At 48.6% G+C, this 135,563-nt stretch overlaps 42 protein-coding genes and 2 non-coding genes across 44 annotated transcripts in view; 16 read left to right on the forward strand and 28 right to left on the reverse strand.

The window, feature by feature from the left end:
• Nucleotides 1-491: 491 nt before the first annotated feature.
• Nucleotides 492-1,703, forward strand: ARB_02358 (uncharacterized protein; the record flags this gene model as incomplete). The annotated part of the gene is made up of 1 exon (XM_003011255.1): nt 492-1,703. The coding sequence occupies one exon, from the start codon at nt 492-494 to the stop codon at nt 1,701-1,703; it is 1,212 nt and encodes a 403-aa protein (XP_003011301.1).
• Nucleotides 1,704-1,928: 225 nt separating this feature from the next.
• Nucleotides 1,929-3,455, reverse strand: ARB_02359 (PHP domain protein; the record flags this gene model as incomplete). The annotated part of the gene is made up of 1 exon (XM_003011256.1): nt 1,929-3,455. The coding sequence occupies one exon, from the start codon at nt 3,453-3,455 to the stop codon at nt 1,929-1,931; it is 1,527 nt and encodes a 508-aa protein (XP_003011302.1).
• Nucleotides 3,456-5,367: 1,912 nt separating this feature from the next.
• On the reverse strand, nt 5,368-5,919 carry ARB_02360 (uncharacterized protein; the record flags this gene model as incomplete). Its single annotated transcript, XM_003011257.1, has 1 exon — nt 5,368-5,919. One exon carries the CDS (start codon nt 5,917-5,919, stop codon nt 5,368-5,370), a length of 552 nt encoding a protein of 183 aa, XP_003011303.1.
• Nucleotides 5,920-9,762: 3,843 nt separating this feature from the next.
• On the reverse strand, nt 9,763-13,785 carry ARB_02361 (uncharacterized protein; the record flags this gene model as incomplete). Its single annotated transcript, XM_003011258.1, has 1 exon — nt 9,763-13,785. The coding sequence occupies one exon, from the start codon at nt 13,783-13,785 to the stop codon at nt 9,763-9,765; it is 4,023 nt and encodes a 1,340-aa protein (XP_003011304.1).
• A 1,036-nt stretch (nt 13,786-14,821) lies between these two features.
• Nucleotides 14,822-15,930, forward strand: ARB_02362 (uncharacterized protein; the record flags this gene model as incomplete). The annotated part of the gene is made up of 3 exons (XM_003011259.1): nt 14,822-15,303; nt 15,395-15,786; nt 15,857-15,930. 3 exons carry the CDS (start codon nt 14,822-14,824, stop codon nt 15,928-15,930), a joined length of 948 nt encoding a protein of 315 aa, XP_003011305.1.
• Nucleotides 15,931-17,156: 1,226 nt separating this feature from the next.
• On the reverse strand, nt 17,157-19,223 carry ARB_02363 (HLH transcription factor (Hpa3), putative; the record flags this gene model as incomplete). The annotated part of the gene is made up of 3 exons (XM_003011260.1): nt 17,157-17,899; nt 17,971-18,906; nt 18,986-19,223. 3 exons carry the CDS (start codon nt 19,221-19,223, stop codon nt 17,157-17,159), a joined length of 1,917 nt encoding a protein of 638 aa, XP_003011306.1.
• A 2,317-nt stretch (nt 19,224-21,540) lies between these two features.
• ARB_02364 (uncharacterized protein) lies at nt 21,541-21,951 on the reverse strand (the record flags this gene model as incomplete). The annotated part of the gene is made up of 2 exons (XM_003011261.1): nt 21,541-21,643; nt 21,743-21,951. The coding sequence occupies 2 exons, from the start codon at nt 21,949-21,951 to the stop codon at nt 21,541-21,543; spliced, it is 312 nt and encodes a 103-aa protein (XP_003011307.1).
• A 4,453-nt stretch (nt 21,952-26,404) lies between these two features.
• ARB_02365 lies at nt 26,405-26,491 on the reverse strand. The gene has a single exon. It is a non-coding gene; the product is annotated as a tRNA-Thr (tRNA).
• A 174-nt stretch (nt 26,492-26,665) lies between these two features.
• Nucleotides 26,666-28,776, reverse strand: ARB_02366 (uncharacterized protein; the record flags this gene model as incomplete). The annotated part of the gene is made up of 2 exons (XM_003011262.1): nt 26,666-28,520; nt 28,610-28,776. The coding sequence occupies 2 exons, from the start codon at nt 28,774-28,776 to the stop codon at nt 26,666-26,668; spliced, it is 2,022 nt and encodes a 673-aa protein (XP_003011308.1).
• A 242-nt stretch (nt 28,777-29,018) lies between these two features.
• Nucleotides 29,019-30,926, reverse strand: ARB_02367 (uncharacterized protein; the record flags this gene model as incomplete). Its single annotated transcript, XM_003011263.1, has 4 exons — nt 29,019-29,908; nt 29,992-30,352; nt 30,448-30,743; nt 30,806-30,926. 4 exons carry the CDS (start codon nt 30,924-30,926, stop codon nt 29,019-29,021), a joined length of 1,668 nt encoding a protein of 555 aa, XP_003011309.1.
• A 716-nt stretch (nt 30,927-31,642) lies between these two features.
• On the reverse strand, nt 31,643-32,512 carry ARB_02368 (uncharacterized protein; the record flags this gene model as incomplete). The annotated part of the gene is made up of 1 exon (XM_003011264.1): nt 31,643-32,512. The coding sequence occupies one exon, from the start codon at nt 32,510-32,512 to the stop codon at nt 31,643-31,645; it is 870 nt and encodes a 289-aa protein (XP_003011310.1).
• A 621-nt stretch (nt 32,513-33,133) lies between these two features.
• On the reverse strand, nt 33,134-34,828 carry ARB_02369 (carboxylesterase, putative; the record flags this gene model as incomplete). The annotated part of the gene is made up of 1 exon (XM_003011265.1): nt 33,134-34,828. The coding sequence occupies one exon, from the start codon at nt 34,826-34,828 to the stop codon at nt 33,134-33,136; it is 1,695 nt and encodes a 564-aa protein (XP_003011311.1).
• A 3,866-nt stretch (nt 34,829-38,694) lies between these two features.
• Nucleotides 38,695-40,433, reverse strand: ARB_02370 (cytochrome P450 benzoate 4-monooxygenase, putative; the record flags this gene model as incomplete). Its single annotated transcript, XM_003011266.1, has 3 exons — nt 38,695-39,588; nt 39,646-40,179; nt 40,356-40,433. The coding sequence occupies 3 exons, from the start codon at nt 40,431-40,433 to the stop codon at nt 38,695-38,697; spliced, it is 1,506 nt and encodes a 501-aa protein (XP_003011312.1).
• A 1,402-nt stretch (nt 40,434-41,835) lies between these two features.
• ARB_02371 (FAD binding oxidoreductase, putative) lies at nt 41,836-43,431 on the reverse strand (the record flags this gene model as incomplete). Its single annotated transcript, XM_003011267.1, has 3 exons — nt 41,836-41,957; nt 42,032-43,190; nt 43,288-43,431. The coding sequence occupies 3 exons, from the start codon at nt 43,429-43,431 to the stop codon at nt 41,836-41,838; spliced, it is 1,425 nt and encodes a 474-aa protein (XP_003011313.1).
• Nucleotides 43,432-45,965: 2,534 nt separating this feature from the next.
• On the forward strand, nt 45,966-47,693 carry ARB_02372 (FAD dependent oxidoreductase, putative; the record flags this gene model as incomplete). The annotated part of the gene is made up of 5 exons (XM_003011268.1): nt 45,966-46,470; nt 46,528-46,641; nt 46,696-46,781; nt 46,837-47,310; nt 47,370-47,693. The coding sequence occupies 5 exons, from the start codon at nt 45,966-45,968 to the stop codon at nt 47,691-47,693; spliced, it is 1,503 nt and encodes a 500-aa protein (XP_003011314.1).
• A 239-nt stretch (nt 47,694-47,932) lies between these two features.
• On the reverse strand, nt 47,933-50,537 carry ARB_02373 (DNA repair protein Pso2/Snm1, putative; the record flags this gene model as incomplete). The annotated part of the gene is made up of 2 exons (XM_003011269.1): nt 47,933-49,546; nt 49,605-50,537. The coding sequence occupies 2 exons, from the start codon at nt 50,535-50,537 to the stop codon at nt 47,933-47,935; spliced, it is 2,547 nt and encodes an 848-aa protein (XP_003011315.1).
• A 1,769-nt stretch (nt 50,538-52,306) lies between these two features.
• On the reverse strand, nt 52,307-55,069 carry ARB_02374 (uncharacterized protein; the record flags this gene model as incomplete). The annotated part of the gene is made up of 1 exon (XM_003011270.1): nt 52,307-55,069. The coding sequence occupies one exon, from the start codon at nt 55,067-55,069 to the stop codon at nt 52,307-52,309; it is 2,763 nt and encodes a 920-aa protein (XP_003011316.1).
• Nucleotides 55,070-56,621: 1,552 nt separating this feature from the next.
• On the reverse strand, nt 56,622-58,776 carry ARB_02375 (uncharacterized protein; the record flags this gene model as incomplete). Its single annotated transcript, XM_003011271.1, has 2 exons — nt 56,622-58,406; nt 58,495-58,776. 2 exons carry the CDS (start codon nt 58,774-58,776, stop codon nt 56,622-56,624), a joined length of 2,067 nt encoding a protein of 688 aa, XP_003011317.1.
• Nucleotides 58,777-60,149: 1,373 nt separating this feature from the next.
• ARB_02376 (uncharacterized protein) lies at nt 60,150-61,260 on the reverse strand (the record flags this gene model as incomplete). The annotated part of the gene is made up of 2 exons (XM_003011272.1): nt 60,150-60,935; nt 61,018-61,260. 2 exons carry the CDS (start codon nt 61,258-61,260, stop codon nt 60,150-60,152), a joined length of 1,029 nt encoding a protein of 342 aa, XP_003011318.1.
• Nucleotides 61,261-62,219: 959 nt separating this feature from the next.
• On the forward strand, nt 62,220-64,763 carry ARB_02377 (uncharacterized protein; the record flags this gene model as incomplete). Its single annotated transcript, XM_003011273.1, has 8 exons — nt 62,220-62,368; nt 62,432-62,706; nt 62,795-63,012; nt 63,078-63,421; nt 63,611-63,691; nt 63,852-64,104; nt 64,174-64,425; nt 64,500-64,763. 8 exons carry the CDS (start codon nt 62,220-62,222, stop codon nt 64,761-64,763), a joined length of 1,836 nt encoding a protein of 611 aa, XP_003011319.1.
• A 1,733-nt stretch (nt 64,764-66,496) lies between these two features.
• On the reverse strand, nt 66,497-68,212 carry ARB_02378 (C2H2 finger domain protein, putative; the record flags this gene model as incomplete). Its single annotated transcript, XM_003011274.1, has 1 exon — nt 66,497-68,212. The coding sequence occupies one exon, from the start codon at nt 68,210-68,212 to the stop codon at nt 66,497-66,499; it is 1,716 nt and encodes a 571-aa protein (XP_003011320.1).
• A 6,754-nt stretch (nt 68,213-74,966) lies between these two features.
• Nucleotides 74,967-80,000, reverse strand: ARB_02379 (ABC multidrug transporter, putative; the record flags this gene model as incomplete). Its single annotated transcript, XM_003011275.1, has 6 exons — nt 74,967-75,887; nt 75,948-76,177; nt 76,272-78,420; nt 78,477-79,011; nt 79,064-79,769; nt 79,946-80,000. The coding sequence occupies 6 exons, from the start codon at nt 79,998-80,000 to the stop codon at nt 74,967-74,969; spliced, it is 4,596 nt and encodes a 1,531-aa protein (XP_003011321.1).
• A 1,701-nt stretch (nt 80,001-81,701) lies between these two features.
• ARB_02380 (uncharacterized protein) lies at nt 81,702-84,746 on the reverse strand (the record flags this gene model as incomplete). Its single annotated transcript, XM_003011276.1, has 1 exon — nt 81,702-84,746. The coding sequence occupies one exon, from the start codon at nt 84,744-84,746 to the stop codon at nt 81,702-81,704; it is 3,045 nt and encodes a 1,014-aa protein (XP_003011322.1).
• A 3,585-nt stretch (nt 84,747-88,331) lies between these two features.
• Nucleotides 88,332-89,884, forward strand: ARB_02381 (uncharacterized protein; the record flags this gene model as incomplete). Its single annotated transcript, XM_003011277.1, has 5 exons — nt 88,332-88,517; nt 88,576-88,663; nt 88,715-88,786; nt 88,853-89,356; nt 89,415-89,884. 5 exons carry the CDS (start codon nt 88,332-88,334, stop codon nt 89,882-89,884), a joined length of 1,320 nt encoding a protein of 439 aa, XP_003011323.1.
• A 1,955-nt stretch (nt 89,885-91,839) lies between these two features.
• On the forward strand, nt 91,840-93,426 carry ARB_02382 (Gamma-butyrobetaine hydroxylase subfamily protein, putative; the record flags this gene model as incomplete). The annotated part of the gene is made up of 1 exon (XM_003011278.1): nt 91,840-93,426. One exon carries the CDS (start codon nt 91,840-91,842, stop codon nt 93,424-93,426), a length of 1,587 nt encoding a protein of 528 aa, XP_003011324.1.
• Nucleotides 93,427-93,689: 263 nt separating this feature from the next.
• Nucleotides 93,690-94,615, reverse strand: ARB_02383 (uncharacterized protein; the record flags this gene model as incomplete). Its single annotated transcript, XM_003011279.1, has 2 exons — nt 93,690-93,770; nt 93,842-94,615. The coding sequence occupies 2 exons, from the start codon at nt 94,613-94,615 to the stop codon at nt 93,690-93,692; spliced, it is 855 nt and encodes a 284-aa protein (XP_003011325.1).
• Nucleotides 94,616-95,105: 490 nt separating this feature from the next.
• ARB_02384 (OPT peptide transporter Mtd1, putative) lies at nt 95,106-97,905 on the reverse strand (the record flags this gene model as incomplete). Its single annotated transcript, XM_003011280.1, has 7 exons — nt 95,106-95,378; nt 95,447-96,328; nt 96,377-96,561; nt 96,662-96,961; nt 97,020-97,109; nt 97,174-97,543; nt 97,603-97,905. The coding sequence occupies 7 exons, from the start codon at nt 97,903-97,905 to the stop codon at nt 95,106-95,108; spliced, it is 2,403 nt and encodes an 800-aa protein (XP_003011326.1).
• Nucleotides 97,906-100,576: 2,671 nt separating this feature from the next.
• ARB_02385 (uncharacterized protein) lies at nt 100,577-102,781 on the forward strand (the record flags this gene model as incomplete). The annotated part of the gene is made up of 1 exon (XM_003011281.1): nt 100,577-102,781. One exon carries the CDS (start codon nt 100,577-100,579, stop codon nt 102,779-102,781), a length of 2,205 nt encoding a protein of 734 aa, XP_003011327.1.
• A 354-nt stretch (nt 102,782-103,135) lies between these two features.
• On the forward strand, nt 103,136-104,395 carry ARB_02386 (uncharacterized protein; the record flags this gene model as incomplete). Its single annotated transcript, XM_003011282.1, has 1 exon — nt 103,136-104,395. One exon carries the CDS (start codon nt 103,136-103,138, stop codon nt 104,393-104,395), a length of 1,260 nt encoding a protein of 419 aa, XP_003011328.1.
• A 482-nt stretch (nt 104,396-104,877) lies between these two features.
• Nucleotides 104,878-105,979, forward strand: ARB_02387 (uncharacterized protein; the record flags this gene model as incomplete). The annotated part of the gene is made up of 2 exons (XM_003011283.1): nt 104,878-105,802; nt 105,864-105,979. The coding sequence occupies 2 exons, from the start codon at nt 104,878-104,880 to the stop codon at nt 105,977-105,979; spliced, it is 1,041 nt and encodes a 346-aa protein (XP_003011329.1).
• A 292-nt stretch (nt 105,980-106,271) lies between these two features.
• ARB_02388 (nitrilase, putative) lies at nt 106,272-107,343 on the reverse strand (the record flags this gene model as incomplete). Its single annotated transcript, XM_003011284.1, has 2 exons — nt 106,272-107,109; nt 107,174-107,343. The coding sequence occupies 2 exons, from the start codon at nt 107,341-107,343 to the stop codon at nt 106,272-106,274; spliced, it is 1,008 nt and encodes a 335-aa protein (XP_003011330.1).
• Nucleotides 107,344-109,221: 1,878 nt separating this feature from the next.
• On the forward strand, nt 109,222-112,561 carry ARB_02389 (protein kinase, putative; the record flags this gene model as incomplete). Its single annotated transcript, XM_003011285.1, has 3 exons — nt 109,222-110,118; nt 110,283-110,584; nt 110,644-112,561. 3 exons carry the CDS (start codon nt 109,222-109,224, stop codon nt 112,559-112,561), a joined length of 3,117 nt encoding a protein of 1,038 aa, XP_003011331.1.
• A 1,645-nt stretch (nt 112,562-114,206) lies between these two features.
• On the forward strand, nt 114,207-116,727 carry ARB_02390 (uncharacterized protein; the record flags this gene model as incomplete). Its single annotated transcript, XM_003011286.1, has 6 exons — nt 114,207-114,796; nt 114,868-115,494; nt 115,557-115,623; nt 115,693-115,947; nt 116,018-116,502; nt 116,568-116,727. The coding sequence occupies 6 exons, from the start codon at nt 114,207-114,209 to the stop codon at nt 116,725-116,727; spliced, it is 2,184 nt and encodes a 727-aa protein (XP_003011332.1).
• Nucleotides 116,728-116,902: 175 nt separating this feature from the next.
• Nucleotides 116,903-116,976, forward strand: ARB_02391. The gene has a single exon. It is a non-coding gene; the product is annotated as a tRNA-Val (tRNA).
• An 897-nt stretch (nt 116,977-117,873) lies between these two features.
• ARB_02392 (uncharacterized protein) lies at nt 117,874-119,046 on the reverse strand (the record flags this gene model as incomplete). Its single annotated transcript, XM_003011287.1, has 3 exons — nt 117,874-118,198; nt 118,292-118,667; nt 118,740-119,046. The coding sequence occupies 3 exons, from the start codon at nt 119,044-119,046 to the stop codon at nt 117,874-117,876; spliced, it is 1,008 nt and encodes a 335-aa protein (XP_003011333.1).
• A 184-nt stretch (nt 119,047-119,230) lies between these two features.
• Nucleotides 119,231-120,619, forward strand: ARB_02393 (uncharacterized protein; the record flags this gene model as incomplete). Its single annotated transcript, XM_003011288.1, has 3 exons — nt 119,231-119,531; nt 119,634-119,886; nt 119,956-120,619. The coding sequence occupies 3 exons, from the start codon at nt 119,231-119,233 to the stop codon at nt 120,617-120,619; spliced, it is 1,218 nt and encodes a 405-aa protein (XP_003011334.1).
• A 1,046-nt stretch (nt 120,620-121,665) lies between these two features.
• Nucleotides 121,666-122,061, forward strand: ARB_02394 (uncharacterized protein; the record flags this gene model as incomplete). Its single annotated transcript, XM_003011289.1, has 2 exons — nt 121,666-121,891; nt 121,979-122,061. The coding sequence occupies 2 exons, from the start codon at nt 121,666-121,668 to the stop codon at nt 122,059-122,061; spliced, it is 309 nt and encodes a 102-aa protein (XP_003011335.1).
• A 347-nt stretch (nt 122,062-122,408) lies between these two features.
• Nucleotides 122,409-124,094, reverse strand: ARB_02395 (uncharacterized protein; the record flags this gene model as incomplete). The annotated part of the gene is made up of 2 exons (XM_003011290.1): nt 122,409-122,624; nt 122,685-124,094. 2 exons carry the CDS (start codon nt 124,092-124,094, stop codon nt 122,409-122,411), a joined length of 1,626 nt encoding a protein of 541 aa, XP_003011336.1.
• Nucleotides 124,095-124,679: 585 nt separating this feature from the next.
• Nucleotides 124,680-126,257, reverse strand: ARB_02396 (transcription initiation factor TFIID subunit 7, putative; the record flags this gene model as incomplete). Its single annotated transcript, XM_003011291.1, has 1 exon — nt 124,680-126,257. The coding sequence occupies one exon, from the start codon at nt 126,255-126,257 to the stop codon at nt 124,680-124,682; it is 1,578 nt and encodes a 525-aa protein (XP_003011337.1).
• A 449-nt stretch (nt 126,258-126,706) lies between these two features.
• On the forward strand, nt 126,707-127,421 carry ARB_02397 (uncharacterized protein; the record flags this gene model as incomplete). Its single annotated transcript, XM_003011292.1, has 2 exons — nt 126,707-127,127; nt 127,201-127,421. The coding sequence occupies 2 exons, from the start codon at nt 126,707-126,709 to the stop codon at nt 127,419-127,421; spliced, it is 642 nt and encodes a 213-aa protein (XP_003011338.1).
• Nucleotides 127,422-128,234: 813 nt separating this feature from the next.
• On the reverse strand, nt 128,235-129,746 carry ARB_02398 (uncharacterized protein; the record flags this gene model as incomplete). The annotated part of the gene is made up of 3 exons (XM_003011293.1): nt 128,235-128,697; nt 128,877-129,152; nt 129,211-129,746. The coding sequence occupies 3 exons, from the start codon at nt 129,744-129,746 to the stop codon at nt 128,235-128,237; spliced, it is 1,275 nt and encodes a 424-aa protein (XP_003011339.1).
• A 1,430-nt stretch (nt 129,747-131,176) lies between these two features.
• Nucleotides 131,177-132,046, reverse strand: ARB_02399 (uncharacterized protein; the record flags this gene model as incomplete). The annotated part of the gene is made up of 1 exon (XM_003011294.1): nt 131,177-132,046. The coding sequence occupies one exon, from the start codon at nt 132,044-132,046 to the stop codon at nt 131,177-131,179; it is 870 nt and encodes a 289-aa protein (XP_003011340.1).
• A 929-nt stretch (nt 132,047-132,975) lies between these two features.
• ARB_02400 (uncharacterized protein) lies at nt 132,976-134,289 on the forward strand (the record flags this gene model as incomplete). Its single annotated transcript, XM_003011295.1, has 1 exon — nt 132,976-134,289. The coding sequence occupies one exon, from the start codon at nt 132,976-132,978 to the stop codon at nt 134,287-134,289; it is 1,314 nt and encodes a 437-aa protein (XP_003011341.1).
• Nucleotides 134,290-134,448: 159 nt separating this feature from the next.
• Nucleotides 134,449-135,563, reverse strand: part of ARB_02401 (uncharacterized protein) — a gene marked incomplete at both ends in the record, with an annotated part of 1,864 nt that continues 749 nt past the window's right edge. The window contains one exon of the mRNA XM_003011296.1: nt 134,449-135,563. This exon is cut by the window's right edge and continues 558 nt beyond it. Coding sequence (XP_003011342.1) covers nt 134,449-135,563 — 1,115 coding nt within the window.

Genomic DNA, 135,563 nt, shown 5'->3' on the forward strand with positions numbered 1-135,563 from the left:
GTATGGCTGGTATTGAATATTTCGGAGAAGTTACGAGTTATATTACAGCCAGTGACAATTTTGGTGAATATATTACCGAGTTATTAAGGTTTTGTGTCACCGGCTGTATGAAACTAACGTACTTTAATAAGCGGGTCACTTTGCGGCTAAGTCACGTTCTCGTATCGTATTCACAGCTTGGGAGTGAGTGATGCAATCGAACTCTTCAGCACATATAAAACCGACCATCGCCCATGTACCCAGCCAACTTCTTCCTCCTCTTCTTCCTCTTCGTAGTATCTGAACATTATCTGACAACCATGCCTGGGAAACCTATTGATCTAAGAGGTATGTTTCAGCTAGTCACTATACCCCTTAAATTTATCTCCGTCATATTTTATTAAACAAAACGGCGGAGATAGATATGGGAGAGATATTGGTTATATTTGACAGTAAGGCATTTAATACCCATTTTTCTTACTCATAGATTAAAGCTGACTTCTCAGTCCATAATGAACCCTTCAGAGGGTGTTGATTTGCAGCATCAACACATAAAAACAGCGCGCAAAGAACGCAAGCGTGCAAAGCAGCAGTTAAGCAAAGCAACATACGATACGCCAGAGTACTGGAAAATATCCCAGGTAATCCTTGGCTTAGAGGATACTATCAAAGACCTAATATGGCAGCGTCGGAGTGAAACCCTTTCTTCCGAACCCCACATTTTTGAACAGGAAAAGAGAGAGTACCTGCGACAAAAGGAGGAGAGAGAAGAGCGACGGCAATCAGCCATTAGGAGAGAAGAAAGGTACAAGGAACGATCGAAGGTGCTGAGTCTTTCCAATAACAGAGCTACTCTGCGAGCAGCTTATGTCGACCTTTTCCTTAGCGTCCGGGGGAAAACCTCTAGAGATAACCAGAACGACTTCATTGAATCCATCAAGGCAGCTTACGGATCGAAACAGCTAGGAAACCAGACCACTTACTGCAATGTCTTGACGGGAAGCTGGCATGTGAGACAATATTTCGTTGCGGCCCACATATTCCCACTGTCTTACGGCCAACAAGCAATGGACAACATCTTTGGGAAGGACACCCACGAGGAAATCAATACTGCTAGGAACGGCCTTTTTCTTCCTTCTGAATTTGAACCAGCTTTTGACGCGTATCAAGTTGTCATTGTGCCCCATGGCCCTGTCACGAGCCAGCCGCGGGAATGGCAGGTTATTCTTCTTGACCACTCTGGTTTGAAAGAAGTTCCTGTTTGCGGTATGACATTTGGGCAGCTCCATAAGATGAAACTGATATTCCCCACCGAGTCTCGACCTCGAGCCAAGTACCTCTATTTTCACTTTATACTGGGGATATTGTCTTACTACTGCCCCCAGAAATTTATGGGCGGTGTCGATACAGAATTACTAGACCAGCTAACCATTGCATGGGGTAGTAAAGGCAACTATATAGTGGATGATGTTATCCACGGACTCCTTGAGAGAGTTGGCCATCATATCCCCATGAACCTTCAACAAAATATGCTGAACCATGGATTTCGAGCATTCTCTGAAACGGAAGCTGATGATATTCGTAACGCCGCCCAGGGAATGGACTTGAGAAGCGATACAGGGGAAACCGACAGCGATGGTAGTGATAGTGATGACGACTTTTTTGACATTGATGGTTGGGCGATTGACAATTCTTTCATGAGCGATGATTCAGGTGAGGAATAAGGATTAAAACTGGAGCTAGGCAGGATGAAGTTACAGTATTTTGTCCTAGAGGAGTCGACTTAAAGGTAAGGAAATGATTAGTTTATACCTTTAAGGCTTGCATGACAAGTTTAATAGAATTCCTATCCTTATTTACTGCTTTCACTTCAAGCTACCAACCTCCAATAAGGTCATCTCCCTTTATTTTGAATACTCGGCCCAAGAAGCAAATTATTTGATACCACTTTATATCCAAATTGGATTTGTCATGGCTAGCATAGAGCCAGTCGGATCTTGGACTTCCACGCGGATGAATGAGTGCTTTGAATCAACTCTGGCATGAAGAACAGGATCGGCCTGGGAGATAGCCTGGCGTTTAAGAAGGCCTTTATCAGATATAAAAAGCGCCACGGCATTCGCAGGGAGTCCCTTCACCTCCAGAGCCGCAGATATCGGACCACGGATCTTATTTTCCTTCCCACTTTTTACTTTATCACCGATATGGATTGTCTCGCCCTGGTGGCTAAGGGTAAATTGGATATCAATACTTGGGTCACGAACGATATATGCTCGGTTATGCCGAAGACTATCCACGATCTGTGCCGTTGACAGACTTTCTGAACGAACTACGGTAGTGGGCATACCGACTGCAGACGGAGAGTTATGATAGTCGCTGCCGCCGATAGCGAATGCCCTTGAACCCTGAACAAGCATACTGTGCCATTTATCCACAGCCTTTCTATCGAAATTGTTCCAAACTCCGTTCCAGACCTCCAGTCCATCCATGATATTGAAACTGAATGACCAATCGCACGCAAGACAGTCGTTAGCAAATGGATGATTAGCTACCGCAAGGCCTCCATGGCGCTGGACCTGTCGAACCGCTTGAGAGATAGCGGTGCTGTCATCCCCCTTATAACGAAATTCAACCCATTCGTTCCAGTTGAGGCCCAGTGCATTCCAGTGCCCGCCACGGGTGGTCACCTCGATACCTCTTCCGACAAGCAAAGAAGGTGGAGCAACGGCACCCCAGATCAAGCCTGAGGATTGCGTGTTATGGTCAGTACTGAAGAAGAATGAGAGGTTGGCTTGTTGAGCCAGCTCCACAACTCTTTGGGGAGTCTGTTTGCCATCTGAGTATATGGTGTGAATGTGGAAGTCTCCTCGGTACCATTGTAAGCCAGGTTGTCCAGGTCTGTTTTTCAGCTGGTCGATATTGCTTCCAGATTCGTTCATATAAAGACTGCTATCTATACGGCTTGGTGCAAAGGCAGGCTGAAAGTAGGACTTTACGGGCTCAAATCCCAGGTTGATATTCAATTCGTAGTCAATGCCCTGAGGAACTGAGTTGTATGGGCCAAGGGCTACAGACCAGACACCAGGTTGGATCGCACCCGCAATATATCCAGGGGAAGCGTATTCAGGGGTAATAGTAAAGTTATCCCTTGCACCGCCGGACCATCCTCGGAATCCAGTAGTGAAGTTCCCCTCGAGAGCAAGATGGTGGCCCCGTTGGTCCCAGCATCCAAGATCCAGGGCGTTTCCCTTGCCTTTCAATGAGTACTTTTGCAGCACAGATATTGAAGTTGTTCCTTCGGGAACATCAAAGTCCACAAAGACAAAGTCTAGAACTTTTTCTGCGGGTATATGGCCGGTCAAATTCAAATGGATGGGTTGTTGGCCGCGAATCGATAGGAGACTGGTATCTACAGAGGCAGTTGACACAGCTGCCCATATGAGCACTGCAAAGGATATAAAGGCCCAGGTCACCATTTTCACTCCCAGGATCCGTGTACGATTGTATCAGGAGATGGCACATAAAGATATTGTAGATGGATCTAGTCGCTTGGAAGACATTTATATAGATCGGGCTCGTATACAAAGGAGCTCCACATTCCAACACCTCGTATAGTTATGCTTATCTACCAACCCGGTTGCTCTAAAGTAGCACGCCTGTACCAGGTATTGCAGTCTGTCCCAGCAAGGAGAGAAATTGAGTACTACTACGAAGTCGTTATACGATAGCATATCCAAACGTGCAATAGCTAATAATAAGAAAACGAGCAATGTAATTATTTCACACAGGAGGAAAGAAATATATGTACTAAATGTCAATGTTATATTAATATTTATATATCTATGTAAAAGCTTCATAGTCACCATGTGCATCTGGCACAAATTAAGAGGCTGCAAAGCTCGCCGTGAACTATCATTAAGGGATGCTCAATGCAAAAGTCCCAACCAAAGATTCAAGCTCGAGATCGTGTCCTAGTTCTGAGTTTTTTAGTTACTTCCGGCTCCTTGGAAGATGCAACTCCGTAATAGCTCTCATCATCTTCAGAGCTGTAGTCTACCCTGGAGCGCCCGCGCCTTGTCTTAGTAGTTGTATTATCCTCTAAGCAAGCAACACCAAATCGGGGCATCGCGCGAGCATACTCTGCCCGCATCACACCGCCAACCTATACGTGCTGCCTCGGAGCGGCTAGCCACGTAGTTATGGCGCCATCATTTCCTCCCAAATGGCTTTAAACTTGGCCTTTAGTTCCTCAGGGACAGCTGGTTGATCGGTATCCCGGTTCAAATATCTTATTGTTATTTTATCTACCTATGGTATCCGCGCACCCGTTTACAATTGCCTGCCCTCCCACCCCGGTATCCCGTAAAGACTCACTTCTTCGCAGCCTTCGCACCGCGAGCATTGGGGCCGGCGGGAGCCGGCGTGGTGCCAGTAGAGCCAGTCAAGTTTGATGGGCCCTCTGCAGGAACGTTCGCAGAGTATCACGCGACAGTCTGGATCTTTGATCGAGATTTGGAGGCGAAATTGATTGATATTTATTATTTTTGAGGCGCTGAGGACGGCATGAAAGATTATCCAAGGGCTGGTTTGAAAGCCCCACTCGCCTTTGTAGGTTCCATCTTCGCCTTCTAAGCCCCTGATGAGTTTGGTTCTTTAGGTTCCTTTGAAGTGTGATTGCACCGAGTTCCAGGGTCCGCCGATTCTGAAAGAGCCGCCGACAATACCGAGTCCACTCTTAATTTTGAGCAGAAGAACGTCTTCGTCTTCGCATTATTGGTTCTATTAATGAAATTTTATACGCCATATACTGCTATATTTGTTACCCCTGATGCTTCACCACGGTAGTACCGCTGGTTCTCAGCGTCGCCGTTAACATAAGTATAAGGCCTCCCAATGGCTGTGTGCACGCAAACGTCGAGCTTCCATTGGACGATTTCGTCTGGAGCTGCCAGTGCCTCCGCCAGGACATTGCCGTCCAATGGCGGTCTGTGGTGGGCGGTTTACCAACAGAGTCACTTCTGGGGCTGGAGTGGCTCGCCCAGGTGCTCTTCTCTTTGTTTCTCTGAGGCAGGGCGTGAGAAGGAGTAACATGGATCGGCCATCTAGCAGCAATTTATCCATTTCCTTGGACCTAGTGCCTCTCTCTTTGACAAAAGTGAGATATATCTGTCGCTTTGTGCGCGGCCTTATATTCGGCATGGCTGGGCCAGAGAAGAAGGGGTTGGACGCATTATAGGAACGCAACAGTGGTGGCATGTGGACCCGTAGTTTGTCTGCTCAGGGGCACGATGCTTATCCCGGGACGAACAATTAATAGTTCAGTCCTTCTGAGTGGAGTGCTGGTAACGGTGACATATTTCCGGGCATTAAATATCTAGTTAGCCGCCGTCAAAGGCTCGATATCTCCTTTGGTTGAACGGCGCATTCAGAGGGCGTCCCATTTCGTAGGCTCAGGCCGATGACTTGAAAACGGCTGCGTCCAGGCATGCACAACGTCAAGACGTCAAGAACACACAGATTGTCCGACACACAGACAGTCAAAAGCTCGTTAGGTGGCTGGAAGTTATAGAGGTCATCCCGGGCTTCAATATATTGCCAGATCAGCTCTGCGAGATGAATGGCTGGTTCTCGAGGGTAATCACGGTCTACGGGATTTGACGTCCTTAAGCTGAGTAACCAAGGCTCGGACTTAGCGTTTAGGTTTCCGAGGAGCATCTCATATAGCTGGAAGGCCCCGTCTGCCAACCCGACCTTCGTTTCATGAAGAGCGGCTTGTATTAGTCCATGGTCAAGTATTCTCTGCTCCGGTGGAATAAGAAGTTCGTTTTGGACCATTAGCCGGATAAAGGCAATAAGAGAGTCTCCAGCGCTGCTCATTGTGTTGGCAACCATTGGAACTTGCAGAGGAGCCGTCGTGGACGGATGAGAATGTAATTCCATTGTGTAAATTGATAATGCCCTTATCTTCCTCCTACAGAATCAATCCCAATGCTATCACCCTCATCAATGTTATGGGGGATATCAAGATTGTAAATATTCGTAGGGCCCGCTGGAGATCCAGGAGATCCCAGCCGGGCAATTTGGTGTATTTGCACGAGGAGCTAGAGAATCCTCCATCAGTTGATTGGTATCATAGAAATTGAAAATCCAGAGGCCTTCCCATTGACAGGGACACCGTGGGATCAAGATCAAGCCCAGTTTCCTTATCCTCCTTCTGAAAGTTGGCGAGATGGACATCGCCGTGGATCGCCAGACAGTCACAGACGTCCGCGGTGGTCTCTTCGACCTGATTTCTTCTTCGATCTCGTCTGCACCCTTATAGTTATTCGGCTGGAATAGCTTGTTTGGAAGCTTGGAGTGTCGATTCGGAATTGTTGTATGATTTTATCAAACCGCTGGGCCAAAAAGGGGAGGCCCCTAGTCGTTATATCATTGATATATTTTTTGGCAGTGCCATGCTAGCACAGCAATCATGTATTGTCTTTGCTTGCGAGATCATGACGGGATCATTGCGCTTCTCAACTTTCCCGTCCAACTTAACAAATTGCATGGTCTTCGGCTTAATAACCCACTTACCAAGGTCAACCTCTCTGTCGTCGTTACCTTCGATTGCAAAAGTTACTCGGTTTAGCTCGGCAATCATTCCTGGGATGGTGTGCTTTATCAAAACGACTGAGCCAAGAGTGAGCTCGCACTACTGATCAGCAAGCCGAAGCTATACTCCGAATGAGACAGCGACGCCAGGGGGGTTTAATCATTTACCAAATAGAACTCCTTCCAATCTGACTGGTGTATTGGTTGTAAAACCAATTAGTGCTTTTGAGTGCCATCGGGGTCACCAGTAACTTCGGTGGCACCAAGGACGAACACTCGTAAAGCCATCGGGGAACATCGTTCCAATACCAAAAAGCAGCCAAACTAGCAAATACAGGCGTTTTAAAGGATTTGCTTATAGATGGGCCCCAGAAGTAATCCAAGTCGTGATATGGATTTCATAAGTCTCTGTTGAGTTAAGCAGCAACATGGGAGTAACCGCTGCTTTGCTTGGATAACCCAACTGGCAACTCTGGGGAAACGAGATGCCGACTGGGGTATTGATGTTTGTATCCTTAATCCAGTTGTTCCAGTAACTAGTTAGTTACTTTGTCCACCAGCATTTTGAATTGTCGTCGCAGGGAACCATTTGCATATTGTGTCAAAATAGAATTGGGAGCTTCCTGGTCAATCTTTGCAGTATTGACCGGTCTTGCTTCCAGCCATCCTTTGGCGTCAAGAGAAGCCTCCAAAATGAGAACTCAACTGACGTAAATGAAGCATCCGGTTGTTTGACGACAAACTCCAGCAGGGTATATGGACGGAGTGGCGATGGAGCAGCAGGTCATAGTCTTCCAACAGTGTGCAAATTGATTGATACTCATGACGATTAAAAGATTTTGTCGGCGGTCGAGCACCCCTCATCCGCCAGTTAGGGTGCAGTCGTGTAGTAGCGGTCCTCTTCGTGACGAAATTTGTAGGGTAGCGGAAATCTTGTTTGACCAGCTTTGTAGATGTCCGGCTTGAATCTGTTTAACTACCGAGCCACAGGACTTTTTAATTGATCCTGTCGAAGTGAAACACATGGCGTAATAACAATAGTCACTCGCTGGGAAACGAACAACGAAACCCCTTTTGATGGACGAACGACGAAGTTTTGACAAAAGCAGTGATCACCTGCACGGATGATGGCCTCGCTATCAGGAAGCACTGCATCGAGGCGGAGAAGGTCATTAGGTACACTTGGGCACTCTGCATACAGTGCTCGTAGTGTCTCTGTTAGCTCTGGTTGCTCTTCCGAAAACGCACCATAAAGACTTAGCTCAACAGTCTTCCGATAGCTCTCTTACTGCAGCAGGAACTTTATCCAAAGTCATACTTCTCTTTAATGCTCTCTCTAGCAGTCGATCCTCGCTGGTCTGGCGTGAAGGTGGCGTAAGATCGAGATGTCCATGAGCATGGAACCGCCATGAGTAACTGCATTTCATTAGTCTAGAATACTTTATATCCCCTTTAATCACAATGCTTGCTATCGAAATCGTTGATCCAGCCTGGCTTTGCAGAATCAAATTGAAACATCTTGAGACAAGTATAGCTGGGGAGTTTCCATACGCTACTGGCAAGTGTTCCCTCTGGAAGTCCGATCAATAGCTTTGAAGAAGCATATCAAACCGCTAGGCCAAAAAGGGGAGGGAGACCCCCTAGTTAATTGGCTGCAGTAAGAGTCGTTATATCATTGACAAAGCACGCTGGACTAGTAGGCACTTGACCATGGCATATTTGGAGATGTTTGCCGTTTACTAAGGACAGTGTCCTCTTTCCAGGCATCACGGCATTGCTTTGAATAGATGTTAGCCCCCGTAAGGATTGGCAAGTTAGTTATTAAGTGCATTAACACTCACTAGATGATTGAATAAGGGGCCTCCGAATCTGGTCAATGAATCTGATAGTTGAGTCTGATAGCTCAGTCGCCGCCGCTATGGGTTCAATCAGCACCCCCGTCGAGGCCCAAGTGGGCCGGGAGGAACAAGAAGAGGTGTATGCACGAATCGGCGTCCCAGGCCTCAACCTAGGCTGGAGGGAAGTGGAATCAGCTTGTCGCAGGTGGTTAAAATACCCGGTTTGTCGTCCATGGTTTGCGCGGGCTGCGCTGAAATCCTTGATACCACGACGGCTATGATAGAAAGTAGCCAAGGCAGAGTGCCAAAAAACACTCCCGTTGTGGTAACCCACATCCGTGGGCTTAACTAGTTATCCCTTTCTGGGTCCGGGGCTGGAATTGGGCCAGTGACTATTGACATGACGGCCTCTCCATCGTAAGGCATGCTCCTTTAGTGCCCTGTGGTGCCCTGTGGTAGCCTAATTGGTTGTATCTATCCTAGGCCTGGAATATTGAACGCTAGGATATAGCAGTCGTCCGGATGAACAGTTGTAGAGAAGTAAGTGTGTCGATGAGTCAGTCATGCTAGCATCATAGCATTCTTGCCACCAACTCCTTTGGAATTTTAATACCCTGCTCCTTCTCTATTAATGGCAACTTCTTCTCGTTCGACGATATCAACTTGTTTGATGTCAGGTCGTGGAGTTCGAGGAGCGGAAAGTTGGGCGAATTTATAGCTGGCGCATCCCCCCTGACGTCACTGGGATCCATTCACTAGACAGGCATTGAAGCCCCTGTTTCACTTATCCGGGGTGAACATCTTGATTAACTACTCCAAACAGTCACCCAAGAAGGCCTGGGAGAGTCAAGCTAAACGGTGAAGTAATTATTCACAGCTGTCATTAACTTACGCTTCTCTGGCCAAGTTATCGAGTTACCCCTGAAGACTACGATAGCTAATTACAGAATCCAACGGACCACGCCGAGGGCACATCTTCAAACATCAAAGTCATTTTCATTATTATCCTCTACTCCGTACATTATCAGTCAACAAGCTAAAACACATAAAACATAGTAAACCCAAACTCCCGTGTATGCCACCTATGTGTACAGACAGGATAAAAATCCAGGCTCCGGCTCCGTGAGGTTCATGTCCATGAAACATGCAATGTCCAAAATGCCAATGCAATGGGGAGGGGAAGAATAGGATAAAAGAAAGACATAGGAAAGCGTCAGGGTCTGCGTATGTACAGTCAGTGCAAAAGATGAACAGAAAGACAATATCAGAAACGATTAACGCAGAATAGTAATAGAAACTTAGGGTATTCAAACAAACAATGTTAAAACGTCAAAACATAATCATTTACGGTCTAGGCTTTCAGCCAGTTTCTCCATTCGCAGTGGCACCCACCCGATCCGCCGTCTATTCCAGGGACATCCGCTCGTTTGCTGTTCTTCGATGAAGATGAGATGTTGAATATTCCCGGTGCAGGATTAACAAGCACGCCACCAACATCACGATGTTCAAGCTGGAGTTTCTTCTTTGTCATGATCGGCTTCCCACCCACATCTAGGCCATAGCAGTACACGAATTTCTTCTTCGGGTCACCCCCATGTCTGTCCAGCGTGATTGTGATCGGGTATGGCAAGGAACCGGGCCGTCTAAAATCTTCTGCATAGGATGGTGGTTTTGGACCAGGATCACCGGATGGTGACATGAGTTCCAATCCGGCTTTAGATGGTTGAGTCCATATCTGGACGAGAAATCTTGTTTGTGCCCATGTGCATTGTACGCTGGCAGCGGATTTCGTTGAGCCGCCGTCGAGATCGCTGGGGATGTTCCCGGTTTCCTTGCCATCGCCTATGGGGCGTGAGGACTTGAGGAAAATAGATCGATCGTAGTACGTGTAAAACCCATAATGTTCTGTTGGTAGGCCACGATCGTATAGACGGAGAGGCTGGGATGAAGGGAATGGGTATAGAGTTGCTGGTGCAGCTGTGCCATCGGTATCAAGAGCTGGCGGAGGGATGATTTTGGACAGGTCAGGGAAACCCTCTGGTTCACTACGGCGGAATCGAGCGCTATTTCCTGTTCCAGGAACACCTTTTGGCGGAGCAGTGTCTAAAACGGTTACGAAAAAGGGCGTTTCCTCTCCCTCGAATGGAGCGGCGGTTTTGTCAGTGGTATTTCCGAGGAATGATTGCTCTTCAACACTAGGTTGTGCTGGAGATGGAGTGAATTCATCTCTGCGTTCAAGGGGGTATTGTCTCCTCGCCCAGTTTCCAAGAACGAAAAGGTTGGAAAGGGTAGGTACCTCTCTCTTCCCTTTATCTGCTATGGTGGTGCTATGCTGATAGGTCCCGTTCTTGAATTTGATTTCAATCTTGAACCGAGGCTGGTCCGCATCAAACGGCTTATTTGCGTCCTGCATCTCCTTTGGCAAAGAGCAGCTCCACATACTTGTTGGTGCAATACAACCCGAGTTGATATTGGCAGCACTCGGGCCAGCAACGGTAGATATTCCAGTTGGAATAGGTGGGTAACCAGTAAGATTCAACCATCGATCGTCTTCCATCTTCTGTCCCGGTTCTTGTCCAGGCGTTGGCTGCGGTCCAGAGCCAGGGGGTCTTGGAGGCTGGCTCTGGCCCGGACCTTTCCTCGTCAGCAACACGCCTAACAAGATACCCAAACCGATAAGAAATAGCAATATCAAGATGATGATAATCCAGCAACATTTCCGTCTTTTTCTTCTACCTTCACAGTCTCGATTCCCAGCACAGCCCTGCTTGCATCGACACTTTTGGCCACGCCAGAAACTGCTGTCCTGACCAACAACCTCCTTACGAGATACCTTTTTCTGTTTTATTTCTGTTTTGGACTTGACATCCTTTTTGGTGATGCCTATCTTGGGGGTCTGGCGGATGATTGGTGTCTGCATTATGACTGGGGATACCTTTGGGTGGCGAGGGAAATCGTTGGTTGCAGGTAGGAGATAGGTCCTATCCGGCCGACGTGGTAAGGGGACATCATTCATTTGGATACCGCCAGAGTTCAACGTGGCTTGAGCTTCAGGAGAGAGAGGGCCCGGTGATTCCAGTGGTGATTGTCTGTCTGGTGGTAGAATGGCATGGTACTTTGGAACCGTCTTACGTTTGATAGTTCCTATACCAGCAATCTTATTTTTTGGCCTCTCCGGTGTTGGCTCGGGAGAACATGAAGAATCAGATCCAGAGCTCGATACGCTAGTTCGTCGAGCTGCTGCTGGCGGTGCTATGGGAGCGGGCGGGCCACGAGTTCCTACCATCGTAGGCATGGTGTGGTGAAAAATCGGGGTGGCAGTTGCATGGCGGACGTTGGGGGAAATATCAGGCTCATCCTCTTCGATCATGGTAGATGCAGAATCAGAGCGTCTTCTACCGTCTTCACCTCGAATAGAGTCGACAAACTGTTGAAAGAACGGGTTATTCGTGTTTTGATCTTTGTGGGAATCAGTCCTGCAAATATTTGGGTTGGAGTCCTTGTTCGTAGCACCCCGGCTGTAGCTGGCAAAGGACTGATTATTGGAGATATTTCTTGAACTATGGTTAGCACCTGTGCTGACACTCGCATGGTGACTAGATGGATCCGACATCATGAACGGAATTGACTGCGACGTGACGGCGGAGCAAAGCGATGTCCTATGCTCCTCATTTTCACGGTGTTTAGGTGAAGTAGTGACATTCCCCTTGTTTTTCACAGTGGTGTTAAGGGTAAGATTTCCAGTATCAACCTTCATCTGGCTTTTCTCTTGTTGGAAGTACCAGTGGTCCATACCCGGCCATTCAGTGACGTTGCTTAGTATACGTTTCTCCTTGGAAGTACCTGCACTGTCGGGTGTGATTGGAGAAAAGACAGAAACCAACCGTTCTCGCCAGCCCGAAGCAGGGGATTTAACGGAGGGAGACCCTTTTTCCGTGGCTGTTTCTGGAGTGATGGGTGAAAAGACGGAAACTTGCTTGTCCCGCCATTCCTTGTTTGTGAGGGTTGGCTCATCATGCCTGTTTGGTATAGCAAGCTGCAGGCGTGTATTGTTTGGTAACTCTGGCACAGGAGGAGGTCCTTCATCATCACCCTGAGATCCGTTACGGTGAAGGGTGTTGATAGTAGTCATTGTACTAGAGCGAGATAGCAAGGGAGATAGAAGGTAGTTCCACCAACCTTCAGATCGTCGACGTGGAGAGATGGTCTCCAAACTGAACCGGCTAGTAGATGCAACAAGTCCACCTTCGTTACGGCTGATTTCTTTATTGGAAAACGATCGTGGCCGATTTATTTGTCTTGACGGGGAATCCTCCTCCTCGAACAAAGTCCCAGATGAAAGCACCCGTCTTCGCCGTTCTGAAATCACCTCCATAGTTCCAAACGGATCATCTATCCCCTGTCCACCATAGGCTCCTGGCGGTGGAAGAGCGGGCACTGGAGGGATATCTTCCGACTTGTTAACACCTCTTACCAGGGGAGTGGCTGTTGAGTAAATACTTGACGCTGGCCGAGGTCTTGGTGGCACGGCCTCCTCCATCTTGTCTGATGTCCAGTGTCGTTCTTCACAGGCAGGCGTGACAACTATAGTTGGAGTAACTGGGGTGTTTCCGTGACTGCGCAGGCTATGTATACTATTCGCTCTTCCCGGAGTGGACCTTGCATCCGAGCTAAACGCTAAAGCAGCCGGTGAGCCTAGAGGGACAGACACGCCTATAACAATAGGTCTATCGGACGGTGAGACAGCTATCTCTGGTGAAAGGGGTTTCTGGAACAATCGTATAGGGCCTTTTCGAGCAGACTGACGCTTTTCCACGCGTGCAGGTCTTGATCTTGGTTTGAGCTGAGAAGTATCTATCCGTAGACTCTTCGAGTTTGTCCTGGAAAGAGACCTAGACGTCGATATAGACTGGCCATCCATCTCGGCAACCTCACTGAAATGTTTTGTCCCATCCTGGTCCTGCCGCTGTTGTTGCTGCTGTTCAGCCCACTGATACGTCCTGCTCTGCGCACCAGGCGAAGAAAAGTTCGTGACCAAATTTAAGCCGGGCTTGGGTGACCGTCTTGTCACATTAACGCGAGTAGGTTGTTTAACTGATCCCCAGCGGCCCTTTAGTTTCGATATGCCGCCTAGTCCTTCCTTTGGGTTCAAAAACGGGTTGTTGGAGCTAAATGTTTCCGCCTTCGCGTCCTCTGGCGACGTGAATGGGTTTGAAGGGTCCGGAGAGGAGTCGAGATCATCAAACGGCGTGAGTAGCTCTTCATGTATGGGGGATGAGAGTGGGAAATTCGGTATTTGGGGGATTTGTAGCTCTGCCGGCTTGGGCCCATCACGCCTTTGGCCATAGGAAGGCGTAAAAGGGTTGTTGGACATGGTGGCGAGTGTCCTGGGTGGTTTCGACAGCGGTTCAAGAAGTGTAGGTTGTTATTGATGATGTTGTTGTTGTTTGTCCAGACAGTCTCATTGTTATCATGCAACAGAAGAATGAATGTGTATGTTTATTCAGACAATCGCCATGGCGACAATAGCCAGCAGAAACAAAAAAACAACCTGAATAGTGATTAATAGATATATGGTAAAAGAAGAATAGTAAAGCTCAGCAGACTTGAAGCTGAGTGAGTGTGAATGTATATCCAGACTGTAGATCAACGCACAGCGCTGCAGCCTGAGTGTCTAGAAGAGAGTGAATAGAATAGAGCAGAGTACAGAAGGTGTACAAGAGAGAAAAGAACAGAAGGGAGAAAAGAAACAAGTACCCATCGCTGTAGAAGAAGATCACTCCCTCTTCTACGGAACCTGGACCTGTACCTATGTATATCATCTCTTTGCTTCCCGGGGGTATCATCCACCGCCAATCAAGCCCCTGCCCTGAACTTCTGCAGAAACGCAGTGGAGAGCCCAGGAGGGCCTGCCGTCGAGTCAAGGACCTGTCCAATGCCAGAAGAGAGCTCCCTAACCGCCCGTGCAGGGCAAGGGGCTGCTGCTTCTCCCGCATGCAGCGGGCCAGTTGGAAGGTCGAGGAGGAGAAAAGCATCGCTGCCCCTGGACGTTGAGTGACTCGAGTTGGGTTTCCCGCGATGTGATTGGCTACAGCTTGTTTCTCTTAGCGCCGGGTAAAAGTTAACTCAAAAGTTTGCTATTTTTAGTGTCGAAGCTATTTATTCGACATCGAAGAGTCAGAAAGTCAGGATAGATTTTCTGGTTCTAGCTAGCATGGTTATGGGTATACAGAGAAGCTTACTTGGGGTAAAAGGTGGACTTATCTTGTCTTCCTCTCGTCCTGCGTTGGGTTGCGGTAGTAGAGGGATAGATAAGGTAAGATAATATTTGTGGAGGGTCAAGGGAAAGGAGTGTAATAAGATTAAGGAAGAGAGTAAGTACCTCCGCTTCTCCTAGTAAGGTACTGTGCATGACCTTACCCGCATTAACCATATCTAGGACATTACCTACTTTGAATCACATTCTGTCAGAGCTCATCTCAGCCACCAAGCCATCAAACATACATACATCAGCGAAGATGCCACCTAACATTCGCTTTCTGACCGTGTCCCAAGTGAAGCGCCTTCATGCAACAATCATTTCTCCCAACACAGTCCCAACCCAACCAGACCTGCTCGAGTCCGCAGTCCACTCGCCCATGAACCTGAATCACTACGCTGGCCAAGAAGACATCTTCCAACTCGCCGCGAACCTCTCTGAGAAAATCATGAGAAACCACGCCTACCAGGACGGGAACAAGCGCACCGCTCTCGTGGCCGCTGACATGTTCCTGAAAATCAACGGACATCATCTGCAAGGCGGTTTACGTGGAGAAAGCAGCGGCCTCGCAGAAGCCCAGGTTGCCCTCGTTACTAATCAGATGAGCACAGAAGACCTAGGCAAATACTACAAGTCTGTATCGAGAAGTTCACCCACGAGCTCAACCTAACGCCATAAGCATGCTGCGGTACCTTCCGCGAACGTTACGCGGAGGCTCCTCCAGGGCTGTCAGACGCCACTTCCACCAGGTCACAGGAGACTTCACCGACTACGACGCGAAAGGTGTTCCGACCACCGCCAAAGTGCCCATTATCGTCGGCGAGCCAGGCCAAACATATGTGCTGGTCCCCACGGATATCGGAAGAGCGTTCCATACGGCATCTCTTGCGTTGAACGAACCGACGACGGGAACTACTTCCTCTGGGGCCACGGATGAGACGTGCAAGGCTACTTTTTTCCATGACTCACAGCATTTCGGAGTTGGAGGGTCATCGAAGTATCCCCAGCTCCGCATACCCATGAATCTTCCGCGGCAGACAGACTCGAATACAAGTTCTGCAACTATATATCTGAATGGAAAGATGCATAATATGGTTTTGGATGGGACTGCTGATGGTAAGCCATGCAATGCAAGTCCCTGGACATTTAAATGAGGCCACCACTTCTAACCTGACGATTTATGCAGCGGGATTTGCGCGGATGGCTAATGACACTGCGCGAACTTTACATGATGACCTTGAGAAGTTGAAGGACATGTAACTTATTCACTATGTATCGACAATGGGCATTTTGGGAGGTCAAGGTACGGAGAGAAGAAGCCTCGAGGTACCCGACACCTGACATGGGAGCAATATACTTAATTAATATGCACTCAGTCACGTCTGTCACAATGTATAAATGAAAACCCTGCATGCATATTACCAACAAGGCTGCCACTTAATGTATAATGCATCTAGTATAATAACAGACTCTCTATAAACATGGGGAAGGCTCTTCTATTCTTAGTCACTCTACATAAACGACACTTAGTCAAGCCAGTCAGTCAGTCATTGTACTCTTTCTCATTCTCTTATTCTCTCTCTCTCTCTCTCTCCGACTATCTAACAAAGAGAAGACAAGACCGAACCGTAGAAACCACATGCAAAGCATGTTTCCCATTCCCATTCCAAAAGAGACGATAACACTGATAGGAAAAAAAAAAAAAAAGGAAAAGGAAAAAGATAAGGAAGCGAGTATATGAAATCCAAAATAAGCCGATAGGTAGATAGAGAGATGAATAGATAGATGGGTCGGTCGGTAGATTTGTTGGTCGACAGGTGTAATACACGCAGAGCCAGAGCCAAGGAATCAAGCGAGTATAAAGGGGGAAAAACAAATATTCATAGCAAGTCAAGTCAAATAGACCACTCCAAGCACGCCGTTTTGGTCACTCGCAGGGTAAAGCATACACACGAACGGATATCGAGATTTAGGTTGGGAGGTGGACCGATTGTAGGTCGGGTCCGGGGGATAGATGGGTTGGGTGGGAGTAGTAAAAGAGTACGTTTTAGAAAGGACAATCACGAAGTGAAATGAAGTGGTGTGGTGTGGGTTGGTGGTATAAGTAAGTATAAGGAAACGACGTTAAGAGCAAATTTCTAGGCCCAGAAAAGAGGAACTGTAGGCGGTAGATAAGATGGTAGATGGATATCTTTGCGCAAAACATTGAACAAATGAGATGCTTGACGCGGACGTCGACGGGGTCAAGGCGGGAAGGAAACCCGAGCTCGAAGAATGTATATTTGAAGAAAGGCGGAGGAGGTAGGTAGAAGGGGGAAAAAAAAAGAAATAGTCATCCTGAGACGTCGTGAGGACCAGATCGGTAGGTATGTCGATAGTTGGAAAACAAGTAGTGGAAAAAGCAAGTAGGAAAGAAATCAAGAATGAGGGAATAAATGCGTTGGGAGCATGGTATGGTATAGTTATGTTGGTGTGGAGGGGATGGGTTATCTCCGCTCGTCGGTATATTGGACACCCTGCATGGGGGCCAGGGATCCGTTCATTAGCGGCGGCAGTGTCCGCGATGGGTCTGGCGAGGCATGTGTTGTCGGCGTCACGTTGGACGAGGGAGAGTAGTGGCTATGTGTTGGTGGTGGTGCGGTCGGGAGCTGCTGATGATGTGCATGGTGGCTATGGTGAGGCTGAACGTGACCGTGGGTCTGGAACAGTGTGCCTGGGTTCTGTGGTGGAGTTAGACCACCGTTACCGTTGACCTGCATTTGTTGTTGTTGTTGCTGCTGCTGTTGCTGTTGTTGCAACGAGGATGGTTCAAAGCTAGCCCGTCGAGTAAGGGATGGCTGCTGCTGTTGCTGTTGCTGTTGCGGCGGTTGTTGAGGCTGAGATTGGACCTGGCTTAGCTGTGCGCGCATCTCTTCTAGCTCCATGCGTAGCTGGTTTGTCTCGGCGCGGGACTGAGAAGCGGTTTTCTCGAGCTGGTTGATGTAGTCGATTGCCCGGGTGAGGGTTTCCCATTTACTTGACTTGTTGTTTTGGGAGGAAGGCAGACGGGCGCGGAGTACTTCAAAGCAGTCCTTCATTTCACTGCGTCGTTTGCGTTCGGCAAGTTTGTGCGTCACTCGGAGTTCGGGGGTGCGGCTGTAAGGTGTTGCACCGTTCGGGTCGCCTTCTCCTATTATATTGCGGACCTGGCGGTGTTGAAGAGAGTGGTGGTGGACACTTTGGGGCAGTTCTATAGATGGGATAATTAGTACAAATCCAAATTTATGATATATTAGGGGTTATTGGGTCGGTTATATGTACCCTGCTGCCCGGCTGGGAGTCTCGACTCTGTGGTATAGATGCTGCTATTCATCGATTCGGCGGTGGAATGGCGTCTGGTGAACTGGTTGGAGGGTCTGTCTGTCTGCGCGGAGATGGTCGACGCTCGACTGAAGCTCGGATCTGGGAACGCATAGGCCTGTCCGGGCACCGGGTTCTCGGCATGGAAGGTCTCTGGTCGGGGATTGTTTGAAATCGGCGGCGCGGGGCCTTGCGCATTGAGGGAAGAATGGTGGTGGTGCGATATGCTAGGATCGGGGAAGGCATAAGCCTGACCAGGCACGGGGGAATCAGCGTGGAATTCTTCCGGACGAGGATTCGACGAGATGGGAGGGGCGGTGCGTCCGGCGGGGAATTGACTACGGTGATCCTGTGAGCGAGGGCCTAGGGGTGAGAGAGGTGGTTGATGGTTAGCCGATTGGCCTGGAGGGAAACGAGACGAAGTTGTTGAATGATGCGAGTAGCTCATGCGGTCTCGAGGCATGCCGGAGACGACTGAAGATTGAGACGCATTGGTGCTATGGTATGGCGAAGTTGGGTTGATCTGAAGTGCTGAGATACCCTGATTCATGCGGCTGTCGATACTGCTACGGCGTGACTCGGTGTAGTCCGGTCTTTGGGCTTGTTGTTGCTGCTGCTGTTGCTGCTGCTGTTGTTGAAGTTGCTGTTGCTGGTGAGGGTCCATAGCCTGGTTGATGGATGGCAGGACCGGGTTCTGGGCTGGCGAGGCATGGCTGGAGACCGGCGAGGAGATCGCAGTGGCAGCGGCAGGAGGCTCAGAGACACCCGACAGCCGATTGGGTGACTGCTGCGAGGACATGAGGTAGGAGTGCTGGTGGTAGCCATTGGTATTGTTTGTGGTGCTAGAATACGTCGACGAGCCTGTGACAATTGTTAGCTTATACCAGCCTTTCGACTCTACAACCCATGAACCGTGCTGAGTGTGTCCCCAAAGGAGAAGTAAGGGGAGAAAGAGAAGGGAAGAGATTGGACATACGGGTACTCTGAGGCATTGACCAGGTGCCCGAGTCTCGTTCGAGGGTGTTCATGGAGGCCTGGGCAGGTGATTTCTCACCAGAAGCGACCGGTATAGGCGCCTTGTCGACCTGCATGGCTGCCGTCAGGGTCGAGATGGACGGCAGGGTGGTGAGGGTTGTCTGGCTGCCGTTGTGGCCGTTGGTGTTGGGCGCAGGCCGGCTGTCTTCCCATGGCCGGTGGGCTACTGAAGCCTCCATCGTGACGCTATTTCGGTCAGGGCAACGGGTCTCTCGGTGTTCGGGGACGCTGCTGAAGCGCTGTAGGGGGGGAGATGCTGCAGGAGTAGGGAGGGTATGCTGTCTATCTGAAGCAGAGGGCGAGGCGAGTCTGGGTGGTTTGGGGTTGTCGTCCGTTCTTCAAGGCTGGCGAGGGAGCAGCATCAGCGGCTGGCTGGGCGGAAGCGACATGCGACGGAGGAGGCCAACCTCGACCGTTTTATCGTCCGGCTCGCTGGGTCTACTGGCGAGGAGCGATCGGAGGGCAGCGGTTCATCGGGCAGGGCGATCAAGGGAGGTGTCGAGATGTCGAGCAACGTCGAGTCGAGTCGAGCAGAGCAGCAGGAGAGCAGCAGGAGAGAGATCGGAGGTTGGAGTTTTGGACGAAAAAAAGAGTCGAAGAGAAACGAAAAAGACGGAGGTTGGACGTTCGTTTTTCTCGTAATTTCGGTAATGCAAAAACAAACACCCCCGAGGGCCCTCTATTGAAAGCTGTATTACCGTATCTGTATTACGTTACGGCTCTACCGCCAACCAGCAACCAGCAACCAGCAACCAGCGACCAGCGACCACTATCAAGCGTCGACTCTTTAACTTAGCTAGTTATATTATCTTGCTCGTCGAGTACAGTACTATTATTATCTATTGCTGATAGTTCCGGAGTCGTAGCTGGAGCTGGGCTCAGCCTCGACAGGCCAAGGCAGGGACAGACAGACAGCCAGACAGACAGACCAGGCTCCTCAGGCTCTCTCCGGTGTCTCTCATCCCCCAAGTCGACATCGTTATAAGTACATATCTCTCCGTCGGTCCCCCCGTCCCCATCAAGCATCGGCTGGACTCCTTGCTTAGGGCTGACCAGGGCCTCCCATGCCCATCAGCGCTGAGTTTAGCTTAGTTCAAACTAAGAGTAAGGGCATGGTCCCAGGTCTCCAGTTTCCACCCACCGCCAGGCTGCGGCATGCTTGCTTCTTTCCATGCGTCCCTCTCCCCAGTAGTTTTGTTGTTGTCCCTCCCTCCCCTTCCCCCCCCCCCCATTACGCTGCCGTAATCGACGAGCGCCACGTTCCTTAAATACACTAAACCCACGGCCACAGGGCAGGTTGAAGCGTGTCTCTTTTTTCTTCTCTCTCTCTCTCGGTGAAGACGACGTCTTGTCCTTTTTTTTATTTTTTTTTTTTTATTTTTCTTTTGGGATTGGCATTCTGACTGGCACTGGCGAAGGAAAAAGCAAGGTCAGCGGAGGGTCAAGAGCCTGAAGAGAGCAGGAGGACGAGAGAAAAAGCCTCCGTGGCCGCGTGTCTGAGCTCAAGCCTTGAATCTTGAGTCTTGAGCCTTGAGCCTGCGCCTGAGCCGGAAACCTGTAGATATGAATGGCCTGCCTGGAGACTGGAGCGAGGTTAGTAGTAGTACTTCGTCTAGTGTGCTTCCGCTCTCCCACCTGGAGTCCTCCACGTCGAGACCAAGAGAGCGAGGTGCTGGATGCCACGAGTCGTGCTGGTTTGTGTGACGGTGGTGAGAGGCCAGAGCTGGTGCCAGTCGCACAAAGTGTCATCATCCTCCATCCTCATGCTCAACCGTAGGCTCTGCCCTCTCAAGCCATCTCATCAGCTCATCATCTCATCGTCTCGTCGTCTCGTCGTCTTCGTCACTTTGTCTTGTCTTGCTGTCCTTCTTGTTGTCCTTCGTCGTCGTCTCTTCCTACTACTTAACTTTGCCTAACTTTAAGCTCTTACGGTAACAAAACATGACTAAGCAGGCGCCACGAGTCTTCTTGGCAAAAAGGAAGGGGATCCCGCTCACGTGGCCGAGCCTTAAAGTGAAGAAAAGAAGAAAAAACACGAAGAGCAGAAGATGGCAAAGAGTGAAGCAGAGAGAGTAGAAAGTAGGAGAGTAAAAGATAAAAGATCAAAGAGAATTAGACGCTAGAGTCATGTGCAAACAGCCAACTCTTTGCTCTCCCTTTTCCTTACTTCTTTTACTTCTTTTATGTCTTTCGCTCTCTCTCTATCCCTGCTCGCCTTTCGGGACCAAAAAAGCCACGCTCTACCGGCCATGTTGATGACTAAGCGAGGCTTACCGTACATGACAGAGACTCGACTCCCAAGACATGCAGCGAAGAGAGATTGATATCAAGATGCAGGCCAGCCAGCAGTCACTCACTCGAGAGCCAAGAGTCGAACGAAGAGAGGATCAAGATCAGGATGTGCCACTGTCAGACAGAAGAAAGAGGGAGCCTCGACGGGCGGGCAGATGATTCGACGCAGACAGGCTCGACTCTTTGTTCCATCGCTCGGCCGTGCTACCTGACAGGTCGCATTTCTCGCTGCTTCTCCTGCCTCTCTCTGCCTCTCTCTGGTCTTTCTCGGTCTCTCTCTGTGCTTCCTTTTCCCTTCTTCACCAGCCTAAAAAAAAAAAAAAAAAAAAAAAAAAAAAAAAAAAAAAAAAAAGGACAGGTTGAAACTATGCGGAAGCCATGGAGTAACAAGCCACGCCTGGCTCACATTGCTTCTTCGGCCTCTTTTAACCATCTTCCCCCGTCAGCCACCTCTTTATTATCCTCTTTCGTCCTTGTTTTCCAGTCACCCGATGCGTCGTTTTGTCTCTCGGTCTCTTCCGTCTTGTCGTCGTCTCGTCTTTCTCTCTCTCTCTCTCTTTTGTTGCTTAGTCGAGCGTCATTATGTAATAATGGATCTTGCCGCTGGGGCGACATCCTCCCAGACGAACCCTTGAGAGACAGGCCTCCCTCGTGTTGAAGGACCCCCCCCAAAATCCAAAATCCAAGTACCCTCCCCATAACCCCGGCAGATGCATGGCCCATCTTCCTGCTTGCTCTAAGCAAGTTAGCAGGACACTAAGAAGCCAGGCAGGAAACCCACTCGCTCGCTCACTCTCAAGCACACGCTCCACGGCAGGCCTGCCACGCATCCCCGATCATTCGTCTTCCAGCCACGAACGGCTTAAAAGCAGAGCCAAGGCGTGGATTTTTGGTTTTTCTCTTCCCTCCCATGGTCGAGCAGGGATCTGGAGGGCTCCACTCCATCTCCATCGCACGTTTGTCCTCGAAGATCCTCGTCTGCTCCCTGGCTGCCGCTTACTCAGTCGTCTTCAAATGTAAAAAAGTCTCTTTCCCTCTGGGCCGCCTTTCGTACGGTAAGGACTTTCGAGGCAAATATTATGCGTAGAAACTGTTGGAGCTTGTTCGTCGTCGTTTGTTGGCTCAACACCGAGTAAAGGGTTAATTATTATGGGGCCTTTGCTCTGCTGTATACGATGTAGCTGTCTGATGTAGCACCCGTCCTCGACTTGATGGAGACGTCTTCTCCGGCCTGAACTTCAGGTACCCGTCTGGTCAGTACCCCATAAAATAACTCCTCCGTAACAGCAAGCCGAGTCTGCATAACTTACTGTACGGAGTACTGCTGTATAATTCAAAAAAGCCTGCAGAACCACAGGACATCATCACAGCTCGGCCAGTGCTCTGTACCGCCCTCCAAGCGTACCGTGGTTGTGCGTGTGACTGTGACTGTGATCGGCCACCGCATGACAATAATTATTCCTCGTTAGCCAGAGCCATATACACACCCAGCATAACCATAACCATTAATAGGTACCTATGTACTCACAAGCGGCCTCCTCGGACCGGGAACACCCAACACCCAACCACCATCCACTCTTCGTCTTCAGAGCCTAGTTCCTGGATTATTCTAGCCCAAAGAGCCAAAGCCAAACGACCAGCGGCGTAGCTTTCTCCAGCCTGAAACCCTTCAAATTTGCCATCACCGTTTGTTTCTTCCTCCAACCTGCCCCTTCGAGAACCTCTGCTCCGTCAAGCCGACCCATCGGCCTGGCTCGCACGGCTAGCGAAGTGCTAAGACTCGGTAGTTAAATAATAAATACTAAGCAATTAACAATCTCGCTCCCACGTCCTCTTTCGTTCGGTCTATCTTCCGAATGGGGTGCGTTGGTAGCGACGGCCATGGAGTCCACGACGGACGTTCGTTTGGTCGGAGCAATAATGTATGTGTGTATGTATGTAATTTATTTCGCGGGAGCTAGTCACATAACAATACAGGAATGATAACAGGGCGTACGGAGTATCAGATGCAGAATACCTCCGTCCAAACGCCACGGCAAAGCAAATAATGATAGTTAATATGGCAAACGGGAGAAGCAGACGAAGACGAATAAGCTGATGTATTCGATTCTGCGAGCCCTGCGTTCGTTTGCTGCTGGTGGGTACCGTGTGTTTGTCGCTGCCCGGCTTCGTTTGATGCTGGCATACCACTGTGCTGGTTTCAGGGCACGCATGCATCTACTTCCTCTGAGAGTTATTATTATATTTTACTTACTCCGTACAATGCAAGATTAATACGATATAACTATCAAAGCCAGTCCTTACAGACGATCAATGGCTTGCGGTTGAGTTGCAGTGATTCCATGGTATGACATGCACCACTGGAAAATAACAATAACCGCCCATCTCAGGGGCCCAGCGGCGCACAAGATATCAAATATCCGACCTGACTCGTCTCCTTCTGGCTTGACTTTGCTCGCCTCCCCCTAGTTTTTGCTCATGATATCCTCCTCCTGCCTTTCGCCGAGCTATATGTGCAGTGATATATATCCTCCTGAGTACTTCTATCCGTGGCCCCGGCCCCCTCGGCGGAGACCCTGTCTGAGGCGTTCTCTGCATCCCCTGCCCGGCCTGCCTGACTGGCATGTTCACCCATACCATGCATGCTGGGCTCTGCACACACACAAACACACACACCCATGTCCAGGACATGGTGCGGAGGGCACAGGTGTTGGCGCCGAGTCGTGTTCTGCGGGTACCTTTTTCTTCTTCGCCCAGACAAGACAGCAAAACGATTGACGGTCGAACTGCCTTTACATGGTCCATACCAACATCCCGGATGCATGCCATCATAAACTGTCCTTGGTAGCGTACAGCGCACTTGATATGCCTGGTCACTGGCAGAGAGAGAGAGGCATAAAAAGTGCCTGAGCGTCCTTGTCTTTTTCTTGTCCTTGCAACTTCGCCTGGCCAGGAACGAAATATGGCCCTTCTGGATGATCGACTTTGCATCCTGTCTTGTCTTGGTCCGTCTATACCCCCCCTAAGTGTGCAGTGCTGGTCCTGCTTATGTTTCTCATGTGCATGAGGCGCTGGAACCCTGCCTGGCCTGGCCTTGCTCAGTGCATGGGGATCGCCTCGGGTGCACTGCATAACTCACTAAACTAGCCGGCCTAGCACATCTGCTTCTGCCCTTGAGAGAGTGGGAAAGAAAAAAAAAAAACAACATAACAGCCCTTAGTAACGCGGGGAAGCAATATAATACGTATTGGACGGGAATGGGTGAATCCATCCCAAATCTCCTACCCGGCCGGGGGGACACATGTATGTAACTTAACCGTCGTTACTTATTACATGACTTGCATCTGGCCCGGCAGGATGAAGGGACACGGCGTGTAACTATTCGGGCTGGAGTGCGCCTCGGGCCATACACAATCCCTCATTCTATTAATTGCGTGCACACTAGACTAGCTCCTCCGTGCGTCTTGGAGGATTGGAATAAATGCGAATATATTTGTGTCTTGCGTCGCCTGCAATCCCTCCATATATACGTCCGTCATATAGCTATTATTATATACTCCGTGCATATAAACTAATCTTGCCAACGAACCCGACGGTAAGGACAGTAACGATGTTATACGCCATTACCAAGCGGGTAAATTACTACCTGCCCTTTTCAACGGAATATCCGATCAGAAGCCAGATCGGCCTCGTGCAGCAGCACTCTTTGCACGGATTACTCTGGTACTCTGATTGTCCATGCATATGTATAAGCAGCTTATCTTACAGCATCCTTAGTCTACCAGTAACCAGCCAAATGGGCGGAGGGACCGTAAAGTATTCTATACTGTAAGCATGCACATACACTCTGTTGATGAAAGGAAAGCAGGAAATCGTCTAGTATGTGACCTAGCTCACCCGTTCGCCCTTCTCATCCCGTCCCGAATGCGCATTAAGAGGGCGGGGGTTGCACAGGGACCATAGGAGGGATGAAGCGGAGTAAAAGAGACGACGCCAACGACGTCACTCGCATCTCATGGCTTCAAGCCCTGGGTTTCTCTCTTCATATCTGCTTCGACTCACCGCCCGGTCGAAGAGAAGCTGTTTCAAAGAATGAGGCTTTCGGCTCGATGGAAGGGAGATTAGATCGCTTGAAACGAGCTGGCTCATCTCGTCTCGCCTCGTCTCGTCTCGAACTGGCCCTTTCAACGTCACCGCCATCATAAAAAGTGCATTAATTCCTCCCTAAGACCAGTCCGCTAAAATGATCGACTTCGAGATCGCTGGCTAAAACGTTCCTGTTGGCTCAGCTTAACCTTAACGCTCCGTCCAGTCAGGCCGGATTCCATACCACAAGCCAGACTTGACGTGAGCTCACCAGATAAAATAAACCGTAACAAAAAGTACTTCCTCCGTCCCCTCCACCCCCTTTGATCAATGATTTGCCGGGTTCTGTTGCCGTAAGTTCCGGGTCTGCTTTTCTTTCTTCACCATGCAGTAGTCGAGTCAGTTGGCTTTTTAGCCTTTCTTTGGTAGAGCCTGAGGAGCCCATATTACGCCGTAGCATGGCATCCATTATGAACACTGCCTGATTTTATTAGTTGGTTAGCTCATATCACATCTGATATGCATGCTAAAAGAGGATCTGCTAGTGCTGGCCCCCAACTGCTGCGCTCCCGTTCCTTTGACAGCACAGGCAGGGTCCTGGCGTGCGTCCGATGAGGCTGAGCAAGCAAAGGGCATCTTGAAGCGAAACTAGAGGGTGAAAAGTACCCAGTTAGTACTGATAATTGACGAAACTAAGGCCTTGGTATTGGCTTACCCCGGGCCCTCTCCCAGCTCATCTCGGTCCCGCTGCCTGGTTCGGGTTGAAGCCTGGGAGAAAATGAAGAAGCGAGTCGGCCTGGATGGCAATCCAAGAACTCTGCGCCTGTTCTCTGACGAGTCTCATGAAGATGTGACCAAAACCGAGCCATGATGTCTGTCTTGCCGTTGACATGTGGATGTTGTTCTAGTAGGAGAATCCCCCTAATATAATAAAATAATATAAAAAAAAAAAAAAAAGACAAAAAAAAAATAAAGAGAGATGTGCCCCCGACCAGATTCGAACTGGTGACCTTCATATGACATAATATGAATTACAAGTATGACGCGATAACCCCTACGCTACAAGGGCAGAAAGTGTTAGCGTGGTTAGCCCGAGAAGCCTTTTCAGTCTATCTCCGGAGGCAGAAAGTGGCTTTGAACTGCCTTACTTACAGCAAACACTTTTCTTTACCTACTCTGCATATGTGAAGAGGCTTCTTGATAGCCAGACATTGTATTGGTTCTACCAGCTCTAGAAGTACATCTACTTGTCACCCTCTTCATCCTCCTCCTCCTCCTCGTCATCATATTCAACGTCTATTTCGCCGGTAATATCCCACCGATCGCCCTTGGCTGCACGACTCACATACTTCACAAACTTCAGCGGCCCTTGGTCCCGTAGCACAATGCTCATGCGGTTCCAGCCGGCCGCCATGCTGAACAGGATTCCGTCATCCTCGTCATTGGTCGACGACTTGTAGATGGCCGGGTCGGCCTTTGACTTGTTCACCTTTGATTTGCTTCCCGTCGAGCCCAGCGTTTGTTCCGTTGCTGCGCCGGCTTCTTCCTCTTCTTCGTCATCGTCATCACCTGCCATGTAGATTTCGTAGCCTCCAACAGCTAGCTCTTCCTCTTGTTCTGCTGCTGCTGTGCCGTTCTCTGGCTTGGCTTTGCTGTTGGTCTCAGATTTGGTCTTGTCTGCTTTCCCAGCCTCTTCTTCCTCCTCATCCTCTTCTTCCTTCTCCCAGCCAGGGGTCGGGGTGATGCCAATGGTAAACTCAAGGCGGGGCGATTCCCCTTCGTATCCGCTGGCAAGGGTGTAGTCCTCCCCGCGTCTAAATCTGCGGGCAAGAAGGTTGTAGCCCAGCAAGCCATCCAGTCCAGTCACTGCAGAGAGCCATTTCTTGAATGCGCGTGATGGAAGAAGATCCTCCAGCAGCTCCTGGATGGGCGTCTTTTCCTTTTGCCCGTCGCTGGTCTTGTCCAAACACGGTTGCTGGTACAGGTATCGGTGCTTATGTGGTGGCCGGCTCACTTTCCAATCTGTCTTCTGCTCAATCTCTTCCGCAGAGGTAGGGAATGTCTCATCCTTTTCCTGGCTCTCGATATACGAGCGCAGACGTGGGGTGAACTTGTCTGAAAGGAACTTCTCGAGTCGGACAATCCGGTCGTTGTCGAAAATCTCATTCAGCTGGCTTGCTACGTCGGGTGTCAAGTACGACGGGGCAATGTACTTGAGCAGGAAATCAAGGTCTTTGTCATTGAACCCTTCATCATCATTATCGTCTTCTCCTGCAGACTTAGCGGGTTCCTTGCCCTTGGAAGATGTATCTTGCTCCTCAACTGTCTTATACGGGACAAATTGCGGCTGTGGTCGATCAAACTCGTCGCCTTCACCCTGAAGCTGCTGGAGACTGCTTCGTTCAGCCAGTTTCTCTGCAAGACCTTCCTCGTACCCATCCTCGCCCTCCTGCGGGATATGGAACCAGCCACTGATCGCCATGCGCACTCTAGACTTGATCTCCTTCTCACTGCCCTTCATTTCCATGTGATACACCTCCTCGACATCGTGGAAGCTCTCACCAGGTTGCACCGCAAAGAAACTCAGCTGATTGAAAGCCGGTGGGATAGAAACAGTATGATCCGGCTTGGGGATCTTGACTTCCTCCCCGTCCGCATTAGTTTCCGTCGTGGTCGGAAACAATCGCAGTGCTCCACCCCATTCTGGCTTCCATGGCACATCCGGGTCAGTCAGATATAGGATATAGCTCACTCGTCGGCTTCCAATCACATCGTCATGGCATAGCAGATGGCATCCACCAGTATAGACATTGACAGCCATATCGGTCTTGCTACCGCTCAGCTTTCCAGCACCGGTAACTTCAGACAGGTACTCTCGAAACGGCTCCGAGTATAAGGCATTTCGTAGCTTCAACAAAGAAGGCAGCCGCGAGAGCGATTCATCGTCCAATCCATCGAGATTGGCCAAATCTCCAGACTGGTAGATCTTGTAGATGTCGGTCTCTTTCTCTGTGAAGGAGATGTGCTCTTGAATCTCGCTGCGGACAGCACGGAGGAGCTTCTGGTTGAATAACGGAGAGATAACGCCATGTTTATACCTATTTCGCAAAAATCAAGCAATTAGCAAGCTTCCACATCATCAATTGAACCATATAGACGGAAGAGATAATAATGAAACGTTACTTACGGGCCTGACTTCGCATAAGCTGCCTTGTACTTCTCCAGCGTATCCTTATCTAGAAGGCCATCTGCAAAGGATGGAACCACCGATTGAGCTGAGATGGCTCGTTTCTTTGCCAGTTGGTCGCCATTCTCGGCTGGGCTTTGCGCCTCCGAGTCCGCCTTGCGCTTCATCTTTCGCTGCTCGTGGTGGGATTGAGTAGCTTGCTGTGATGGAAGTGCTAGCTAATCGAACTCCTTCGGGTGGTCTGATAACGAAAACTTTTTTAATCTCGACCATTCCAAATTGGGACTAGTTCAGGTCTGAGCTTCATCGCAACATCCTCAACCTACACCATAGCAATAGAACCATCCAATATCCTTTAGTCTGCCTGGGGATAAATACCCGGCCTGCCTGTTGCTGTGTCTCGACAGCACTAGCAGTCAAATGGCCAAAACATGTCAAAGGCCTTCCTGTCTTCTGGAGAATGAACCACACGCTCAATGAGCTCCGTTTTGATATCATGTAACATTGCCATGACCACGTCATAGTTCTCATGATCAATTACCCCCTTCTCCGGCCATAAATCACCCATCTTCTCAATCATCATGTTCATAAACCCTATCCCCATATCGGCAGCCTTCACATCTGCCTCGATCTCGGAGATTTCCGCGGTGGAAAACTCGAGTGGGAATTCCTTCCCCAGTTTTACCCACTCATCCCTTAGATCCAACACCAGAGCTCGGAAATGCGCTTCACCAAAAACAAACAAGTTCTGCGAGAGGCCCAGCATATGTCCGGCTTTCGACTTTCGGAATCGGATAGCCGCATGTTGGTCGGGATTCTTTTGTTTCACAAGCATTCTCCACGCGACCATGACAGACGTATCGTAGAACTGCTTGATAGCTGCTCTTCTTTCGTCCGCTTCAAGAGAATCAATGTCTTCGCGGAGGGCTGGTGGTTGGGGGTCTTCACCAACATCAGGGCCTTCGTACCCTAGGAAGCTAGGGTCTAAGCAGTGATCGATCAAAGGAGCTATTTGTATAGATTGCCAGTCAATTATACCCGTGATTTCCGTGGGTTTGGCGGGGTTGACAAATATATTTTCCGAGTGGAGATCGTTATGCCATAGATGACCAGAAGTGAGTCCCGCTTCTCTAGGTAATATATGCCCAAGCATCTGGGAATAAAGCTTAACTGCAGCAAGCTTCTTCCCGGTCGTTGGTTGGTAAGCTCCGGGACCATGAAGCATAGCACATTGGTTTGGAATATATTTCAAGGACCTAATTGCCATCTCCTCTCGATGGCCAATTGCCAAACGATAGTCTAAAAGCGATGCCCCTGTTGATCATTCCATTAGTACAGTTTTTGCTAAACCATGCCACGTGCAGGCTAGTATGGAGGCTCACATGGTCCTCTATGGCACTGGAGATCCTCCCTGCCATCCTGTAACCACTCCCGACTGATAGATGGCCCAATTGCAAACCGGCTGTCTTTAATGGACTGCCCATTTCTATTGATGTAAAGGTTGTTCTCCGTCAAGGCATTAGTGGGAAGATCCTTGGAGTAGTAGAGGCTACCAAACTGGGAAAACTTTTCCGCCGTCCACCTTTTCTGGTATTCGAATATCTGTAAGAAAACCTTGAGCTTATCGGGAGGTTCAAGTGAGTCCCAGACTAGTCCTAGAGGTACCCCAGGGACCTTTTCCATAATGATATATTCGGCTCCAACGCGGTTATCTCCATTTACCTTGGAATTCCACGCATAGACCTGTGGAACTGGCGTATGCAGAACATTTCGTGCCTTATAATTAAACCTGTCAGAAAACTCAGGCATACGTAGATAATTATACAGTTGTTACTTACAAATTCCATGGTAGCAACTTCACTGGCTATCGTTAGATGCGCCGGCCCAGCGTTGGGATTGGGTATTTTGCCGATAACTTCTTTTCCGTTGTCCATGGTAAGTAGGAAAGCTTTATTATATAGGCCATCAGGGCATTTCTCGACGTCAATGCATTTAGTTGCACCCGTAGCCTTTACTGCTATGGCTGCAAGCTCGTTCATATTGAATTTGATATATCTCCGTCGTAATTGTTCTGCCTCATCCGAGACAAAGCGCCCACGAGTAAAGCGGAAGAAACCCTCATCTTGATATCCACCTACAGTAAAATAATTAATAGTCGCACTGTTGACTCGTGCACATGTATGTTCTTGATCTTACTGCTTTTGCCTGCCGGGGCGACCGTGGATATAGTAGCTAACTGGCATCTGATATTTGAAGCAACAAGCTGAAATAAGCGCTTCCTGGTAAACGAGCTTGATAGAGAGAGAAGAATAGCCATTATGGGCTTCCGATAGCTGTAGCCAAGGCAGCTCTCTCAATTCTTTCATTGTATTTTTAACTTGTCGTTTAGCAAATGATATCTAGCTAGACTCCTCCAGGGGCTAAGCGCCTCATCTTGGCAGAAATTGGAAAATGGAGATATTGAGAATGTAGATAATAAAATTGAACTGTTTCATTGATTTTTCGAGAAATAAAAGTATTCATGACGGACTGAACCGCAACGTCTATATCTATCTATTTAAAGCAGCAAGCAGTCCGAATGGACGTAACTTCGGCTGCTATTTATCATCAAGGAAAGATGGGTTCTGACCTCTATTTCAGTCACTGTAATAGATTGTTGTTTAGTAGTCTCCGAGAGGAGAATTGCTTCACACTGTAGTATAGTGTGAGAAAGTGTAGGGCATTTTATGCGCCTAAGGTACTTGTGAATCTGTCCTCCCATGAATTTCATGCCTGAGTTCACCGAAATAGCCAATGATGGAGATCGCCTGGAGGCCTCCGATAAGACCACTATGTAGTTCAATTTCTTGATCCTTTGCTCTCCTACCTAGAAGAGATGGAAAATCAGGCCGTGTGACGAGGAATTATGCTTCCGAGAGGCCGGGGATTCTGGCTATGATGGATACCAGAATATCGCCATGATATATCGGCCGGTGTATATACCGGTCAAGATACTTAATGAGATGGAATATCCGAGTTCCCTCAGTTCTGGTATCATCTGCCAACGTTCCTAGACTTGACATGAGGTTCAATTTTGTCCACAAAAGGCCGATATGGAGCTGCCAGAGTGTGTTCTGGGCTTCTTGAGGTAGACGCCGCTGACGGAGTATCATGGCGTGGTTCGCCAAGCGTAGGTCTCAATCTTTGCTCTTCATGCATTTTGTCCAGAGGTTCACCAACTATGTGGTACTTCGCCCAGTTGATAGCAGGCATCCGTACGATATTCTGCGGCTTTGGTATTTTGTTGAGCTTCCTTGACTGATTTCCGCCAGGACTACTATTATCATTTGTCGGTTTCACCTGGTCAACGTCCATTGCCTCTGGGCCGCTTTCCGTTCCAGTATCTTCTTGATTGTTTTCCTTGCGCGGGGAAGGGTGGAATAAGTCGCCCTCGTCCGACTGGAGAGATCCGGCTAGAAACTCGCTGGCGAAGGCATGAGGATCCTCAGCAGCGGCCTGTTTTAACTTGTCCAGCGTCTGAATGTCTCTCAGGGCCTGCTGTTTCTGTATCTGGAGAATGGTGATGGCGGACCGAAGAGCGATGGCGTCTGGGTTCTCGCTTTCAGAGATAGGCACTGGAGCTGGCTCCCTGATGAATTGCGGTGGTGGCAGAGCAGGGGCGGCTCCGTTCTTGTTCGGAGCCGATCTGGCACGATCGACGACGGCGGGAATGGACTCAAAGACGCTGCTGAGGGCCGGGTAGGCAGCCGGTGGTAGCGGGGACGCAGCTATCGTGGACTCAGGGGCGGCGGGAGTTGTGCTGGAGGACTGAGGCCTGCCTGGCGTAACGGGCGAGTACGGAGGCGGCGGCGGCGTTCCCTGCCTCTCCTTATCCTGCGGCGGCTTCGCGTCGCTTGCGGTCATCGTCGCCTGTGGGAGGAGGTTTGAAGCTGAAACATGCGAAGGCGAGATAAGGCTATCTCAAGTAGTTAACTTGGACAATCAGTTAGGCTTTCGGGCCAGCCAGTTACATCAAAGCGCTAACTTAACTCGATAGTTAAGCGCAACTCGGTAGTTGAGTTAGTTTAAGCCCCAGCGGACAAACGCCGAGCTCGAGAGGCAAACCCACAGAAAGCAAGCTAATATTAACTACTTGGTCTCGACCTTATCAGGAATTTGGACGATGATAACCAGGTTGTAGATGGCAAAGTAGGTGGGGGAGGCTCGGTTCTATGGATGGCTTAACCAGTGTCCCTAACTAGTGCAGACATCAAAGGGCTTGTTAGTTAACCACAAACTGGTTCCATCAGACTGAGAGATAAGGAAAGAGGAGAATAATTGAATTGAATAAGGTGCTGCGGCGGGGGACATGTACCTGGTATATTTATTACTGGCACGGCAGATATCCAAAACAGAGAACTCCTATTAAATTATATAAGGGATATAGCCCTTATGTTTGTTTTCGCTATGTACAAATATTAATCCAAAATGTAAGCACCTAATACTCCTCCTGGCCTTCATTTACACTTCCAATATATAGACCAATTAAATATGTAGAATATCTGTGTGCTCTTCCAAGTACTTAGCACTTTCCCCCCTAAAATCATCTTTGAGCAAACTGTTCTTCACGGCCTCGAAGTTCAGTAGCATCTTCCCCTCGCTCCATCTTGGCCACTTGGGGAAGCCCAAAGGCGTTCCCTTATTGGGGTCCAGGTTGTTGACGAAGCTAAGATAGTAGTTCTGGATGCTTGTGCTGGGAATTCCAGGAGTGTATCCAAACGAAGTAAGAACATCGGAGCCATGGGAAGTGCCGAGAATTGGAATGATGTGGCCATAGGTCCCGAGGTAGGAGTACGTTGGAATTTCAGGGAATTTACTGTTGGCGATATCCAGGAAGACACGACGGGAGAGAGTGAACACCAGATCTCCCAACATGGCAGCAAGCCGTTTATACTGCGGATATAGCTGGTTGAGGTTTCCAGTTCTAAAGGGGGAGCCGGCGGATGGGTCATTGGGATAAGTATCTACCAGAGCTCTGAGTTGTTCCTTGGTTGCGCCGTGGAAGAAGTATGTGCTGAAGTAGTCGACGAGATGTTCGGTGGTTGTAATGTTATTCTGTACAAGAGAAAAGAGGGTGCCTTCGTCTTCTTGATCACCGATGATTAAGGGAACTTTGGCAAGAAGTCCACTTCTACCTAGCTTATCGGGAGAGGCGGTGAGAGCTTTGCCATCAGGTCGTGGAAGATAAGACAGAGCAACTGAATTGTAGCTGAGGATCCCAGGGACTGAATTGGCGGCGTTAAGGAAGGTCGTGTAATCGACAGATCGTAGACAGTCGAGCTTATCGGTAGCCTTGGAACATCCGGCTTCTTCGACCACCTTTTCGTATACAACTTCGCCTTTGGGGCAGTCAACCGGGTCGGCAGGGATAACACTTCCACTGTTCATGATTGCTCCGCGGAAAAGAGGTTTTCCTTTATAAGTATTGTCGCCATCGTACAATGCCATCTGGTCGAACACGGAGATAGCACCAGCAGACTCTCCCCAGATGGTGACCTTTTCAGGATCACCGCCAAATTTCTCAATATTTTCAGCAACCCACTGAAGTCCAAGGCGTTGATCAAGGAGACCTAGGTTAGCGGAGCCATCCTTTTTGATATCTGCGCCAGGCAAGAAACCAAACCCTCCGACTCGGTAGTTTACGGCAACGAAGATGATGTCTCGATTCTGGGCCATAGATCTCAAGATCAGTGAAGTGCCGTCATAGAGTTGTGTAGAGCCAAACTCAAAGCCACCGCCAAAAATCCAGAAAAGCACAGGTAACTTAGACTCCGGGGTGGCAGATGAAGGTTTCTGAACGTTGATTGTAAGACAGTCCTCGCCAGCGTGGGTAATCTTCTGGAATACCGGTGTGTTGATGAACCTTCCGAGAATGTCGTCGGGAATATCGTCGGACTTCAGGTACATCTGCGGGCAAGCACGAGGAAGCCCAGTAGCCTGCACGGTTCCAAGATCCCCGGTAATGGGCTGCGGAGGCTTCAATCGCAATTTGCCGACTGGAGGCTGGGCGTAAGGGATGCCCTTGAACGAGTCAATCCCAAGTGCACTGGAACCAACCACAGTGGCATAGTCCAATTGAACAGTAGGAGCTGCTCGCTTTTCAATTGCTGGAGCAGCAGTTGTTGGAACAGCAATTGAAAGGCGGGCGAAAAGCACCGCTGCGGTAAGTAGAGACCACATCATGAAAAGTGTTATGGAAGGGCAAAAAAGAAACCCAACTCAAAGGGTTCCTGTGATAAATAGAAAAGCTGCTCTATGATCTGGAAGAGGGATCAACATACTCTTGCAGACATGGAAATCTCCAGGCTTTTATGTTTGGCCCATACTTGAATCCTTAATCACATCTGTCTAGGGCTATCGTATCATTATTTTTTGTTCCCTGCCCCCGAGGCAATCAGAAAGTGAAAATCTTGGGAAGGCCATCATTGACCCTGTCTGTCCCAAGCTGATGGGGCTCATACGCACCAGGCTACTAGCAAGAAGGTTTGCTGACCCCTGTACATCGTAGGTGGGTATATCTGGAAGAGAACTGACTCTCAGCATGGACAGTGCGGGATCGGCTCCAGGTTCGTGGCATGTGCAACAAGAAAGAGCGATCTGTATATATATAATATATAGACCTGAATGACCGTGACCGAGGCATGTGTACCTTCACATATAACAGGTTGAGTATATATGCATGGGTAGTTCACTTTAGGTCCCAGCCATCATGCAGGATTACTTGTCCAGGTGAGTCCGCTCACATCCGGGGAACCTCGTTTAGTTCTTGTCGATAGCCATGCCTGGTATACGCAAAAGTATAAAAATAAAACAAAAAAATATATAAATAAAAAACGGGGCCAATTGTGGGCATTCACGCTGGCAGGATCCGCCAGTCCGGCGTGTTCTCGGTACACGACGCAGAAATCGGTCCAAAAGGGAGGAAGAAAATATAGGGGGTGGAGTGCAGACTTTCCATGGTACAGCACAATGGAGTCATGAGGCAACGATACCCGCCACCCGATCTGTGGGGATTTAGATACCATTCGCATCTCAACGGCTCTCAGGAGATGCTACCAAGGCCCATATTCAGAGTTCTTTTTAGATCTGGATAATCGCTTTTGGTGGAGGTAAGCTGTTTTCACCACCCAGGCCCTGCACCAAGGTAGAGTTTTTCTCAGCACTCGATTAGGAAAAACTAATACAACCGTGACATCTCCGTGTATACGGGTAGCAATGACTTCTCCACCATATACTGGTCTTCCAAGCCATTCATTGGACACGACTCTGGAACATGGCAATTCAATTTCTTCTCGTATGGATGTATCACACTTGCGTGACGGACACGGGTGTTCCTGAACCCGATGATTTTCCTCCAGAGACGAAACTGATCAGCTTCGCCATCTAGGTGATTGTACTCCGTACTTACAATGGCTCAGTCGCCACAGCAGCTGGAGTTCTCCCAAGGCCACGGCTTTGGTAGGGCGGTCATTTGATCTCGCGTTGGGAGCCAATTTGTGGGCAGAAGGACGCTTGGCTTGCTTTTCGCTTTTGTTCTCTCTGGTTAGTATTGCCAAGCTAGGGCAAGTCCAGGACAACTGCTCCCTGCTAACCGGCCTGCAGTTGTACCAGCTGGACCTCCATGGCAACGGAGACATGGGTCGGCAAGAGACAATACGAGCTGCGGTCCACCAGCAACGAGCGGGGAAGTGGAGACGCGGGGAAAGCGCAAGTTCACAGCAGAGGGTATATACCGTCGGGTATGTTAAGGGGGAAACAAGGCAGCCAAACAGCTTGTGATCGTACATTGAATGGCTGCCTCGTGGACGGATTTGCACCGACGCAAGGGAGAAAAACTTTTGAGGTTGTGAACTTGACGGAATCAAGCTTCGCTGACTAATACTGGTCTCGTGATGGAGTCCAAGCGCTCCACTTTTATGCGATAGAAAAGCTTGGCATAAAAACCCAATTTCATCTGTTTTCTTGGCTGCTGAGAAGCGACAAAAAACTAACTGTTGATATTGCACGGAAAACACAAGTACATAGATGTCTGCTTGAGGGGGGTCTGTTCATTCAGGCACTACTAGTAGGGTTGGAGAGTGTTCCCTGTATTTTGTGTTTCAGTATGTGGCCAGCAGATGGATGTGCCGCGCCGGCATTCTATTTTTATTGCTGACGAATTATTAAATAAATTGGCGGTGATCTCAGTCGATCATGATATCCCAGACCAAGAAATCTGAGCTGCAGAAGAATCGGCGGTTCGCCCAGAGTTATGCAGTCGGAGGGAAAATATAATTGAGCATATTCCCATTATTTAGATCTGTCCTACATGTACGGAGTACCCGCTGTGGGAATTGAGCTTCAAATAGTCAAATGGGCCTCATAAAAATATCTCGGATACGTTATATATAAAGTTGTTAGCGAGGTGTGGCAAACATTCAACGTCTCTATTTTTGAATATATATTACCTTTTTTTGGCCCATCAATAGTTTGTCTTCTCTCAAAGCACGCTGACACGTAGTTTCTTGACTTGAAGACGTTTGCTGCGTACCAATTACGTCATGCCCGTCGCTGTTTCTCGCGCTGGAGGCTATTCTCGGCAACTCTTCTTTCTACCTTGGAAGCCTGACAAGAATCTAGTCTGCTAGATTAAGGGTAGAAAGCCTTCTCTGAGCAGTTTAAAATCAACTAGAGAAGAATCCGATGCCGCGTGCTTGGGAATTGGCGAGTTCCTGTACGACTTGGTGCCGAAAGAAGAGGTCCGTGTATACCTTAGGTCCTATTTCTTCCGTTCTTCAAGTTAACCATCACAAGGAAGACAGCTAACTACCGATCTGTATTTCGCAGTATATCCTCGGGTTCGTTCTTGTCACTTCTTGGATTCAACCTTGCGGTCAGGCCTAACATGCGGTTATCCCATGATTCATGTTCGGGTCTTATCGGTATATCCTCCTCCTTCCTTGAACCTTGAGGGTCGTTAATTCAACAACCTTGGTCTTAATAATTATCATAATCTTGTTCCTGCAGCGCAGAGGCCAACGGTTTCATCCTCTCACCCTGGCGCTCGTGCCTGGCAGAGGCTCCCCTCCTCTGGTTCTAGCCAGGGCCCGAAATAGGCGATGTAACTCAAGTTCTATGTCTTGAACGTTGTATCTCCACATGCAAATAGTGGTATGTTTCTGTTCTTAGCGATATGGCTTCGAGATGGAGTCAATGCTCAGATTAGGCGCAAAGCTGGCTGAGGAATCAACGGTCGAGACCGGTTCGTTAGGCGGTGTGACTCTGGGCTGCCGCTATTGCGGACTAACTAACTATATGAAATGCCGACATATCGGCTGGAAGGATGTTAACTAGTTAACTAACTAGTTAGGTAGTTAGTTCTTCGAGCAATCTGTGAACTAATAATGGTCGGTTGCACAGCGCACCAGCACCACGCGTCAGGAATACAAAATTCCCAAGGCTGGATAGTCGATTTCCGTGGCACAGGCAACCTTAATGGGTAGGTTGATGTTTGTCTGACTTTGGAAAATTTAGCCCTAGACGAGATAGCCGCCAAGGAGCCGCCGACGGGAAGAATAGCCGCCACGATGTCGCACACATAAGTAGGTACGAGATAAGTGTTACACCTGCGAAGCAAAGCAAAGCTTGGAACACATATCATATTGCTCATATAGTCTAGTAACACGGAGAGATATTATGGTGCTGTGATCCATCCCATCTCCTGGAGAACAAGGAAAGCATCATAATACATGATATATGGAACCTGACCCCCCAAGAACCATATATAAGCAACGGCAAAACAAATAAAGCAAATTGAGCAAAATAAGATCTGCTTTTTCGTTCATCTCGTTGCACACGATACCAATATGGTTTGACCAGGATTGCAGCCCTGGCATGTGTGCTGGAGCCTAGTGAAGCGCATGAAATAGGTCATCAGCATCGTTAAAAAGGAAAAGAAAATTACCCATCAGCCGCGCCCCTATCGAACCATGGTCATCCAGTCCTTTTTCCAGCCATTTCTAGTTATTTAACTTGTGCATTTTACACAATACGGGGGGTTCTGCGCTTTACAGCTGGCGCTTTCGAATGGTGATGTTTGGTCCATTCTTTTGGCTAGTGAAGTGGTCGACCATAGCGAGGTGACCGTTTTCATCTTCACCGGTCCTGTCGGCGATCTCGATGTCGAAAAGGAACATCATACGGGCAATGGTGAGACGCATCTCCATGAGAGCCATACTCTTTCCAATACAGCCACGAGGTCCGATGGAGAAGGGGCAGAAGGCCCGTCGGGCGATGTCAACAGAGTCCTTGGTCGAAACCCACATTCCACTGTCGGCTTGACACATCGCACCCTCGATCCAACGCTCAGGGATGTATTTTGTGGGTTCACGGTAGTAGTCTGGGTGTCTGTGGATGGCATAGGTTGGGGTTCCGCAGTCAGTTCCGGCCGGGAGATAGACGCCGTCGACTTCAATGCCGCCTGGTAGGACTTCACGGGGGATGGCTCCGGGTACAGCGGGGGCGAGACGCATGGCCTCGTCAATACAGGCCTTGAGGTAAACCATATCATTGAGCTTGGAGCCGGTGACGATGTCCTCGACGTCAGTGAAATTGGAGCGGATCTCCTTCTTGAGCTTCTCGAGGGCGTTAGTGTTGCGGACGAGGTAGAAGATAGTGGCAGTGAGACCGGTAGACGTGGTGTCAGTTCCGGCAATCATAAGGACATTACTCTCACTCCAGAGTTCTGGGGTAGCGAGTCCCTTGCCAGTTTCCGGGTCCTTTGCATTGAGGAGGTAATAGAAGAAATCCTTCTTGGCCTCATGGCCGGCCATGGTTCGTTCTTTGGCACGCTGAGTAGCTTCTACTCGAGAGTTCTTGATGAAGTTCCATCGGTCGTTAGTAAGCTTGTGGATGAAGATCTGGTCCAGGTGCCAGCTATCGAGGGGCATCCATAAACCACACTAGACCCAAGGTTAGCTATATATTGAAACATTTTTCGTTTGGTAGAAGGTACTTACGACATAGTGTCTGAAAGCAGCTCTGTCGACAAGGGCAATGACATCTCTCTTTCCACGCTCAATCAACATGCCGAAACTCTTACCGAAGCAGAGCTCTCCCATGACATCGTAAGTCAAGTAGGCAAACCAGTCAGCCATGTTCCTGGTAGCAACGCCCTTTTCATTGAGGAATCTATCGGAGTCAAGGCCAGGGGCATCACCACCCATGATATCACAGAACTGGCGGACGTTGGTGAGCATGACATCCTCCATTCCCTTGAGGGCATTTTCCGAGAAAGCCTGGCTGAGAACACGTCTCTTTCTGCCGTGGATGGTCTTGTCAATGACATTGTGCGTATTGTACACTCCCTTGATGGCAGGGAAAGCATTGTAGAAGTTGGACTTCTTGACCTTCTTTCCGTGACCGTAGATGTCATGGAGACCCTGGACGGTGTTGACGGAGATGAAGTTTGGAGCTACACGAACATGGGTACCGTATTTCTCATGCAATTCAGCAAGCCAGAGATGACGGTCGCCATTGAGTCCGTGGTATAGCTGAACGAGTGGAGTGATACTGGCCAAAAAGGGGCCTGGAAACGAGCGTAGCGGATGCAGGAACTTATTATATACACAGTACCCGACCGTCTAATTTCGAACATTTAAATTAGCAAACTACCCTCAATTGCAGCTTACAGAGCTATATAAAAGCCGTAGTATCAGAAAAGACTTACCAATACACCCACTGCCAGCAGAAAAAGCTGTCCTGCCAGGAGGAGCGAGACGTTCTCGACGACTGGTGTGAGCAGCATCTTATCTTATCTCCACGTGAAATGCAGATTCTGTGACGTCAGCAGTGGCCGTCGATAGCCGCAGAAAGTTCTTGTCTGTTTCCACACAGATGGGAGGTGTTGAGCAGCACCAGGACAAGCAAGAGACGCTGTTGACGGAGAGAAGAGATGAGAGAAGACGAAGAGGAAGCCGGCGGGAGGAGAGTAATTTATGTATCCCGTCTGTGTGTGGACTGGCAGACGGTGGGGGACGCTCCCTTCCTCGAATTATATATGGGGGCCAGCAGGAGTCTTCCCTCGCCCTTGATGCGACTTCCCCGGCTATCCTCGGCGTTCGAGCGCCCAGGCAAGCGACAGGCTGCTTATGTCAGCATATCGGATATTTAACATGCCCTTCTTGCCCCCGGAATGTCAATAGAAGCCCTCTCATTGGCTGGGATAGCTCTTCGGAACAGCCGGCTGGTTTGATAAACTCCGGGCTTATACTCTGAGCACACAGCACAGAGCTGCATGCACGTCAGCCATGCTTTTCTGACAGCCAGCACTGGTCACAGGGCGTTGAGCAGGCAGAACGGCCCCAAAGTAAATAAAAGCCACCGTCTGCATAGCAGCAACATTATCTATTCCATGAGGGTTTCACCTAGTGATGTTTTCGTCGTGATACCAGAGAGAGCATGGACGTTGACGTAAGCATCGGCAATCCCAGGGTGTTTCGGCACGTGAACTAGCTTAGCTGGGGGTATCCAATCAGCGTGGACCGAAAATGATGCAAAACAAACTGCAGCTTCCAGCAAGTTACTTCACGCCTTCTACGGAGTAGTAGTTGAACAGTTGGGCTTTGAACCGTTTGGCCGCTTTGCCACTAAAGGATATGGCGATAACAGTGTCAAGGAATACCCTAAGGATGTCCACAGTATACGTTGACTCTATATGTTTGGTCATATCTTCCATGGACTCTCTCTTAAAGGTCCAGCTTATGGTTAACTTACCTCCAACAACGCAGATTATTGTCAATACTCATTATGATATCGGATGCTGATTTAGGAAAACGGCAAATAGAAAACAGAATCTCATTCATGCTGTTTTGTATCAACCGTCAAGAATAGTGAGCATGAAGAAAAATACGTGTCAAGTGACCATAATGGTATTATTCCCTCCTTGCCGCTATTTTGTAACCAATAATAGCTTTCAAAACCAAGGCTAATTCGTTTGTCCAATCAACTATGTTGTAATTGAATCTTGTAGTAACGTGACAGAGTTATCTTGTGCTGACTCAGCAATCCATCATTCCAGCCTCAATTCTCACGAAGCTACGAAATATAAACAAAACTATGGAAGTTGATGTCCACAATCTCGATAAGACGCCCTTTCTTTGCTATTAACCAAATTGATACCTGGTACTTTTCTCAGTACTCGATTCTCATCAATTGGTAGGCATGATGGGACACATTTTGCCAAACATCCCTGTGGGATCATATTCCCCCTTCAGCTTTTGCAGTCTACCAGCGTGGATGCCATGCATCTTTTGAAAGGACATGTTGCTAGCTGTAATTTCAGATATCCTGTTAGCCAGCTTCTTCATACCAAACCCCCTGGAATGCCGTAGGTGCAAAACTTACATTCGGAATAGTTAATGTACTGAGGTACCTCGTTCGTGGATCCAGCTGAGGTGCTTTGCTCCATCTCTTTCACAAACATTTGTTGCATATCCCTTCCCCATTGACGGTTCGCCGAGTCGTTGTTTTTATCATTCCACCTACTGGTCAGCAGCCCGTTGAGGGTCGCTCCCCGGTTAGCACAAGAAGTCGACTCTATAGGTACTTCTGTGCATTTTCTCATGTCAAAATATTCGAAAATAACAGCCGTTCCCATCATGTCTGGGTCTGCTGCCATTTTCTCTGCATACTTGTCCATAACACTGCGTGCAAAGGCCGGCCTCAAGGGCGGAGAGAAGTAGAGACCCTGGATGTTTCGTCTTGCCCCGTGTTTGGCCATTTCGTTAACCTGAGCATTAACGGTAGAATAGGGGATCATATTAGCACCATCCATGACTGGACCAATGGCATATAGGTCTTTGAACGCTTCTCTGCCCTCCTCTTCGGTGCCACGATGGAAAATACACGTTGCCACCATGGGTTCAGCAGTACCAGGATGCGTCCCGAATATGCACATGGTGGATGAATCTGGTTGGGGATGTTGCATTCCCCGATTAAGTGTGTCGACAATGGCTTCGAGCTTTTCCTGTGGAAAGATCAAAAATCCAGAAAACACCGGGTCCGCCTGCTCATAAGCCTGGTAGACAAATTCAACGGCAACACCAAAGTTGTGACCAGCACCACGTACTGCCCAGAACAAGTCTGGCTCCTCTGTAGCTGATGTTTTGACAATTCGCCCATCTGCTAAGACCATTGTGACCGAAAGAACATTATCAATGACCAGCCCGTACTTTGACGACAGCCATCCGTACCCTCCGCCGAGGGTAAGGCCACCAATTCCAGTATGGTTGACAGTGCCCCCAACAGTAGCTAGACCATGTTGACCACCGGCTTCATCAACATCAACCCAGAGGCAACCTCCCTGTGCGGTGATCGTTCTGCACTCCGCATCAACCTCAACATGCCGCATACGAGACAAGTCAATTACGAGCCCACCATCAGACGAGCTTGTTCCTGATACAGAATGCCCTCCGCCTTTTACCGCCAGATCCAGTTTGTACTGCTGCGCGAACTTGACAGCAGCACTAACATCCTCTGCATTGGTAGCAAGCAGAACAGCACCCTGCCGACAATATCTCGTTAGTTTTCACCCTTTTCATCAGCCATATATATTCCTCCATGGAAGAAGGGACAAGCAAAGTCATATCCTGCTTACTTACCGCGGGTTTGACTGCCGCATTAGACCAACGGGCTATTGCTTTTGAATACCCCGCAGACGAGGGTGTCAGAACCTCAGATGACTTGACTTGAGACTTCAGGATCTCGATGAGTTCTGCAGAAATAGGATTCTTGGAAAGAGACATTATATACGCTGCTATGAGGAATGCAGGGGGTCCTTTAGACAACAATACTGGTGGTATCTAGACGATTCCTGTCAATTGACGGGAGTTACCTGGAGGCGGCATTTGCAAGGCCTGTCAACCAAGTCGTTACATTGTTTAGAGTTAATTAGCGTAGCGGTACGACGTGTCGCAGGACATGGTTTATCTTCCGACCGACCAATAATTTGATAGCCAACAGTACTCCGTACGGCTTATGGATTACTTCTTTGATTTCTATCATATTTGCTACTCAATGGCCGATGTAGTTGGCGGTCGCTAGGTAGTTTAACGATGCCTCGGCAACTAGTTAGTTGGTTGCTTTAGTTAACCAAGCTAGGAAACTAGTCAATCTCCACTCCTAGAATATTTCCACACCGACCAAACATCAAACGTCAACAACGTCAATCACAGCTACAACTACCTTCGTACGGTAGAGAGCAAAGGCCCGGGATATACAACCGTTATGAAAACAACTTGTGGGATGGCCGTATCCAGCGAGGGTACATCATGGCCGCAGGCGGCTTCTGGCACTTACCAACCTCTCGGTCGTCCTCTCGGTCCTTTCAGAATACTACGTCGCCTTCTCGACACCTCTTCGACAGCCTATCGAATGACTGAGCGCCAGTGACATTTGCGAAGCGGGAGTGCAGCTATCACGGATTGGCGAGAGCCTTAGATCAGAAGATGGCGCTGGTTGACGCATTCTGCTCCTGGGCCTGGGCGGGCTAACTAGTTAACTAGTCGAGCGAGGCGCTTCCAGTCGCCGACGTTGACGATTTACGCGAGTTGCTTCGCTTGGTGAGATGATTGTATGGCTGCCTATGCTCATTGTGCATGCCAATGATGGGTTAGAAGGAGAATCAAGGTACTCGAGCTATCCTTTCGCATCTTAGGGACGAAAGTTCTGCAATTGGTTCATTTTTTCTGGACCACACCACAATTACGCACCTTGGTATATCCTAAGGACGCTCGAGCTACACGCAAACCATTTTCGAGAGAGTTTCGAGAGAGTCTAGCATACTCCGTACACTGACTTGAATCGACTCGCCCATAAAGCAAGAGGAAAGAGAGCGACGGACCGTTTGGGCTGCCAGCCATTGAGGAACCAGGGCTGGTCATTGCTAAAGTGCTCTTTAAAATCTGTGCTCTTCTAAACTTGAGCAAGACGGGAAGTTCTCCTCTGCCATCGTATCATTATAGAATGGCTGCATGAACAGCACGCTAAGCTGCGGAGGAAGAAAGTTCTTCTTCGTGTGCAACGGTGACCGATGTCATGACTCGTCCATCCTTTGTGTGCCCTACTATGGAGTACCACACTCGAAACGTGTTCTGCACATGCACTGCAGACACTGCAGGGTCGCTAAGTTCTGCTGCCACGAGGACGGCATTCGAGATACATCCTCAATTTGACCATTGGCAAGGCTTGTCATCCTGCTCGCTATGGGTACAGTTGAAGGATCAGGCCAATCACATGGATCTCGGCCCAAAAACACGGTGAATTTTGTCGCCAGAATTGTGTAGCATCCGATAAATACGCCGTCTAAAGTACCAAGATTGATCCTTTGACTCCGGATCGTAGCCCTGCTATTGTATTGCTACGTGTGTATATGCGCTATAGGGCTTCTTGCGGATAGGGCCGCCAAAGCTCGAACCGACACAAACTCAATCCTCGACTGGAGAAACAAGAAAAGAACATGGTAACGATGAACGGAGTACGGAGTAAAGAGAACATCTGCTTGAAAATCCCCACGATTCGATTCCTCCAGACCGCCAGGGCTCGTAACCCCCGAGTCCCTGTAGGAAACTTGCCCAAGGATTAGAATACGAAAGCTGCACCTCTTCTGTGATGCATCTCAATTCTTTGGCGTGGACCCTGAGTAACTAGTCCAGGTTCTCGAAACTCCGAACGCTAGCTAGTTGACATGGAGTAAGCGGCCATTATACTGGTATAGGGTGTCGACTTGACATGTCTTACTCCTGCATACTGCAGCGAAATGAGCTGGGGGAAGCGAAGATGGCATGACATATTAACGAGACGAGTATGGCCCTTGTAAAATTCAAGGGACGGTTCCTGTTCTACACCCGGGAACATGGTCAAGGGAATGCCATAAATCGCAAGATGGGATTATGCGTTTGCATATTCTAGACTAGGCGGATCTGAGATTCGCTTTCGTATGGAGCCTTTCTGGAAACAGCATCAGATCACACCTTTTTATATCCCGCAAGGTGTGGCTGGCCTCCGTGACTTGTAGCGGGCCCGTCCTTTCATGGCCCATTTTCCGTTGTACCCCTGCACCTTGCACCTCTTTTCCCGGATGAAGCTAGTTTGCTATAACCCGATGTGTCGTGCAATGCTTGAGAGTAAGGATCGGGAGCGTCGTCAAGCGGTATTGGCAGCAGCAGATGGCAGATAAAATGACGGCCGAAATCCCTAGTTATCTCTCCAAGGCGAAGTTGGTACTCGGTCTCTTGTTTTGCAACACACGGGAACCCAGAGGCCAAATACCAAATTCATTATGCATTCAATCATATTTAAAGCAGCCGTGGCTCTACTTGGAGTCTCGACTGCAGCGGGCTTTTCATATCAGAATAGTCGGCTCTGCCTAAAGCTACTAGCACAAGGTGTGGAGGTTGATTTACCCAACTCAACTGACTATGAAACCGAACAACAAAACTACTGGTCGACAGCATGCACCGCCCTCCGCCCTGACTGCATTATAGCTCCAAAGAATGCTCGGGATATGTCAAGAGCTGTTGCTGCTATCCAAGAATCGAAAACAACTCGTTTTGCTATAAAGTCTGGCGGACACTCGCCCAATCAGCTTTTCTCCAGTATACACGACGGAGTGTTGATTTCAACCCGAAATCTCAAACAAATAACATACAATGAACACACCCAGACTGCCGTCCTTGGGCCGGGCTTGAAGTGGGAAGAGGCTGTTGGTGGACTAAAAGACAAGGGCCAAACCGTTGTAGGTGGCCGTCTCGGTGGCATCGGCGTTGGTGGTCTCATTCTAGGAGGTAACTCTATCTTCCCCTTGTGTATATTACCTATTGCTCGTAACTAATATTTTGCAGGCGGCCTTAGTTTCCTCAGCGGTCAGTATGGCTGGGCTACAAACAACGTCGTCAACTTTGAAGTTGTGCTTGCAAATGGCACAATCGTGAATGCAAATGCTACTTCAAACCCAGGTAAGACACAATGGCCGAACGGAGACTAATGCCCTCTATTCTAATCATCCCCAGATCTGTATGCTGTGATGAAAGGCGGCTCTGGAAACTTTGGAATTGTCACCGCCTTTACTGTTAAGACTCATACTCAAGATCCTGAGGTACCTAACGCCCCCAATCCAAATTTATATCAGATTTTCTAACAGCATATCATAGATTTGGGGAGGCAGTATGTTCTTTGACGGAAATCACACCGAAAGCCTTACCCGAGCAATCCGAGATTTTGCAGAGTACAATACCGATGACAAGGCATCGATTATTGGAACCGTCAATCGCAACCCATCATTAATTTGGGTCGTGTTCCTAACCTATGACGGGCCTTCTCCCCCTGAGGACGTGTTCCGAAACTTCACCCAGATTCCGAATATTCGAAATACTGTCAAGAGACAGAGTTACCATAGTCTAATGCTTGCCAATGATGAATATATTCGCCATGGTAACCGGTTCTCCATTGGCGCTGAAACAAGTGTCAACCCATCAGGCACACACGGCTACGATATTTTCAAGTCTTTCATTGACCACTGGAACGATGTCACGGACGATTTCATCGATATTCCCGGTAGTGCAAGCTCACTCGCTCTTCAGCCATTGCCACGATCTATCTCCACCAAAGCCAAGGAGTCAGGAGGCGTAAGTTACGATATCATTCCAGCTGAAGGAGAAATATACTTACTTGGCTGCCCATATAGGATGTTGCCGGGTTTGACCCGAGATATGACTACTTGCTATTACAGATTGCTGTCTCTTGGAACAGCTCTACATCAGATTCGGTAATCGAGGCAGCCACTCGCAAATACTATACTGTTCAGGGTGACATGATTAAGCAATTTACCAATGAAGGCAAGCTACCAAAGGCATATTGCCCCCTCTATCTGAACGACCTCAACGCCAACCAAGACTTCTGGGGACGCGTGGCCCCTTCAACGAGGGAAAAGGCTTTAGCGGTCAGGCGTGCAGTTGACCCAACGCTATTTTTCCAGAACAGAGTTACTGGTGGGTTCCGACTCGGCTAAGGAAGAAAAGGAACGCATGGGGACATCGAGTCGTCCTCATTTGCACAAAATCATGATGAAAATGATCTGCATATTTTTCCCAGTGTTTCTGGGATCCGTGTACATACATACGTCGTAACGTATTGAACCGAAAAATATATAAATAGCATGGAAATAACAAATAACTTCCGGGTATCCCTTCAAAGCAAATTTATACATGGTTATAAATATACCTCAAAAATACGACGAGGCGGTATAGACTACCACTTGCTATCACTCTCGGCCTCGATTTCAAAAAGCCCATTTTTCCTCTTCTCTGCTTCCCACTTGTCTATCCAATATTTCATCTTCTCACGGCTCTTGGGGCTGCCAACATTCACTGTAGGAATGATACGCGATATTCGTAATGCACAGCAGAACATCGTCAGCTCCCGGAACGAACTATGTTCGCTATACGGAACACTGAAGCATGCAGCCTCATTTGTGCTACCACGTTGTGGGACGAGGTCGTTAACAGAGAAGCGAGGTTTCCACGCTTCTGAATATAGAACCGCAGAGACGGGAGGGCAGTCAGTCCGTGTTCCGCCACGTGGACGGTAGCTCCAACCGGTGGGTCGGATGCCGATGATCCTTGTAAAACGTGAGCCAAGGGATTTTAGGTACTCAGACAGAGTCTCTGAACGCATGTCCATTAGGCTGTGCATGTGGACTTGGGCATCTAGGGGGTCGGATGTTAGAATGCTGGATAGTTCGGCATCCTCCAAGCACTCGCATATCCGCTTCTTGTTCGGAGAAACGTATATCTTGGAGTTTAGGGCACGAGCAACGCCTAGACACATTCGTTCTTTGCCGATGCTGTATGTTCCAATGACAACAAGCAGTTTGCCGCGATTGTGTTGGTCTACCGCGGAGTTTCGGTCCGAGCCATGGTTACTCTGCAGAAATGGAGCCATGGACCCTGACTTCTTCGCTTGTTCTTTCCCTGCACCCAACGTGTCAAGATAACCTTCGTTCACCCCTGCACATAGTTGGGCGCATGCGGAGATAACATCCTGCTGGAACGGGAATGCGTATTTAGGGTTTAGATAAGTCGTATCCAAGTAACAGACATCAATTTTCTGTTCAGTTAACTTGCCAGTATGACGATCCTGGATATTTGGCCGGAGGAGTGGATGATTTATGTGGGCCGACGACGCTCTGAAGTCACCACAGTGAAGGATCCGATGTATCCTTGCATTTTTCCCCTTACCGATGGCCTTCTCAAAGAGGAAAAGGGAGCTGCCGGGGCAATGGTTTGCGGTAATCATCGTGACGCTCACTCCATCAGTGCCGGGTATCTCGGTCTTCCGCTCAAATTCAAGTTCAACAACCAGATCTGGCTTTACTTTTATCTGTTGTTTCACCAGATTCGCAGTGACTGTGCTGCAATAAATGGGCCCGTGTGACCAGGATGATGTTAGACCACCATAGTGATCACTGTGATAGTGACTAAGAAAGTATGCATTGCACCCCTCGATAGCACCATACCTAAAGGCATCTATAGTTATGGAAAATCCTGGTAGAATTTTGTAGAAAGGACAGGTCCGCTCATATGCCTGCTTTCCCCGAGATGCTTCTTCACGAGAGGCTGCCACGCTCCACGCAGTGTCCTCTTCGTTTGCTGACATAATTTTGGTGAAAGCAGATGTGGACAACGAGGCTGAGGAAAACGAGAAGGGATCCTTCTGTCCAGGTCGAGGAATTTCTTTCCTTTTCATGCTTGGCAATACTCTTGGAGGCTGTTGCGTGAGCTGGGTATCCTTTACCGTAGAAATAACAGTAACAGAGTCGCCGTCAATGCCGTCCAGACAACCATTCACATGCAGCGATGCTTCCTGAATCAGTATTAATATCATTGAAAACATTATTTTCATGAAATTAAGTGTAACTTACGGAATCCGACAACCGATTAAGGGAACTTTGGCATATTGGGCAGACCGTCACTTCGTCGTCAGAGGAAGTCTCAGCCAAGTGGGCTGAATCCTCGTCGGGTAAGAGAGTTGATTCCAGTTCATTTGGAGTATCGCACCCCGGACCAATTTCCCTCACTGGTTGGTCGATTGACTGACAGCTAGAGTCTTCAAACCTCTTATCATCTGACGATCCCACATCTGAAAACAGAGAAAATGGTTGTGTAGTGCGACCTCCAATTTCGAGATTTTTGCCTGCATTCGTGTCTCTCACATCAACACACAAAGGACTCCTATCGTCCTCGCTATCAGAATCATCCACAAAGGGTCCATGGCGGGCAATGGTAGGTGTGGATGATGAATTCTCGCTCTCTAGTCTCAGGGTTTCCCGAGCTGAAGCCGAGTCATCCCCATTATTACCAATAGGACCAGAGGCGGCGCTTTCAGGGCCATTAAGCTCTCTTTCATGGGTTCCATCGCTCGTCCTACGTCTTTTCACGGACCCGGGACTTTCGTTATACCTGTCATGCCCCCGATTGTTGTTTCCGGTGGAGTTAGGTAGTGAGTCCCAAAGCGTGTCCACCACCTCATATCGCTCATCAGAACAGTAAATACCATCCGTCTGAGGTTCCGTATTCGAGTTATGGGGGATTTCCTCTTCGAAAAATAGCCCAGTTGAAGTGTCATTAGATATATCTGGCCGTGAACATCCCCGCACATTTACTTTGCTTCTGACTCCAAATTCTGTGATTCGAGGCTGTGTAGGCTTGGGAGGCGTGTCGGATTTCTTAAAAAAGTTCAGTATGCTCCCATTTCGCGTTGGTGTTGGTTTCTTTTGGGCTGTAGATAATGGAGAAGGTCTTTTTGCCGGCTGGCCGTTTGGACGAAAGAATGGTGAAGTGAGCGTTGGTGGCATATTGAACAGCAGTCGTGGCGACAGGCTAACAGGCTAAATTATAACAAGAATCTAGAGAGTGAAAACCTGCTCCACGAAGGGGGACTATCTCGGAGGCCGTCCCCTACTTCCTGCAGCATCATCTCGGTCATTCCTGTGCGAAGTCGAAGTCGTGAAATTTCCTTTTTATCTTATCGAGAAGCACGAAACGCGAAGCGCGAGGTCACGTGAATATCCAATTTAATGTTGATTACCTAATCAGTTATATGCAAAGCGCCGGCACAAAACGCTATTGTTATCGCCTCTATCAATTGTGCTCCGTACGGTTGGGATAATGTTATATGTTTAGAGTAAGCCATGGATGATAGCCAATAATTGACACGACATAATATCTCATTAAAAGGTATTTTTTTCCCGGCAGATCATTAAATGCTCTATCGTATAGATTTGGACCTGGAAGAGGGAAGCGCAGCCGGAGGAGCTCATCCGCCTCCCCCTGTGCATGCAATGACATGGCATCAGCCACAGCTCCTGCTCAGATACCGCAGTCACCATGACCCAAATATAAATGCCGTGGTATTCCCGCCACTCAGGAATATCCTCTCATAGCCCAGCGCCCACCAGTTTCTAATTTTTTTATTTTGATTTATCGTTTCATTACCGTGCCTTATTGGCTTGGTTTGCGGCTTCTGCACGAAACTATTAGTAACAATTCTAGATTAAAGAGGGGGATTGGGTAGTCTTATACCTCGTCTTGTTGCGTCCTCCAGTAGACCGGTATCGACCTCGGATTGTGGCAGCACGATATATCTCACCACACTTCCTCGAATGAAAACATTGCTAACGCTGGAGAGATGTGGATACTCGTTTAAGTCGAGAACTTCGATATCGTCCAGCTTGACGTTCAAATATTGATCCACACTCTTCAATGTACCACGGATCCGAATGTCATTTTTTAATTCAATCGTGACGGTGCGGTTCGTAAGGGTCTTGAAGAAGCTAGTTAACCAAAGTCAGCGTCGCTCAGGTTATGAGAAGCTCTTGCAGCCAAATTCCAGATACCAAAAGCCTTCCTCATGGCTAGGGAATGCACTGGCCAGTCGGCTTACCTGAAAAATAACATCGTAGCGGGATATTTGACTTGGGTGTCCTAATAAATTCAAAGGTATATGAGCTGCGGCGCCCAGGTTGCACCGGTCAAGTGATGTGCATGGAGGATTAGCAAGCTTGCTTTCTTGTGCTTTTACTCCAACCTGCGAAAGCTTTCGTGTTTCTTTGGACATCTCGGTGGGCCAATAGACATCACGTGATATGACATAAATGTTGTATTATCTAAGCCCATCGACGCTTCTTCCGCTTGATATTTGGATGAATATCGAATTCTCTTTATTTCACTCTAACTCTTACTACGAGGCTGTGTTTGAAGGGGATATAAGAGCGTGATGAGATGGCCGATTGAATTACACAGGTTTTTGCCAGGAGGAGAGGAGCTGTGAAGAAGTTGATTTCCTCATTCTCTCCGGCACGGAGTGCCATTAGCATGATACATATGTAAGGAGTTGGTAAGATATACATATTTAAAAGCATGGTATGTTGAAAGTATACTAATACTTCTAAAGAGTGAAGGCCTATGACCCGACATTATGAACCCACGCGATTAGCCTAAGACCCACTGTCTATGAGGGGAAAGTTAACCAGAGCTGTGGTATCCGAATCAACATGAAATGGGGAACGTTGAATAACATAAAGTGAGGAAATATGTAAGGAATGTACGAGCTTCCGCTCCATCATCAATATGACCGTGAAGGCTTCATAGCCCAACCACTCAGACATCTCCATCCTGCGCCAGACTTGCGGCCTTCATCAAAAACACCATTCATCTCCTCAAGCAACCTCTTCTCGTCACGGCCCATCTCCATCTGCAGCTTCAGCACCCACTGCTCCCACATCCACCCCACGAGGAGCCCAGTGATGTTCGCAACATCAGCAGTGCTTCCTATATCACTGCCTCTTTCCATGTTCCTGCTGCCAGGGAGTTGAGAGGCATCACTTAGGGCTGTACCCATTGGCATGAAGAGCCATGCACGCTTTATGGCACCGAAGTTTGACTTCTTTAGTTTCCAGAGGAATGTTTTTGTGGGGTTCGGATCATATCCACGAGTCTTCAGATTGAAGGCAAACTCAACAGAAGTGGCAGAACTATATGGACCGGCACGGACAATGTCCGAATCCATGAGGAAGAACTCCAGATAGCCCCTGGGTTTTAGGCACCTGAAACACTCCTGCAAGCAAAGTTCAAATTCGTCTACCTTTTCGCCATTTACCAAGATATTGCGAGTTGACTGAAGGAGCATATGAAGTGTTCGGGCAGAAATCAAGTCGAAGTGGTTGTCAGGGAATGGAAGTTTCCAAAGGCTTGGAGCCAACACGCATTGATGATTTGGTGGGCCTTGGATGGCCATATCCCTTGATTGCTTTTTGGTCACGACCGTGTAAACCCTAACGCTGGGAAACTCTCGTGCGACAAACCAAGACCATTCACAAGAAGCTTGGCCTCCTAGATCAAGTACCCTGGTTCTGCGCTTGACAGAGCTCTGCGGGCCACCTAGGGGTAAATTCGTCTTTGCAAGACGCTTTGCAGCAGGACTAGGGATCAACCTGCCGCCATTGATATACCTGAGAGCATCAATCACCCAAAGGGAATCCTTAACTTGCAGCAGGGCATCCTGTTCCTTTTCCACATCGTTGTACATCTTCTTTTCAGCAATTATTTGGGGGAGGACAGAGTTTCGAGGAGCTTGCGAGAATGGACCTTTGTAGGGCGGGCGAACGGGATTCTCAAGTTCATATTTGCCGGCGAGCTTTTTTACATGCTTCTCGCGCATGGTCAGGCGAGAAATTTGCAGTGCCTCATATCGGTAATTGCTATGAAGGAAAGTGTCCAAGTTGCAATTCTTACCCCTTGTGCGCATGAAATGTTGAAACCCGCGGTAAAAGATTGAATTCATTGCAACTGGAAGAGGTGGGAGCGGAGTTGATGGGCCCGATTGGCTCTCGGAGGATTCCTCAGGGATGGTGTCAAGGAAGCGGACCGTTTTTGTAGTGCTGATAGTTATATCCGGCACAGTTGTGGTATTTTCATGGATAGGAGTGACCGGTGTCTCCTTTGGACTGTTGATGGGGTTTGTGTCGCTCAATGCTGCCATGTATTGAGTTTGCGCGGCTAGCCATGTGCTGGTACGATCCAGGCTCTGCATTGCGCGGGTCTGCAGACCTTCCTCGTATGATTCATCATACTCGGACGCATCGTCTTGCTTCTTCTCGTCAATGTCGAGTTTCAGCACCAATTCGGAAACCTCCTCAGGGACTTTTCGTGCAGTTTGTGGAGCAGAGCCAATTATCCGCTTGGCAGTTGGAGGACCCTCGGTAGCATCATCGTCATCATCCGCATAACTGTTTCGATATTCCACTACCTGTTCAATAACGCGGCCCTGAGGATGAGCGTTCCATGGTAGATCATAGAATCTTTCCGCAACAGCGGATGTGGGAACATTGCTGGTTGGAACCAAACTCCATGTTTTTCGAGCGTGTCGATCAAGGGATGAAAAGAATCCACCAGGCGATGGGATGCTTAAACTTGTGAAGGAGGAGGCTGAGCTGACGGAAGCACAGGCAGCATCGTTCATGCTCTTAGGGCGAGCATCAGGGAATCCGGTGAATTGGTTCATTTCAGACGGGTCGTTGACGGAAGAGGCAGATGAAGCGTTACTATCCTCTCCAGGAACTCGGATGTGCTGAAGCGTTTCCATGGCAGCAGATGAGAGTTGAACACCTTCCAAAGATGCCTCACTTTCGTATCCCGCCTCGCCCTCGCTCTCGGAGGCTTTTACAACAGGATAATGAGTTGGAATTTGAGGGAAACGATCCAGAACCAGACTCCAATCTTCAGGTTGTTCGAGCTGGATGTCGATCTGAGGACTCATATCAGAACTCGCTGATCTAGGGTCTCCTGCTCCCTCGGTGTCTGACTGAACACGAAGTTGTTCTTCATCCCAATCCACATCAGGTACAGCAGCTAAATCTGGAGTCTGGGGTGCACTAAGGGTTGATGGTCTTTCGGAAGCTGCGCTGCCTGCCAAAGATGGAGGTGCATAAAGAGCCGGAACAACTCCAGAAATTCGGGACAGTACCATGGGCGACAGGGGAATTTTCGGCGGAGGAGTGGGAGGCACAGGCGAATTCTTGTGCTGCTGGTGAATGGTGTTAAAAGTCGGTGGCGGAATCATGATGACGGGATACCTATTGCGGCGCCCTTCGCCCTGATTTGTTCCTGTCGACATGCGGTTTGAAGAGTTTGTGTACGATGCAGTGCTGGAGCGAGTATCGCCATGGCTGGAGAGTGAAGGGCAGCCATCCACATCCGAATCATCCGTCGATTCATCAGTCGCATCGTAAAGGTCGTCAAAACTGATTCTCCGCTGCGGCACAGCCGGCTGGGACTTCAAGTCCTGGCGGGAGAAATGAAATGACGCAGAGACATTAGAGGTAGACATACTGGTCAACAGCGCTGTCGTTAATATTAAGTAATGACAAGTTTAACAAGGAAAATGAGAGGAAAGATGCCCCCGGGTATCAAATGTATGCCAGTATTAGTGCAGTGCGACCAGCGCGAGTATGAAATTAGAAAATTACAATGAATATAGATGTTAGTGAAAGGCCTGATCAACAGGTATGAGCTGCGAAGAGCGAAATGAAGTTGTAGAAGGTGAAGAAAGAAGGGACAAGTGCGCTAGTCTACTGCATATATGTAGTACGTACTCTCAGACAAGCAGCGCAGCAGGGATGAAAGCCGACTTCATGCATCAATAGGAAAGTTATACATAGGATGTTCCAACCGCCGCCAACCACGCTGGCCCATCAGGCCTGAATTCATCTCATCGGCGGTTCGCAGAGTTTCCACTAGCTAGGAATCGAGCGCTTTGGCAGTCCGCTATACCTAAAACAGTTTAGCTTGTGATGGACAGTGCATGAAACTTGCTTCCTATTGGCTAGAACCCACTCACACTCCTTGGAACCTTCCCACAAGCATAAAACTAAGTTGACCAATAAAAACAGGTGTAGCTACGGGAAATAGTGGATCCGGGCTTGGCAAGGGTGGCCGTGCATGTTGATTGGGAGTTATTTTTGGCCCAGTCGACTTTCGCATTGCTGCCGCCGAGCGAGGATCCTATTGAGGGAAACCTGCCCAATGAACGACAGAAATCGGGCTCTCTCGCAACGCATGACCTCCCGGCGAGTGGCCTTCATCATTCTCTCATGCACTGATTCCTGAAGAATGCAGGGTTGTTCATGCCTAATAGAGCAGTACTGCCGTGTTTCTTCAACTTCAATGCAGCCGCTGAAGATAAATACACTTTCAGGGTCCAGACATCTGCTCGCATTAACAAATAACAAATTTCATCTGTCAATGGAGGCGGCGGCATGGCTATCCTGGCTGCAGAGCCGGGAAGGGTGGCTTCAATAATAGGACGGAAAGGCTTTTACAAGGCGTTCACAATCACTCGCTAGTCATTCATGGCATTACAGATATATATATAGTCTGTTTCATACATAGTCGAAGAGAAAAAGAATATAAAGAGGAAAAAAAAAAAAGAAAACTTCCAGCCATACCAAATGGTACACGGCTGGGGGACGACGACCAATATAATATAAATATTATATAATAACGAGGAAGGAGGATACGAAGCCTCAAAATATAGCAGTGAGCAACAGCCAGCGACAAGAAATAGATCCTGAAACCTAAGATTTAAATAGGAAACTGTGAGATTATTCCACTGCACTGTAGCCAGTGATCACTCCAGAAAAGATTCAAACCATAAAGCTGTTGGTGGAGATATGTAGCAATCTCCATCCAATGTAAACGAGCAATAAAGCGATTAAACAAGATACATAAAACAGACATGAGATGAGAATGGTAAAAAGGACAGGTTGGAATAGAAATCAAGTCAAATCGTAGATCATATGTTCTACGGTATGACAGGAAAACAAAAACAACGCAGGACAGACGATCAGCCAGCCTACGCTGTTCTGCTCGTCTGTACATAATCAAGGATAAAATGACGGGTCATAGGTATTCATGATACCCTGGCCCATGGGGATATACCCTCCTCCGAGAGTGGCCGGGTGGCTGCCATCACTCCAATCAAATGGAGTCGAAGCAGCAGTGAAGTCATCGAGGCTGAATGGCATTTGAGGTGAGAGATCGAAGCCGGGTTGATCGATAGTGGTTAGGCACGGGTCGAATTTGGCGCCGATAGTAGGGGCAGCCAAGTGTTGTTGTTCTTCAGCGACGGTGGTAAAGCTGTTATCGTTTATAGCTGGAGCGGTGCTGCCACATTCACTATCGCTGGAGCTGGAGTTTGAGGTACGACGAGGTATTTGTGGTTTTGCAGCGACATTAGCAACATCATTATTTGTTGGTTTGGCGATGACCGTAGTGTTGTCGAGGACAATCTCGTCCTGCTGCACCATCCAGTGCTTCAGAACGTCCATCGGTGGGTGGGTGCCACCGCCTTTTCCACCACGTTTCTCGCTGTCCTTGCCTCGCCCCCCACGACCACGCTGGCAGGGGTTAAAATGTGTGCGACGCAAATGGGCAGCTGCATTATAGTTGGCACCATACCGTTTTTGATTTCGGCAGGCCTTGCAGTTGGCAAGAAACTTCTTGTCAGGTGATATATCGACACAGATCCACACTTTGCGTATTTGAGAATGAGATCGATCGATGTGTCTTCTGAGTTCATGTTCGCCGTGGAAGCCTTCGGGTTGCTCGTTACACATTGTGCAGTATGTCTTTTGACGAGCAGGTCGTTGAACCGAAGCTTTAGGTATTACAGCGACTTCGCGAGATCGACCGTCAGCCGCCGGAATGTTGATCTTCCGGTGCTCGGCCTCTGCGGGCTGAATACCTTGTTTTTCAGCAGCCTTAGGCGCAATCTTTCGTGTACCTTGCATGATCTGCTCATGTGTCCTCCGCAGAGCTCTGGAGTTATTCGAGCGAGAGGACTCTTGACTCTCGCTCGATAGAGAAGGCTTCATCTCAGTAGATGAAGCCGACGACGAAGAATGCAAAGAGGAAGAATGGGTGCGTGGGGTAGAGAGAGGGGAAGGAAGGTAGCCAGACCCGTACTCGGGCAAGGACTGAGAAATTTGAACATGAGTCATGTTACTATCAGAGGGGGCTTGGGTAGTAGTGGTGGTGGGGATAAAGGAAAGGGGGTAGTTTGTGTCATTTTCCTGTTGTAATGACGGAGCAAAGAAATTTGCTGATGATTGATCTGGAAACTCCAGATTGTTGGAAACCGATCTGTTCGAGCCGAACCTGATCATATCCATTCCTCCACACAATGAGTCAGTAGTAAAACTACGATTCATCTCAGCACTGAAGCCAGAGGGGTTGGGTACGACACAATCCGGTCCAGAGGAGGCCACTTCTTGTTGCTTCGATGTCTGTGCGGAGGGGCTCTGGTCAAGCGAAGGGTTGGGAGTTCCAGTCGTCGAAGTATCGAGAGCGCCGGGAGTTCCATCCAGAAACTTTTGGTCGAAGAGATCAGGCGTATAGCTGTGGAGGTCCGGGTTGAGTTCGAGAAGGTCAAGACCAAACGCAGGAGAATTCGATGCAGTTGATGCTGGCAGGAGGAACGGAAGGCCAGTAGATGACTCGTCGGACTCGTGAACAGTGGTGGGGGGTGGAAGCATGTCGGTTTCTGGTGTGGAGTTGCCAGGCCTTGAAAGAGGCGGTGAGTACCGCGGTATCCGTGAAGGAGAGGAAACCGAATGTTGTGGCTGAGGTCTATTGCAGCTGGAGGATTCCAAAGTAGCTTCCTGGCTCTATAAGTTTCATGTTAATCCCAGGTGTCTGTAGAGAGACAATTTTGGAGGGGAATGGATATTTTGACCAAGAAATCGGATCACCTACGGTAGCTCGTCGTTTGCTCGTGTGGCGTCCGGAAGTCGAGTTGGGGTTCATGGTTTCGCAGCTCCGTTTCCCAGATAGGCCAGGTGTCTCGTCCACACTGGGTCCCTTGACGTGAGTGTAGTTAGGTTGCTGGTTTGGAGTTGTCATGAAGGGCTCCAAACGTTGGCTCCAGAGTTGCTGTCGATGTTGTTCGGGGAGGTGGGAATGTTCTTGCCAGAAAACGTCTCTAGAGGAAGAGAGTACCGTATTGAACAGCTCGTCACTGCTGAGGGACAGAGCCATAGCTCGAGAGAGATGCGGGAGGGGAGGAGGCGGGAGTAGGTGTTGGAACGACCAAATATTATAGAAACCAAACAGTCCGTGGGTTCGCTGGGGTCCGTCAAGGCCAGTAGACCAGAGATACGTTTCCCGGAAAGGGTTATATCAGCCTATGAGTTATGTGTAGCAAATCTGGAGAGACCGGTTAGTACTGCTATCCAGTTCGCACATGTACAACTTCTTGCGTTAGGGAGGGAATGCAGGGCCGGGGTAAGAGGTGGTGGAATGGAATGTAAACCAACGTTATTTCTTGACGTAGCAGGATATACCTGGGATGAAGGGGGCGTATTCTGCGTTCTCTATCAGACCGCTGGACAAGCAGACTCCCAGGGGGGTATATGGTTATATGCAGCAGCAGGAGGGGATCGATAAGATAGTGAGGGCGAAAAAGGAGAAAGGGAGACGAGCAGGACAGCGGACGGAGGACGCGGAGGCTTTAAGACAGGCCGCAACACAGGCTATACTGGATCCGGAGATGCTGCACGCCCAAACACGAGCAACCCAATGAGCAGCGCATCAGTTGCTGCAGGCCCTTGCTCGTCTGTCGGTGGACAACTCATCACTTGGTGGGCGCACAGCGAGGCGGCCTATCGGAAAGGCAATGCAGCGCCGCGCAGCCCAGATCCCCTTGGCGTGCATCTCGATCGAAAATGCGGTCCCGTGGACTCGTGCAGCCATCGCCAGCCCATCCTGCCCGTCGTCACGCCCGGGTCACAGCCCAGCAGCAAATAACAGTACTTAACGGCCTGGTGGTGTCAAGCCAGCGGTTGAGATCGCGAGATGCGCAGCAGCGAAAATACGAAACGTCGTTCACATGCCCAGATTCGGCAACGTCCATCACGTGATATCACTTTCTCGGTGCCCAAGGGGGAGGGTTTGTGCTGCCCCTGAGCGGTGCTATCGCGACGATGGCGACGGATTATTGGCATTATTATTGACGATGGCGATGCGTCGTGGGCAGAGACACTTGCTGTCCGCGCTGATCAAGAGGACATCCGTGCATACAGACAGACACTGCGGGTGCTCTCACTACAGCTTCATACAGAGAGGCCAGGAAGCCCCTGAACGATAATTATTATTATTATTGACCACTCAGTTAAGGGACTGCTGAGATACGAAGTACTCCGTACTCCATATAGCAATTGACACTGTTCATGTGCGGTTGCAAGAACGGGTTGAAGCGTTTGTAACAACAGTACGGAGCATCCGTAGCATATATGTGACCACACTTTATATGGTTTGTATGTACTTGATAGGTGTCTCGTGATAGTAATTATTATATTTAGTCGGATGAATGGGTAAAAAAAGGGGGGGAGGGGGTCCAGCTTGGTTCAGCATCATACCGCTTCTTTCTCAGGAGCTGATGATGCACCCTTTGCCTCCTTGGAGGTTGCACTTGGGCCGGTTGTGGATGATACATCTTCTCCATCCTTCTCCTTTCCCAGTTTCGAGTCGTCGGATTCCACCGAAGCTGTAACGGGCTCCGGCTTGTCATCCTTTGCAGCTTGGGATGCTCCAGCCAGCTCCTGGGTCTCTTTGTTTTCCCCCTGCTCATCTACTTTCTTTCCTTCTGGTTTCTGCCCCTCTGATTTGTCTTCTTTCCCCAGCTCTAGTGCTTCCGTTTTCTCCTCGAGTTCCTTCTGTTCAGATGGCTCCTCCTGCTCGGTAGCTTTCTTCTCTTCTGGATGTTTCTCTTTCAGTCCCACTTCCGCTGGCTTGTCCTCTGATTTTGTCTCCTCCGGTTTCTGATCTTCTGGTCCCTTCTCCTTCGTCTCGGCCTTCTGCTCTTCGGATTTATGCAAGGGTGACTGAGGCTTTAATCCTAGTCTTGCCCGCATGTTCTCCTTGGCCTTTGCCGCAGCCTCCTCGCTAGCCTGTCTCAACGCAGCTGGCATGTTCTCACCATGCTGTTCGCCCGACGGAGTCCGCGAAGGGGTATCCCCTATTCGTATATGGGGCGCCGAGGAGGTGGTCGTTTTAGGCGGTGCTGCTGCTCCCGCTGCCGTGGGTGCTACAGCCACTTTCTGCGGTTCCGATTTTGAAGCGTCATAGGGTGACAGGGTTGCAGCTATCTGTGCCTTCAGTTCACCGTATTCATTCCATTCTTCAATTTGGTCCAGATCCTGTAGATTCCACGCATCAGTGACCGGCTTGCAAGAAGAAGACCAAGGGAGATGACTAGGAGCATGAGCTTCTGGTACTAACGCCGACTATGCTGGCATATCTGACCAGCCCGGGTAGCTTTCTGCCCTTCGACCTCCGACCCCATATCATGCGTGCTTTCTCATCTGTGGCAACATCGATCGCTCGGAAAGGGATCTTGTTCGCCTTCAGAATCGTTTCTAACCTCGAAGTTGCTGTGATGATGTGGGATGAACCGGCTGTCAGAGAGGTATACAGGAATAACGTGGGGTCGGTGGTGTACGATGTTGGAGGATTTCCCGCCATGACTGTAGAACTTTGGCCTGCAAGCCTTCCAGCAGGACTTTTGATGTGATGACAGTTCGATGAGTATTTTCGACGTAAGAAGTTGCTAGGTAAGGCCGTAGAATATGGCTGTATCCGTGAATGATAGCAGCCCCTTTATTAGTTAGGGGGTTGCCCGCTCGTTTACTCCGTCGCCGTTGAGCGGTCTCGAGGATAAAAAATAGGCCGTCCCGGTGGTCTCAAACGGCCGCTTCACTCGAAACAAAAGATCAGGGGACGCGCAGCTGCAGACGTCGAGTGAATTGTTGAAGACTTCTTTGGCCGTAGAAAGCTGTCGTCTCGTTAATTTCATCCCATTATTATTGCCTACGAAGAGAGCAGAACAGTCAGGGAGAGTCACGTTACATGCTGGATCCCCGAGCATCGTTACGGAGACGTTAACGTCATAACTAGTCACTTTTGGCTACCAACCACCAGGCAGAGGGACAACCTTGAGCTTCTTCGGAGAAACAACCACATAGCCCATTTATCAAGCGAGTTGATAGCGAAAAGGTCTGGCCATGCCTCTTTTGATGGAGCAGTTGATGATGCTCAATATATCCCTTATGCCTCGCTTGAAGAAACTGCGCTTGGTGTCACTGGAGTCACAAGCAACCTCTATTCCCGATGCAATCAATCAAATCACCGATGGACTGAAGAATGGAGTATCGGACTGCCCTCTATCTTATATTCAGCGTATAGCTAACTAGTTATGTAGTCCCGATCCAACTTACTGAATACCCTATATCTGTACCACACTTGATATCTCGTGATATTCAATGTTTATTTAACTGCTACCATACCACTCTGGACATTGAACTGCCATGGCTTCTAGACTACGAGTCTTCAGTCCTCAATCAGCCTCCTTTACATCGCGCTTGTTTCTTCGATTTCATACCGTACAACGTTGGTGTATCTCCTTCTCCAACAGACTGTCAATCATGAGCATGTCAACCAGCCATACCACGCAGTCCAAGGGAGCACTCAACGTGGGAACAAGCCTAGTTGGCCAAACTGGTGTACTCTACTACATCGATCGAGTTCTTCACCACAGGACGGAACCGGACTTGTCATGTGTCTATCGAGCTATGTATGTATCATACGCTAGCCCAGGACTTTATGCCTTAGATTGCTAAGTGTCCAACGCTATTAGAACCCAGGATGGAAAGAAGCATGTCATTAAAAACATATCTTCCACTGAATTCGAATATCAGTGGGGCCTACAGGCGCCTCTTGCAAGCTGCCTTAACCTAAGAGTAGCAAAGGATACTGTTCCTGAGCACCTATTGTTTATATATGACTTCCTTACCGAAGATCTACTCGGCCTATCTAGGAATGGCAGTCTTTCTTATCCAGCTAGAAAGAGAATCCTGCGGGATTCGTTAACTGGACTTGCTGCTCTACATGAACGGGGCATTTTGCACGGTGGTAATTACACTCCACCCTTATCTAGTTTGTTAAACTAGTTGATACATTTGCTTTGTATTAACTTCTCGTTCCATTTCAACTTTACAAGATATTAAGCCAAACAACATATTTGTCGACTGTGACCTCGTTGATGGCACAATCAAAATAGAGAGAACTCAAATTGGAGACCTGGAGATGGGTTCCATGATTCCCCCTGGCCTGAATGTTCGTGGTGCCCGGCTTGGAAATCCCATGTGGCGAAGCCCGGAGTCCCACGCTGCTGCCCGTATCAACACCCCATCTGACATCTTCTCCTTTGGCCTTGTTGTGAGTGACCGTTCAGATCTCCCTCCATTGTAATAATATAATATATGCTCATTAGCCTCATCTAGTGCATATATACCATGCTTCACAAGAATATTTTCTATATCAATGAAAGGGATGTAGATGTTTATGAAAAGGATCGGATTATAGCCAAGCGGTTACTCTCTCATTTCGGGGATGGCCCTGGTCTGATTGGGTTCCTACAACATCTGGAAGATGATTCTGCTGAGTGGAGAGATATTGTTGTTGCTGTTGCTGATGAGTTTACTCCGGAGGACCCGCGAAAGCCATTTTCGATGTGGGAGGATGTTGACGAGCCCTTTCGGGATGTTGTCACTAAGATGACAAGTCTGGATCCTGCGAGAAGGATAACCGCAAAGGATGCTCTTGAGCATCCCTGGTTCCATAATATGTGAGTGAACGAAGTAGATTCGCACTTCATCGATAATTCTGTACTATATAAAAGTAGCTCTCATCTCTGTGCCGGGGTAAAAAATAGATCAGTGCCTATCCAGTTATTTTTTACAACCTTGAAGCTCGTCAGTAGAATATGCACCCGCCGTTATTACAGGGGGCCATAGTATCCGTGACCATAACCAAGTGCTCTTCTCCTTTCGTCTGATCTTGTTGATATAGATATATACAGGAAGCTGATTAATAATCAAGAGAGTTTGACTTTTATGTATGTCATGTGATTATATGGATGACTAATACGCGTTATCATCCCCACTACCCCACTATCTCTCATCTGGGATCAAAACATCCAACAAAAGCAACCTCAACTTCCGGCTTTCATCTTCATTTAACCCAACACAGTCTCTAGCCAGCTCATAATCATACAGATCGTTCACGATGGGACCACCGGCAATTATCGCTCCATCAATTCTCTCTGCCGACTTTGGCTCTCTCGGTGCAGCATGCTCCGGGTTGATGGACAATGACAGCGACTGGATCCACGTTGATATCATGGACGGTCATTTCGTGCCGAACATCACCTTCGGACCTCCGGTTGTCTCAAAGATAAGAACTCATGTCCAAAGGCCGGCCTGTGCAGGTGGAAAAGGGACATTTGATTGCCATATGATGATTGCTGAGGTACTTCCGTTTCCTCCGCATCCCTTTGCCTCGAGTATATATATGATCTCATAACTTACGCTGTTATAGCCTCAAAAATGGGTTAAAGAATTTAAAGACGCCGGGTGTGACCTGTACTGCTTCCATTACGAGGCGGCTGTCAAGTCCAATGCTGCCAAGGAGCCTTCGGATAACACAACGACCGAAAAAACAAGCCCAAAGGAGCTAATTCGTTATATACATGAACTAGGCATGCAGGCAGGCATTGCCATTAAACCAGAGACCAGTGTAGATGTGCTCTGGGATATATTAGAAAACAAGGAGGCAATTGAACGACCAGATGTGAGGATACTTCTTTGAGCGTTTTAGTGGGAGAATCGTATGGAGAACCAATTGGGCTAACAGTTCATGTATAGATGGTACTGGTTATGACAGTTAACCCAGGCTTCGGCGGCCAAAAGTTCATGGCTTCCGAGTTACCCAAGGTCCAGGCCTTGAGAGCCAAATACCCCGACATGAACATCGAGGTCGATGGTGGACTGGGCGTTGGAACCATAGACCAGGCGGCTGATGCGGGTGCTAATGTCATCGTCGCGGGATCCGCCGTTTTTGGAGCCCAGAACCCCGCTGAAGTTATTGCAAAACTTCGAGAGGCAGTTGAAAAGCGAAGACGATCTTAGAGGATCTTTTGTCATGCTAGCATGTCTCGCAGGCGAGGTTGCAAATTTCCCTGGCATTATAACCATAATTTTTGCAATGCACCCTACGCAGCTCGCGTAGATCATGCCCCCCACCGTGACGATTTATTGATCCCAGCATTATGCAACAAAAATATGGCATTATCCACATGGATAACTGAATTATCTGACCATCAGTCGCTCTGAACACCATGTATATACCTGCAACACGCCATATATGCAATTGCTTTCTAATGTTCATTGCATATTAAATGCACATTACCTGGGGTCGCAATTTATACAGCAATTAATGCCAGGAAAAGCCGCTATATACCACGTTTTCAACATTATATGTGTCTAGTGAGTAGGCGACCATACTCGATTCGGCAAATGATAGATAGCCTTTTCCGATTCTCCCGTTGAGGTAGCCTATTGAACTCTGGGTAACTGGTGCTCAATGCTTATGCAAACATGGTTTACTGAACCCTGCACGATGTTTCAAGAGATGTATGTCATCTTTTTCTGTGCTTTCCTATTTACACCCGGCAAACTGTCACCAGATATTTCGCTCTTAGGGACATTCAGCCACATTCGATTCCCTCGGATGTCTGCAGATGTAAGTCTCCAGAACCAGACACCTCCGCTATCTCGGCCACTTTTCTGTGCGCTGCTCCGGGTGCCGTCACAAGGCATGACGAAGCAAAACCAACTGTCCATGAGATGGCGGAGGGTCCACACAATCCTCAAAAGCTTGTTGGTTCTCGTATATTTGTCCACGATCCTACATTAATCAACCTCTTACACGAGAATCTAGAAACTAACGTTTGGAACATTCCCACTAAGGTATTATTTGCTAACTTCCCAGCCTCGTGGCCAACGGCACCCGGGAAAATCCCGTAATACTTTAAAAAAAAATTGCTGCCAAGTACGGCTGCTCTGCGTGGCAATCTACAGGCATGATGCAAGCTGAATCCTTCATGGACACTTGCATCTACTCTTCCGTGCATGGCCGCGTGCAAACAGGATTGCGGCCAGGTTGCGTGCATACCCCTTAAGTGGCTTCGGAACTTACATAGTCCCGCTCGATTGCTAATAGATATGTCAGTGATTAACCAGGGCCTGAGTTGTTTGAGCCCTGCTGCATGCAGGTAGCCTGCATGCTGAAGGCGGGCGTAGCTTCTGAAAGACACTTTACATGATACTTCGGTTGGATGGAAACTTGAATTATGATATCTTCCGGAAATTCTTAGAACCTGGTTGAGGATAATATGCCTGTTGGATGCGGCATGTTGTAGATTGGATATCGGAAGATTCTAGTAGCAAGTGCCAAAGATCTAAAGCGAACGCTGGAGAGTACGGTACATCAATCGTCAAGATCATTATTGTGATATTAATATGCAGAAAATATCGGGGGTAAGTAGAGGAGGGCCGTTTTAGAGGCAATAGAATATTAAATTAGGAAAAGGGGAGAAAAGCAATCATATCAAAGCTTTGTATTCGTTACAAATGAAACCCGTGTTTCCATACCACCACATAATGCCATGCTGAATTTTCCTGAAGTCTTGCCCGAGTCGTAACAAATGAAAAAGTATAAGAAAAGTCATAAAGAAACAAGTAGGGGAAATATATACAGAAACAGACAGAGAAAAGGGATGTTTTTTTCCTTTGTTTTCGTTTCTGGTTCGGTTCTCTCACCCTTTTTTGATCCCCCATTTGAGGCAAAAAAGAGAAGCATACTATGAGGAGTATCCACAGGATTTCTTTCCACTGCCATTCAGTATGCTTGCTAGCAGCCACTTGCCAGGCCCATATGGTAGAATGACACCCTCTTCAATGGCCCACTCACGTAGAGCAACATCTTCGCGCTCTTCGGTATCCATAACTTCGCAGTGCTTGCCCACATGTTCCATGCGGTCTTCCCAGGAGTGTGGGCCAACAAATTCATGGCTGCAGTAGTTGCACTGGCTTCGCTGAGGAGCTTGCCGTTGCTGGACCCAGCATCTGGCTCGCACTTCATCAAGCTGTTTGTCGAAAGCTTCACGTTCTCCCTTGGTAGGTTCATGTGGAGAGGGGAGAGTCAACCAAGGCGCGTGCATGCGGCGAAGGTGTTGGGTGAAGAGGTCTTTGCGGTTGAAGTCGTTGGGGGTACGCATAGTGGTAATAGTGCATGAATGAGAAGGGGAAGAGGAGATGGAGGTTGGGCAATCGCAGGAGTAGGGAGTGGACATCATAGAGTTGGACGGTTTAGACACCTTGCAGTGACCAATGTCACATCGATAAAAGCCAAGCTGGAGATGTTGGGATAGAACGTGGCGCTTCCACTCATTCTTGGAGGCAAAGGAGCTTGTGCAACCATATGGGGCAAAAACGCAGGAGAAGATGCGGTCCGCCGCCGATTGGCGATTTCGGGGAATGCTGAAACTTGAACTCTTAGACGGGGTTCGCCTAGTCGTGCGTTTGCTGACTGGGGATTGTCTTTGCTTTGGCTTCGCTCGGTTCTTTCGTACACCACTCTCACTGCCGCTTGGGGATAATGGAGGGCTGGGTATCGAAGCGGAGCTATCTGCTTTTATCTCGTTATACTTTACTCGCTTGTGAACCAAGCCAGAAAATCCCGCAGAAGTGATTCCCGAGAGACTGTTCTGGCGGTCGAGATAGGCCTCGCCTAGGGCGGGATCAACTATTTCGTTGTTCCCAGTTTGTAGATGATCTCCGAAGACCATGTCATCTTGCCCGAGCCGTGAGTCCAGGTTTTGTAGTGAAAAGGACTGTGACATGAAGGCAGGGATAGATCGGGGCGGCTTGTTAGACAGCATGAGGTCTTCAAAAATAGGGCTTTGGGTAGGGACAGGATCGGGGTAATGTTGTACATCTTTAGGTGAGACAGAACATTCACTTCCTAACTGCGAACCACTTAGGCTCCTAGACAGAGCATTGTCGATGCCATCCGAGAACTGGCATTTTTCGGTGATTGGCGAGTCGAATACATCGTTGACGCTAGGATAGAGCTTAGGAGAGTTCCACGAGTACTCGCTCATGGAGGAATCAGATGTAGATTGGTCTCCTCCGCAAGAGCCCAATGGAGAGGTATACCTCACCATGCGCTGTGGCAGTGAGGTGTACATCATACAGTCAGTTTCCCATGGAATCGTAGTCTCCATGTGATATGGGCTGTTGTAGATCTCTACATCTCTCTGGGGATTTGCTGGAAAGGCTGAAGCACACTGCTCGAACCCAGTGAGCGGCTGCGCCTTGGTCATATTCTGTTTTTGGTTCATCACTCCCGCGGTATCGAGGTCGTAGGGGAAGTCGTTGGATCCCAGCATGGCTCTGATATCATCCGATCGCGGGGAGAGAGCCAGCTCGTAGTCAGTATGAGACCCCTCTTCCGAAAAGCCGAAATGTGTAGTAGGGTCGAGGGCGAGAGTGAAAGTGCCCGCCATTGAGGTCATCGTTGAGATCTGATTTTGGAATCCAAACACAGTAGAAACTGATGACTACCTTGGAGTTTGACGTGCAATTCTCTAGACTTGAGGGTAGAGCAGATGGCTTTCACGGTTCAATAGCGTAGTAGACGGGATGAACAGTGGAAGTCTGGTAGGTGTGTAGCTCTGAGTGCATGTATGGCATGAGGTTCACTAGTGGGCTTGTAAAAGTGAAGTAGTTAATGCCAGCGTGTAGAAGTAGTTAATGCCAGCGTGTAGCATGAAGGTATGAGAAGGAGAAGTTGTTTGTGTTCAAGCTGAGGGAGGATCTGGGGGATGCGAGGGCATATAAAAGCAGCCAGCAGCTCAGGCCCGAGAAAAGAAGAGAGAGCTTGTTCCACCACCCACCGACCTTGCGCCATGATGTAGCGGGTGTAGGGGACAGGGATTACCCAGTCAGCTTTTGATAGTTCCGATATTTGTTTTTCTCTCTCTTTTCTTCCCTCTGAAAGGCCACATGAGAAGAATCAGAGATAAGAGTGTCGGACACGGTTGAACTATGCAGAGCCTCAATGCCTGGCCCCATTTTCAGAAAAAAAAGGAAAAAAACGTGGTGGCCGAAGTATAAAAATAAATTTGCAATGGATTGGAAATCACAAGGCCAGCGCCCCTGCATGGCTTTCCAGGAAGCGAAGTGAGCGTCGCCCTGATCCTTGCCGGAATACGAGGCCTTGAGAGACAAAAGTGTATGTGCTTGGGGGTTTGACACGTTTGTCTCTGCCACATGGCGATCAACACTACCAAGAGAGACATCGTCCTCCTATTTCAAAATACAAGTCAGCGAATAACGTCGTTTGTCCACAGCAGAGTAACAGTTGGTCTGGTACAGAGCGTAAACAGGGCATGCCTCTTCGTTACTCCCCTGCGGGCCCCTTATCAACATCGGCATCACACCCTGGCTAGTATATGCTGGTATCTGGTGAAGGGTTACCCCCCATGGTCTATTCTCCGACTTTTTTTGGACCGTTCATGGAGCGAGGAATAACTCAATATCCTGTCCGCCACGAGGCCAGGGGTTCACTTACATATGGAGAAACCTCCTATCAGAAGGGAGATAAAACGGAAGTAATATAAATACTGATTTTAAATCATGAGTGCCCACATGTACGTAGGGTGTACGGAGTATATGAACTACAATCATCGAGCTGAAAATGATCCCAGTTCGGGGGGGGATTTGGGTGCCAGTACTCCGTACCTGATTTGCTCCTTTTGTGCCATGCTCCTGTCCCGTAGCGAGCGCTAGGCAGGCCATAGCATCAGGGAAGAACAGCGTCGACATATATGCCGTACATAGCGAGGTGCAGAGAGTAATAGCACAGCATATCTAGTTGTTAACTGTGTTTCCGTCTGTCAACTGCTGCTGTGCTAGTTTTGAGCGGATAAACTCCTCATTAACTCCGAGACTAGTTAACCCGTCATCTCGCTTTCCACGGGGTGGCTGGATTAGTTCCTCTCGATCAGCGTTCCGATAACCCGTTTACAGGATAATCTCTTACCTAGAGCAGTGACTTGCTGGTCGGACCTGCTAGGTAAACAGATGAACGAACGAGACGGATGTCCTGCATTGCGATCAAGCAAGATTCCGTGCAAGACCATTGCTGGTACGACAAGGGTACATTGTGATCGTCTATTGGTCAAGGTGTCCAAGCCTCCCTGGGTCAAAAGGAGGTTAGCCTATGTGAACGGCTATTATTTTGCGGCCAGGGGGACAGGGCAAGTCCCATAGTAATGGACCCTATATGTACAGTGCTGCTGCTGCTGAGTTGAGTCTGCAGGATTTGCAGGCATTCCTCCTTTTTGGATTTTGTTTTTGCCATGTGTAGGATCGAGTTCCAGTATGTGCATGGTACCATTCTTATTATTATTATCTCAGAGGTCCCACATCCCGCCCTTGGTAGTCCATTACTGCGGGATATAAGTAAGAAGTATTATGATTATTATCAAGAGCTGACAGGCAAACCTTCAAGATCAAGGTTCTACCCTTGAGCTGGGGATCATAAACACGTGTTGAAGGCCGCTATTGCTCGTAAAGGTGGATACCCTCTCGTCCAAGCGGGAGGAACGATTGGATGAGGATTGAAACTTTGAATAGGAGGATTCGGACCGCATCTCCCGAGCAGAGGGACTGTGAGCCATGTACTCCATGGTACCCAGGACGTGCAACAAATACTATTTGGAATTTGTGCTTTTGAAAAAAAGAAGGGCGTCCCTCCCCCCTGTCAGAAAAATATGCATGGTCGCCCCGAGGAGACCGAGTTGGACCTTGTCCCACACGAGTTTCATCTTCAAAGTCTGATCCTTCAGCCAGGACGAAACTGTACGAGGCAGGGTAGGTTCTGCGGTCCTCTCCAATCACGTCTAGCGAGGACGGTCTCCTCGCACTCAGTACTCTTGTAATCAGTAATTTGTGCAGCAATGTCATTGCTCTCGGCATCCAGGCGTCCGGCCATAGGACGAATCAGCCAATGCAAGAAGGCCCTTCTCCCCCCTCCCCGCAGACCGCAGACCGGGCGCAATTCAAAGGCGTGGCAGAGCATGGATGCCTGTCGTCACCCCCTAGCGGGCTGTGTTTTTGGAGGATCAGAGATCTGCCAGGGAGGTTGGAGAGAAGTTAACTCGTGGACTTCTTCTATATGGACTTGTTAGCACGAGGGAGACGATAGTGACAGCGACGCTTTTGCAAGCAGACTCAACTCCATCGCGAGATGTCGATCCCCAGCATCACATAGTTACGTGCTCGAACTCCATCCCTCCCATCAGCTTAGTGTCTCGATGTCTCGCGGTGCCTGTCCAGCGTAGAACTGCGGCCCTGAACCGGCCGTTGTTTTTCTTTTCCTGTGCGAGTTTCTAACATTTACAGCCCCTCGTCGAGTTGGTCGTAGCAATTACCGGAAAGGGAACACCGCCTTTGCTTTTCTGCCGGCGCATCGCAACCTCCGTTGCTTCTTCTGCGTCTTCAGCGTCTTCTGCCTCTACGTCCTTTGCTTCTTTCTCGGTGCATCTGCAGCTTCACGGACGTCGAGGGAGACACGGACGCATCGAAGATGGACATCTGTCCGGCGACGGGCTCAGGACGGTGTCTCCTCCGGGCGAAGTTGGCTGTTCATTGGGCTGTGCTGGTGATTTGTGGGAATGAGGCCTGACGGTTCATCCCTCTGGCCTCTGCACGCCAGAAACCTTCGATATTATGCCGCCCTTTGCTGGAGGAGGCAGGGTCCGCAAGGATTGCTGATGGTGAGCTCGTCAAATCACGGACGAGATACCCCGGATGCCGCGTTTTTTTGGATGTGCACATCAATCAGGCTAACCATACAACTATAGGGTTTGGCTATTAAGGCAGATAGTTCCCATGCAGTGAGAATCTGCTGCCTTACATGCTATAGAACACAAGATCAGGGCCAGTGGCATCTCTTCCTGTACCACATTCAAAAGTCCTGATCGACGATTTACCGGGAGGAGACGAGACACAGAGTCTGTTCCAAGAAGAGTCGGGCGGTGCTCTAAACGTGGGACGGACTGACTTTCTAGCCTGAACCGGGCGCTGGTCAACTTCGAAAGTTAATAAGACTCTTACTCTCAGGCACGCTGTGATCTTTGTGTCGCAAGCCGATCCTTCTTTCCATGCATAATCGGCGCAACGGACCCGTGGTTCAGACGGATAACTAACTATGCGAGAGAGCAAGTCGAGGTGGTGGTAGTGGTGGTGGTGGTGAACCTTTCCCTTCCATCCGGCGGAGTTGAGAAGATTGCGAAAGGCTGGCCGACTGCCTTTGGGGTAAAACGGACAAATTGACTGATTTCGACCGAAGGGCCGCGTTCGAGCTTATTCGAAAAGGTTCCTGGCCCCCACGGGGATCTCTCTCCCATCGTTTACGCTCAGTTACTCAACAACAGAGTTCTCTTGTCATCTGGCACTCTCAGCTGTCCTACACACCACCAAACAATGTATTGAAACTCGATAAACCAGTACTGGTTGGCCATGCAGTCCATACGCACGAGGGTATGGCAGACTGGCAAATACGGTAACTGCTCATATCTCATCTGCTGGACTGGCAGGAAAGTTATGAAACAGTCCTGCATGAGAATCTGGCCCCCTTCTAGAAGGATGAGGAACGAAGCAAAATAACCTGAATTTCTTACTCTGTCAAATCAGTTAGTTACACTGTGCGAAAGAAGCAAAGAAACAGCAATGTTTCCCCTCCCCTCTAACTTACCATTTTGGTTGGCTCTCCCACGAGTCCAGTGATTTCGCGTGGATGAGTTCCTCCGCCCATTCCGATCATCCCAAAAACTCGAGACTCAACTATCACCCAAGGAAGAAGAAATGATTCAAATATATTTGTTTTCTCGGCCTTTCGCTTCCCCCTTCCCCCCCTTTACGTCGGTTTTACCGCCCAGATCATAACGCCGAAAACCTCCCATCGCTTTGTCACAGAGTGCTCCGTATGAGCCAGTGCCCCAGTGCATTGCGGAACACAGGGCACACTCTCAAGTATACTCCGTACGCACTGCCGCACTCTGGCTTGACGGGCAGACTCCGTTGCTTGGACGTACCGCAGATCACTCGTTCATCACTCGTTCAGCTTCTTTTCCCTTTAAGCGCCGTGGATGCCTCGGATGTCAGCTGAACAGGGGTCTGCATGCAGCAGGCGAATAGTACGCTGGCTTGGGCGAAAGCTGAATGAGAAAAGAGAAAATCCCGCTACTGACATAATTTACCTACCCGAGCTGAGGAAAAGAAGAGTTTGGCCTCATTCTGTACTGAGTACTTTCTCACTACTTTCGCTCTCTGCGGAAGACGGAGAAGAATCCGGAGGAAAAGTTTGTTTCTTTTGGCCCTCTACCTTCAGAACCTATTCGCTACACACTGGGTGCCTTAAAACTTTGAGAATTCGCTGGATATGCCGTCTTTGTCTCAAGGCGGCAAGGCAGTTAAAAATAAACCAAACCTGAGCAAGGTAAAATAGGCTATTGACCACAGCCATGGTAACCGATCGAATCACGACGATTCATCTCGTTACACATGCAAGATGCCTTCTCTCCCGTGCGTGACTCATCAGAAAATATGCACAATTATTAATAAATATGGGTGTTAATTTTGGAGTTTTGTTCTGAACCAAAATATTTTCGCTCTAATCTTACTCCTTGTCCACAAGAAGTCATCACAGCTCGAAAGTTTATACATGGAATATACGGGGTGTGTGTGTGGGAGGCTCACATTCATGGATAACACGATATGGTGATGCATACCGTCGACGGCGGGCAGCATACGTACTCTGAGGACGTAAGGGAGACGCTGTCTGCCATCTGTTGTCCACCCGGAGTTAGTTAACCACTGACAGGTGTGGAGTTAAGCAATAACTCTGGAGTACTGGCTAAGTCAAGTGTTATTTTGGGTCCAGTTTCTATTTTTGACTTCCTATTCTTAGAAACTAACCTTCATTTTCAGACTAATTACACGCTACAGGTCCAAACAGAGCAATTCATGCGTGCTTTGCAGATGGCTCTTAACATTCCAGCTGTCAAATAACTAACTAGTTAACCTTCTGTCCGATGGTGCAGTTATACAGATGCTTAAACTGGTTATTTCTGCGAATCATGCTGTCGGTGCTCTCTTGCAAAATAAACGACAATCTCGTGCTTGATACCGATATCTACATGAAGACGGGACACATCTTTCCCCACCCAATAAGATTATTTGGCCCGTTAACAGAAAACACCGGGTAGTAAGCCAAGCAGATCCAAGAGGATGGGAGGAGATTCTCTGGAGATAATGTCTTCCTTATGTCTATTATATTTAGCTACTTCATACAAACGAGAAGTAGTTACACGATTCTAATAATAGCACTAGTTCCAGCATTTCAAACACGATGTCAGACACAAGGGGGTTCAACATTCGCTTGCTAGAGATGTGTACACAGCGTTGCAGCTACCTGCTTCCCTGGCCATGGACATGATACCCGGTGCAACCAGGACGAAATCAGCCGCTCAGGTTCCAACTTGTCTAGGACACCACAGCACCACCGAATTCTTCGGCGATGGACCACACAGAGTGGAGCTGAATGTATGAGAGGGATAATTCTATCTGACTGATAAGAATCCAAGCAAGGTGTTTGCATAGCCCGGATTCTCGTCGAGATTGGGATCTAACTCTCAAATCATATTCCATACACCGGCCCTACACAAATACAATATGTGATCTGTAAACTCCTCGATAACATATTTTCGTTCATGGACAGTGTGAAAGCCACTCATGTGTTGAATGCGCGAGATTACCAGTGACATGGTAGCTGGATCACCAGAAACAGTGACTTAGGGACAACGAATACTAAAGATATGCTTGTGGCGGAGGAGTCTGGGATTCCATTTGATATTCCCTCGGGTTAGATTCATATTTTTGAAACTGGAGAATCATCAAAGAAATGGAGTAGCCAATTGAGAAAGCAACATAACTGAGACATGGACAAAGTATGATATACAGCAAAGCCCCAGAGTGACTCTGAGGGACATATTAAAATATATGCAGATCTAGTAGGACTAAAAACAAGAGGTGAAAAAAAGTATTGGCATGAAAGTCTAGTCTATTTGCAAGACATGGAAAAGTAAGATCGTCGTGGCTTTTGGAGGGGAGTGCGGTGTATATATCAAAGGTGGAAAGGTAATATATGTGCAATGGCTCGTGGGCCATGGAATAGCATCGAGTATTCCAATCGGAATACAACTATGCCTTTGTCTCGCTTTCTTGCTTTTGTGGCTGTTGTCCCTGCTTCACCCCAGATTTCCTCTTGGGGACACGGAGAAGCCAATACAAGCCGATGGCACCGACCATGTTGAAGGCAATATATCCGAACAAGATGCCGATGTTTCTCCAGCGTTCATCAAAGATGATGTTAACCCCTTTCAGGAAGGTGTCCGTATCGGCAACAGCACAGAATTCGCACATGTCGGTGGCATCAGGGGTGAGAATTCGGCCTCCAGCAAATTTAGTGTAAGGACCCAGGTATTCCATGCATGTTTGTCCTGCAGCTGGGGTAAGACGGAGAATCTCGTTGGCAGCGCACACAATATCTGTTCTTCCGACTCCAGTGGATAATACGGCTGAAACGAAATATGTGAATGGAGATAAGCGGTACATGAAGATCCAGAATCCGGGCATGGCGGTTGGACTAACGAGGACACCGCAGAAAACGAGGGTGAGGGAGAAGCAAAGTTGGGCGATGTTTCCACCTGTTTCCGCTTGCTCTATACCGGCAATAACCATGGAACTGAATGTCGAACTGAACATTAGGAAGATCAGGATAAGCAAGAACATGGTGCCACTTCGTTCAGTCACGGCGTCGGTTGGGATTGCGTTCTTATAGAAGCCAATTGGGTAGTACCAGCAGAAAAAGGCGGGGACAGTCAGGAGGGCATTCCAGGGTATTTCAACAACGACTGATGATATCATAAATGCTATCCAGGAGTATGTTTTTGAGGGTCGTTCACGGACTTCGTAAAGAGATCGTTGGATGACGAAGTAGGGCATCATTTGCTGTACAAGATTGGGGAAGAGAATCATGAACATGAAAATGGCGAACATTTGGTTCTGGATACCTTGCAAGCTGACTTGTTCCTTGTAGAAGGTAAAACCAATGAATAGAGTCTATAGGGATATGTTAGTGATCAAACTAGTATAACCAAAGGAAAGGGGATGATAGCATACCGGAACAATGGCAAGACAGGCTTTCGAGTAGATGTAGTCAGGACTACGCCAGTACTGCTGGAACATACGGTGCTGGACAATGAGATATTGCTTCCACAAGGGCATAGCAAATTCACCGTACCCAGCCAACCGAGGAGTTTGGGGCTTCTGTGAGAGCTCTGACTTTAGCTCTGCAAGATGACGACGAACTTCGACACGCTCTGCGCTGTCCCTCCAAACGGCCGGCCAATCTATGTCGGTCTTTGAGCCAGGAGCGGCACCAATGACCCTCTAACATCCATTCGGCAGGGTTTGCGTCTGGAGGGCATTTGGGGGCCCCCTTACTCTCGAAGTATTCAATGAGAGTAGACATATGTTTTCCTAGTTCACCGAAGTAAACTGTTCGTCCGCCAGAAGCCAAGAACAGGAGTCGATCGAACTCCTGCATCAACATAGCAGAGGGCTGATGAATAGTACACAAGACGGCTTGTCCGTGGTCCGCAAGCTTTCTCATCAGGGTACAGATTGACCAGGCCGTTTGACTGTCAAGTCCAGATGTAGGTTCATCGAAGAAGAGCAAGAGGTCAGGCTTAGCCGCAATTTCAACACCGATGGTAAGGCGCTTGCGCTGTTCAACATTTAGACCCTCGCCTAGGACACCGACGACGGCATTGGCGTATTCTTCCATTCCCAACATCTTGATAACTTCCTCGACGTAGGCAACCTTCTCCTCATATGGGGTAGTGTTAGGTTGACGGAGCAAGGCGCTGAATGTTAATGCTTCTCTAACAGTGCTGATTTCCAGATGGAGATCCTGTTGCTGAACATATCCAGTCTTACGCTGGAAGGAATCATCACGGAGACGACCGTCAACAAGCATTTCACCAGTGACAACACCCATGGTAACACGGTTTGCAAGGACGTCCAAGAGAGTCGTTTTTCCGGCTCCAGACACACCCATCAAGGCAGTAAGAGTACCAGGCTTGACCCATCCATCGACATTGTCCAGGATACGTCTGGTCTCCTTTTTGATCTTGATATCGTAGCACACACTTTCCCAATGGAATACAGATGTTTGCTTCACAATGGCAGCAGTTTGGTTATGGCCAGAATTTTCTACTGGCTGCTTTTCTTGTGTGGATGCGGCTTCAGGGTCTTGCTTTTTCTTAGACTGCTTTAAAAATGCCGGAACTTTCCCCTTGGGGAAGACGAGAATCTCTCCCTTTGAAGGCTTAGCAGATACGAGTTCCGTGGCCGTGATGTAGACGAAAAGGAAGAAAACGAAGAAAGCAATTATGATGCCGTAATTCCTCCACATGTGAGAAGCGTAGTAAGAATACGTTTCCCGGAGGAAGACATCACCGCTGACGGTTGGATTTCCAGCCATTGCTCCCTTGGCTGCGCAGATTTTGGATGTTCCCGAGGCATTGGAGTATCCGGGACCACTGGGTATATAGGCAGCACATTTAAACTCTCGGTCATGGAACTCGTTGATCATGAGAGACTCAAACGCATACTGGATGGGGTTGATGTAACTGATCCACTTGAACCAGGGTCGCATATCACGAACTGGAATGGTAAAACCAGTGTAGATAACCAAGGCAAGCATAAAGATTGAGGTAGGAACCAAAGCTTGGGATAAAGTACGAGACACGGCAGCAATGGAACGGAAAACGTTAGACATGGTCAGGGTCGTGGTGAAGGAGAAGAGGAAGAAGATAAAGAAGTGACCGGGAGTTCTCCTGAGGTTGGTCATGAAATATATGATCAGATTGAACACGATGGCCACGGCCAATTTTGCAGGCATATCGACGAGTATAGAACTGATGGCTTCGGAGGATGGATGATATAGAGCGTATTTATCGTGTTTTTCCACGATGGGCCGTTGATGCCAGAGGGTCAAAATTTCCAGGGAACTAGCAAAGGCGTTCATGAGAATGGCAAAGAAAAGGAGAGAGCCACGGGAGAAGAAGCTGTCAGTGGTTTCTTGCTGGTTATAGAACACACTGGCAATGATCAGGGACATGGCGATGTTTCCAATAATGGAGGTAAGAGTCATGGACATGTCTCCCTTCAGTCTCTGGAATCCACGCCACATGCAAAGTTTGATCTCCATGGGGTAAGAGAGGGTATATGGCGAGGACTTGCTGGTTGACCTGGACTTTTCAGCTGACCGAGAGGCTTGGAATTTCTGTAGCTGTTCTCCATGTAGCGGGTAGGCCTTGTTGTATTCATCAATCTCCTGCATGAGAATTCGTCTGTCCTCACTTTCTTTCCATCGCTGAGCAAACTCAGCTGGTGTCTGGGGTACACGAGACTCGTAGCCAGGCCTGACTCTCCGTTCGGACGGACTGGTGACTGACGTCAAGAAGTCAGCAGTGGTCTGTCTGCTAGGACAGTCAAAGCCCATCTCGATGAAGTATTCTTTTGCTCGGACAGCGTTTCCAAAGTAGATCTGATGCCCCTCGTATAGAACAACCGCTTTGTCGAAGATCTATAGAAGGTGTTAGCTGCCACTAGCATACGTCAAAATAAACGAGCAGAACTCACATCATAGATTGCTTGACCGGCCTGGTAAATGGCAACGATGGCAGTCGTTCCGGAGTATTTGGTAGACAGGCGGAGCGACTTGACAAATTCAAGGGCATTGGCACTGTCAAGGCCTCTGGTGCTGTTGTCCCAGCACTGTAGAGGGCTTCCGCTAAGGGTGGTCTCTGCAATACTTATTCGCTTCCTCTCACCTCCAGATACACCACGGATATACTCGTTGCCAACCTGGGTATTGATGGTATGCGACAGACTAAGCATTGACATGACCATACTGCGCATATGGATGGCATATTGCTCTCGGGAGACACCTGGCAGTCTGTTTGCTGGAGCTCTGGCACGAGCAGCGAAGTAAAGGGTATCTCCAACGGTCATCTGGGGGAAATGAGTTTCAGTTTCAGCCTGATAGATGACTTCTCCCCTGAAGTTCTTGTGCATTTGCTCCCAGGAGATACCCTGATACTGGATATCGTTGCCTTCGTCAAGGTAGAGACCGTGAGTCTCACCCGATAGTGTCCGAAGAAGGGTTGAACAACCACTATATGATGTTAAGCAGTGCCAATAAACGAATAGCAATAGAATATGCGTACCTTCCAGGGCGTCCTAAGACTACAAGCATCTCACCACTCTTGACAAGACCTTCAAAGTCTCTCAGAATATCTATACGGACCTTCTTCCGCAGCCCAAGCATACTCATGATACCGCTCCATGCCTTAAGCGGAAGATTCCCAACATCACTCTGATAATCGGCAGCAGTTCCGTACCCATGGACGTTCATATTCCGGAACGACACACCCGCAGTACGCTTGGGAAATCTCTCCGGGTCCCTTGACGTAATCTGGAGGATAGTCTTGAGCCATTTGGCTACATTGAAACTCTTGCTATCCGGATTAAGCTCAGGATCCGACTCCGAGTCCAGGAACGGATTGATAACCTGCTGAGGTTCGTTCTCAACATCTAGACCCCCCTGGCGAGAGGCTCTGGAGAGTTGACGGGCTAGGTCCTGCAGCTCAGCGGCCTGTGATTGACTGATATCATCGGTATCATAAGCGGTCTTTCCAACTGTCGTCGAGCTCGATCCGCTGCATTTAACATCTTCTTCATAGTTCAATTTCTCGTCCGGTCTGAGCTCCCCTGTGGGTTTAGTAGCATTGGTCTCCTCTGCCGGAGCCATGCTTCTGATCTCTATGGACGATAGCACCTCCTCTGCTGCCGAAGTATGGGCGACTATATTAATTGGTGATGTAGCAGGGGTGCGATTGGGTAATGGGTATGTATTGATGTTGATTTCTTCCCCTAGGCTTCAAAACGAATGTCTAGCACTTTGGTCAAAGGGAAATAAACATGCAGAGAGGTACGAGAGTTAGGATTAAAAGTTGGTAGGGATTTATATTATTAGGAATTGATAAAATATATCCGGAAGAGACGACCACCGGTATAAAAAAAGAAAAACAACAAAGATGCAAACCCACGAGAACTGCATGAAGGAAGGAGTAGGAAGAAGAAATAGAAGATGATGAAAAGCATGAAAAGTAAGGAAGAAATAAAAAGACAACACGTACGGAGTACCCCATGCCGTTCCTTGACGTTGGAACCGATGCTTATCCGCGTTCCGGGATGGTTGCCCCTAACGGTAAACGCTGCGATCCCAGGACCCTGACCGACCGGCGTATGCTCGGGGCCCAATCATACGCCACCGAACGACTGTTGCAAGTACGGAAGCCGGAAAACAGCCATATCCGATAAGCAACCAAGGGCATCTTTGCTTGTGTGGAGGCCAGGAGCAAGGTTTTGGCCTGTGGCGACCGCTTAGGCGTCCCAGACCGAGTCCGAGTGTCAGACCGCTGTCCAGCAGCAAACAGTGAGATATGACATGTAAATCTACTGCACAAGGCACGGCCCGTGCAGATGCATATCTTCATTGTGTACGGAGTACATAGACTTGTGCACCATAAAGCACATGGTGGTCCTACATGGCATGTCAGCACGATATCGCACAATAGACGAGACTACCCACGATCCCCATTGTTTGGGGCACCAAGCCAAGTGCCCCATGCAGCGCATGGCGTCTCTGTCGACGTCTCTCTCGGCTCCTGAGTCAAGCGATGGCGAAAAGGGGCTGCGGATGGAGCAAGCAGCTTGCGTGGGATGGCCGAGCTTCGTGCAGAAGGAGAACGGAAGCGGCTTTTCGCTACCCGCCGTATCGTATGTATCGTATACAGCAGAATTACACGCTTCAATACAGCTGATTAAGCAGAAGAAACGCTCCGTTCCGGCTTGGCGTAGCGGATGCAAGACGGACCGAGGCATCAGGGGAGCCCGGGCAGGCGGTAGGTTGGCAGGCAGCTTGACAGGCAGCTTGACGTAAGGATTGGTACAACGGAGTCATGTTGGCTGGCCACTTGATCAGACAAGACTGACGCAGTGATTGTAAGTACCTTGTTGACGATTTTGCAGGCTGGATCTAGATAATGTATGTAACTGATTCCTCAATCGCTATTGTGAACCACAGGATACCGAAGGATTTACTCTGAAATGCGCACCCATCCTGCTTTCGTAAGATAGGTAATCAATTTCCAACAGCTGTATCATCTCCCGCAAATAATAGGTATGTTCCTTTTTAGCCAAGCAGGAGTTCGGTTATTGCGCTGGCGGTTATTCTGGCCAATTAAAGAAAGCTTCTAAGTATTGTTCGGCGAGGCTTGGCGGTAGTAGACTTTATGAGCATTGAGCTGTACAGAGTAGGGTAAGCAAAAACAACAAGACCCTCCCCTTTAATCATGACTGACAGACAGGTACCCCGCGGACAATGCGCCATAGACGGTAGGGCGGAAAGTGCGGCAGAGACGTACGCATACATACATACTTACAGCTGAGACATGTAGCCGAGAGTTGTGGAGGGGTGTAGTTAACCTGGGTCAGTCATTGGATGTTTCAGCTCATCCTGCATAACTTAAGGTGTAATGGAATCTATTGCTATTGTGGCTGGCTGCTAATATTTTATTAAACATTCGAAAAAGACACTTGGAAATCCAACGCGCTAAAGGTGAGAGCGAGTACGAAGCAGATTTTGAAAGGCTCGAAAGAGGGAGGGTAACACGAGAAAGAGCTTGTAGCTAGCTGCCAGGCTTCCGGGCCATATGAAGTAGAAAAGGTATGTGCACGAAGGGAAGACAAAAATCAAAAAGCAAGGTGTCAATAAGTAACAGTGAAAGAGAGTTCTTTGCCTTATTGTCGCTGATAATTAGGCAGTTCGTAACTTTCGTCCAGTGGCCGCTCGGAGCCGTGGGTTGGGTGTCGCTCAACGCCAGCTGACCACATAGTTCCCTGAGTCTGGCCGTCATCATACATTCCCTGGGTGTCCACGCTGCCGGAACGTGGGTCTAAAGTTCGAGGTTGGTCTGGGCCAGGAGCTGGGGGAGCTGAGGGAGCTGAGGGAGCTGAGGGAGCTGATACTTGGGTTGGGCCTGAAGCCGGGCCAGACTCCTCATCTGCCACGGAAGCATGGTATCGTCCTTGTTCCAGGTCTTCGTACCGGCCGCCCCCGTCACGCGTTCGACTCCGTGATGGTGTTCCTCTACCGCTTCCCATGCGACCGAAAAACCTGCTCCGGTAGACGGACGAAGAGACACTTCCTCTTGACTGGGAAAAGTTGGGGCGATGGGAGTCGTTTGAGCTTCTCAAGTTAGTTGGGCTCCTTTCCAGAGGTGCATTGGCTCGCTCTTGTAAGTCTTTTTCTTGCTGGCGACGTTCAGCAGCTTCGAGGTTAGTAGAGCGTACAATATCCTCTACACGATGACCACGGTCCCAGTAAACATCCGATATCATGTCGTCTGAGCTCAAGGCTTTCATGCCGAGAGAAAAGTCAACTCGTTTGTGAGTACTAGTCTGGGATCGATTTGAGGCTGTCGTCCCGGATCGGTCACGGTGTCGAAGGATAGACTGGGTATGGTGTGGAGGCTGTACGGCGGAGGACGAAGCTAGATCACCCAGGGCATCGCGTGCTTCTGAAGTCTGCGATACATCCGTCATCCCCCCAGGGGTGTTGGCACCATAAGCAGGGGTGGTTGTATACTGTGGTGGAGCACCTTGATGAGCGATATGAGCTGGAAGATCAGATCGGTATCCGACAAGGTTCATGCGTGGTCCCTCAATGTTGAGCTCCTGTAAACAGATCATCAAGTTGCAAATGAATTTGTTACGGCGCTGCAGACGAAGAAGTTCATTCTGCCAGTTTGACTTGTAGAAGAAGACCACGTTGAGTGTGATAGAGTAGTTCTCCGTCACCTCCTTAAGTTCAGTCAACACCTGCGTCTGGAACTCGCGCTTCTCCGAAGTGACGAAATCCAGAAGCCTCTGTCGTAGGGCATCGATCTGCTCGAGAGTGGTGCCATATTTGATTATAACAGGGACAGCTTCGGCAAGGCCACCGCTACGCCTCTGGTTGAGAATAAAGAGAGTGTTCAGATAGCTGTTTGGGGCCTGAACAACATGGCCTTGCATCTTCTTAAATTCCGTATACAGAAGAGCAATTTCCTTAACGAAATAATCGTCTCCCGTGAGATTTGCACCAGTATTACCGTAAATAGACACTCGATCACCAACATCGAAAGGATGCTTGACGAACACAAAAATGATACTCTGTAGGAACTCCTGAGCTGTAGCAGAGAAAAGCCAGGATAGAGCCAACAAAGTTGATCCGGCAGATGTAAGGACTCCAGCGGTCGACGCTGAGATGAGGGACAGGAAAACCAAGATAGTGATGACAACAACGATAAAGAAAAATACGTCGTCAAGCTTGGAGACGACAGAGTCTAGATCCTTGAGAGATGCAGTGATAGATTTCCGCTCCTTTCCAGTCTCAGTGCAAACGGCTTCAAGCTCCTCCATTGAGATGTCACCATTCATGTCCTTATCAAACATCTGGAAGGCAGCATCAGCTTCGTCGTTGTTATCGAATGCTGACTTGAGATCCCCGGCGAAAACAGTATCGAAGCCATCTTTAACAAAGGTGCGGTATAAGCGACGGGCTAGTACTTGACTTCCAGAAGTCGAACGAAGTAGGGTTAAGACTACCTGGTGAGGATCCCTGCTTGAATTGACACGTCTACCGGTAAAGTCACCTGCAACCGCACCGGCAACGTCTCCGACTTTACTGAGGGCTCCGCGAGCAGCTCTCTGGGCTCGGTCAGCATACATCATGGGGGTTCTGGTACCTGAACTGCGCTTTTCAGACTTCTCTTCCAGATCCGAGTCGTTCATAGTCGTGTGTTCCCTGGAATAGGCATACAACTTGGCCAGACTGCCGATCTGAAACTTGTTGATTTCAATTCGGTCTGCGTACGTTCGCAAGTGAAAGCTGATAGCGATAAGCTGGATTATCAGCTTCTCGATAAGATTCAGCGTCATGCCGACGAAGATCGAGATGATGATCTTGTTCACAATCACCTCCCACCTTTTAACCGTGCGGTCCCCGTCAACATGGTGGGTTATCATTGTTGGTAAAAATGAGATTTCTATGCTTAACCACCAGAAGAACAGTGAGGCTGGCAATTCCAATTGAGCGGAGAGATCCCGCCACTTCTTCGAGTTATTGGTGAATAAACTGGCGATGATGGCCACAGGGTATTGGAGGAATTTGGCAACAATTCTACCCGCCCAGAGAGTGAGCCAGACAATCTCCAGCCAGACGGAGAACCAGAGGAGGCTGACGCCACCAACGGTGGCATCCTTGAAGACAAAGGCGCCGAGCAACAGTGGAATGAGTATGATGAGCACTAGCGGGATAATGTAGGTGAAGTAGCGGACGAGAAAGCTTGACTCGTGGACCTTCTTGAAGAAACGTGCGATGGAGGTTGTAGGATTCTCTGGTGGTTTGTAGAGCGAGGCATGTTCGTGGATGGGGTTCGTAGCCGTGTCAAACTCATCCACGGGCTCTGTCCGGTGAGAGCGGGCAGGCCGAATAGAGAGCGACCTTTCTATATCTGAAGCTTCCGCGTTGGACACCATGCGCTCTGCCTGCAGCATAGTGATATCATCGTTTAGACGATTGGCCTTTTCTCGATCCTGCGAGGGAGTAGTATTTAGAAGCCCGTGCTCGTCGTTTTCTGGAGGTTCAACGAGCATGTGCACCCGGTTCCCCTTATCATCCACCATGTCTTCTTCAACGGGCAAGTTGTACTGCTGGCCAGCTTCTGCCTCTCTAGGCTGTTCGTCGGATGCGGTTCCAGTGTTGTACTTGGGCTGGGCGCCCTCGTAAATTGGGGTCGACATCTTGTATCAGGTCCGTGGTCTTTGTCCTGCTTCTAGCGAGGAAGACACATTCCTTGCTTGTAACTATATATTCCAGCAGCAGGAATCGAATCGATAACAAGTTTCCTGTTCTTGAGTGTGTCTCGACCTCCCACGGGATTACGGAGGAGTCGTGTCGCGACAGCGATGAGTCGAGATCGAGGAGAACCGCCAGCGATCCGCGGAGATGTGGGAGAGAAATAGAACTGAATAGAACCTGAAGAATCTTGGAAGGAACCGGCCTCTTTACCTGCAGCGGATCTACCGACATATTAATACGGGCGTCTTCCCACCCGATGGAGTGAATGACGACCGGGAGCTCTCGTCATCAAAGAGTAAAAAAAGGGAACAAATAACTACCCAGGCCCCTTGGCACGACTCCACCACTTATCAACGTTCCCACCGACAAGCGGGCACCAGGGGCAAAAAACTCTCGAAAGCTGCCCTCGGAAGCCCGCTGCTACCAATGCCCAGGAGTAAGAGTGGAAGCTGTTATATATATAGAGTGGCCTGGCCAGAGCCCGTTGGCCATGGCATATAAATTTCCTGTTCTCTCGCCCAACACGTCAAAGACAGTCTCGGACAAGCTGCCCCGATGGTGTTAGAGCTCTCCAAGGTGGCAAAGACAGGGCGATCTTATCACACTCAATTGTGTTATTGCAGACAAGAACTCAACCTTGTGTCATGGATCGGAGACGGCGGACGAGTAATAGCAGCACGCACATGAACAGCCAAGCAAACTGCGACAACTGCGTCAGGATTGACGGTCCCAAACACCGAGGAGAAGCTAGGATTCTAGCCCTGCTGCACAGTCTCCATAACTGGTGGAACCGACAGTTAACCTTCTTGGATGTTACCCTCGCACTGCGTAAACCCCATCCATCGTCCTTGTCGAGTCCGTAGGTTTGTAAGTAGCTTTTCGTTTTCTTTGTTCTTCTTCTTCCTCTTCGTGTTTCTTTCGCGATAAGAAGACGTCTTTCTTTTAAGGTATTAAGGTTGGCGTGCTGGGAGCGGCTCAGCCGCGGATGGCGCTTAAATAGAGCCGAAAGAGGCAAAAAGAGCCTCATCCTTGACCACCTACTGGTGACGCAGTTACATGTTGGAGCATCTCCTTTCTGTGGTTGCTGGTCTTGTTTTCTACGGAGGAAGCCCGGACGCCATTGGATGTGCTGGTGCAGGTGAGAACCATTGGATACAAATTTGACCGCTGCGCATATTACAACAGTTTTGAGGCCAGCTAATCTTTTGTATAGCAGAAATTCATCTTATATACTCGGGTTCAAAGACAATACTCAGTCACTACAATAGTTGTAACATCCTCCATTCCGTGGAGAGTTCTAGACCTAACACCAGGGACTCCCGAGCCGGGTCTTTGGTAAATGCTACCCAATCTGTGTCACCATGGGCCCAAGCTTGGCCAAAATTCAAGAAACGAGTGCACGATTCATCTGAGGGAGCGGGAGCTTGCGGAATTGTCTAGTCAGGCCTGCTGCAAATCTAATACTAAGCACATACATCGTAGTTGTGTGTAACATCGCTTTGCCTACAGCTTGCATAAAATATCTCCATTATTACTCCGTGTTCTAGAGAGTCATTCCTGCAGGATACAGGGAGAGGTTTGGGCAAGATATTGAGCACAAGCCGACGTGGTATGATTATCTTCTCCATAGACAAATCTAGAGCTTTGATAATTAGTTATGCACTGACCACGTTAATCCACCAAACCTTCTTTAACACAGTGGCAGTCCAACATTGGCTCATGAAAATTCTGTATTTTAGTAAGCTAATGTTGATAATGGTTTGGCCGGCGAGGCATGAAGGAAAGCAGCCATAATAGGATCCTATCCTTAGCCCGCTTTTCAGAAGATACCTAGCCGCAGCGGAAGATATGACTCTCCTTAAAGTCCCTATGTATAACTAGCCGGTTACTCCAGATTCCAGGCTCCATATCAGGCATCATAGTCAGTTACCTACACGGAAAGACAGCAGGACTGTATTGAGGTATAATATCACCTCAAGTCAGTAGAAAGTAAGGCAATGTAATGTCACTCTAACCTTTCTTCATCACCGTGCTAGTGTAGGTGTTGGTATGAATGCTTTTTGCAGGTCCATCTTGTGAAAAGAAATTAAGTTGTTAGTCAGCATTTAAGATAAATTCAACGAATAAGGTGATGTTTACTGTCAATTGACCAATGAAAAAAGGAAAAGTCTATTATACTATATATGACGGATTTTTTATTCGTTGAATTAACATGATAGGTCTCGTCCATTATATAATCAACATTTCCCACCGCCGACACTCATCTGGTAACTTATCGTGTGTTTTATGCATGTTCGTCGATGTATGGGCCTTGTTAACTCCATGCCAAACACTGCTCGAAATAATTCTACAATACTCCGTAGTAAGCGTTCGACTCAGGCAAACGGGATGTACGAAGAGGAGAAGACAGACTTAGCAAAAGCGTTGAGAGATGAGCCCCCGAGCGAACCTAAACCTTGATATTTCCCATCGCTAGGAACAGGATTGTCAAAGTGACAACAATTCCACGGTTTTGGCTTATCCACAGGGCCCTACGGAGTACTATTTCTCTTGTTAAACTGTACTCAGTACGGAGCACCCTTCCTCAATGCCCTTTCCAAGAAATACAGTGTCTCAAGACTCATAAATAGACCTATCTCTCATCATCTTTCCCCTGAAAAAAAAGGGGTTCAACCTATATTTTGACGGAACCTAGTAATGGGGCCACGTGACCCGCGAGCCATGGATGGAGAGGACCCGCGTCCGCCGAGTAAACAGAACAAGGCCGTTGTTGAAGCAGCGCCTGCAGCAGTTTATGCATAACCACTCGACCTGTAATCGCCCTCTGCACCTCGATAGAAGAGTAGAACGGTAGAACCGGCGGGAGGCAGAGGACGTCGGAGAGGGAGCACAGCGAGAAAGGAGGGCGTCTTAGTCAGCTTGTTTACGGGGGAGAAAAGCGCCCAAACCGGATTGGGAACTAGCGCGCACACGTCGATCCGTCGAAAGGGCGAAAGTCGCAGGGGAGGAAGAAAGCGCTCGACTTTCTCTTCCTCTTCTTCTTCCTCTTCAACATCTCCGTCTTCACAACAAGACTTCTGTCAACACACGAGACTCTCTCTCCCTCCTTTCTCCCTTTCTCTATTCTCCCCTCAGTCGTCATCACCATCCTACAGTCACCATGAGAGGCGAGGTACGTGGTCTGCTCGTTTGTTGTTGACGGGAACCCCTGACCCCCCCAAGCTCCCAAACACAGACCAACTTCTGGCTGCCCAAGCCGAGTCCACGGTCCCCCCATTACACGCCCGTCAACAGACACCTGTCTCCCTACTCCGGCTTCATGCTAACTGTCTGCTGTCTCGTCAATTAGGTCTGCCATCTTCACATCGGCCAGGCTGGCACTCAGCTCGGTAACAGTGCTTGGGAGTTGTAGGTTCACCGCCTTTCGTTACCCCCTCCCGATTGGGAAATTGGGCAGAAAAAAAAATACGACTCCAGCTCGTCTCGACAGCGAGGAGAGAGGACGATGGAGAGACGGTTCAGCATACATGGAATGGATGAGACTGACGAGAGACGCGTCCAGGTACCTCCTCGAGCACGGTTTGAAGGCTGATGGCCGTCTCGACCCCGAGGCCACTGATATCGGCGAGCCAGGCTCCTTCGAGACTTTCTTCACTGAGACTAGAGACAACAAATATGTCCCTCGTTCCATCTTCGTCGACCTTGACCCTTCTGTACGTACTGTGGCGGTCAATACTGTGCCATTGGGCTCTTGACTGACCGGATATACAGCCAATTGACGAGATCCGAACTGGTCCTTACCGCCAGCTCTTCCACCCTGAGATGTTGATCAGCGGAAAGGAGGATGCCGCTAACAACTGTACGTAACAACGCCAATCTCTCAGCCAACACTGGTACTAACTGGAAACAGATGCTCGTGGTCACTACACCATCGGAAAGGAGCTCGTCGACAATGTCATTGACCGCATTCGTCGTGTTGCTGGTGAGATTTAGCCCCTCCCTCGCGTGTGATTGGTCCGTGCTAAACAGTGCATCACAACTCATGCAGACAACTGCTCTGCTCTCCAGGGCTTCTTGATCTTCCACTCCTTCGGTGGTGGTACTGGTTCTGGTTTCGGTGCTCTCCTCCTTGAGCGTCTCTCCACCGACTACGGAAAGAAGTCCAAGCTGGAATTCGCCGTCTACCCAGCTCCCCGTGTCTCTACCGCCGTTGTTGAGCCATACAACGCCGTTCTCTCCACTCACAGCACCATTGAGAACTCTGACTGTACCTTCTTGGTCGACAACGAGGCAGTCTACGACATCTGCCACCGTAACCTCGACATCCCTCGTCCAGGATACGAGCATCTTAACCGTTTGATCGCTCAGGTTGTCAGCTCCATCACCTCCTCTCTCCGATTCGATGGTGCTCTCAACGTCGATCTCAACGAGTTCCAGACCAACTTGGTGCCATACCCACGTATCCACTACCCATTGATCAGCTACGCTCCTGTTGTCTCCAGCAACCGAAGCTCCCACGAGTCCTTCAAGGTCCATGACCTTACCTTCCAATGTGCGTATTTCTTCTACTTGTTCATCCTTTTGTCAACGATGCTAACACGTCTATATAGGCTTCGAGCCAAACAACCAGATGGTCGTTTGTGACCCACGCAACGGAAAGTACATGGCTGTTGCCCTTCTGTACCGTGGTGATGTTGTCCCACGCGACTGCACTGCTGCTGTTGCCGCTCTCAAGTCCAAGGCCTCCTTCAACCTTGTTGAATGGTGCCCAACTGGATTCAAGCTCGGAATCAACTACCAGAAGCCAATGCGTGTTCCTGGTGGCGAGCTTGCTCCCGTCGACCGCTCCCTTAGCATGCTGTCCAACACCACCGCCATTGCCGAGGCCTGGAACCGTCTCGACCACAAGTTCGACCTCATGTACTCCAAGCGTGCCTTCGTTCACTGGTACGTTGGTGAGGGTATGGAGGAAGGTGAATTCTCTGAGGCCCGTGAGGATCTCGCTGCTTTGGAGAAGGATTACGAGGAAGTTGCCAGCGACAGCTTGGACACTGAGGGTGATGAGGGTGCCGAATACTAGATGCTTCCTCTCAATCTCTACCTCGTTTTTGCCCTCTCTTTCTTCCTGGACCCTTTGAATTTTAAAAAAACCAAAATAATTAGGAGAATGGAGAATTGATATCCCACCCTACTACTTCTTGCTGTTATGCTGCGTCAATATCCCCATATCCTTGATTTTAATTTTGTCAATTAACACTATACCTTTTGCCCCTTTTTTGCTCAGCACGCAGATCACACCCATGCGGACACCTTGACTGTCACGCATTCCTTCTTTAGTATGCAGAGTATGCCATTAAGTGTTTTACCACGACGTACTGAAGGATCCGTCAACTAATAAATATACTTTATCTATTCTATTAGTTATTTTCCGACCATCGTCCTTATGTAGTGAAGCCAAGTTCAGTTCTTGAATATGTACAAAGGCAGCAAGATATTTTTCAACCTGTAACTATATGCAGGAACCCTGATACATAACCTGTTCCTTTATAACTAGGCCTCCTGCCCCCCAAAACGCCAGCATCTAACCCTCCCTGAGGCAAGACACATGATAGCTATTGATACAGTGGAACAACTACTCGGAATCCAGTTCCTTCAACACCGCCATCACCCTCTCATACGTCCACATCGTCACAGCACTTGCCGGTGCAGCCTTGATCAAACTCACCGTCAAGCCCCTGTACAGCCCCCTAACACCCTGTGTCCTCACAATAGTCCGGATAGTGCTTGCCACTCCGTGATACTCAGGTATATTCACATGCACATACTTCGACCTCGTCGGCCCCTGAACCTGCAACCGCTTCCTAACAAGATCCAGCGGAAACACGCCCGTCTTCGCCATAACACTCGCAACCATACCGGCTGTAGCATCTCCTGACCCAAAAGGCAAATCAACCCTACTGATCGGTTTCCGCAGCGCTTCATACGCAGCGAAAAACAGCCCCATGTATGGAACAACTTGGGCAACGGCCGCACTAACACCGCGGAAGAACCCGCCTGCTCCTTCATAGCGGTATATATCCCGCACAGAAGATACAAGGGAATTGTATACTTTGTTATTCCCCTGGGCTGCAAAGCGGGTACGTAGCAGGTCGAACGGGTACGTTGAAGCTGTGGCTACGCCGCCTGCCGCGGCGCCGCTTATAAATGATTCAACTGGGCTGGGGACTCGGTGTTGAGGAGGCAGAAGGTGTAGAAGTTGCGTGACGCTGCGATAGGCGGTGAATTGGATTCCGCCATAGCAGATGTAGAGGATTTCAGCGGGAATGTTTCCTTTCCAGAGACCCTGCGTGTGTTTATTAGTTTCAAAAAACGCGGAAGCGCGAGAGCATTGCCAGTTGAGACGACGTACTGTTATGCCTTCCTGCCGCGCTATAGCGACAAGAGTCGAGATGGTTCCCTTGTATATCGGGCCCTTGACATCACGGTGCGAAAGAGGATCAGACAGAGAATGGATCTGCAGTTGTAGCCGTATCTTTACGACGTCTAGAGGTGCGATGCAGAATCTAGATTTGTATCCATCAGTCTCACTCTTCCTGCGATTAAACACATCAGTGCAAATACCTCGAAACAAGCCCGGCTATGGCACCTGCGGCCACCACTTGAGTTCGATTGCCCTGTTAAAAAGACCGATTAGTCCGATGAAGCCTTGGAGCGCCATATTAAATATGATGCGATTCACTGCCTACCTCATCCTTTAAATGCTCACCACCCGCCGACATTCATCAAACAGCATCAAGAAAAGGGCCACAACCGGGGAAAATCCGCTAAAATTAAGACACAGGCGGCTCAAAGATCCGACTTTCACATGAAATCAGGAGCCAGAACGGACAGAAACGAGTGTGAAAAATGCCCCGGACAACCTGCTAGAGACGAAAGTCCGCCCAAGAAACTTTTTGTTGAGCTTTGAACTCGTTATTGACTCTAGTTCTGCTTATGTAAGGCAGTTGTTCATGCCGAGGCTTTCCTTTTCTCGAGATGCATTTCGAGGTTCGAAGCATCGAACTTCAACTACAGCATAGAGTACAACAACGCTCAGTGACCATGTTCGTGGCCGGTTCAAGGGCTTTGCGGCTTGTCTGCAGGCCTAGTAGGGCTGCGTTTTGCCAGCCAGATCCGGTTTCAGCCTCCTTCTCCCGTCGAGCACTACTGGATGTATCCAGATACTCCACAGTATCTGAAGCGGCTGAAGCCCAGAAGCCTGCGTCCAATGTAGCAAGCCATAACGGCACAAAGCCAACTTCAGTTGGTGATGCCTCTACAATTGCCTCTGAGAATGCCGGTGCAACTGCTGAATTGGCTCCTAAGAAGGGAGGACGAACATCTACCAAAGGGAACTACATTCGCTTCGTTCAGAGCTTGCGCGGGAGAACACCTAAGACTGTGGAAAAGGACAGTTCTCCAGGTTCTGCCGTTTCCTGGCGCCAGATGGACTCCCATATCCCAATCAAAGTCAATGGGGAGATAATATACTTCGAACCATTGCATCTCCGGGACTCCTGCCCTTGTGACCGCTGTATTCATCCATCCACAAAGCAGCGTACTTTTGAAACTGCCCAGATACCATTGGATATTACCGCCAAAAGTGTTATTGAGGGTGAAGACTCGTTTATAATTGAGTGGGCGAGGGATATTAAAGGATTTGAAAGCCATACTTCTACGTTTCCAGCAAGCTACCTCCAAAAGTTGACAACCGTGCAGTTAGGCTCCAAGCCTGCAGACCCGGCCTACTACTGGAACAAGTCAACATTTGAAAAGACTGACCATTGGATTTCCTATGACGATTACATGAACAATCCTGAAGCGTTTCGGTCAGCTATGATGCAGCTAAACCGGTATGGTTTACTGTTCTTAAGGGGCGTACCAGAGGACACGGAAAGTGTTTCCAGAGTTGCTACTCAGATCGGCCCTATTAAAAACACATTATATGGCCCAACTTGGGATGTTCGAAATATCCCAAACCCAAAGAATGTCGCCTACACTAATGTCGACCTTGGCTTCCATATGGATTTGCTATACCTTATCCAGCCCCCTGGCCTTCAGTTCCTTCATTGCATGAAAAATGAGCTGCCAGGAGGTGAATCTCTCTTTGCAGATAGTTTCTATGCCGCAGACGTTCTTCGCAAAACAAGCAAGCCTGACTTCGATTTCCTTGCTGACTCCTGGATGACTTTTGGATACGACAACGACAACCAGATGTACACTGCCACGCGGAAGATGATCAATGTATCTGGTAAATCCAAGGACAGGATCATAGATATAAACTATTCCCCTCCGTTCCAAGCGCCTTTTTGGGAGATTAGCAACGGGATACCCAAAAACACTTATACCCGTCGTGCCGAGTCAATGAAACGCTTTAAGTCCTTGCTTGAGGATAAGAAGAACATCTTTGAACTCAAGATGAAACCGGGAGAATGTGTCATATTCCATAATCGACGGGTTGTCCATGCTCGACGTGCATTTGGTAACGCAAATAATGAAAGTGGCGGGGACAGATGGTTGCGCGGCTGCTATATTGATAGCGATGTGGCTGTCTCTAAGTTTAAGACTCTGAATATATACTAATGATATATATGTTTATAATGATGGAGTTTACTCCGTCTTCCTATGCTGGAAGTGTATGATCTATATTTTATAGAATTATTCAAAATTTTGGTAATAACTGTAAGATAGCAAAAAGCCAGGTCAACGCTAATACTTAAACTTTAAAAAAATTCCATTATGCGAGGAATGTGAATATGGATTCTGAGTACACTGTATAACACGCATACAATTAACTGCTTAAAGTGGAAAATATTTGTAACACATGTTCAACGAAACTGGTGTATCTAAGTAGGTACTGCGGAGGATGTCTTTGGAACAGAGTAATCACGAAGGAAATCGGGGTTGGCTTCTATTTCTTCCTTGACCTGTGGAGAAAGCATAATTAGTACTTCGAAACTTCACTGAAGCGGTATGATAGAGAAAGAGGATATCTTACAATGTCCAGACCACCAACCAGCTCACCCCTCACCCATAGCTGTGGGAAGGTAGGCCAGTCTGCAAACTCCTTGAGACCCTGCCGTACATCGTCGTCGGCAAGAATGTTGAAAAAGCCGTATTTAACACTATTCTCTCGCAGAATAGAAACGAGTTGCCGGCTAAATCCACATTGAGGTACACTTGGGGTACCTTTCATAAACAACATCACTGGAGCCGCCTTTACAAGCTCCCCAATTCTGGCAAAGAGTTCCTCCTTCGACGAAGACTCTGGGGCGGCCGCACGACCGCTAGCTCCATTTGTCCCTTGTCCTGCAAGTGGTGGAGCCTGTGGTATCTGATCATTCTGCTGTGTTTCATCTATGTTTCTCGGAACGGCGTCAAGTGGTGGAGGAATAGATTGCTTGTCTGTTGCACCGGCACTTGAAGGGTCCTGGTAATGCTTCTCAATTGCCTCGCGGACTTTAATCGGGTTCGAGCCAGAGATGTTTTCAATGATTTTATTGTTCCGGCTTAGTACCACAAACGGAACGGCTGTTACTTCGTACTGCTCTGAAATCTCGGCGAGCTCCTCGGCGTCGACACTGATGAAGGAAATGGATGGTGGGGTGGTAGGTTTGTATAGAGAGGCAAGCGTTTGAAGAACGGTACGCATCTGAGTGCATGGGGCGGCCCATGGGGTGTGGAAGAAGAGTACAAGGAGTGCCGATGGGGGTAGAGACGATATGTGCGTTTGAAAGCCCGCCTCTGAAGTGATCTCGTGAAGGTCCGACATGGTGGTATTTCGCCCCGCGCGCTGATAAGCTCTTAGGTGGGATGGGTGTAGCAAGATAATCCTTTCGCCGGCTTTAGTTTTAAGCAGATGTCGGTTTCTAGTATTCAGATCAGCTCTTCCGATCACCCTTCGGCACCAAAATGCGAGTGTCCGAACTGTTCTCTCTTGCTTGGCTTTCTCTGCTTTGAAATAAATTGACAACTCTGGAGGTTTATTTTTATGGTTCTCAAGGATTGCGTTATCTGATTTTTTTTTTTTGGTGAAAGTTTATCGGAAAATACTTTATCCGGCTTTATCAGATCCTACCTCATTTGTCCATACATACAAATTGCGCCGTTCAAATTTGACAGGAAGGAAAGCATATGAGCAACATCGATGGGAAAAGGCAAAGAGAGAGAGGAAGAGTCTGCTCGTGAAGGGCACGATAGCACATAGGAAAGCATTTCAAAACATCACATTGGTGTCTGGATGGATCAACCCAACCCCTAAACTACCACGTTGCAGGGCCAAAGGTTTCGCCTTTCGCCAAAGGTTGTCGAATTGCCTCACCCAAGTTATCCAGTGTCTCCATAGAACCAGTATTACCCCACCAAGACGGGAACTTAGAGCCGGTCAGATTGATAGCTGCAATGACAACGATGGTCGAGATAGCCAAGCCTGCATCCAAGGACGCAGATGTGATGTAATTGAAGCGCATCCACCAGCCACGGAACCTATTGCGAATATACTTCTGGAAAACAAAGCCGACCATACACCATGCAAACTATTGATGAGATTATTGATGAGATTAGTATAAACACCGTCATTGAGATAATTTGAGCGAAGACTTACATAGTTCAATGGAGTGGCGGGAGGGATGTATAGTACACTGCCGAAGATGACAGGTGCGCTCAAAAATCGTGCGTTCGAACGAGGGAATATGCGGGCTAGTGCATAGAAGAGCAAAGGACTGAGTGCACCAACGATCCAGAAATACTGGAGGCTTGAGTAGAGTGCGTTGCCAGAGAACATACGTGCAGGGCCAATGACACCCCAGATCACAGACGCACCAAAGAATACTCTTCCCTGAGGACAGGTGAACCGGTTGGATTGGTGTGGCTGACAGATATCGGCGATGTTATCCAAAGCCCAGATCTGGACACAGAGTTGAACGATGCACGACCATATTGTGGCAACAAGCTGTCCCCAGAACAGTGATCGCGGAGGAACTTTCATGTAATGACCAAGTTTTAGGTCTTGTACGAATGAAAGGGCTTGAACCATGGTGATATAACCATATGTCTTGAACAACATCATGGCAAGTGGCCTTCCCGGAAGCATGTAGCCGATGATGTATTCGGTGAAAACATTCAATCCCAACTGGATATTTGTCGTTGCTTGAACCACACCGATGGGGATAGTCATGACGAGAGAAATGAGAAGGGCAAGTAGTAAAGCCCACCAGGTGAGGTGTGTAGGCCAGGCAAGAGCGGTGACAAGGCAAAGGGCAACACAAACTGCAAGAAGAGTTATGTACCACCACCAGGGGGCGTTCTTGTATTTCCTCATCATACGGGTGTGGACATCGTCCAGTTCGCCTCGGCTGTCCCTGATAACTGTCCATATGTGTTGTCCGTGAAATAGGGCAGTGTGTGTGACGACTGCTGCAATGGAGGCAAATGATAATCCATAAGTCAGGGCAAAAGTGGTCGATAGGAAGAGGGGAGAGTACGCCTAGTCTTAGTTAGATCAAGCATTTTAGTAAAGTCGGGGTAGTCTAACCTTGTATTTCTCCTCGTCAAGAGTGAAGTCAGGACTCAATATTCTCGAGACATTATACGGCTTTGCCATGTTGTCATATGTAGTTGAATCACTGATAGGGAGGTACTGCGCATACCAGTGGTTGGAATAGTGCAGTCCACAAGTAACAAAGATGAATAAGCCAATAGTTCCAATAAGGGTGTTTCCTATCGCATGCCAAGGGGCAATTAAAGGGCTTTGGATGTAACCTAGACGAATAACTAGTTAGCTTACGGTCGGGAGCATGAGGTAAAAGCTATCACATACCTGTCACCTGAGTCCAGTCAAAAGTTATGGGGATGAGTGAAAGGCCGGTCCAGCCACCAAATAGTTGATTGAGGATAACGTTTTTCGGCTTTATAAAGGTAACAATGGCAAAAACACTTAGGCACGGGGCAATTACGCCTGGGAACCAGTACCAAAAGAAAGACCCCAAGAAAACGTAAAGGAAATATCGATAACGTCCGATCTTCCATCCATTGGTTTCGGCAGGATTGGTTGCTGATTTATCGTGTAAGGTGTAGATGAACGTAGCACTGACCAGGTCCTGTGGCCAAATCATGGAAGCTGAGGAAGAGTCAATTCTAGGTCTGCCAGAGATAATAGATAATTATACTTCACATACCTGGCTCAACTAGGACTTTGCGAACAATACCAGCTATTCCGAAACCAACGATTTGGGTGCTAAGAGCAAGACATACGTAAAATCCCCAGCCTAGTTAAACGTTCCGCGTTAGTGCTGCATATATCGTATTGGAAGCATGGTATAATCAACTCACCGTAGTCAGTGTGATAGAAAGCTTTTAGTGCCTGGATAGTATCGGTAAAGTATGCAACACCGTTACCGAACGACGCATTGGCCATGACAACAATCAATACATGTTCCTTGACATTGAATGGACCTGGATTGGTGTTCCATTTCAACCCAAAAGTATTGAAAGTTCTTGATGGTATGATTTTGGCCCAAGCAACACCAATTGGGTACGAAACGAGTAGAGCGACAACCGAAGTAATGATAATGGCCGGCGCTCGGAGAGAAAACAAACTGTTGAGCCCAGAGCCAATAGTCGTCAAAAGCATTCCAATAGCCCATGCCCGAAATGTACTTGCAGGGAGCTCCTCGTCGTAGTTTCGCACAGCAGCCCTAACCTTTCAGAATGTTAGATTCGAAACAAACAATGGATTGAGCTGATCTATGAATGACATACCTCTGGGTAGGGGGAGTTGTCAATAACTCTGTCAATGATTTTACTCTGCGCATTGGAGTCGTTCAATGCGGTGGCAGTTGCAACCTCATCAAGAGTATCATCCCCGAGGTTAGGGTCCCATTTGTGGGTGCGATGGTACAGGTCCAACCTCCTGTTTGCTTCAACATCGGAAATCTCTATCCCTGTGGACTTTGCATTCTCCTTCTCCGAAGAGGACGTAGTTATAGCATGATCAATGGGCTCTCCAACCGTATTCTCTGAAGGAGAAGCCTTCCCGCGAAGGAAGGGAATGTTTAAAGGCATTCTCGGCAGGCAAATGGCCGAAGGAGAGAGGTGTAGAAAGACAATGACGAAAGAATGAGGGACATAGATGTCAAACGGTCCGTCGAGTTCAGAGGAGCGTAGACGGGTATCATATACCCGGGTAGAAAAGGAAAGCTGCAACTGCTACCCTAGGGCCGTTCTCATATCACCCATTGTACTTTGATATCACCCCGATGTAGCTTTAAGCATTGTATATGGCGCTAGGAGAGACTTAACCAACACGAATGTAGGTAGTGCAGTATCAAAGGCGGGGTCATAGATGCTGGGGATATAGGATCCAAAAAGGATCAAATTGGGAGAGACCCTGCTGGCCATCACGTCTGTTCTCGTGTCCGAACCCCCAGTCCCTTATTTCCCCCAAATGTGCTCTTGAGTCCACAACAGGGGTGGCGGTCCGCGGAGGACATCTCAAAAAAGCATGTATGCATTTTTTTGTCCCACAAACCATGATAAGAAGGCGGGTGCAATGTAGCTAGTCAAGATGTTCCCACTTTCTTATCGTCAGATACTGGGCGGGTATTCGACGATCGTCGATGCTCCTGATACTGGTAACTGGAGTTTGCATATGTGGCTAGATAGGTAGGCAACATGGCTCAACAGACGAGAAAGCAAGCCGTTGTCACTCCATATGCCGGTTACACATGGGTAATTTACATTGGAGTTGCGTTAGGTCTGAGCTCAGCGTCTTCTAACGAGGCCTAAGGCAACAAAAGGAGGATAGGAGATTAATCCCTGAGGGTTATTTCCCCAGATACGCAGGGGTGTCCTTTGGACCTTTGGTGCGGTCACCCGACAACTTAAATCGTCGAGGAAGGAGGCAAATCGCAACAGCCCCTGGACGGCTCGGGCTCGCGTAGAGGTAAGGCAAGGCCAGGGTTGGCGTCAAATGCCGAAGCTTTCTGGAAACCTTGCTTTTCTGTTAGTAATGAATATAAGAGGTGTGTAAGTTGCGTGACCTTGTTGATCGGTAGGACACCTATATTCGATGGGCAATCGACTCCCCAGCTTTGTTAGCTAGCAGTATGCGGCCGATGTGCGTTTGCCACTGTTTCACTATCCCAGGGTTATTGTTGTCGTTACTGAAACCAAAGAAGGATTCTTTAACTAACGGGTGGGAGGTTTAGCGAAAATGCCACTGATGGACACCAAGTAACAATCCGCGTAAATTAATAGAAGGTTTCACAAGACAATACCTCATCTGGATGGGATTTATCGCAGGACCGGGGTTTTGCGCCACTTCGAAGACGGCAGGCTGGTAATGCCCAACGTTTGTTCTTCCCCACGGGGCTTCCACTGAATGGCTCAAATTCCCCAGCATCTGAACTCTGAAGTCCATTGGACCGATCGACGAGGGGGACAGAGAGTAGGAAAGCTGGGATTTCGGGTGTATTTTATCTAAATGTTATACAACCCATTAGCGATGTTAGCTTGGAACAGATGAATGCAACCATCCCAGGTCACGATGGATTAATTTGCCCATTACGGCGGAGTAGGGAGATGACCTCTAGAGAGGGCACAACACCGATAATCCCTGTAGGTAGATGAGGCCTAATGCCTTTCGCTGCAGATATAAGGGATTATACTATGTATTCCATAGATTCAGGCATAGTCCAGATGTACCCCTGTGAAACATACATGGCCTTTTCAATCCGACCAATCGTCGCGGCACCATCAGGTAATCATATGGGTGTGTGTGGTTCCGGGCACGTTCAATTGTCCCGTAGTTGCAATATTACCAGCTACTTCCTTCGCATGACATGCGCAGCCGATGCGCATGGTGTACAACCAAAGAGGGGTTGGGAGGTGTCAACGTTTTGGGTGAATCCCAGTTGTAAACATGCAGGATCTTCCGTACAGGCCAATAGCCCAGCATTTTCGCCTTTAGATCACTGCAGTTGCTTGCCTTTGCATCCCAAGAAGGAGGAAGAGGACGGGGCATTTTGCATCCCTGACCTCGCAGCCAACCTTCAAGGCAGAGAAGCAAGCTAAGACATATCCTTAGCGCAGGAATTGGCTCAAGGGTCCTTTGTTGAATTTCACATGCAGCTCCTGCTTCCTGATAACAGAGGCAGATATCGCCCACTGATAGCGAAGATGAATTTGGATTCCACCGCTGTACCGGATTGTTCACCAATGGTGGCTTAAGTGCTTGCGTAGCTATCATTCGTAATGATATCCTTGAACGGCCGCGTTCCCCTAGCCCGAAGCGCACCTAGGCATGCTGAACGGGCCCCTTCCAGACAATCAGCACCGAGCAGGGGTTTTAAGTATCCCATATACTTCATTCCAGTCCACCAGCCGTGCCGTGTTGCTTATCCCGCTCAAGCGTTTGGAAGTTCGTGTACGCAGAAGTAACAATTTCGCGGTTGAAGCCAAAAAAGAAGAAGAAACGAAAAAGAAACGAAGGAAAAGCGGAGATTTAGCACGTGATATGTACTTAGTCATCTTACTTAGTCATCATTTCGTCTCTTAATTTTTCTCTTTTGGACGTTCGAGATGCGACTCTGGAGAAGTCAAAGAGACGAAGACGCAGACGCAGACGCAGCGAGAGAGATACGTGTCTAGAAGACCCATGCCCAGAGTCCAAACGCTGCGGTACACACATGCTACCCCTGACGCTGCGGAGCATTAACGATTAGGAGGCCTTGAGATGGGAAGAAAGCGGAAACATGACGATGTTGCTTCAGACGACGCGCAGCCAGACGGCTCAGCTGTAACTGCTGCCACCAGTCATGGCGGCAACGGCTTTGGCCTAGCGGATACGCTATCTCTCCTTCGTGACGGTGACGGACCTCGAGAGCCAGCCTTGCCCAAGGACACCTCAGGCGGAGAAGGAAAGGACCAGACTGGGGGGTGGCAGATGGTTGACCACACGTCGAAGAAGCGAAAACGAATAGGAAACGAGAAAACAAAGTACCCGACCTTGACATATGCGATGGGTGGCAGACAGTCGTCCATCAAAATTTCAGACTTACAGGGATTGTTATTGTACTGTCTTGCGGATGCTGTTGCGCCGCAATGGATATCAGTAAAGCACTCTGGACATGTAAGAAAAGTTGTTATGCTTATGGTCCCGGGTCTGGAGCTGGGAATGTTCGATGGATCAATCCCGTTGTCCAAGGGGGCAGAAACGCCTACCCCTGAGGTAACCGCTGCCGCAGCTGACAATAGCCAATCTGGAGAAGACGCAAAGAAATCCAGCGAGTTTGAACGCTGGAAACGTGGGGTGTCTCCCATCAGTGAGGAAACTTCCCGCCAGTTTGCTCCCAGAGCTATCCATAGGGATAAGTTGCCAGAGGCTTTATCGCCTCTTGCAGACATGTTTCCGCATGTCTGGCCAGTCAAGTCCCCTGGAGACTCAAAATACAACAAGGTTCATTCGCCCCTTCAGGCGATCTTAAGATCTTCCTTGCCTAAATCTAAGGAAAATAACAACAATAATAACAAAAAGTCCAAGGGTCCCGGAAATTGGGTATCCCAACGGACACCCATTACCACTTTTCTGAGCACACTTGATGATCTGATTGAACATGAATATCCTCTGCACCCTGCGCTCTTCAGTTCAGCTGAGGAAAGAGACAAAAATGCTCGACTACGCGCCATGAATGGGCAATCCACTGAACATGGATGGGTGGATACTCATGTTGACGATTTTGCTCAAGGTGCTGTACCTGATCGTGATATAGCGGAAGGCAGCGTAACCGCTGGCCGCGATATTTTTGCTCTTGACTGTGAAATGTGCATCACTGAAGGTGGTAAATCTGAACTCACCAGAATTAGTCTTGTCTCATGGGACGGTGAACGAGTCCTAGATGAGTTCGTTAAACCAGAAAACCCCATAATAGATTATTTAACACGCTTCTCTGGTGTTACTAAAGAAAAACTCGATCCAGTTACTACGAATTTATCCGACATACAACAGAAATTACTTAGAATTTTGACGCCTCGCTCGATATTAATTGGACATTCTCTTAACTCCGACCTCAACGCCTTGAAACTAACACATCCGTTCATCGTCGATACAGCCTCTATATATCCGCATCCACGAGGACCGCCTCTGAAACCAAGTCTCAAATGGTTATGTCAGAGGTACCTAGGAAGAGAAATCCAAAAGGGAATGGCTGGCCATGACCCGGTTGAAGATGCAAAGGCAGTATTAGATCTTGTGAAGCAGAAATGCGAAAAGGGTGAAGCGTGGGGTACTAACGAAGCTTCAACCGAGAGTATCTTCCAACGCCTTGCCAGGTCTTCAAGGCCAGTAAAATCTTCCGGCCCTGTCTCACAAGGAGGAAGAACAGGAGCAGTGGTCGACTGGGGCAGCCCTGAACGCGGTTTTGGTGCCCAGGCCAGTGTCACTCTAGGCTGCGCCAATGACGAAGAAGTTGTCAAATCAACCAAGATTGCTGTCAGCGGAGATCCGACGGGCAAAATAGTCTCGGGGGATGGTGTTGACTTCACTTGGGCACGACTGCGCAATCTGGAAATCTCCCGAGGGTGGTGCAACCGCATTCCCGGTGCGAGCCAAAATAACCAATCCATCAATATATCAGATCAGGATATCATTAGCCCGGCAAACCCAGACGAACTTGGACGGGCTGTTGCTAAAACCGTTTCTTGTATAAAAGAGATATGGGACCATCTACCTCCATGTACGCTTTTCATTATATATTCAGGCACTGGCGACCCCCGAGAGGTAACACGGCTACAGGCTATGCGCAGAACTTATAATGAGGAGTTCCGAAACAGAAAGCCTTGGGATGAACTCACCGTGAAATGGACGGATACTGAGGAACAGGCATTAAAACGCGCCTGTCAAGCCGCAAGGGATGGATGTGGACTTATGACTGTAAAGTAAACCCTGGATAGAGTACCACTTTTGTATAAATATACTATCTTGATAGCCTTCAATATTTTTGAATATTTTTCTCCCCCGATATCGTCTCAATGCCGCTGATGTAGTTAGTAAATCATGTCATTGCTGCAAGGAGGCAAGTTAAGTTATGCTTATATAACCAGGATGCGTCCGTCGCGTCTTCGCTTTTCGAGCATTTGAACTTCGACCAACAAAATGAATATTTTATGACATTCTTACTTATACTCTACTAATGGGAGGGCTATGCCGTGGACAAGACTCCAGTGAACAGTTGATTTGCGTTGAAAATTTTGCTCTCCATTAATAAGAATTCGCGGAGCGGGAAGGGAGGCCAGCATGGCGAGGATCCAGGCTCCCGCAGCACTGAATCATGCAGGTGAGCGCGAAGAGATACCAGGTCCATCGAAAGACGGCATTTATAAAACCTTGACGGTGATATCCGCGGCTGTCAGTGAGTTATCTCGCGCAGTCCAACAAATGCGCGAACAGTTAAATGGGTTATCTTCAGCATGTGCGGGAAATCTGGGGCTTCCGAAGTTAAACAATCCGGTTGACCAATTTGAGATTTTCGCCATTGCCATGAAGGAAGTACAGTCAAAGTCATCTAGAATTGAGCAGTTGGAACAAGAGAACCGAGTGTTAAGAGACAAGTTGGGTGACTGTGAAAAGGCTGGTGAAAGGAGCGAAGGGTTCTCCCAGTTTATCCCCATCAACCGTAATGAAAATGGAGAGAGATTCGTGCCTAGTGATGCTCCCAATTTGAATGGGAAAAGGTCCTTAGTAACTCTCCCTAGGGACCTCAGGCCTCATGAGGATAATAGCACAATTGCAACTGGCGTGATTCCCGCGTCTACAGATGCCACAAACCAGGAAGCGGATCCGGCACTGAATTCCAACCAACGGATTGGTATTGATGGCCTGTATCTTGAAATTGAGGAGATCCCAGAGTCTTCTAATGCACAGGTTAATGGTGATGATTTATCGCAAGAGGATTCTCCAGCTATGAACGACGCTACATTATCGAAACTACCTGCTGAAAGGCCAAGGACACGCCAGAACCCGGCGAGGCGCCGACAGGGCTTGAGAACAGAGAAGGTTCTTGAGCAGGTTACTGGGAATGAAACTCGACCTACTCGCCCTCCCTTGGTTGCGCAGAATGAACATTCCAAGAAGGCTGAAAACAGTGCGTCGTTAAGAAAGGAGCAAGCTACTTCCTCTGGAGACGAGAACTCTACCAAGACTGGAGGCCGAAAACCCGGGGATCTTGCGCATACCGAAACTCCCAAAGGCTTAGAAACGTTCACCCCAAATATTGCCCGAGATAAACGGCTTCGCCCACGCCGTCAGTTGATGAAGCGAGGTCGAGGTCGGCCGAAGGTGATTGCTTCCCAACAGCCGCAGGTTGAAATTGTCACTTCTACAAGCCCACCTCCCATCACAGGGAGACCAGATGTCAATCTGAACGATTTAGAAAATAGGGAAGATGCCTCAAGTGCGAAAAACGAGGAAGACGAAAAGAGACGAAAGGCCGAAATTGCTGCGCGAGAGCTTCTGGTGCAAGCCGCAATGCAGCGAGAGGAAGCCTATACGCTGTAATTTGGCGATTGATATCGTGTAGGATATTTCTTATATATAAGTTAGACGATTAAGTGTTTACATCCGTTGGTTCATCAATATCGCGGCTTCCGGTGTTCCCTCGGCTGTCGGGGGTGGGGCTGGTATTTACGGCGGGCTTACCAACTGCGAACTGCCGATGAGTAACAGCAAACTCGACAATACGAGACCTGCATGACTGTTTCTGTGCCAACTCACTGTGAAGAATGAATAGAGGACTGGGAGCAGCAAGGCAACTGTGCAAGTCACGATCGATTCACTCATATTACGCTAGAATATCATTAATTGCACAGAGACCGCAGAGCCGGTATATTTCTGATCATCGAACCATGCAATCAGGGAACGCATGGCAGGCCCCAGGAGAGGCAGCCTTCGACTTTCGCAGTTAGTTGGCCCGATCTCTCAAATCGAGACTTGATGCTGAATTTATGACAGGCGATGTCATGACAAGGCCGACGGTTTCGATGTTGGAAGCTATCACAAACACATCTCTCGGCGATGATGTGCTGCAGGAAGATGCCGTGACTTGCTCGCTGGAGAAGTCTGTTGCCGAGTTAACGAATCATGAAAGTGCTCTGCTGGTGATGTCTGGAACCATGGGGAACCAGGTGGCTATCCGAACTCATCTGACACAGCCGCCGTACGCAGTTCTGTGCGACCACCGCGGCCACATCATTAACTATGAAGGAGGAGGTGTGTCAACCTGGACCGGAGCCTATGTCAAGGGAATTGTGCCCAAAAATGGAAGGTATCTCACTCTGGAAGATATCATGCCCCATGCCGTACTGGGTAACGATATACATGGCTGTCCGACACGGGTGATCAGCCTTGAAAATACCCTGGATGGCATGATAATGCCGCTTGATGAGATGAAACGGATTTCTGAGTGGGCACATGCAAATGGGCTGAAAGTGCACCTTGATGGAGCTAGGCTGTGGGAAGCCGTTGTTGCTGGAGCTGGAAGTGTTTCTGAGTTCAGTTCTTTGGCAGACAGTGTCAGTCTTTGCTTCTCGAAGGGTCTTGGTGCTCCAATTGGGAGTGTCCTCGCTGGGTCGAACGAGTTCATCCAAAAAGCCCGCTGGTTCAGGAAGACGATTGGCGGAGGGACTAGACAGTCCGGTATTATCGCTGCCGCAGCACAAGTTGCTCTCAATGAAACATTTGGCAGTGGGCCAAATGGCAAAGGTGGAAAGCTACTTGTAAGCCACGAAATGGCTAGAAAGATTGCAAAGTTATGGACCGAGAAGGGCGGAAAGCTCAAAAACCCAGTGGAAACCAACATGGTGTGGCTTGATCTCGAGTCATGCAAGTTGTCAAACGAAGACTGGATTGAGATCGGCCGACAGCATGGCTTGAAGTTTCTAGGCGGCCGGCTTGTGGTACACTACCGTAAGTATCTTGTGCAACCCCGGCTTCTTAATAACATGGAAGTAACTAACATGTAATACAGAGATAAGCGAGGGGGCTATTGCGAAGTTGGACAAGGCTATGGACTCTGCAATTAGCGGTAACTTCACTCCGGCTGCTAAGAATGAAAAGAATGGACAATATTGCGGCCAGGCATAAGATGTATCCACCTTTGATTTTTTAGCTAAATAACCGACCTGAGTTATTCGCCGGGCTTCTTGAAGTAGCAGTAATAAAATCACGCTGGGCCTGGGGTACATATTTATGACTGTAAGTGCATAGTATTTTCGTCGAAAATTTTTAAACATTTATCCCAGTTGTTTGACATTCAACGACCTTAGTTCATGGACCATGGCTTATTCTTTGTGATGGTAGGCTCTCACGGAATATTAAGGAAATTGTTCCATTCTCTTCAGCTTTGTAATGATAGCTCTTGACCAAGGTAAGCAAATCAAACATCCTGCTCGGGTTCTCTCTTTGGCACCACGCAGCCCTTCTGAGCCTTATCGACTCCCAACCACAGGAGGTCTGGGCGGCTATAGTGTCCTACCACATCGATGAAGCCCTTGTTCATAACGACTCTCGCCATGTCCAAATCAGCATAAACAATACCCTCGGCTGCAGGATTGCCATCAGCCAACGGTTTTGTCAACCTACGGCCATCCGGAGCAATGGCGGCGCTGTGTCCACCACCTGGCTCCTGGAAGAGAAGCCCACCCTTGGTCTTCATGCCCTCGATTCCCTCCTCATTGCATACGGCTGTGCAATGCAGGACATAGGCACCACCCTCGATGGCATGAGTTTGACTGAGATTTTGACACCCCTCGGCGCTCATACTCCATAATGCCGGGGCATCAACACCAGGGTGAGGGTCGATTGGCGGCCACATAGCAATATGGATCGCTTCCTTTTGCGAATATGTGTGGTACTTAAGCAAAGGCAGTGCGTGCTCCCAGCAAGCCAAGGTTCCAACCTTGACAACACCGATATCGCCTCCAAAATCAACATCTGCAACATTGGTGAGATCTGAGCCAGAGCCGTCTCCGAATACGGTACGTTCCATGTGAGTAGGCTTGATCTTTCGGCGATGCATCAGCAGTTCACCTTTGGGAGAGATGATTGCCTGGGCGATGTAGACGCTATGGGTATCGATTGCTTCGACAAAGCCAAGTACAACTGCGATGTTGTTCTCCTTTGCTGCCGATTTGATAGTATTCATCTCAGCAGAGTTAACGGATAGCGAATTTTGTATGTACTTGGTGTTGATTATTGGATCGACTGGCCGTTGCCTGCAATAAGAGTATAGTTAGCAATTGTGTAATATCTTCAGGTAATATTCATTGAGAATCTAACCAAATCCATCCTGGGTAACCGGGAATCCAGCATTCAGGGAATGCAACAAGCCTTGCATCGCCCTTTGCTGCCTCAGCTATGAGGTTGACGGTTTTCTCAACACTCCCAGCTAGGTCTAGCCATTTAGGCTGTGCCTGGGTAATGGCAACTTTCAAAGCAGGGCCAGACATATTGGAATTGTCGTTAATATTGCACTGATGGATGGAGGAGGAAGTTGGGAAAAGGGGAGTTCACTATTGAAAGTGGGGGATTGTAATCCCGCCCAGCCGCACTGACGCAGCTGTGGAATCTACCAATCAGTTGCACAACGGTGGAGTGAATGCTTGGTATACATATCCATCTCCAAATAAATGCAAGGACAGGGAGTGACCATATCTTGTCGCTCCCATTTTATAAGTAACTGCTCTATAGCCCTCTTTTGCACATGTAAGACATGTATCCCTCCAGGTCTCCTGGGTGCTGGAATACCGATAGCTTGTTGAGGAGTGGGAGTTCGTAGGTATTATTTCTAGGACCAAGTCTTGAGGAAGATAATTAGCAAGAGGCTTACAATTTTATTGCCTAAAACTCCCGTACTGGTCATGATTGCAGGGGGTCCAATCTCACGCAACGAAAGCATCATTATTTTTCTACATGGCAAGCAAGGCTGTATCAATTGCATGTGCCGTTTGGGTACTACATACTTCCATTGAGAAATATGTCATACTAGAGATTAAAGAGCCCCGGGTACCATTACAACTAAGTCGCGGCACTCAAGTGATGTGAATCAATGGTAAGGCGCCAGTGAACTCAGGTATGATCAGCCTTGCCCAGCTGTCGGAATGAAAGCGTTGCTGATGAGGCGGAAATTTAAGGGAAATGGTCCGTGCGAACCCATTGACCCACAAATAGAATTAAGCAGTGTCATGTGACTGTCAAGCGGCAAGTCTAACCAAAAACCGTTAGCCCAGGCACCGAGTGGGTGTAACCCAATCACGCTGGCCGACGCGGCTGCTGCCACTCCGACATGTTTTTCCGCTCTCCGCAACTTTGGAAGGGAAAACATCGAAAGTTTTGGTTTAATGTTTTGAAACGAATTCTGGGGTCTGAGATGGCGCTGTTTCTTCAGCCTCTCGCTTCAGCCTATTGAGACGACGTTGCCTTCTGCGTGCCGTTCAGCGTTCTTTTGGTTGTTGCTCTGTCGCATGTGAGTCATCAATGCTTTCGTTTCTGTCTGCCGTGCGAACCACTGGGTGGCAAATGGACAGGGCAGGCTACGTATACATGGATTTCTGTCGCTGACCAAATCTTCTGTTCATGACTCGCTAATCAGACTAAATTTATTTCATTCACATAGATTTCAGCCTTCCTGCCTTTGTCTACCTTGATTTTAGCTGCCTGCTGTTGCCTTGCACCCGCATAAATACCGAGAGCCCTTGTGACGATCTAGCAGGCTTCACACCACGTACCTGCCTTTGAGTGAGAATCCAAACGGTACTCCTCCAAGGCTGAGCGGGATTCGGGAACGTGGACACTCCGCAGGATACAACTGGCAAATAACAGTGAGCTCGTAAAACTGCAGCTCCTGGCCATAACTCATTCATCTCCCCGTTTTGCGAGCCAGACCAGGCAGAAAGGCACCAACAGCCTTGGCTATTTAAACCACCCTGCCTCATTTGGACTATAAAAAAGGGTTAGTTTCCCCTGTGTTTTGTCAGTTGATATTGCAGAGCCTGCTTTACTTCGGAAGCATTACGTCCATTGTTGGGTCCAATGGGAACAAATAGTGTCATCTTAAAGTATTTCTTTGTACACTGCACTGCCATTGTATATCATCTTAAACTGACGGTTCGTTTGAAATTACACAGTAAACTCAACGAGGATATGCCTCGAGATTGTACTTCTGAGGATTTGTAACCCTCCCACGCGCTACCGACCCCTTCTGCGACACAACAGTTTGGTGATCAACGTATTCCGGTAACCAGGTGGGCAGAAATACTTGCGATAACGCCGCACTCTATTTCTATTGAGCTCAGTCTCTGAGGGAGTTAACTCTAGAACTTATCCTCATGGACGAAGAGACCCAGCCTTCGACCCAACCCTACGCAGACCCCCGTCGCAAGGGTGTTAACAACTCCGGACTGAGCCAGCAAGATGTAGCTGATATTATATGTATCCTGCATCCCAACTCTCCTGCTGCACATAAATCAGCCTCTATCACCGCAGACCGCAATCCGCAGCATATTTTGCAGCGAGATGAGTTTGACTCTGACCTCGATGCTTGTGAATCAACATATGACATCGCATTACGGTTTTCTTCATTGGTGAAAGATCCGAGCATGGGTTTCTGCTTTGGTCGAAGTTCAACACGAAGCGATATCATATTTTATCCTGATCATAGGGTGTCAAATACACATTTTCGCATATATCTGAAGACCGATGGCATTCTCATGCTTCAGGACACCTCTACCAATGGGACCATCGTGGACGGGAAATCCATACGGAGAGATGGCGGAGATAACAGCCCAACAACTCAAATGCTTATGTCTGGCTCCGTTATCCATGTCACTGGGAACGATCTAGCTTCAGCTATAAAGTTCGTCGTAAGGATACCTGCCCGAGACGAACTACAGGCACAGTATACTAGGAATCTTACCTGGTATCTTAACCGGATTCGTCAACTTAGCACAAAAGTGGGCGATGTTGGGCGCGGGGAGATGCCTGCTCCCGGGATTGTCGTTGCTCACACTAACCACTCTCATGGGATGCATTGGAACGGTGGAGCCAAGTACAATGTGACTGGCCAGATTGGGAAGGGAGCATTTGCAACCGTCTATAAGTTGGCAACCAAGAACGACGGTGCTGTATTTGCTTGCAAAGAACTGGATAAGCGCCGTCTCACGAAGAACAACGTTTTAGACCACAAGGTTGACAGCGAAATGAGAATCATGAAAGACTTGGACCACGTATGGAGCCCCCCTTATACCAGATATTGAGTTGAAATAGATACTGACATATATCATCACAGCCTAATATTGTACGCTTTCATGATTACTTCGACTTTAATAACCGCTGGATTTACATTATTATGGAGTACGTTGGATGTGGAGAGCTTTCCAGCTATCTCCAGAGCGCTGGGCTGCTACCTGAAGATCAAGTGCAGAAAATTTCCCGACAGCTACTTCATGCCTTACAATATCTTCATGCCCGGAAGATAACCCACCGGGATATAAAGCCAGATAATATTCTCATTTCTTCTTATGACCCGTTCATTATTAAATTATCAGACTTTGGATTATCTAAGGTCTCACAGGAGGAAACCTTGATGAAAACCTTTTGCGGAACTCTTCTTTATTGTGCACCGGAAGTCTACCCGGAATATGATACCTATAAACATCACCTGCCTCGCAAAAGGCGGCGACCGGGCGACCCGTAAGTATTGCACCAGGCCAAGAAAATAGCGAAGCTGAGGACTAACTTTCATGGCATAGCTTACCAAGAACGTCACCGTACGACCAGTCAGTTGATATGTGGTCGTTTGGAGCAGTAGCGTTCCATATTCTTTCAGGCCACCCACCCTTTATGGGCCGTGGAGATGACAGGGGAGCCCAAATGTTACGAAATATAATGACTACAGAAGCAGATTATTCACTGCTAGAAAATGTTGGAGCATCGGAGGAAGCAATCGATTTTATATCCAGGCTGCTCAACCGCGATCCCAAGGCTCGACCAAAAGAGCCAGAATGCTTTCGACACCCATGGATCGCTGAGGTTCCTGATGAATTTGAGTACGAAGAAGTTGGAGAACCTATCCAAACCGGCCCTCTTACTGAACTTATTGCTGTACCAGAGCTCAGCGAGGAAGAAGACCAGGATGATAAGGATGTCTGGGCTCGTGCATGGTCTCTAGAGCGAGAACTAGAAGACAAGAGAGAGGCATATTATAGGCAACAGGACGTCGAAGCAGAACAGAGGTTATCGTCTTCTGACCAAAATGCCAATGCAAAGAAACCCCGTGTGACATTGGAACAGGACATTGAGGAGAAGCATGTCCAGCATGTGGATGATGTCCGGTATCCCTCCCTCCCGCAATTGTCGAGCTACCAATATGAAGCCAAAGCCGAAGTGAAATCTTCACCTAATGGGCCCCGGCTCTTTGGAGAGATCACTCCATCCCTTATCAAGAGCTCCGGAGTGCTTGGTGAGGATTACTCTGAAGATATGGATATAGCGGGGCTTGGCGAAGATGACGCCGATGACTCTAGTGATCAGTACGTGATATCTAACGAAGGCTCAAGTCTGAGTAAAGACATTTTCGCGGAAGTTGGCCAGCCACACCCGCCACTTACGATGAGGCCACCACCGCCGCCGAAAGCTTCAGATCCAAGTTTGATGGGGGCCGAATCATTAGTCGGCCATCTGCATATGCGTTCTGCTGGCCAGAATGGCATGGCATCCGGTGGGCGGAGCGACGATGATACCGACATAGGGAAGCCGCTCGATGGGGATTCTCAGAATAGCAAGAAATACGCTTCCTCCAACGGAATGGCTAAGGGAAACTGGGCTGAACTCAAAGTTGGAACTGGTCCAGATCCATTCTCTTCAACAAATAGACATTCGCCATTAGGTGATAAACTTACGTCTTATAGATCAGTCCCAAGAGATATGAACAGCAGTGTTGAAACGGACAAACCACGTAGCCCTGCACCAAGCGAAAGGACAGGTAACCAAGATGAGATTCCAAATGAACTTGCATGTACCATTGACGAACGCACCGGACTCGAAGTCCCTTCTCAATCACAACCGAATCAGGACATTGACGCGCACGCTGAGGAGGACAAGGAGAAAGGGAACGGATTCGTCAAGCCTGTTGCAATCCTAGGAAAACTGACGCCCCTGCCTGGATCCATCCTTGATCAGCCAATCCGACTAGAGTCACGGATGACATCCTGGGGTCGAGGAACACAAGCGACCATCCGCCATCCAGACTCTATGGACTTTCGAATTCCTTCGTATGCTCTTGAATTGACCTTCTGGGCACCATCAATCGAAGCTCGAATCGCTGCTGGAGAGGATTGGCTACAAATGACTGACGTTGTGACGCTGATATCCACAAAGACCAGCCAGTGTATATGGGTCAATGATGTTGAGCTACGCAAGGAATCCCGGAGCAAAGACGCATTCTTGTTCGGGAGGATATATACCGGCGACATCATCACAGTGTATAGAAGCAAGGACCAGTTTCTACGCTTCCGGTGCGAATTCTACCACGGAAAGAGCCGGTTGGAAAGGCCCGCAGGCGAGAAACGGTTCTTGATAGAAGAATCGCCAAAGTCCTACTGCAATACTAGAACAGAAGGCAACCCGGCATCCAAATCAGAGCGGTCACCTGTAGAGGCGTCAGCCTGAAGCAACAGCCCTATCATCAAAAGCGCTGTCGCATGTGATATGTCTGCATGAGCGGCCATCTGGAAGATTTCTTTTTGCCATCTAGTGTCTCTACTCAATTATGTCACTGTCCTGTCCATCCCATTCCAGTCTGATATCTGTTTTATATTCACCTACCCATTCACCAAATAATTCCAGCCACCATACACTGAAAGCACCTTGACAGCCATCCCAACGCAAATGTGAAGACACTTCAGAAGATAATTAAATAAAAATATCAAGCATAACTCATAAATAAACTATGAGGCTATGGCTTCTGCAGAGATCAACACTCTTATATCTTCCGCTAGCTTTAAAAATCGTCTCGAATGCGCCTCTAGCCAATTAAGGTAACTTAAGTTCAACAACGACTCCAAGCCAAACAAAACTTTCTTCCAACGACATCCACCACTCGACCAGCCATCAGCCGCATCACAATCTCTCTCAACAGTTGCTCTTTGCTCCGTTTTTCCCATTAAAACAAGCAAAGACGCAGTTCGATCGATGGAGCGGTGAATTCCTTCATAAGCACGATGTGCCGGTACAATATGGCGGCGGCGATATAACTCTTACATTATTGATTGACCACTCGAGGTCCGAAAATCGGCATTATTCGTGGGAATAAATACGAAATAAGGCGGAATTGACAGATTGGATCCAAACGGTCATGCAAATAATCTCGTCTATTATTACGCGCAGAGTGCTGTGCCACCAGCGTTGAGATGCGTCTCCTGGTATTGCCCATCCCTGCGCCGTGAGCAGACCTTGTATTGAACCACGGCAGATATTCCATCCAAGGGATACGAGAAATGTGACATAACGGCAACCAACCACGACCAGGCCTCGGAATAACGGCAAAAGGCGCAGTGAGCTTACCTCGGGCGTCGGACAAGAGGAATTCTGGGTACGAGAGCATTCGGAGCTTCCACGTAAGTTATCGAGGCCAGTGCTTATCCGTCACTGGACGAACACCTGCAGGTTTAAAGCTATAACTAACGACAGGTGACGGAGTTTGAAGACAATAGAGGAGCTGTATCTGAATTCGCGAGCAGCAACTCCGGACTTGGAATTCGGAGTAGAAAACTCCAGATTACTAGTTATGCACCTCTGCTAACTGGCTCGTTTGTTGGTATGCGGACACCCCCGTATACCAAGCTTCTAGAGTACTTTGCACCCCCACAATTTTCCCCGTGGAGAGCCAGCCGATGATCACGAATATGACAGGGTTGCACAAGTGACATTTTGCCTGCTGGGGCAGGGATGCGGCTTGCTTTGGTGATGCTTGATTCGGTCCAGGTTAAGCTGGCGAATCCACCCGGTTATACCGTCCATTGGAGATACGAAGAAGAAAAGGGAAAATGCAATAATCATCACCCATCCCATCGCAGGATGCGGGGAGGCTAAACTAGAAAGACGAGATGCGGGCATCCATGGGAGGGGTGAACCATGGAAATTGATGTCCACTTATCCCGAATTTCTCTTTGAGTTGATATCATAGAGACTTATAATAAGGACCCTGGGGCCCTGCCTTTTGTCCCTTTTTCGTTTTTCACTCTTGTGCTCCCTAATTTCAGTTGTGCGTTTTTCCTTTCCCTCGGGTGAAACGCATAACTACTGGCAGTTTAAGATGATCGTGAAATCCTTATCGCTGCTGGCATTGGCTGCTGCCACAGTGGAAGGTTGTGTACGCGAGCGAGATGTCGGTTCAGTCGATATCCTGAGCGTGCTCTCGAAACGAGGACATGGACACCCCCATCTGCCGCACTTGTCCAAGTACGAGTCTATGTTGATTAACAGTTTCGACAACACCACGGTCGACAGCTGGGCCTACTACTATACTCATGGAATTCACATCGCTGGAACCAATCAGAGCATGGCGCAATGGACTGCCGATAAATGGACAGAATTCGGCATTCCTTCGTCTCTCGTCTCGTATGACGTATACCTGAACTACCCAGTTTCGCATTCACTGTCATTGACGCACCCTGACGGTACGACCTGGGAGGCTTCTCTGGTGGAAGACGTTCTTAAGGAAGACGACACAACAAGCTACCCGGACCGCATACCGACATTCCATGGCTACTCTGCCTCCGGCGAGGCCACTGCTGAGTATGTTTACGTCGGACGTGGACAAAAGGTTGATTTCGAGAGGCTCATCCAGTTGGGAGTGGACTTGAAGGGAAAGATCGCAATTGCACGATATGGCGGTCCATTCCGGTAAGATTTCCTTAATTGTATAATTATACGCTGAAGGATTTGTGCCTATCTATACTAATACGATTGATTAGAGGTTTGAAAGTCAAAAATGCACAAGATCAGGGGATGATCGGCTGCATCATCTTCACTGATCCTGCGGATGACGGCAATGTGACAGTTGCAAACGGCCTGAAGGCATATCCAAACGGTCCTGCTAGAAATCCAAGCGCGGTCCAGCGTGGATCTGTCCAGTTCCTTTCTATGTTCCCGGGTGACCCAACCACTCCCGGATACCCTTCTCGACCGGACTCTCCACGAAAGGACAAGAGCCCGGTTGTACCAAAGATCCCGTCGATCCCGATCTCACAGCTGGATGCTCAACCCATCCTCGCTGCACTCGACGGCCACGGAACTCCAGGAAAGGAAGTTAACCGCACCAGATGGGTTGGTGCTCTTAATGCGACATATGCTACTGGTCCTGCGCCTGGAGCCAAGCTTTCGATGAGCAATGTGATGCGTGATACTTATACCCCTATTTGGAACTCAATTGGTATCATCAACGGCACGGAGCAGGATGAGGTGGTTATCATTGGAAACCACCGCGATGCTTGGATTATTGGAGGAGCCGGGGACCCCAACTCTGGCTCTTCCATTATGGTCGAGCTTGCAAAGGCGTTTGGAAAGCTCCAGAAGGCCGGCTGGAAACCCAAGAGAACCATGTATGTTTGTGCCCTTGATTGAGAATTGTCCTGACGCAATTGGTGCTAATATTATTGCATAGTGTGATGTGTTCTTGGGATGCGGAGGAGTACGGACTCGTTGGCTCCACCGAATGGGTCGAAGAATACGTATGTTTTTCAAATAACTAACTATTAAGAGAAAAATGAGCCGACTGGTACTGACTGTTGTGTATGTAGCTGCCATGGCTCAAGGCATCGGCGGTTGCGTACCTCAATATCGACGTTGCCGTCTCTGGTCCAGTGCCTGACCTCAGCGCTACTCCTGAGCTGCACAAGCTGGCTCTAGAGTCTATGAAGAAGGTTATCTGGCCGTACAAGGGCCGCCAGGACACCACCATGTACGATGTCTGGAACACAGCTTCTGGCGGCGAAGTCGGTGTCCTTGGAAGTGGCTCTGACTACACCGCTTTCGTCCACAACGGCATAGCATCGGTAAGTTGCCTAATCTTCGGATGCAACGTAACTAGTATACCTTTGGAGTTAACTAGTTAACGCGATGTAGCTTGATACTGGCGCGGGAGGAGACGGTAACACAGATCCGGTCTACCACTATCACTCGAACTATGACTCGTACCACTGGATGGCCACCTACGGCGACCCGGGCTTCCACACGCACGTTGCCATGGGCCAGTTCCTGGGCCTGCTAGGCTACCATCTAGCCACTGACGACATCATCCCGTTTGATGTGACTAACTATGGCGTGCAGATGACGAAGTACCTGGACGTGCTGAAGAAGTACATTGCAGCATCCAAGTTCCCTGATCTGGACGTGAGCAAGATCGAGAGCGCCATCTGCTCGTTCAATGTCTCTGCCAATGCTGTTGCGAAACTGCAGAAGAAAGCCGAGCACAACGTCCATGACCAGCAGCTGCGGAAGCACCTCAACACCATCTACCGCGACTTTGGCCGTGGCTTTGTCTCGCAAGGTGGCCTTCCAGACCGCGAGTTCTACAGACACATGCTGTATGCACCGGGACTTGACACTGGGTGAGTTCTTACCCCCTTTTTAAACGTATGACAATTCAATTGCAGCCCCTCTAACTGTCGGGCAGATACGCACCAACGACCTTCCCTGGCGTGACGGAGTCTCTTGATGCCGGCAACCGGACAAGAGCCGTGGAGTATATCGAGCGGGCGAGCAATGCCATCTATGTAGCTGCTGGCATCCTGTCGTCCTGCCATGACTGCAACCAGTTTGTCGCCCAGGAGTAGTCGTCGTACATAGAGTAGCCATGCCCGTCAATATATCTTTTTACCTGTTACTCCATCTTCTCTCCCCTTCCCTGTTCTTAAGCCCATCCCTTCCCTGCTCTTCCCTGCTCTTTACCCCTGTCGTCCGCCCGCTTGCTACTTCTTTCTTCTGAGCCGCCACGAAGCCTCAACAAGCGACTTCGTGGTGTAGTTGGTTATCACGTGAGTCTAACACACTCAAGGCCCCCAGTTCGAGCCTGGGCGAAGTCACTCTTCTTTTTTGCATTTTCTTTTTTTTACCATTGTTTATTGCTGCGGATGTCGATAAGACAAAGAGATGATGTGATGGACAGATACGCCATAGAGAGAGAGCCCTTGCTAGTGGTGGAGAAAGCGCAGAGATTGCGTGTCGAGGATCGTCACTTTGCAGCGAAATCTCTATCTGGACGGAGCAATCGCAAGCCCCTTTAAACCCATCTCATAAGAGCTGCTCATATAGAGTGAAAAGTGAGCAAGAGAAATGGAAAAGAGGCGATTGCTACTCCGTATTATTATTAGGCGTGTAATTAATCTAAACGTGCAGAGTGAAAAGTTCGCTCTGGCTTCTCTGATAGGAACTGATCTTCGCCATGTGTGCGATTCCTGAGCGTTAACAAGGCGTTATTTCTCTTAGATACGGAGCGAGCTGCGGCTGGCGAGCAAAATATATGGCCCTGTCTGCTCCACCGCTCTCCTCCAGAAGATGAAGGATTACGAGCAAAGACCAGCTGGATCCCATTCCTTTGTCCTGGGGATTCTCTGGGGGAATAATCTCAGGACTCACAGCCAGTCCTTCGTACTCTGTAGTTCTATAGTATCTGGCAATAGATACAAAGTACTCCGTAGTGTGTGAGTGTAAGGCTGAAGCCTTTTGGCGATCAAACTGCTGTCGATGGCTGCATCTCATCCTGCACCTCTTGGAGCGGTCACACAGGCGGACTCGAACGGCGTCTCAAGATCCCCCCAGACAGGCCAAACAGACAGGCCAGCAGCCGACCATCGACGGGACGGTCACTAAATATAAGCATGCAGGGCCCTTCTCCTGCTCCTCTCTGAGCATCTCGGAAGGGAACCAGCCGGCCACGCTGCCTGGTCGAGCTAACCAGGGCTCGAGAAGGCCGCTGTGGGTCAGGGGGCAAGCCAGGCGAAAGAGAGCGCGTACGGGAGGTGAAGAAGAGCGGAGAGGCGGTTCCCCCTTTGCTGGCTCAGCGCCCTCTGGTGGCCCATTTTCCTCCTCCCCTGGATGGCGCTGTCATTGGCTGTATCTCGCGGTGGCGGTCCAGACGGTCCTCCCGTAGTTTGGTCGACAGAGGAGAGAAAAAAAAGGACCTCGACCAGTAACCAGCTGAACCAAGCAAAGCCGCCGTCCCCTTGAATCTTGCGGAAGAAAAGAAGAAAAAAAAGTCTCTTTCTCCGTCGAATCTTGTCTTCGTCTTCGTCTTGGTCGTCTTTTCTTCGCTAAGCGTGTGCTTGTAACTCCTTATATTGCTCCCTGTCTCTCGTTAAGAGCAAAAAGGCCGGCAGACTCCAACTCCCCCTCGCCCACCGCTGTGTCTCTCCATCGCTCAGCTCGTATCGCAATCCAAGACATCCTGGCCCAGCAGACGCAGCCCCCGGGGGAAAAAAAGAAGCCAGAGGACGCCTGCAGTGACACAGCGACGCAGAGAAACTCGACGGGGGCAGCAGAGCGGTTGTTGTTGCTGGCGGAAAAAGAAAAACACGTCCATCTCCAACTTCTGCTGCTCTCTCTCTCTCTCTCTCTCTCTCTCTCTCCTTTTTATTCCCTTTCCCTCTCCTCTGTGCACCCAGCAGGGCCCGACGGACTGACGACCAGGCTCGCCGTCGTTTCTTCTGGAGCGAGTTGTTGGCCAGTCTCCATATCCTCTGCGCTGCTGTCTCCACCGTGGAGAGAAAAAAAATATCTATAGCAAAAAGGTGCGTTGTGGCTACGCTGGCTTCTCCTACGACTAACCGCCAACTTCACCAACTCACACCAGCCAACTCCCGCGCCAGGATGGCCCGATTGCTGACCTGAACCTGCGAAACAGGCCCCGCGGCTCGCTTCTCTGCTCTCCGGCTCTCGTCCATGCCTGAATCGTTCTCGTCCTCCTCAGAAACCCCAGCCAGCAGCTCCACGCACCACCGCCGGCGCTCCTCCTCGCATATCCGGCCCTTGAACCTGACCCCGTCCTCGTCTCTGTCCGCCAGCAAAGGTGCCAGCAGCAAAGCCCCGGGCCTCCTGTCTGCTCCCTCTCTCTCTCCTATCCCGGGCACCCCCTCGGTGACGGGCAACTCGCCCATGTCGCTGTCCAGATCTCCCTCTCCAAGGCCCGGCGGAGGTTGGTCCAGTCCAGGCCTGACCACCGTCACTGCTGGGAGCAGCGGCAGCTCCAGCCCGCGTCGTGGCTACGGCGAGCTCTCCGCCAATGGCCAGGCGTACGCGAATGGCGGCCTGGACGGTGACCACGGGCCCAACGCTTCCTGGATGGCCGCAAAGGCCAAAAGTGACCGCGTAAAGGGGTACCCTTCCTTTTCCACACGAAACAACGGCTTCTTCTCCAGGCAGCGGAGGAAGATCTCCGCCAGCCTGCCCCGGTTCAGACTCAACTCCATGCTAGACTACGGCGAGAAGGAGAAGCTCGGAAGGGGGCGATGGTCTGGTCCAAACGGTAGCCCGCTCCTATACAGGATCAAAACACTGCTCGGCAGTCTCCTACGCCGCACGAGAATACGCCTTCTTCTATTATCCATTTTGTTGTTTATTCTATGGCTTTGCTTTTCATCACGTATGTCCTCTCCTCTCCCTTCTTTTTTTCTCCCGCCTAGTATACCTTTTTGATACTAATGTGCTGCAGCTATCTACGAATCATATCGACGGTCCTCCATAGGCGGAGGAAAGAAAATAGTATTAATTGTTGCGTCTAATGTCGGCGGCGGTGTTATGGAGTGGAAGGGCGCGCGCGAATGGGCTATCGAGAGAGACAGTCTCCGCAATAAGAAGAAATACGTCAAGAGATGGGGGTACGACCTCGAGATCGTTAACATGGTCACCAAGAAACGATACGCCCACGAATGGAGAGAAGGCTGGGAGAAGGTCGATGTCATCCGTGGCGCGCTGCGGAAATATCCCAAAGCCGAATGGTACGTTCTACTGTTACCGATCATACACTCACGTTTCTTAAAAAAATCTCTGTATTAACGTTGGAATAGGTTCTGGTGGCTGGATCTAAATACCTTCATAATGGAACCCTCATACTCCGTCGAAAGCCACATTCTCAACGGTCTAGAGAAAAAGACTTACCGAGACATAAACAAATACAACCCCCTCAACATCACTCACCCCCCTTCCCTCCCTTACCTAGACCCTCTGTGCCTCTCACCCGAAGGCGACAAGAAAACATCATCAATCAACCTGATCGTGCCTCAGGACTGCTCCGGCTTCAATCTAGGCTCCTTCATGATCCGACGCTCCACCTGGACAGACCGACTTCTCGACATCTGGTGGGACCCCGTCCTCTACGAACAGAAACACATGGAGTGGGAGCACAAAGAGCAAGACAGCCTCGAACACCTCTACACCCACCAGCCATGGGTCAGACCGCACGTCGCCTTCATCCCACAGCGAAGAATGAACTCCTTCCCACCCGGTGCTTGCGGCGACGGCACAGATCCCGGAATCCACTACCAGCGCAAGGACAGGGACTTCCTAGTCAACATGGCTGGCTGTGAATGGGGTCGAGACTGCTGGTCCGAGATCTACAATTACAGGGAACTTAGCAACTATCTCAACAGAACGCTCTGGGAGAAGTTCAAGGACGCTCTAAGTGACCAGTGGAATAGAATGCTAGGTAAAGAAGTCAAGAAGAAGCCTTGAAATGACTCCTTCGACCTCTTTCTTTTGCCAGCTATCAATCCATGCTTCCTTCTCCTCTATTTCTTGTTCTATTTTTCTCTTGTTTAAAGTCATATATCTATTTATTGCAACGGCGCCCCTTTTGTTAACTCTTTCTTCTCTCCCGTTCTTCTAATTTCTTCCATCCCATGCCGGTTCCTTTCCTTTTGAAAATATATCACTCTCGAAAGATTGTTTCTATATAATGTTTTCTCCTTGCCTTTTTTTCTTCTTTCTACGTTGAATGTCTTTGCTTCCAGTTCTCCAAGTATACACGGAAGCACCCCCCCTTTTTACCCATTCCATTCCTTTTTTTTTCTTCACGACAGTAGAATATCTCGTTCCTGTCCTGGGCTGCTGGTTCTGTTTCTTTCCTTTTTCCTTTTTCTCTTTCTCGACTCGACTTGACTCTGCATCCCAGCCCTGAGCTCGCCTTGTGAACGTTCGCATTCCCATTTAGACCATCGCTACCTTCATACCAGTGTGCATATATGTCTTTTCGTGTGCTTCCGTTGGATCTCTCATCCTACCAACCAGCCATTTTTTCTCTCTTCATTCCTCTTTTCCTCCACCTCCTATATGTATTCGATTTCCTCTTTTGTTCTGCTCAACTGGAAAAGTACGATTCGTTTTCCTACAAGCGACGTGTCATGAGTCTTTTTCTGTGTATCTTGTCCTCATTCGATCCCATGGGATACCTGTATTAACTATCTTAACATCTGCTTCTTCCTGGGTTCTTTTTCTTTCATTCTATCATTCTCCTTCCATCACTTCTTCTCGTCTCGATATATAAAAGTAACAAAACTTATTGAATATTACACTGCTGATATAATCACATCACGTGAGTTAAACTTCTGACCAATAGGAAATTGGTATTTTCTGCGACTTCAACTTCGCCGACTTGCTTCGTTCAAAGATAGAAGAAGAATCAGTATCAAGCACGTCAAATAGCTTCAGCTCTACCGCAACTACGGTACTGTGCCCGCCACTCACCAGTCCAATTACTCTCCTTCTGAAGCGAAATCACAATGCCAACCCCCGAGTCCGCTGCCTTCCTGGCAAAGAAGCCAACCGTCCCTCCAACATACGATGGCGTCGACTTCGAAGACACCGTCGCCCTACACAATGCCCGAGACGCTATAATTCGCGAACAATGGGTTCGCAGCATGATGTCCAGACTTGTTGGCGATGAATTGGGCAAATGCTACCGAAGAGAGGGCGTGAACCACCTGGAGAAGTGCGGAAAGCTCAGAGGTGAGTTCACCCAGTTATATCATCGGCAGAGGATAATTCAAGGATGACAGGAAAGGGAGTGTGGTGCTAACGTGTGGCATTGGACAGATAAATACTTCGAACTTCTAGGGGAGAGGAAGGTCAAGGGATACTTGTTCCAGGAGAAGAACTACTTCGAGAAGCAGCAGTGAGTGGAAGGAGCTGGAGGGAATGAGCTGTGTGGCGATTTGAATGGGATATGAAGGTGTCCGTCTGAACCGTCTGGTTTCCTGTGGTTGGATTGAGTGGCTAGGTTGACCGAAGTGTCTCGCTATTCTATCTACCGGTACATGGGAACTTCAGACAAGGTGTTATGTGGCATGCGGTTAGATGTTGGGGCCACTTTCATGTATAGATATTTGCAAACTATTTCTTATATGCAGACATTAACTGTTATCCTATCAACTTTAAAAAAGAACAAGCTGTACACCATTATTATATGCATATGATTTCATCAAATATCAACCGTTGGATGTTAGCACTCCAGTGAGATTGCAAATTAATAATAGCTCCGGGATGTTTCCTTGTCATCCTCGCCTTCGCTACTTTCCACGTCTATGTTGTAATCGGGAGGCTCAATAGGTCCTCTTAATCGTTCGAGCTCAGCTGGCTCCAACATAGGTGGTACATATGGCCCTGGCGGCGCGTGTATATCCCTTCCAGAAGGTAGCTTAGAAGCGTATGAGCTTGGAGAAGGGATGGACTGGGTATTGACCTGATCACCAGATGGTTATCAACGAGAACGAAAACATAAAAATACCAGGTAGGAACATACTGTATCGTTCATCTTCATCCACTTCTTTTCAAGCATATCAATTACCCTTCCCTCTTCCTCCCTCCCGGCATCATCGCCGTAGTCAATGTCAGTCACGAGCTCACCAGTTTTAGACGACGTCGCTACTTTCTCTATTTTCTTTTCCTCTCTCCGTTCCGACCACTCCCTCTTCAATCGCGAGAATCCACTTAATTTGCCCTTAGACGACTGATCGGCGCCCGTCTCTGCTGTCAAGCCTTTGAACCCAAGCATATCCCGACCTGCCCTTAGCCAGGCAATTCCCTCTCCAACTTTTCCGGACATTTCAGCATCAATGCCGAAGAATCGACAAGCCTTTGCTCTTGCTACTCTTGCCAGAATGGACATGTAATTCACAAGACTGCTGTCTATTTTCCTCTCAGACCCGGCATCACCATGGCTAGCAGCTGATCCTTTACCCTTTTGTAGCATTACAGCGCTAGCTGCTGCCTGCTCGGCATATTCTGCCGCGCGAACACAAAGGCGTGCGAAAAGGAGTGTCCGAACTTTGGGGATATCAGGAGATTTAATCATCCATTCTGTATCGTTCTTGTTGCGTGACTGAATACAGGCTGACAGGAAAGCATCATCCTTTAAAACAGCAAGTAAAGTTGCCTCGGCTAAGGCCAGTGACGATAGAGCAGATTGCATTGATGGGTCCAGGTCAGGAATTGGTATATGTACCATCTCGGCCCCAAGATCACCTGGAGTATATGTATTTGAAGGAGCCGAAATTGATACCGGGGAGAACGTGGCAAGGTAAGAATGTATACTGCTAGCTTGAAGTAAGTGTTTCGTCGCAGATTGAATAGCCGTTGCCTTCTGCTCAACGGTAGGAGTGTTTGCCGAATACAAAGTGGTTAAATATTCAGTTCGTGCAAGTGATGAATGGACGTAAGCCAGGGTCGACAAGACGAAGGCAATCTCGAAGTCCAAGCCACGGCCCTTTACTCGTGACGACGAAGAAGCGGAAGACGAATCGTTGCCCCGCATCGCAGCTTGGCGTAGCATTCGTATCGTAGACATGGAGCTCAAAGTTGGACGCCATTCGACCTCGATTTCAGCTCGAAGTAGGATGTCAATATCTTCGACGCCTTGCCATCTGCCCCCACCTTCTTCACCCCCTCCAGTAGCATCTTCCCGCCACGAGTTAGAGCTTAATCCCCGTGATATAGCAGATAAATAGGGAATATACTCGTTCAATGCTATTAGGACATGCGGGAGGTGAGAGGCCCGCTGGGCAGGGGAAAGGCGTTTATGCTTCTTGAGAGCAGCCCTCAAGCCATGGCGAGCGGTCGAACTCGCCTGCGGGAGGGACGGATGGGTATGTGAATGGATAAATGGGGAAAATTGAATGTGTGAAGTTGTTGGTAGAGTAAATAAAAGGACCATCCTTATGTTCGGTAAGATATTAGCTGTGTTAGCTGTGTTTACATGCAGCTGGATACAGTGTCCACAGATGGTACACCGGTGAAAGTGTGACGCATGAAGTCTGCCCCCACCGTGAGAAGAAACGCGTATCCCGGTTCTTCAACAGGCAGCGGAGTACAGCAAAGACTCTCCTTGCAAATTCTCGAACTTGAGTGTCCTTATCTTCTAGCTATCAAATTCCATTATTCCATTCGAGGCGATGAAGTATGAAACTCGAGGAACGTCGCGACTTTCCTTCTTTAGTGGAGACTCGATTGGCTGGCGTCACATGATGTCATCCGGCGCTTAGGGTCATGTGACCGTTTCTTCAAGATGGCCCAAAAGGGGAAATAAGGAGGACGTTGATATCTGCTAATATATACAGGATTATGCACGGAATGTGTTTGTATTGTCCATCGAGAGGTGTCTCGTGTGATTATTGAGAGTGTGATATTAAAAGCAAATTATCCTAATACCGTATTTCACCATGTTTGGTATCAAAAGCGGGGGGGGGAAAGCAACGTAAAAACGAAATGGGTATTACATATTTGGTATCATAAACAACACTCACCCCCTGCCACCGATAGAGACCTTCTTCAGCTCCAAAGCCTGTTTCAAATTCTGTACACGTTTGCCAAGTTTCGCCTTCAAGATCGGATTGTTCATTTCCTCCCACCGGCGAGTCTCTGCCTGCACGTCGGCCTCGAGCTCGGCAATCTCCTCAAGCTGCTCTTGCAGTTGACGCTGCTGCTCAAGAGCATCTTGATCCAAATCCTCATTGGCATCTTCAGCGGCAGACATTCCACTCTCATCTTCGTCCCCTGAAGATTCTACTGGCGGGTGCAGTGGGGTGTGAGGAGTTTGCGGAGTGCCTATCTCCAGCTCACCCTCAGCGTCAGGTTCGTGGCTATCTTCGCCGGTGTGGCTGACGTCTGGTGTTGCAGAAGCTGGCACTGACCCGGCGTCGGCGTGGGCCGCAAGCTCTGCTTCCATCTCTGCAGCAAGGTCGTCATCCATTTCCATGGGTTCTTCATACTGCTGTTCCTCGTATTGCTGACTTTCGTCGAAGAATTCTCCTTCTGCATCCTGCTCGTCATCATACTCCTCGAAACCATCTTGCTCTGTTTGATTTTCACGTGCGTACTGGCTCTGGTCCATGATCTCGAAATCAGGTGGTTTGATGGCAGCCATATCTTCTTTCAATAGCCTGGCAACTTCGAGCTCCACTGCCTCAATAGTACGATTGCTGATGCGTTTGCGGAAGCGTCGCTTTCTCACCCACCGCAAGGGAGGTGTCAGACCATGTGCATATTGAAATGTCGCAGGGTCAACGTCCTTAGGCAAAGGGTAATGGTGGGCTTCTTCTTCCGTCTTGACCTTCCCAAGGACCAACAGCATCTGACATATATCTGCAGCTTTGTACCAGCCTCTTTTATCCCAGCTTTTCAGTCCCTCTATTATAGCTGGCAGGTCAACCAACGTAGCAGCATAAATATTTCCTCGTATCGTAACGGTAGCTCTTCTTCCATCACGGGTAAGCGACTTGAAGCTAACATCCGCACCACCCAATGATCGAGGCCCAAACCGCTTTTCCTCGATAGCTTTTCGCAGATATTCACAATCATCTCCAGGCTCCATTCGTAAAATGAACTCTTCTTCCAGAGCAGGGTCTATCTCGGTATCAGAAGCTTCTGAATCATATCCCGAGCCTCTTGGTCTTACGGGAGGTGCGCCTTTATTTTTGATTCGCAGGGAGGTAGGTTGTTTGGGCTTTGCGGTGAGCTTGAATCGTTTAATAGGGGCTCCTTCAGCAGGTGCTGCAGCTCCTGAGGCCTTTCCATTCGTATCCGCGGCTGCATCCCGCGATCTCTTCTTAGAGGAACTGCTTGCCGGTGTTTCTTTTGGAGTCTTTGTGGAAGCTGCTTTCTTGGCCTTCGCTGGCGTTTGTTTCTGTTCGGGCTGTGGTGCTGGCTGCTTAAGACCGAGCTTCAGTTTCAGCTTTGGCGCTGCAGCTGGAGTCGAGGAAGCTGAGGGAGGCGGAGGAGTAGGGGATTTCTGGGACGGTTGCGGCGCTGCTTGCGATGATTGTGATGGCTGCGCCGCCTTCTTTCCGATGGTGAGCTTCAATATCTGCCGACCAGCCATTTTTAAGGTATCACTTGGGTCAGCTTGTAGTTATCGGAGGTCGTAGCATTCCTGGTAGCATCGCAAAGGAGGCCTTTCAAGCTTGCTCGGCGGGAGTTGATGGCTTAAATGTCTCGTGAAGCAGAAGTTTTGGAAGATGTCATTATTATTGATTGCGCCTGGAGAACAACACGGCTTAGTCAGCTCCCATTGTCGCTTTTTCTGCGATTCAAACAGCGAACGACAACAACAACTGAACAATAACCCAGCAATAACACAAGTGAGAATAAACCGGCCTGGGAGTGTCCTATTGAGCGGCTCTATTGACCGGTTAGCGTGTTTGCGATCAGAATCATTGGTTACCGGGGCCTATTTATGTCCTTCTCCCTACCATAGCTATAGGATGCGCTTCCTGGCTTGTTGGTAGAAGCTCCCTTGATCATCTTCATCCACCAGAACCAATCCTCAAGATGTCTACGCCGGACCTACATATCAGTTTGCTACGCCCTCCAGTCATTCAGATTCTTCGTGCTGCGGGATTCCATTCTACTCGACCGGCCGTAGTCGATACCCTGACTGACCTCGCCGGCCGGTACCTTCTGTTCCTTGCTTCATCTACTGCCCAGCATGCAATAAACAGTCACGCAGTGTGCCCTACACCAACGCTCGACGACATACTTATGGCTTTACAAGATGTTGGTGCCCTGCGGCCTCAGATGAGCAGGCTAGAAGAGGATCATCGCGGAGAAGAGGATATGAGAGCTCTTGAAGCGTTTCTGGCATGGTTCACTGGGCCCATGAATACTGAAATCAGACGTGTCTGTGGGTTTATCGCGGGCGAGGGAGAGGTAGTTGATGAAGATTCTTTAGAGAAAGAAGACTATCTAACTGGTATGTCACTCCTAGCTATCATTATGCTCTGTTTATCCTGAACCTTTAGTCTAACTTGCTTTGATTTCTATAGCGTTGAAAAAGAAACACAGCAAGACTGGCGAAGAATCGAGGTTTCAAGGAACAGTTCTTGGAAAAGACGCAAAGGAACGGCCCGTCATCATTGAAGGTGGTGCAGAATCTATAAAGGCCTGGAGGGCCCAAGTTAAATCTAGAGAACAAAGCTCGGAGCCATCTTCAACGATTAGCAGCATTTCAAGCAACATATCGGTACCGGATGCTATGGATATCTGAACGCCCGTTACTTGCGATGCATGGAGTAATACTCCACCTCATTCCACGGTCTGCTCTCAAATGAAGCACTGAGCAAGCCTTGACATATCTGCTGCGTCGATATTAAAAACATCCGCAGTGTCTCCTCACATCATATACGGGATCGACCGGCTTCCATAGGTGGGATCATATCAGTTATGAATACCCTTTTGGAGTCTACGAACCGCTTGGGTCCTGGCAATCGCTTTCTCGGCGCCGAACACCAATGACAAATGCTCAGCCTGTAGAAATTCAAGGCAAACCACACCCCTCATAATTCCCGAGGATCAGCTACGGAAGAAACTATGTGGGATTACAGTGTGTGCTTCCTCTTTTCCACAGTGACTTGGCCAAACTGCGCTATTTGCTAGGTCCATTTCCCTAAGCACCTCGACATATATTGTTGTCCCACCTTGCCATAGCCTATGGTGATTCCATGGTACTCCCAAGCCCATTAGTATCGTACCTTGTGCCCGCTGAGCTGCCACTACCTTCTTCAAAAGCAGTCCCTAAAAGACGAGACTGGGTGATAGTCAACCTCATTGCTGGCTGCCTCGACCATGCTTTTGGTTATACAGCACCAGTTATCTCCATTTTAATGGATTTATATTGAAGGTTTATGTGCTGCGGTCTGCATACCTCATTCAGGAAAAATCAGTCAATTATGAATTTTTGCGCAGACATTGTTTTGCATCACTTGATTAGATCAACGACATAAATCAACATCCAAGCCATTATTACAACTGGACTTCAAACTCATCTTGCCTCTATTGACATGCCAAGTTCCTGTCTTGTTTACATTTTCACTCCAATACATACCCCATAACCAACCCACAGAGTCGAGCAGTCATTCCTGATTCCAGGATTCCAAGACGAGAACTCATCAGGAGAAATTCCGTATTTCTCGATAACGCTCTGGCAGGTATCGCCTTCGGAAACGATATGCCACTCCTTGCAAATTGTAGTTGCTGCAGGCTGGATGGAATCTGGTAGGGATAGCGGCGTCAGATCTGGGTTTGAGTGCTCCAGACAGAGCTGAAGGAAGCCATCCTCCGATAGTTTGCTTGTAAATGTATCTTCCTTGCAGTTTTTCTCTATCCACGGATTTAACGTGCGCAATTCTGAGAGGCTGAGGCCGGTATAGTCTGGTATTTCGGAGCAACTCAAGTATTCTATCGAGCTGTTAGCTGATTCTATTTCGCGTGAAAATCTTTGTCCTTTGATTTTTGTTGCATACTTTTGTCGGTTATACCCACTTCTAGATAACAGCTACATTCCCATTGCTGAATCGAAGGCGAAGGTATAAATCTCGAATTTGGTTCTGAGCAATACTCGTGGGGAAGAGTTGCTGGTTTCATATTAGCCTGTGTAACAGCTGCATTGCATGCACAAATCCATCTCAACTTACGTCTATCTTTCCAGCGCCTGGTGCAGTACCTGTACCCGGGTTTCAAGTAACAATCCTCCCCCCAGCGGAGACTCGGGTTCCAGGCGAGAAGTTCCTCGACTTTTACTTCTCCTTTTGCTGCCCACCACCAACATACGTTTAATGAGGCATCGCGGGCTGATTCTTCCTCATTTGCATTCTCATATCTATAGCAGCCCTCAATTGTTCCTGGGGCAAGGGGATTAGGGGTTGGAGGGGTTGGCAGTTTTCTCTCGGGACGTTTTAATGAACCATCTTCCCGATAGGGTATTGTACTTGTTGGGGAACTATTTCATAACATTTGTTAGCCTGTTTAGCCGAAGTTATTAAAGAGCGTGGGCTCACCTTGTACAGAGATGCCACCCTCTCCATGAGTCGAGGTTGGTACAGTTTGGGTTGATCATGGGGTTCCACTTCAAGAGTTCTTTCATGGTGATATTAAAATGCTCAACCAGGGAATTGCAATCTTCCACTGTTCCAAGTTGGTGTGTTTTGCAGTGCAAGGGAAGGCAAAGGTAATGACTACGCCGAGGCAGATCATTACAAGCAAAATCCATTGCATTCTCCTGGATCAGATGGAAGGTGGATACACTATTTGAACCGGATAGATTTATACAGGTATCATTTGGCTGGGCTGTGATTTCTGTGTGGTCGCATGATCTGTCTGGAAAGGGCCCAGTCCAGTTGAGTGCATATTGGGCTGGTATGTCGTAGTTATATCCTTGGACACCACAGCTTGATGTCAACGCGGAGAAAACTGCAGCATCTTCATCATTGTAGCCAAACGGAGAAGAAAGTCGAATGTGTTGGATACCAAGCTCACACTCCGAACAAGCATGCGATGCTGAACGATTCTTGTCATTAGCCCACTCTGCTATCATCGTTTGGCAATATTGACCGGATTTTCTATTTTGGTTATAAGCCCCTGGCTTCTCAGTCGGTTGTCTAGTGCCTTACCTGTCTTTCAGACAAGAGAGACGTGTTGCGTAAATGTAACGGTCAACAATGTATGTCGCTGTGCCAAAGGAAGGGGGGAGCTTAGTAACTATCATAAACACCAGTTAGGTTATGAATGATACCTGGATAAACCGCCCCCCAGGGGGGAACCATTTTATCATCAGCGCATGCCTCTTGAATCGAAGCCTGAAGAGATTCAAGATCTGCCAAGCAAGATGATTCGCACAACTTGTCAAGAGTATCATCATGGAGAAACTTCACTCTCGATGTTCTACGGGGTATGCTTTGTCAATTGACTGAGACGCCCTAGTTGATGCTGGAGTGGACTCACAAGAAACCTGCATGTTCGGGAAGAAAATCAGGGCAAGAAGGAACTGTGATGTTAACTACTTCAAAACATCTGTCGCTCAATCCTAACACGTCGTGGGATACTGTATAATTTTGTATTTGCTGGCCAAACACGAAATTTGAGAGCCACAGTGTGACCACTCCTAGTGGTAAAAGGGAGGAAGGCAAAATGAAAGGCATTGTGATGGTTAACCAATTATGTCGGCCTTGCAACAACCCGCTACATGCCCATGTAGAATGGCGATTGCTTATATATATATCTTTCAAGGGCAGAATTTTACAAGAAGACCTCTTCTCGGCCACTCCGGATGTCAAGACAGATGACAGGCACATGGTATCACTAAGGGGGCAGAGTCCATAATTTCAGCTAGGGACCGAGACGGTGGTAGCGAATTCGTTAGTTATCTAGACATCCATGTCCTATATAGCAAGTTAACTAATGACCTCCTTCACCTTTATGGAATGCATTATAGGCCTCCTCCATATCGGTCTTCATCATTCGTTCTATCTCGCTCCCATGAGTTGAATTGACTGACTCCCTTGACTGGGAGAAAAACCTCTCTCTCGACGCGAATGACATAAGGATATCGTGTACTCCGTAAAAGCACTCTGTATGAAAGAGTCCTCATCGTGCTTTTTATGCAAGGGGAAGCGCCTCGACCTGGGCTTGGCGGTGGGTCCGGATGCGGACCGGCGGGGCTTTTTAGAACTCTATTTTACGCTAGTAACTCTAAGTAGTTTTTGTTGGTTGGTTGGTTGAACTATTTATAGTTCGTTTTCGTCGAGATCAATTCGAAAAGCTCTGAAATTTGAACTGCTGTTTGAGGCTACCTTGTGACCAGTATGGTCGAGGCACGCAGGTAGAATACATATTGAATAATCTTCTAGGCTTACTACTGAATCTTTTCTGCATTATGTATAGTACATATTCTAGTCTCTTCACTCAGCTGTTGGCATCGTAGTCGTACTGAAGTAGTGATCAAGTAAGGCCTGACCAAGGATGGAATTATTCAACATTCGTGCGCTTACGCCAGTAACCCGGAAATTCATCTTTGGTCCATGGGTACCATATATTAGGCGGCCGCCGATATTCGTCATACCACTCGTGCGTCTCCATCATCATATTGTAATTCTCGACAATTTCCACAACCGAAGTATACATCCAGCCAACGTCCTCGTCACTTTCTTCTGTTTCGCCATCCTCCCATCCTGGATATACTGCATAATGTCTATCCTCTGGTTTCCGCGCGCCAAAGTTTTTGGCCAGTATCTTTACGACCGGCGTTGTCATATGCTCCATAGACTCCAGGCAGATGTCATCAACGAATAGGCAGAAATTGTACCGAGTGCCCATAATCCATTCTGGACCGGGATCCTCCTTGTAGGGATCTCGTAGCTCCTTCATTTCAGACTCGGAGGGCGCAGTAATCATTTTGGGCACTACGGTATCAGCAACCCACATAGTGAAGTGATCACGGATATCATGCGACGTGGCGCCGTCGAATTTAGCCTTATCATCCATGATGATCATCTCATGGAAAGGAAGCAGATCCATCCGTGTGTATGTTTTGAGAGAGTCTACGACCTCTTCGCGCATGATATGAAGCATTTTCTGCCATGCTTCTTCGTCGCTGTATGAAATTCGATAGACCACCCAGCCCCAGGGAAAATGGCTCTGTAGCTTCCACCTGACGATATTGCTGGGGTCATCGATTCGTCTTAGACGGCCGCATTTTCCAAATGTTGGGCCAGTTATTCGACGAAACTGCGAGCCAATCAGCCCTGGAACACGACTAGAGAATCCATGTGCGGAGAGACAAGACGTATTGAAAAAGACGCCTTTCGCAGCTCGATGGATGGTACTTCTCAAAAACATTGAAACAACAACTGTCAAACGCGGCTGGGAATTTTGTCTTGGTGGAAGGTATCCGAGGAGCGAAGGAAGCTGTTCGAACAGGTATGGAGTTTTGAGGCAAGGGCGGGTGTGAGTATCCCCTATATATACCTAGTGATCCCATCGGCTATATCGCGTGTGGGTACTCCGTATATGCCTGGTTATGGTTGATTTTTTCACCAAGTTAGATACCTAGTTATCAACTCGTTGGCGGGCTGTCCCTTTTTGGATAACTGGTCCGCGATGTGATCCCTGTCAGGATCAAAATTCTATTTTCAAGTAGCCAATTTGTCCGCGGATTAATTGATAACTAGTTAGTTAATTGCTAGTTATGTGCAAGCATTATGATGTATGGGCGGGTTGCAGAAGAACGGTCTACCCTGACGATATGACAGTTCCAATTAACTAGTTACTGCCGGTAACAATTATCTTCATGATTTGAGTTAGCCAACTAGTTAGTTATAACTAATGGTTAGTTGACAAATAGTTAAGGTCAGGGATAACCATAGCAACGAGCAAGATAACTAGTCTAACTAATTAGTTAGTCAACTCCGTCCTCTGTACTCCGTAACTTGACAACTTCAAAAAACAAACTGCATACTTCGTACGGCTTTCATTCCTTCGACACTTGATGTCATATGGATAAATAATACCCAACACATATCACTGACAACAATGGGCCTGTTGGATCTCCCTCCTGAACTCTGCGATGAAATATTCAATCAGATAATCCTTACCTCAGGCCGTGATGCATCCTCAGTTAGACTTGTTAGCAGTACGTACATATCTATATCTCGATCCTCACTACCCGAAGCTTAGATTACTGACAATTTGTCACTTCTTGGTATATTTGGTATATTCTAGAATTATTTAACTGTGGAATTGTTCGGGCTTATGCGAATGTGAGGGTGATGAAAGCTTTCTTTGATAATATGGGTTGCTGGCCGCCTCGCAATACGGTATTTTATACCTACGCAAAGCTCAGTATTCTCCGGGAGGAAAGTAATTCGACATATGCGATCCGTACTATAAGGGAAACGGTGAAGGCCCTACTCCAGGCGGAAAAGACGACCTCTCATGAGCTAAAGGCTGAGAAAACTCTCCTCCTGGTCAAGGCGGCATGCAGTGCCGTTACAACCTTGACCATTAGCAAGGCCTTCTCAGGGTATTGTCCATGGTCGAAAGGATACCGCTGTACGACACAGACACCCAAGTCACTCATCCACGTTCTTTCTGCAGCAGTTCATGATGACAATATCCGGCTAGTCGCCGAGTTGTTGAAACAGGGTGTGTCTTGCAATCAGTCCAGCCAGGTATTTGGGACACCGCTTTGCATTGCGGCATCTAGAGGAAACAGAAAGATGATCAATCTCCTACTCAAGTTCCATGCGGACCCGTCATACTTCTATCGACTTCATGATCGGTCACATCCGCGGACTCCGCTCCAAGCAGCTGCTTTTGCAGGCCATGAAGAGATCGTGGACCTCCTTCTTCAGCCAAACCTAGGTGTACAAAGGTCTGGCGACAGATTCTATAGAGCCCTGGTATTTGCCGCCAGAGGTGGCCACTTCAATACCTTTAAGCAACTCGTGGACGCCGCAGCTCCGCAGGCCGACCCTTTGTTTCAGTGGGCAGATTGCCTCATGGCTGCCTGTGAATCTGGATCAATATATCTTGTACGCTTCATACTGTATAAAGGCGGCGATATAGAATGCATGAGACGATTCGAAACACCTTTAATACGTGTGGCCAGGAAAGGGTACCACGATATAGCCCGTGTGCTTCTGGAGGCAGGAGCAGATCCGGATTATGATTCACAGCATCAGTCGGCTATAACTATGGCATCTAAATATGGCCATCTGGAGGTGGTACGTGTCCTCCTACAATTTGGAGCCTATGTCGATGCAAAATTCGGGTCCATACAAAATGCAGCAGCGGGGGGTCATAAAGATATCATTCAGCTGCTTCTTGATCATGGAGCTCAGGTTTCTGGAAGAGAGCCAGATCGATGGCGCCAAACTGGACAGCAAATAGGTCAATGGGCGTATAGAAAGGCAATAAGTAATGGCCATTATTCGCTGGCCTCCTGGTTACTGACTCTTGGAGTAGATATGGACAATCATGTTGATACTGTGTATGAATGGAGTAGTTGCGATGAGACTCCAATTATAACTAGTGACGATGAAGAATCGCTAGAAGGAGGGAGGGTGTCAGAAGATACCTAAATACACTAAAGGAAAAAAAGGGAGGTAATAACAAGATTAGGTTAGAATGAGAAATCGGAACTTATATATAAAAGAAAGGAAAATAAAAGGAGAAGTCTAAAGTGACCTGCAGCTTTGGACTTGGAGTTAACCAATTAGTTAAACCTGAAGTTTCATCCGCTAAGTAAGCTTCCGCCCAAGTTCTAGGAGGAGTTTGTGTGGTCCAAAGGCATGTATCTTCTTAAGCCCAAGTCCTCCCATATCGTTGTGATGGTCTGCAAGCATGTGGATTACTCCTTTAACATTCACAGTTCCAGCTAGAGCAACAAATGCATCATTTAGCTCTCTGTTACTGGCATCGAGCTTAAATTCTGCGCGCTTGTTGGGATTTTGGTTCGTCAATTCGATGGCATTCTTCACTGTCGCAACGGTTCCCGGGTTAATGACATTGTTCCGGATAACCCAGCGAAGGTTCTTCGCATCGTCGCCAGCAAGTTTTTTCCAGCCTTGGAAAGTGAGCTCGGACCATCGCAGTTTTTTATCGTCCGCTGTATTATCAAGGTTGATGTCGCTATTAGCGATGACCATTGTTCTAGCAGCCTTGTTATAATAATTCTCAGAGACCACGTCACGATCCGATTTAGGTGTCATTGGCTTCACAAAGACACCCTCGTATAGTGCTGACTGGTCAAGTCCTGTTGCTTTCCAGAGATTCCATTTTCCACCGTCGTTTTTGACCAGTTCGCCGATCATTATGTTGTCATGCTCGATTTTATAATTGTCCTCAAAATTACCGGCTTCTAAATCCGGCTCCTTGTTTTGAATCGCATTTTTGAAACGATTAAGTGCGTTCAATCCATCTCTCATATACTCTTCCCAACTCAGTATGCTGGTGTTCTTGTTATCAGTCCTGCCATGGCTTAGTCCTGGCTCAATTGTTGATGTTGGTTCTTGGGTCGAAGCTGTTGTTGGGTCTGTCTCCGAACTGGTACGTGATGCTGTTTCTGTAGGGACGTGTGTCGAAGACTCTTTTGTAGTTGTATGTCTGTCTACGGTAGTCGTGGGTTCAGATTCAGATGTAGATACGGGTGTTGAAGCTGATTCTGTGGCTGGGTATTCATCTAAACTGGTAGATACGTCTGTCTCCGAGGATGTGGGTACAGGGGTATAAGACGAATCAGTCGTAGCAGATTCAGACCTGGTGGCCGACCCTTTCTCAGACGATGTGGGAACAGCGGTAACGCCAGACTTTGTGGTTGTGTATGTTTCTTCGGAGGTTGTAGTTAACTCGGCCT

This window comes from Trichophyton benhamiae (assembly GCF_000151125.1).
Source record: "Trichophyton benhamiae CBS 112371 chromosome Unknown contig00294.0, whole genome shotgun sequence".
Classification (NCBI taxonomy): domain Eukaryota; kingdom Fungi; phylum Ascomycota; class Eurotiomycetes; order Onygenales; family Arthrodermataceae; genus Trichophyton; species Trichophyton benhamiae.